We start from the raw sequence: 141,022 nt of genomic DNA, 5'->3' as shown, positions 1-141,022 counted from the left end.
ATTATTCAACTTCTTTCAGCCCATAGAAAAATGGCAGTTGGCCACTGTGAGTTTGCCATATTACTGATGCTGCATTCTAGAACAGGGCAGTCGGCGTACAAGTACTAAAGGTATGTCACTCTTGCAGATTACGCTTAAAAAGAGAAAGCTTACTTTTTTATTTTTTTCAGCGAATGGAAAGATTGATGGGTTTAGTAAACTGTCGTTTCTTCGTTTGTAGCCTCCGTAGTGTTCTATTGGCAGAACAAAAAGGTTTTGCCCTTTCGTGTGCGACAGCTTTCGCCAGTAGACAGCGAGAGACTTCCCTTGCCACTGCCACCCATATCCAGTGTTTTGTCTACACGGTGACATAAATGCACAAGTCGCGAAGTTGCTCCTTGATTAGCAAGACTAAATTGCTGAACTAGTTGCAGGTAAAAAACTAACAAACAAATAAAAACTTAAAATAAGAACTTTTCAGGCGCTTAGACAGGGAATCTTTGTCAATTTTTCTTCTCCATACGTCCAAAAAGGAAGTTTTTCTGTAATCTCAATACTTCAGGGACAGCAAGGGCAACCCCATTCAGCTTCTTTTATTAAAGACGTATTCCCTGTCTCTTTTTTTGGTGGCCATTCGGTACCGTCAGACGCTAATAGTGGCGAGAAAAAAAAATGACTACAAGATACGGTACTCGGTACTGTGAAATTTGAGTGCAGTTGGAGACGTATTTGAGTTGTGCAGCATGCTAAGGCAAACAATTTCAGAGGCATATTTTCATTCATGTGCAATTTGAACCTGTTCTTTAATGACAATGAAGACTGATGATTTAATGATTGTCATCCATAACCATTCTTCACCTGACACTCAATGCTTTCACAGTTCTTGATTGTCATAAAAGAAACGCTTTCATGACACTGCCGGCGGCTCAGAAGAGCTCGCAGAGCGGCGCGTGGGCGTCGTTTCTCTATTTTGCGCTGACATATTCCACCGCGAATAATTTGCGCATTCCTTAAGCTCCGACGTCTTTAAGGGGATGATGCAATCGGCACCCGTCTGCGGCTTCCGTTTCCGATTTACGTTCCCGTTCATACACATTTTTCTATCCACTCAATCTATATTCTCATAAGTTGTGCACGCGTATTGTATCCCAAACATGCAGGGTCGTTCACTCGTAGGGTGAACGAGTGAGCGCGTGGCCGTTCTCTTTGAAACGTCATTGCGCGTGACCCGGCAAGGCAATGAAACTAAATGGCAGGCCATGCGAAGCTCCACCTCCAGGTGCCTCAACGCCGGCTCGACGTTGCTTGGATATGCTGATGTATTGGACGAAACGATGATCCGAAAAGAGCCACCACCTCTTCGCATGTTCACTCTAAGTGTGGGCGACCCTGCACATAGCGCTCAGTCGTAAGCTGTCACATTATATATAAAAGACTACCTAACATGGATATAAAGCATGGCTATGACTATGTCACTCGAACGCCCCAGCGCGGCCTAGGAGTTGCATGTTTGACTCGGGATATAAAGGTCCCATAATCAATGACCATGTCACCTTCCCATCTGACAGCTACGGAGTTTGCAGCTGGACAGTCGGGTAGTCTGTATCACACCATAGCCTCCTTTATACTCTCTGTGCCTGTCAACGCGCCGCGCGAACAATACAGCGGCGCTGTCGGGTAAAGTTGTGCGGCGCTGCCGCTTCCGTCGCTGAGGGCGCCACTGACGTAGGTGTCGAGACGCACGGGTGCAAATGTCGGCGCGAAGGCGAGAGCGCTGTTATTCGATCGCAGGATAACTGTCTTTGCAACACTGCGCAACCAGCACTCGCCTGACGAGGGTGACCCTAAATGACCCTAAGTCGCTGTCGCCATCTCTCGGCAGCCAGCGGCGTAACTTCTCAACGGAGGAGGAGCGGCGACGACGGCCGCGGAGCGCGGAGTTTCCAGGCACAGAGAGTATAAAGAAGGCTGTGATCCCACCCATGTCTGCAACCCACGTGAACTGACATTTCACCCATGCACACACGCACGCGCACATGTTACGAACGAGCATGCCTCTGTCATACTCGTGATTTTTCCTGAAAAACACCCTCCTCCTCCGCTTTCCACCTGACACTTCTATTTCTCCCTCTTTCGCCTCTGCCCATCTTATTCTCCATGTGCAACAGCAGTACCGTTCACAATGCTTGTGATAGCTTGCAATATGTGCATTTCAGCTTCGCCTTCGGACGCGTTAAGGAGCCTTCAGTATCCCAACGCTGCCATTCATGAGACTCTCTGGGGCGCCTGTGTTCCGGATGACCATGGCAGGTTGTGGGAGGCCGAGCAGAATCTTGTGCCCCAAGTTGGCCAGTGTGAAATGTTCTGTACAGGGTGGCCTCCTGGGTCACCCTATAACTGCCCACCTTTAATAATAGGAAGCGAGCAAAGTGGATCAGAGAAATAACTCGAGTTAATTACATTATCGGTGGAAATCAAGAAGAAAAAATGGGCATGGGCAGGGCATGCAGTGCGAAGAGATGATAACCGATGGTCGCTTAGGGTAACAAACTGGATTCCAAGGAAAGGAAATCGTAGCAGGGGGCGGTGAAAATTAGGTGGGCGGATGAGCTTAAGAAGTTCGCAGGGGTCTAGTGGGTGCAGCTAGCACCGATACAATTTGGGCGCAAAACACATGCCTACTTAGGTTTTTATGTAGGCTATAAGCCCCCAGCAAATGAAATTATTCCTGAGTCTCCAAATGTCAAACCTATCTCTTATTCCGTTGTTGCTTCGAAAAACTAACAGTTAAATACCACTATCGTTCTCTGACCCGCGACATTTTAGCACCGACCCATAGTTCCTGAGCCCTGTTTAATAGACGAGGCTAATCCTTTTACGAGACGAGGCCTAAGTCACGCCACGCGAGACACAGAACGTACACTTGCGCGAATAGCAGAAAGAACGAGTAGCTGCGTTGGTTGGGATTTTCTGGAACAGCCAGCCAAGGACAATGAGACTATAAACCAGCACCGCCCCACTTTCGCGCTGCCCTATATCCCCTATAAAACGGTTCCTCTCCTCCCCCCCCCCCCTCCTCCCTTATAATATACGCTATTACAGCGGACTACCCGTCTTGTACGGTGATGCTTGGTGGTGTGAAATATGCATGGTTCGCGTTCATGGAAGATAAAACATTGAATGATAATACAACGAATAATTTATTGGTGGAAAGGATAACTAAGAATATATAAAAAAAAAAAAGTAGCAGGGGAACATGCTTGTTCGAGCTAGAAAAAAGGGAAGAATGACCCACAATCGAGCGGACGCCCTGAAACTCCGTCCGGCATGTCAGAGGGAAAAAAAGAGCCTGCGTGTGAAAAAAGAAAGAAATGTGGACGTAGTGAAAGCATCCTAGAAGGAAAAGAGGAGCTCGTTTCGGCACGGGAGTGAAAGAAGAGAAAAAAATGAAAAGAATTGAAGAAGGAACGGAAAAGTATAAGAAGGAGGGAAACGTAATAGAAGGCGTGGCTGCATGTCGACCTCCGGTGACCTCCGTGACCCGCACCGCTCCTTGGATTGCGGGGTCAAGCGGCGTTCTTTTCGGGCTGTATTTTTGTGCTGTCGCCACAGATTTCGCGGGATGAAAAGATACGTTAGGAGGGCGTACGTATTTTTCTCGAAGCGCCCGGAACAGGACGTGTATGAATCAAGCCAGATAAGTTTCTGGGACCAGAATCCAGGAAGTCTCTTTCATCTTAGACTTTCCTATCCCACAAGCTGCCGACTACAAATCATCCTGACTTGAATATAAGAGTGAAAATGACTGTTATTCGAAACATGAAGGATAAGAAAACCATCGACCGTATTATAATTAGAACTTGTATAAAATTGTCGCGAAGTACTTTTTCTTACCAACACGAACAAGAGAAAAGAAGCCAGAAAATGCACGAAGTGTATATTAAAGTTCGTGATGCGATTAATACCTCTTTCTCTCATTTTTTTTTTAGTGTGGAATCTCTGTTTCAAAGGACATGTAACGATGCCGTGCATACTCGTCCTAAATTGTGATAACTGGTACTCGTACATCAGTGGAGGTGATTTTACTGACGGTCATTTCGGCTTGGATGCGATAGCGTTACTTGCCCTAATATGTGACAAAAGACGGCGACGTCGTCTTTTCCAACAACTCTAACAATGCAAAAAAAAAAAAAAAAAAAAATCGGCAGAAACAGTCAAGGTGCATATGCTATCGGTTCAAATCCCTCTCGCGAGCTAGTTGCCAACTTAAACGGATATTTGTTATATGCGAGAAGAAATCATGCGACACCAACCGGTACTCTTTACGGCGAACTGTTGAATTGCAAGTTTTACATAAAACCGCCGCCACCTGGAGGCCCACCAGTACAGTTATTAGCAAATATGGACGTACAGGTGCGGACATAAGTAACGCGGAGCACGCTTTTCCGTTCAAATTAAAATAACGTATTTTACACTGGAGTTAAGAAAACAATTATTGTCCTGGTGAGAAGGCACCGGCGTCTAGTACCGGATCGCACATACCACGACTGCCAATTTCAATTATGCAACGCGTGAAAAATAATAGAAGGAAAAAGCGTGCTCCGTTTACTTTTGTCCGCAGGGGTACGTACAATTGCACCACTGTTTGAAGGGGCAGAGCTCTCAATCGCGGATGGGTCTGTGTCATGGAACTATGATGTCATAGTCCGGGCATATGCCTAAGATATTTTTAGGACCATCTGCTAGTACACTAAAGCGACACCGGCTTTTCACATAGTGGGCTAGTATGGCTTTCGCCTTTATGAGGTGACGTCATCTAGCGGCCATATTACGTACGTGGCATCCACGCTGCATCACTCGATGTATCCAGACCCATTTGCAGCCCCATGACCACCGTCGTTTCAGACAATGGTATACACGTCGTTTGTCTATTTGTACTAGCCACTAGCGAATCTCCATGTAACTGAGATTTATATCAAAATTGTGATGCGACCGTTTCTTGTAAATTGTGCAGGCTGATGCCATCCATATATGGTGCCTCGCTGCACATATAGCATACATATGCCAGTCAAGTTGGGAGCTAGCTCGAGACATGTACCTCCAAATGCGTGACTTACCCAACCTTCAAATCAAAATCATGGTGCAAACATTTGTCGTACACCCTTTCGTGTGGTGTCACGTGATTTCTCGTTGCACATAGCATACATCTGCTGGTCAAACTAGATCGCGAAAGCGATTCGAACCAACGACATATGCGCCTCTAATTAACTGTACGCCTTCGAACTTAGGTTTCGGTTATTGTACGGCTCCTATATGCTACGTGAAGGGTGCCAGTCGACTTCGAACGTGCAAACAGATACAATATTAGCAGAATAAATTGAATGCAGGTTGACAACCTCACTCTGTAACATTTCACCCGTAGCACTGTTTTTCTTTTGAATTCATACACACAAGCACTCTTAAATTTTGTGCCGAAGTTTTTATCAATTTTTTGTCCTTCTCAAAGATTCCTTTTGTACCATTAGGCGAACGAAGGCAACTGAACGTTTAGTGATCCAACGGCATATTTCTTTTTTTTTTATGCATATGAAACAAAAGTCCACGCAGCAAACAGTATTTCAATGATTAGTGTTTAATATCTGCATTTCGTTCCCATACTATAATTTCAGCACAACATTCTGAAGCAATCGACAATGAGGCTGCGAAATTCCAGTTGGGACCGTCACCATCAGCACTTAGACGGATTAAGTAGTGCCTTCTAAATGCCCAAATCCAGTTGAACTTGCTTTGGAATGGCAACACCACACAGTGGAAGTTTATCCCTGCCTTGTCCTCAAGGACCGAGGTTTTTACGTTCTCAGACAAAATACAAACTCCAAATAAATAAATAAATAAATAAATAAATAAATAAATAAATAAATAAATAAATAAATAAATAAATAAATAAATAAATAAATAAATAAATAAATAAATAAATAAATAAATAAATAAATAAATAAATAAATAAATAAATAAATAAATAAATAAATAAATAAATAAATAAATAAATGAAGAACTATACTTCCTGGCCAGAAATGTCATATCGCCTAGATATAGATGCCTGCCAGGTGAGTTCCATTTTTATTTCAGTGTGCAGCTTTAACCACTCTAGCGTGACCTCTCCCTCACCCCTTCCTCCCGAGCTATAGTAGTCTCCGTCCACATGAAATTGCATCATCACAAAGCATGGTCACATGACCACTCGTATCTTCAGAAAAACAGTAATATGAGCCACGCTATGGGGCTGGAGGGGACACGAATCCGTTCTTGAAACCGTACCGAAACTATTCATTCGCATACAGATGCTCACTGCGACATACATGCTATCATCTGTATCTCCCTTAGAAAGACATACAGCTAACGCTCAGACACATGTTTCTTTGCGTGAGCACACGCCTCCCTTCATTTTCTTTCTTTTTTGGCCACAGCCTAAGAGAGAGTTGATCGATGCTCTAATTATTAGAAGCAAGAACTTGGCGAATTATGAATTCCGAAACAGTAAAATAGAGCAGAGGCAGAAGCTGTTCAGCCTCATGCCGTCGACGTTGCCCTGTCATGCTGACAGCTGGCTTGCGCTATTCCGATGCAGCTGTCGAGGGCCACATGCGGCGCTTTTTGGAAAGTACAGTCATGCGAGATGAGGGAAATATTTCCGTGGTTAATGAAACAGATGGCATGATGCATGGCTCGTGAATTTCGGTTGCTATCATTAAGAAGAGAAGGGAGCAAACAGAAAAAAGATGCATGTCCGCATTACCCGAGCAAATATTTCGATTGCTGGGACGGAATGTTTACGAGCTTCTGAGATATCGCGTTTATGTAATACAATAATGTAAAGTCCACCGATAAAAGCTTGACATATAAAATTTTACCACCTTTTCGATAGCACAAACCAGCCAGGACAACTCTAAAACAGCCAAAACTTAAGTGGACGGCAGAATGCGCCTGTTATCGGCGAGAAACGTACGGACGCACGTCGCCGACACAGCGGCAGCAACAGAATGCGTGCCCCATTACACGAGTGAAAAAGTGAGAAAAAGAAATACTAGAAAAATTACTTCCTCCGGAATTTGCGACCGGGAAAAAAACTAAAAAAAGCGTCCCCCCCCCCCCCCCCCCCCCCAGAAAACGGCCCCCAGAAAAACGGTTATGCATTGCACGTTATGTCGTAAAAAAAAAAAAAAAAAAGAAAAAAAAAAAAAAACACTTTCTTTGACGACTTCGTTGAAGCGCAGAATGATTTAAACAAGCACTTGCGGTTGGCTCCTACCTTTCCTCCATAATTATTTTTGATTTATAGAAGAACCGTATCTATTGTTTGTTTAATCACTTCCATGAGGATGGGTATAGCGTCGTGGCATGTAGTGTTGAAGCACGCCACGGAGAAACAGAGTCTGGGCCTTGATAGCAGAGTGAAGAACTATGCAGCTGCTTCCGAAACTCAAGGCGCCAATTAACTTCCACGTGTTTAGATGGATGTGACCAACTATGCTTCCCAGCATTCTTAATAAAGAGTGGACGCTTCACATCGCGTGAGAGAGGTAGAGGGCGTTCCTCGCCAATTTATTATTCCTTATACCCCTCTCATACACCTCATACATCTTTAGGCACCAGAAACATGTTCTATCAAAATAGTTTAGTAGTTCCCTTTTAATTCCCACCATAATACCGCTAAATACACTTATTTCATTGTCTACTTATCCAATATCGGTAGGAAAGCGTGAGCTTTAAGCATTCCCATGAAGATCCATTAAACTGGTCTCTTGAATATTTCGCCAGGAACTTATAGCGCAAAAGGCAGTAGGGTGCACATATATGGTAACATCTAGCGAAGACTGCCTTGACAGCATGCATGGTTACCTTTCAAAGTCGCACACGACTGCAATGAGCATGTTGTACTGAATAAAAATTAGCGCCGAAAACCACATAAGATAAAAAAAAATTAAAATGCTGCTGATACCTATTGCACAGTGAGCCGCCCTAATAAATCAGTCTACCATATGCTTGACTGTAGAGTGCTTACGGGAAGCATGATGACACCAAAATGGAGACATCTTTTTCGTACTATCCAAATGGGGGCGTTTTTCCAGGAAATTTTTTTTTTCGTTGATGCTTTGTGGAAATTTTCGATTATTTGGAAGGGTAACTTTTCTACAAACTACTTATTACTTCTCGGCATGTCATTAGTAGAAATCAGCTGTGATTGATTACCGAGGCCACTGAGTAAGTATAGCTCCATTATCGCCATCGCTGACAGCATCTATTATTTTCCGAATGTCAAAATGCTCTATAGCAACACGACAGCTTGAGTGGATTAACTATCAGGCGCACAAAGGGCACTTAAAAGGTTAAGTGCCCCGCCGGGGTGGAGCAGTGGTTACGGCGCTCGACTACTGTTCCCAAGGATGCGGGATCGAATCCCGGCCTCGGCGGCCGCTTTTCGATGGAGGCGAAAAGCAAAGGCGCCCGTGTGCTGTGCGATGTCAGTGCACGTTAAAGAACCCCAGGTGGTCGAAATTTCCGGAGTCCTCCACTACGGCGTCTCTCATAGCCTGAGTTGCTTTGGGGCGGTAAACCCAACAAACCAAACCAAAAGGTTAAGTTGAAAAATAAAGAAATAAAAGGTAGAAATAGCGTAGCAAAATATGCAAAAGCTGTTCGAGAGGAAATATATTCGCTTCCGACCAATACTGCGCAGCTTCGTTCCATCTGTAATAAGTCGCAGTCGCAAAGCCTGAAGGATCTATGCCCCTTGTATGCATGCAGCACAAGGTCCAAAAAGCGGTAGGACAGAAAGTTGAGTAACGCCTGCACCCTGCAGGGCCTGAGCCTTCTCTTTACAGCATGTGGCAGATGTGGCATGGCAGTTGCTGCAGTGTATTGAGTATCGTCAGTGTGCAGAGTGGGTCAGAGAAATAACTCAAGTTACCAATATTCTAGTGGAAATCAAGAAGAAGAAATGGGCATGGGCAGGACATGTAGTGCGAAGAGAGGATAACCGATGGTCACTTAGGGTGACAAACTGGATTCCAAGGGAAGGAAAGCGTAGCAGGGGGCGGCAGAAAGTTAGGTAGGCGGATGAGGCTAAGAAGTTCGCAGGGGTCAAGTTGATGCAGCTAGCACAGAACCGGGTTAATTGGAGAAATATGGGAGAGGCCTCGTATTCCGAGTTTGCGTAGTTTTCGCCCTCATCTGATTGGTGGAAATGCCAGGACCGGAAGTGGTTCAAATCGAACTGACATCCGGTTCTGGTGTTTCCACCAATCATATGAGTCGGATTCAGGGCGAAAACGACACTTCTGAAAACGACGCAAAACTCGAGATACGGACCCATGGCGTGGGGAAATCTTGTATGTAGCATCGTAAATATATTAAGACGCGAATATTCGACTGGGGTACCATGCGTATTGAAGCTTATTGTTTATTTCCTTACACTTGTTTAGTGATGCTTAGAACACTGGCTCTACAGAGAGCGCTCATCAGGCAGTTTTAGCTACACTACTCGAGGTCTGACTTCACATTTCACCTCGCTGGGTTCGCAGGACCTTGCGTGAAGGTAGATACCGCGCCTTCACCCCAACCCCTCCCCGCTCCCGACCAAATTAAACAAAACAAAAATATATAAAAATCGCGGAATAAAGAGGCACTGTTAAAAGCGCTATCGCGTCTTCAAGTTCCATTCTAGGGGAAGCTTGAGCGTCCTCCAAATTTAAGCCATCGAATAGTGTACAACCTTGATAAACTATACAAAACCATGCAAAAACAATGCTCAACGTTTCGCTCATATCACTATACGTTCAAGCCATGCTTAAACCACCACCATTTTTTTATTCAGAGGAGCAGCCTTGGCGTGGCATGCTCTATCTAAAAACCTCCACGTTCTTTTACAAGTCATTAAGAATAGGAGCTTTCTAGCAAACCCTTGATCGATGAAGGCCTAGTCATGCCCTCTTTGGAATGCAGCACTGTCTTGAAGGAAGTGAAAATATTTGCATCCGCGCACTATGCTGGATTGCGCGCGTTAAAAACGAAAGAACGGGCACAACTTTCATAAATGGCAAACATAGGAGTTTAGTTTCTTTTTTTTTTCTTAGCCTCACAATGATCAGCCCTAAATCTTTTGCTTATCTCCTGCGGTTCCGAAGTTGATTGAGCTTGGTTAGTTAAATATACAAAAACGGCAGGCATTTGCCTGGTGAAGATTTAATACAAAACTTGAAGTTGGGCTAGATGGTGCATTGTAACTTGACTGAAGATAAAGCGCGCGGGAAGACACACACAAGTGCCATTACAACGAGGGAGAAGAAAGAAGAAGACACAGGACACGCGCTGTGTCCTGTGTCTTCTTCTCTTGTGTGTGTCTTCCCGTGCGCTTTATCTTCAGTCAAGGTTTAATACAGTGAACGTTAAACCAGCATACATTGTTTCAAGAAAGGCTGCTGTTGATGCCTGTGCGTGCGTGCCATGCATATCAGGAAAACGAAGCATGCCTCATCGTTCCGATACAAGCTGACACGCGTCACGCCTTTCGCGAGACGTCCGCATCGACCGCGAGACACGCGCCTCGCTTAAAAATAGTGGCAGGAACTCAGAACTAAAAATGGGCCCGAAGACTTTGCTCGGCATATCAATCAGTGTCAGCTGCTCGGTAAAAGCGGTGAGACATTGACTGTGCTAAAGCACTGCTTACAGTAAACGTTTTTGTACAAGTTGGAAGCGAGCAGGTGTTGCGACACGATGTGGTGTGATGTTGGGGAAGACAGGCATGCTACACCTCGACGAAAACTCAGTAGAACCCTGAACGCATAACAGGATGTAAGTCTGCGGCGAAAATTTTGGTTCCGTGTCAAACAAGCGCTATCTACAGTCTACGCATGTAGAAGCGTGCAATGTATTGTTTTATTGCATCAGAATCAAAATAATATGGTTCGCAGGAAAGGAAAGGCGCCGTTTCGGTCATACTTTTCTATGGACACCTGACTCCGCCGTAAGGGAAAGGAGAAAGCAGAGAGGGAAAGCAGAAAAAAGGGGCCATAGTGGAGGGCTCCGGAGTAATTTTGACCACCTGGGGATCTATAACGTCTCCCCTGATGGGGCTGGTACAGGTGGGTCACCGCCGCTTGCGGCGGGGGCAAGCCTGGCACCGAATTTTTATCTGTTCTAGGCCGTCATTGCACACGCCACCGCTGGTGGTGGACGACGGCTGTTGTTGCGGCGCGCGTCTTTCTTTCCCTCTTCCTTTTCTTTCTTATCTATATTCTCTTCTATCTGCACGAGGCAGCGGAGGTGGCTCAGCTACAGAGCCAGTAGCAGGCCCGTGCATTGCCGGGGTGGCGCAGTGGTTACGGCGCTCGACTACTGTTCCCAAGGACGCGGGATCGAATCCCGGCCTCGGCGGCCGCTTTTCGATGGAGGCGAAAAGCTAGGCGCCCGTGTGCTGTGCGATGTCAGTGCACGTTGAAGAACCCCAGGTGGTCGACATTTCCGGAGCCCTCCACTACGGCGTCTCTCATAGCCTGAGTCGCTTTGGGACGCTAAACCCCACAACCCAACCCAACCCCCATTTTCTTTTCTTTCTTCCTACAGCCACAACAACAACAACAACTGGCATCGCACATCACACGGACGTCTCTTCGTTTCGCCTCCATCGAAAAGCAGCAGCCGGCGGTCAGGATCAAAAGTTAGCCTAGTTTTTCGGAAGGCGAAGGAAAGACAATGCGCATGAATAGATGTTATGTCAAAGCAATAATTATTTGTAATGCGGTGTGTACACTTAACATGATATATGCGCGCCTCTAATCGTATACACACGTGTTGATTACATCCACAATCAGTGTGACCTCGTTTCGCTGAGCGTACTTTCTTGGCAAATTATGTGGGACTGTGCCAGGTTCCCCACCGAAGCTGCATCCAAGACATACTCGCCGGAACTTCAAAGTGCTGTGCAAAGTACAGACAAGGACATTCAACTATGGACCGTCCAGCAGGCCCAGGGTGCGCTCAAAAAGCAAGCCTCACAACCCACCACAAACGGGCCAAAATGAGGTAATGCAGAGTAGGGCATAGCCCCGGGTCAACGCTTGGCCAGCGTCGCGTTTGCCGGCATCTTAATAAAGGCATACATACATACATACATACATACATACATACATACATACATACATACATACATACATACATACATACATACATACATACATACATACATACATACATACATACATACATACATACATACATACATACATACATACATACATACATACATACATACATACATACATACATACATACATACATACATACATACATACATATCTCAGTACTAGACGTTTTTGCATATATCGCTGGAATTTGATCTTATATGTTTTTCATTCTGTACATGAATCATAGAGTTCCTTACACTAACTAGAGGGAAAGCTGAGGGCGCTGCACTTCAGCCACCATGGGCGTGCTAAGAATCATGGGCCGGTGTGCTACTTGTTGCGGGACAGTCGGTTTTTCTCGGGTACGGGGAGTGGCGTTACTGCGATGTTTCTTTTTCGTCATCATCATCATTTGAAGGTGAGTACATAGACCGCGAAAGCCATAGTAGCGAAGGCGCAAAAGCAGATGTCGCCAATAAATGGTTTTTGTTTCCCAAAATGCCACTAAAAACTTACTTAAGTGATTGCACAACCATAAATATTTTCATAACGTTTTTTTATTTCAAAGTTTGCCTATTAAGTGCGAAATATTGGTATTTGTGCTGCTCAAAACTAAGCCAATAGGAGAAAGAGCCATCGGTTATATTGGATAAATATCACACTGACATGCTGTTTCTCTCTCTTTTTACAATTTATAGTCACAATATTCAATCTTAGGGCATTATTTACGGTAGAGCAACGTTTATCTTTGCATTAGTTTTGGCCAAAAGTTGTAGTTCTGCACTCGGTAGCTCTCCGGCCCATGATGCTTTGAGCGCCCATGGTGGCTGAACTGGCCGTCTGGAAACTCCATGTAAACTCCCATAGACGGCAGCACAGCTTTCCCTCTAGGTAAGAGTAAGAAACTCTATGACATGAATAGTTTGAGCGCTTTACTTTATTTTTCTGAGGTTGGTGACTTTCAACTTCATCCACTGTGCGCTTGAACAAGAACTCTATTGTCCTCGACTTAGGTTCATTTTGCCCGTTTCTTTCTTTTTTTGTGCGTGCACCTGTTGCTCACTTAAATATACGAGTAACCGGCACTGCATAAGGAACTTAAAGTTACAAAAGAAAACAACAACATATAAACAAATTAAGAAAATGCCAACACGCGTACAGGTTGCCTTGTATTTTGCGTTCTTATTTATAATTATAATGTTCGGTTCTGAGGAGACCACGTTCCTGCCTTACTCAAATGCCAGCGTCTCCTTCTTTACACTTTAATATGAAAAAAAAAATTACAATCCTGATTATATCTAAGTAAACAATACTGATGATTGCTTTAGGCAGCCACCAAAGGTACCGATTAGTTTCGTATCAACCATTTCTGCAGGTTATATAATCAACAGGCCCAAGTTGCGTAAGACAGACCTGTACGTACGCTGTCTGTGGTAGAGCTAGACAGAGCTTTGGATATTGCATGAGAAACATCTGCGCCTTGTATGTGCCCGCACGTCAGTCTGTACAACCCTCCTCTGAGCCACGCACCTGCGAAAAAACTCCTGTTAATGTTTGAGGGACGCATGGTGACTCGTAACAGGTTGCTTTCAGCGGTCCCGACATTCCTATGGTACAGATAAAGGCATGAATTTGCACGGGTCTCTATCTGGCGGATTTTGTTTTACGTCTTCGTGTCTGACTCTCAATGGATTCGAGGATTAGCGAGTTGGGAACCGTTCATTTCGAGATATGTGTATACTGGACGGCTGCATAAGCGATTTCTCTACCCGCTTGCACTCTGTCCGCCGAGTATGCAGCAATATTGAACATACATATAGCAGGCACGAACTAATCTACGGAATGTTAAACATTTACAAAAATAAACCGCCAGGCCTCGTGAAATCACTGCAAAAAACATATTTATTGTACGAGGCAGGGTCACGCCGAACAAATGGTTTCGATGAAAGGAAATGATGCAGTTAGTCCACAGCTAGCAACATCCCAGTCACCTTATCCTTGCTGCCCTCCGTCACGCGACGAGGGGTCAAATCCCGCCTATCCCTGCCGTGCTAGCTGGCCGCTGTTCGATGGAGTCGAAACACGAAAAGGCCCCCTTGGGCTATTTATTTGATGTCGGTGCACATTATAGATCCGCTTGTGGTCGAAATGGTTCATGAGCATTAGTTCCTGCATCATCCTTTCCTCTGCTTCTCAGTGGGCACCTCAACCATCCGATAGGGGAAGGAATGAAGCAAGAAGAAGCTCCTGAAGATTTTTACTGCCTTCTTTACTGGTTCCTTAACATGCACTGACATCGCAGAGCACCGTCACCACTGAGAATCTAAGATTTCGGTGGTGACGACAGCACGCGGGCGCCTTTTTGCGCTTCGCTTCTATCGAAACGCGGCCACCACGTCCTGGATAGCCGGGATTCGATCTATTTAATTATAGGGAGGGAAAGGCGCGGTAACTGTCTCACTTGCTTTCTGTGGACACCTCAACCGCTCCTAAGGGAAGGGAAGCAGGTGGGAGTGAGAGTGGAAAGGGAGAAAGTGGAGCCGTAGTGGAGGGCTACGGAGTAATTGCGACCACCTGGAAATCTTTAACGTGCGCTGACATTGCACAGCACACGGACGCCTCTTCGTTTCGCCTCCATCGAAACGCTCAGCCGCCGAGGTCGGGTTCGAACCCAGGTACTCCGGCACAGTAGTCGGGCGTCTTACCACTGCACCACCCCGGCGGGGCCGATGCCTCGTCGCGGGGCGGAGGGCAGCAGAGGAGCTGGCTGGCAGATTTCCAGCTGTAGACTTCGCTTAGTAAGACAACTAAATAGGCTGTCTCCATCTCGTCATCTGCGGGCGGCGGCATCCTGCATACATTCCATATCTGACATACAAAAAATGGCGCCACCACAAAATATATGTACTACATACATGATACTAACACTGCGGCCAAATGGACCAACAGGTATACATTTCGACAAGACAAACTTTGCAAAAAGGCTTCCGCTTGTTAGATCGCGCGCAGACTAGTCTGGATTTTAGGATCATATGCGTTCGACATGCTTTGTTCAACGCGGTCGATGATGACTGCAGCAAATTTCTCCCACAAAAAGCAGTTATAAGAGGCATCAAACACAACGACCGCCGTTGCCTCTAATGTTCATCGGTTTCCGCAAGGGGATTACGGTTAGAGCGAGGCATTCTGGAAATGGTTTGATCTGTTCCACTCCTCGAGCTGAGAAACCGTACACGGGCGCTGTTAATCCTCATCGTTATAATCATCATAGCAGCGTTCATCCGCACAACCCTCCATTGCAAAACAACCAGCGTCGTTTGCAACACTCCCTCGAAAAACGATGAAGTTGTTATCACATTGACCGGTCCCTTTAAGCATAATCTCAAGCTTAAAATAGCTTAATAACGAAGTAAGGAAACACTCCTTAGCCACCCTTTTAGTTCACTTCCTGTCATCACCAAGCCACATTTAAAACCACAATTATTTAAACCAAAATACATGGGCGCTCAATGCACGTCACGTTGGACAGCTCTATGTCGACAGTTCGAACGTGAGTTCACTTTCTTACTTTGTCTCGAACTACAATATATATTATCAACTTTTGCTTCTTGTTGTCATTAGTTCGCCAAATTTTGTAAGCTATGAGGTTTCTGCATCTCAGTTGCGTAATTGTATATAATCTTAATCGCGAACTTCTTGGCTTTGGCTGGCAATTAAAATTTGCGGGCCGAATTTATTTGAATTTGTGCCAGTATGAATCCGCGGCATGATTAAAATAATAAGGAAACGCAAGTTTATGGGCAAAACTTTCATATAATTAAAATATTAAGGAAAAGGATGTTTATGGGCAAAACTTTCGCAGCGCGCAAAACGGCGAAATACATAAAAAGAGGGTTAGTCAAGTTTTTAAGCGTACAATTAAATAACCATGTGCAAGTAATATCCGGAACTTCTTTCATACATAAGCTCCGGTGTTCTTTGATGATAATCTCTCGCTTGCATTTCCGTGGTAAAGGTTTACATCGTGAGAATTATCATGGCTCAGTTACTTAGAGCGAGTGGTATTGCGTACTCGTGCCTGTACACGGTAGAGAACGCACGCGCGATGAGTTTCGTAAATATTTGCGACCCTGAGTGCGCATCAAGTGTATTAAGCGGTAAATCCTTCCTCCTACGCAGGGATTTCCCGCATGAAACGCTAGTGTCTCTCGAGATGGACTGCCGAAGAAGCAGTCGCCAAAGCAACAAACACCAAGTGGCGAATGAGCTGGGCAATCGATCATTTCCGCGAGCGTTCGAGGCGCATGCGCACAACCTTCCCCCCACCGTCGCGTTCCGGTTTCACGCCCATATAAGCGCGATGGTAAACACACCGGCAGAAAGGATGAAGATCCTCGCTGAGGGATCCAGAAAGGAAAACAAGGACCACGTGACTGCTCGAAGTCGTAGGGGAAGGAAGAAAATAAACGGGAAAATCCGGAAGTCAGGTCATTATAAATCCCCGTGTGGCTGCATCGCTCCCGTTCCTTCAATTGGATTACACGCCCGCCTGAAAGATCTTTTGGTTTTGTTTGATTTCATAAGACTAAAGAAAACACCGTGACAGGATTTACATAACATTTAGGGACATGAAATATATAAGTTGTTTGGTAGCCATGTGTTGACGGAACGAAAGGTATATTATAACGCACGTTCAGATGAGGGTCTTGTAATCGCCAAGCGGATATATAGTAATTTTTCGGTTTTGATCGAATATTTTATGGCAATCCCCCAAGGTTGAGTATGTTTGTAATAAGGGAGTAATTACTCATTGACATCCACCCAAGCGCAGCCATACGGCTACAAAGGAAAGCTATTCAACTTTCTCAAAAATTTCGCAGTTAAAGAGAAATTCGTTCTGGTCCGGGGATCGAAACCTGGACCACCGCCTTTCCGGGGCAGTCGCTCTACCGACTGAGCTAACCAGGGCGGCCAGCAGAGCAGATGCTGAGGCGAAAGCAAATTGATCAGTAACTTGAAGTTAGAACGGAGTTGATCGAATATTTTATGGCAATCTCCCAAGGTGGAGTAGATTTGTATTAAGTGATTAATTACTCATTGACATCCACCCAGGCGCAGCCTTGCGGCTACTTTCCTTTGTACAGCTTTCTCAGAAACTTCGTAGTTGAAAAAAAAAATGCATTCGCGTCACGCGTAGTGCCGAGCCCGATAAATATGCCCTCTTGTCGAGAAAGGTAAGGGCAGAAGCATCTTTTCTTCAAAAGAACTTATGATTCCAGTCAACACTTGCCGTCCAATGGCATCACTTATAAGAAGTATGAGAGCTCTTGCAATACATCCATGTAAGTCCCACGCCTCAGATGGATGAGAAAATTACTCTAATCAAAGATAGATTTAGAACGCTTCAACGCATTACGTGGCACACATCAAGGCCCCAAAACAGACACCGTGGGTTGCATATTTTTGACAAAAGGAGTACGTTATGTCAAGAGGAATCGTATGCAGGTTCTTTGTGCTCCCGATAATGCGGTGGAAGAAATGGCTTCAGTCGTTATTGCCTTTCGAAGGCCTGCACCTCTAAGGGGAATGCTGAATCCACTGTGCTCCTTTACCTGTTACTAAGGCAATATTCTAAGTCATCCCGCTTACCTTATCATAATTCTCTTGTTCTCGAGCTGCATTGCGTAGAGTCGTACGCATCTTGAAGCATCTTATCGTCAATATTAACATCCCAGATGCCGAAGCATGCGTGCTAGACTGCGGTGTAGGTCTGCATTGGTTATCTGCTCTCTGCGGCATCGCAGGCACTCACCTCTCAGACAGTGCGGCGAAAGTGGCACACGGTGGCGTGCGTGCATGGTTCCCAGGGAGAGATCCCGGTTACTTTCTCTCGGAACGATGAAGCGAGAGGCGTCGTTTTTGCAGCCTGATACTCTCAACGCTCCCTGTGGTGTCACCCAGATCTTCAATACCTCCTCAGCGCATCGACCTACCATTTGATTTCTATAGTCGGTTAATCTATAGATAGGCGCGACCAAGTTCGCTTTGATGTATATATTTCGTCTGCAAGATCCCACTCTCGAGCAGTCCACTGTGCTAGGCACGTGATGTGCGCGGAAAGCTTGACGAATTAATCTTCTTTTGCAAAAACATTTCGCAACATCACGCAGCACACTGCAAATTACATAGGTCTCCTACAGACTCCACCCCAGCTTGGCCGATGCTAGCGTGGGCCCTGCGTGATGCAACTTCGGAGGTACAGGTGCGGACATTGTAAACGGAGTACGCTTTTCCGTTCAAATTAAAATCAGGCCTTCTGCACTGGAGATTAGAAAACAATAGTTTTCCAAGGGAAAGGCACTGCCGTCTACTACAGGTTCGAACATAGCACGATTGCCAGTTTTAATTATGCAACGGCTGAAAAATTTTAGAAGGAAGTTGCGTGCTCTGTTTACTTTTGTTCGCACCGGTACTTGCAAGGAAAGCCGTCTTAAATTTTTTTAAAGCAGACGAATCTTATACGCATCCTTTGATTATACTAATATGTGCGCAAGAGCTTCTTACGAGTATATTACTATTCCTTTCTAATATCCCCGTTTGCAAGATAACGTTTTTCGAGCACAGGTTGAAATACCGGCTATTCCCTCTCTTAGTTCGTCGTACCCCTCGTCTAAAGTATATATAGTCTGCCGGAATATAGATAAATATAATAGCAGTTTATTTACATCACTTAACATGATGCAGGAAACCTAGAGAAAAAGCTGCTAAATGTCAACTTGACAGGGCCACGGGCCCCACATTGGCAGAACTCAAGGAAAAATGACAAACAGCATCTCAGTCACATTGAAAGAAAACAATGACGCAGCTCATGGAGTATTACGAGGAAGCATACATGATAAGAAGGACGTTGCATATAACTAAATTTCTCCTGCAACTCGAACAAAGGGAGAAACTGTAACTTAATACACGCAGTAAATATTAAAAAAAAAAACAACTATAAGGTGTACTACACTTTGAAAAGATCACGCAGTGTCTTGAGGTTTACATGTTGAATCTGTATATTTTGAGCCTCTAAAGTGCTCAGTACCCATGATAATTTGTTCTTTAACATTTGTAGACCGTACGCTGTTCTTATTTTAACCTTCCATGGCTCGAAACGACGTGCGTTGTAAGGCTCTATATTTCTTTCCGTTTATCTATTTTCTGAAATCGTAGCTATATTTAATATCTTATTTAAGCAGTCTGCAAATCGGTATTCGTAACAGTTTGTGGCTGGAACAACGTTGTACTTTGTGAATAATACACGCGTATGAGAATGCATTAGCATTTTTTCTACAGCCCTTAAAAAACTTTTCAGCATTTCTTTTTACAAAATGAGAAGACTTTCCATTTTGGGTTTAGTAGTTGATGCCCATACCAGATGACAACAGTTAAGTTTAGAGGAGAAAAGACTATTGTATCAAAATGGAGCATATGGCGATTTTGAGAAAATATGTCGACTATTTGTGACAACTTTTTTTTTTTTTTTTTTTTTTTTTTTGCAGTGAAATCGATGTCGGCATCCTGCAACATTGCCTTGAAAAATGACGCCCAAATTTTTAAATCTAAGCGAAATCTCTTTAATATTTGACTGTAGTAAAATTTTATTTTGTACATCAATGTTCTAATTTCTACTATGAAACAGGGCCGCTTTTTTCTTAGCGGTTATCCTCAGTCAATTTTTGTGTATCCTATTATCAAGCATCATTAGTGCTACGCGTTAGCTGCAGCTATTACTTGATCGCTTGACTTTCCTATAAAAAAAAAAATGGACTTGTGTCATCTCCATAATTTATGATTGTGGCGGATGGAGCTTTGCTGTAAGCATTGTTCGAGTATAAATTAAATTAAAGGGGCCAGAGTTGCTACCTTGTGGTCCACCATAGGAAACATGCGTGTGTCGAACAAGGAATCACCTCTAGCTACAATTTGAGTGCGGTGTATTAAAGACGAAGATGTCGACGGTACTCAAATAAAACCAATCAAGCACGTTGCCCCCCTCCTTACTCCATGTCCAGCGCCTAAATTAAATCTATGCTTTCATCATCATCATCAGCCTGACTATACCCACTGCAGGGCGAAGGCCTCTCCCATATTTCTCCAATTATACCCGGTTCTGTGCTAGCTGCATCCACTTGACCCCTGCGAACTGCTTAACCTCATCCGCCCACCTAACTTTCTGCCGCCCCCTGCTATGCTTTCCTTCCCTTGCAATCCAGTTTGTTACCCTAAGCGACCATCGATTATCCTCTCTTCACACTACGTGTCCTGCCCATGCCCATTTCTTCTTCTTAATTTCTACTAGAATGTCAGTAACGAGTTATTTCTCTGACCCAATCTGCACGCTTCCTATGGAACAAAAAATGGTAGGGGTAACATTAAGAGATAGGAATCTATGTTTTAATAGGAGATATTTTCGTTTAGAATACAGGTTGCTCGAATAAGTGTACTCCACAATAAAGGCGATGGAGATGATACGGGAAACTATCGTCCCATATCAATACTTCCGAATTTTCGCACAGCTTTAGAAAAGGTCATTTTAAAACGAATGACCACTTTCGAAGAAAAAGATAAGTTGCTAGCCAACTCCAAGCTCGGTTTCCACGAGGGATAGTGTCATTTACTTTTATTTTACACACTTTTTCAGTGTTTTGCTTTTTCTTATTTAGCATCAGGCTAAGCCGGCGCTAAACTACGTCCATCCGCCCTGCTGCTGGGTAAAATATGCTGTCTAAATATTTCCGCCTCACTTGCTTGATACCTTTATCCAGGCGATTACGGTAGGCTTTAAACTCTCGCAGTATATCTTTTATCTTTGCTCTTAGCTAGCCTCTCCAGTTTTCATTAAGGAGAATCCTTCTCCGCCTACTCCTTCCCAGTTCCTACAGCTACACGTACCATATGTCACATTTGCCCAAAAAACCGCGAAAAGCCTGAGTTTTGTTTTTTTTTTCCTGCTTGTCTTATTTTCATTTATGTTCTTGTCCCCTGCGTATTTGTCTGCCCCGTGGCCACAACCAGTGGTTATGGATCGCAACACCCAAGTTAACAAAACCTGAACAAATGCTTTTTTTAGTTTTCACGGACGCCACTGCGAGCCCCATGGCGCTGTACACTCAAGACCACCGCGACAAGCGCAAGGGGGGCCACAGTTGTGATGTCATTTTGCAGGACACCGCCCAGTACATCTCGCCAGACTCCAGGTGTCCCTCTAACAGCTTCGACACTTATGATTTGGTCTGGTTTATGGATTTTTAACGTCCCAAAGTGACTCAGGCTATGAGAGACGCCGTAGGGGAGGGCTCCGGAAATTTCCACCACCTCGGTTTTTTTTTTTTTTTTAACGTGCACTGGCATTGCACAGCACACTTTTCGCCTCCATCGAAAAGCGGCCGAAAAAAGGGATTCGATCCCGCATCCTTGGGGACAGTAGTCGAGCTCCTAACCACTGCACCACCACGGCGGGGATTTATTTACGCTCTCTTCACAATTTTGAAGCCGAATGTACGTAGTATACCTGATTAACACCTTGCTACAGTGCCGTTAACTTGAATGTGGATAATGTGTGCCTTTGCGTTGCTTGTACCAAGCTGTCTACATTTTAAGAGTAAGCCTTGACAAAGCGACTTAATTCGCTGTCAAAAGTAAAGTTTATCGACAAATAAAAAAGAAGAAAACAATATACCATGCATTCTTTCGTCTCACTCCTTTATTACTTTAAGCCACGCCGCAGCTGCTGTAACCATTGTTCGCGACCCCGTAAGACAAATACGTCATGCCAAACAGTCGACTGCGACACTATTATAGAACATGGTATACATGGAACATGTAGCGTAGCACTAAAAAGTGGCTTTGGTCGGTTTTATCCACACGGCACTACGCTTTTAATGCGTCACTAAATATGGCGTCGGACATGTTCATACGGCAATCAGGCTGACAGATATACTAGTAAGACCGGAGCGGCAACTTTGAAACATGCCATTCAAAAAAAAAAATGACATTCATTCGTCATTGCCTCATTGAGCCCTTTCCACGTTCAGAGTTTCAACACCGACAACACTATTTTATCTAACCTCATCGCAGTATGAGCATGCTGGTCTCCGAGCGGTGCTGTATGGCCCCATGTTTCTATATGTCTTCTTTGCCTCCGTCTCCTTTGCACCGTCATTCAGTTTCAGCTATGAACCGACTACTCCGAAACAAAGGAATATGCAGTCTTGTTATGTGGTAACCTGGTCCCTGGCAAATGGTCTGAATTCCTGACGTGCGAGGCAAGAAATCGGCCTTCTTTACATAATGGCATCCGTGGTATAATCTAATCCAGATGGGCTTGGGCATCTTGCCCTCACAAGGAGGAGGAGGGGGAAGATGAGGAGGAAAGGCAGGGAGGTTAACCCGTAAAAGAAACCGGTTTGCTGCCCTGCACTGGGGGAAAGGAGTGAGTGGATATAAAAGTTGTAGGAGAGGGATGGGTGAAGTTAGTACAGCCACATCACAGACATGTCACATCACATCACGTCACAGTCATATCACTTAACGTAAGAGCAAAATCATGGCCTTTCTATGAGGCCTGTGCTTTTCATAAAGCGGAGCAGGGCCTGAGAGGCCTTCGCCGCAGATGATCGCCGTGGCCAGGGACCTAAAATCTTATTGCCCTCACAAACATTTCTATGTTTGTGTAGGGAACCCTTATTTCTGTTTATTTCTTATTTCTATGTAGGGAGCTCTTAGAAAGTGCATTCAGGTCCGCATGCCAAGGGCATCGGCCCACGGAGCTGAGTGATCGAGGCACTTCCACATCCGGGTGATCCTTCCACATCCGGGTGATCCTTCCACATCACGGGTGCGCAAATATTCAAAAATTGCGAATAAAGAATCGAACGGCGTTTAGGCAGAATTCAGCACGCACCGCTTTTGTTTTTCACGAAGAATGGGATGGTATGGTCAGGAAAGGAGATGGTTTGCTTCATTTTTATTTATTTTGTTGTTATTCATTGCTTTCTCGTGTAGTTATTGCCTGTATTTGTTGTTTTTATTCCATGGCTCGCAGGCAAGACATTTTCTAACTGCGGCCCGCTAAAAATGCGAGTTATGACCTCTGCTAGAGGCTGTCTACTGAAATTTTGAGTACAGGCCAGGAAATGTCTGCGAGCACCTTTTCTTTTCTTATATGTGCTAATGTTGTACGTACAGCCTTTGTCAACAGTTTAGAGCCCAGTGGGCTTGCTTTAAGCCGTATATCATAACTTCTTCAACAATCGTGGAAGTTCTACCCATTGGAGATGGTAGGACGAGGAATCTTCTTGCCTTTAGCAAGTTTGGAAACCTGGGAATGCATTATGAGTGACATGGTATGGCTCAGAAGCAGACTCCCTGGGCTCTAAACTTTTGAAAAAGGCTGTACATATGTTGGAGGTTCTTTGAACCCGCATTCCATCACCGTAGCCGGCCCTGCACAGAGCTTTCTATAAAACTTGTGTGTAAAGGGGGTTAAGATACAGCTTAAAAAAGAAAAACCAGCAGTTTCTAACTACTGGCAGTGGTCCATGACAAGTTATTGTTCCGCTGAACAGTAAACAGGATCGGTTTTTAATATTCGGCTATGCAAAGCGAATTCTTGAGCATTTAATTTGGTCAGATGGTTATCTTTTTATTTAGTTAAGCGGAAAAGCCCTAAATGAAATGAACAATGCACTTCCAGCGTCCATTTTGTTTTTTGTTCTCTTTTTGTGTGTTTTTTTTTTCTTGCGCTTGGAAAGCTTCCTGTCGCGATCGAGTGATCTATTCCGTAGCGGTTTTGTCATACGCTGAAGAAAAAAAATTACCGAGAATTCTTCGATCAGTGTATGCGCCCGATTTTATGTAGACCAAGGAGGTTATGTCGAAGATCTATATATAACCTTTTTGATGTAGACCGATTCTGGAAGTCATAAGTAGTGACTGCGATGACGACTGCGCGTCGACAAAGCTGATGAACTGAGAGCCATAACCACTGCGCCACCCCGGCGGGGCAAAAGGGTAGTTTTTATTGACGGGCGCACTGGAGGAAGTGCAAAATATAATAAAACCAGAAGAGCACTCATCAAAAAATAGAGAACAGGGTGCACTTACGAAAATCAGTGGCATTTTCCCGAGATGGGGACACGTGGGTTACTGCAGCGATAACTACAGCGTTTCGCCGCAACAGGCCACTTCAGTCATTTTTATGCGATTTTCAGATGCCAGAATATAATTATTAATATTCGTTACTAGAGTATTGTAGTGCTCGATACGAAGCAAGATTTTTTCATTTCCATTACATGTTTCGGTCAATGTTCTGTCCCTTTAACAAACAGCCTATTTTCTTTCACGGAAAAATTGTGTGTGGCGGTTACAGCAGTGTATTACCCCTGTCACACGAGCAGATTTAATGTAATTCGAATCGAATGCCATATCCAATGTAATTCGGTTTCTTTCGGTGCTACACAGTAAAATAAAATGTTATTCGCAAATGGTGGCAATTACGATCAGCGATAATTAAGGAACATCGCTAACTTTCTGTTCTGCTTTGGGAAGCCCCCTTTCAATAGAATGTTTGACAGTTGTTTAGCAGACCATTTGAATATAATTGCACACAACCACATGCAACAAAAAAAAAAGACAAATATTTACTCAATTCAACGCTTACTGAAAACGCTGGCAGCAGTAAAGAACGAACGGTATTCTAAGAAAATGGGTCTCACATTCCGCTGTAGAAATAAGCTATATGAACGCGTCAGTAGGCGCGAAAAAGGGGGAATATTAACATCATTGCAAAATTCTCATCGGCGATGGCTGTGCAAACCTTACGTGCTTTAAGTGCGTGCTTCAGAGAATTCGTTCTTGGAAAAAATCTAAGACATTGATCACATGCACCGACGGAAAAGGCGTGTGGCTGTGTCGCCGCGTATGTGAGGGTAGGCATGGCATATGGTACACTACGCTACAGAATATTACGGTACGGCAAGGTGTGGTATGGTGAGATACGGTAAGGTATGATATGGTGTGGTGCGGTACGGTATAGCATGGTATATTACGGTACGACACAGTACGCTATGGTACGGTATGTTATGGTATGGTACGGTACGTATTCCCATAGCGGCTTAAAGGCTGAAACTGAGCAAGAAAAGGAAAATCAAACACGTCCATGCTCGCTGTACACGCATGCATGTGCTCCTCGGAAGCGTTGGCGCATTGCCGACGATTCGTCGCAGCGACGCGACAGCCGCAGCTTCATCGCGATGCGTTCCTTCCACGTAGGAGCGGCGGTGAAGGCAGCAGTGTAGCGTGTCGCTCTCCCAAGCTGCAGGTGTTACGCACCGAATCAAGCTGCGCGGCAAACGTCGGAGGTCGCTGCATGAACTCAAGGACACGTCGCGAGTTCTCAAGGCTGCGCTAAGAGCACAGTCAGCTGCTACCCGTCCCAGGTTTTCTCTCTCTACGCACAAGCATGCACAACAATCATGTTTTCTTTTTTTTTTCTTTACTCGAACATATGTACATACGTATACTACGTAGTACTACGTAGTAATGTAAGCGTGCTTCATAAAAGCCCAAAATGCACCAATACTATAGCTGTTTTATTCCGTATAGTCAATTGCAGGGCTATAGTCGGCAGTTTATTGTACTATATATTTATTTCATTTAGCGCGAAAGGAACAGGCGTGTCTACAGATTCAGACTGTTGGCAAATTACCCCAACAACAAGCCGTGTTTCCGCCACCTCTTGATTCATCACTCCGGAAAGTCACTTTTATTTACCGCACAATCAAAACTGCGAAGTTCGTCGCACATGGAGCATGGTTTGCTGCAAGATGCCAGAGGGACACTAGAACCTACCACAGCCATACGACACATCGTACAGAACAACCACCACTGACTACCACTTATGCTGCAAACATTTATAGAGTGCATTAGGTCCGCGAGTTATCGTATAATTCGCGTCAAAAGACCATGTTCGCGGGGTCCACGAGAAGGGCACTAGGCCAATGTAGCCAGATAGGAGCACTGGTCAAGCCCCACGCAAGAGTAATAGAAATGTATGAGGGATACGCTTAACAAAACATTGGGCATTTGCTGTTGCCATAGCGACAGCACCGCGGAAAACCACTATGTTCCTGTTACTGGGAAAATATACGTGTTCCCTAAAGATCGCCTTCCACAAAGAGAATTCCACGAGGCAATTGGCAGTATAGGCGGATTATACGAACGAAAAGAGTTTCGCCGTGCTCTCGGACAACCAACATGGCGACCAGTGTAACGTTCAACGTACAGATCCAGGAGCGTAAAGTGAGCAGCACCTTCAGTTCGTCGCGACGTCTCTCCCAGGAACGGCGGACGAGACTGATGCCACTACTGAGGGTGAGAGCCGAGAAGCGCGAGACTACCCCGACAAGCCTTCAGTGGCACCATCCGGGGTCTTGGGCACACTTGGCCCGAAACCACTGCGCCATGATTCGGTCCACTGCGGTCAGGTTTCCCTCCGGTTTGCTGCCATCGGTGCGGGGGACGAGCCTCGCGAACTGCTTCTTGTTGAGGTGCTCCCAGAAGGCGTCCCGGAGGGCCTGCTTGTACGAAGCCGGCAGACAACGAGGCAAGCACAGAGACGGCGACTGCTCGCAGTGCTCCTCCGCTTGCTGAGCCTGTTGAGTACAGCGTACAAAGTATAAATTATACTTTGCACGTGTCGCTGTGCTGCTCTTGTGTGAAATGAGTAAAGTCACTTTCGCAGAAGAGAACACCACCAAAATTAACAGCGGACATCTTTCAAATTTTCAGCGACATATTGTATTTTATAGGCAATTGCATTATGCATCTATTGCGCGGGCTCATCAAAGGCACGTCGTGTGAGCGTACAGTTCCGGCCATAATAATATGGAGAATGCCTCGGTGACAGAATCTCCTGCCACGTGCAACCCAGCGAATATTAGGAAGTATCTTGTACACATGTTATTACATGCCACTGGTGCGCGCCTCGCGTATGAGCGCAAGTGACCATCATGTCTTCCCTACGGGCCGCGTGAGAAAAAATTTCAAACACCAGAAGCGTGGTCCGTAATATTTTGGCCGGACGGGCACATGCTGACAGTAATGGCGCCCGTATACCACGTACCGTACCTGTACTTGTTTTGCCTAGTGCACTTGCATCAACATAAGGTACTTTGATACGGCATTACCAGCACAATCTGTTCGGCTGTGGATGTCGGTGACAGTGCAGTAATGACCGTGATATTAAATTGGCTGCTCCTCCCGGTTTATTAATGTAATCACGCAGCTCGTCACAAATATTTACCTTTCAACGCTGCACCGGAAACTGCAAGGCACTGGTCACCGGAAACTGCAAGGCACCGAAATCAAGGAGTCTTCGGAGGAGCGGTAAGGTTGCACGCGAATGTTCCATATGTCGCAGATTTGCATGCTAAGCAGAAGGCGTAAACAGCGCAGGAAACTGCCACTGTTCCCGCGTTTATTTTTTTCCTTTTCTTTTTTTCTTTTCTGCGGCGCGCAATAATGTGGACATCGCACTCGAGAGAAGGATTGCGAAGCTGTCAGCTTGCTCGACCAAGTATGTGCCCATGTGTCCATTTTGGTTGGTTGGTTGGGAACCTTGGGGTATTCACGGGGGGGACCGGACACGGGTTAGTGAATGACCCCGTGCTTGTACATTGCTCTTCTCTCGCCCTCTCCTCTTTTCTCTATTTCGCTCTTCTCTCAAGTGCGATTGCGCTCTGCTAGTGAGCCGGAGGACTTGGGCTCAATCTCGGCGATGGCCGGCCGCGAGCATTTCGATTAGAGCGAACAGTAAAATGCCCCCGGATGATGTGCGATGTCAGTGTACGTTGAAGATCACCAGCAGAAATAAATTATTCCAGAACCCTCCATTACTTTACGACACCGCTTTCTCTCCTCATCGTTTACTTCCTCCTACCTCCCCTCGCTCACTGCGCGGTCGACGTGTCTAACAAGAAGTGAGAAAGTCACTGTGGCCTGTCTTATCCTCAGAACTAATAAATTTGAGAAAGAAAAGGAAACAGCTCCGTACCGGGCAGTCAGCTGGCAGAGTGGAGGCAGCCCGATCTACGAAGCGCCAGGCGCCAGAGAACTCCGACTGCGTCGCCGGCGAGCCGAGTCCCACCAGGCTGAAGAGGCTGAAGAGCAGCTGCTCGTAGAAGGGCCCGTTGGCCGCGAAGTGTGCCGAACTCAGGTTGGGCGACATATTGGCCTCGAGCAGGTGCACGCCCAGCGCCTCGTCCAGGACGAAGTCGAAGCGCACCAGCTCGAAGAAGCGGCCCGTGCGGGGCCAGCGAGACGCGGCGCGCCGCATAGCCTCCGCTTTGCGCTCGTACACGGATGCCACTATCCGCTCGAGCTCGGCCCATGTGGAGCCACTGTCCACTCCCCTGCGAACACGCGACAGCCATGACTAGAGTCTGTTTTGCTAATACGGTCGAAGTCGAAATTTGATAATTTGAACTCGAACGGGACCGTGTCGTGCGAAGTAAACAGAGCAAGGTATGGCGCGAATGACGGAACCGGTGTGTCAGTTCGTACAAACCATAAGTTCGAATTGAGCGATAGAGTTTGAATGTACTGGATTATGTTGTACGCCAGTTATTTTACGCAATAATATTATCAAGGGGTGGTATCGAATAATTAGTAAAATAACAAAGGAAATCGAACAATGGTTGAAGGCGAGCGTACATAGCGGAATGCAGCCTGTTCCCTCTCAACCCATGTTCGGTTCGGTTTCCTTTGTATTTCTAAACCAATCTTCATCTCGTTCTACCTTAGTAAAATAACAGTAAATCGAGAGAAGTCTGCATATAACAGTGCATACGTGAGCAATCCAAACAAACTTATAATTTGTTGTCTTTTCGATCTCTTTCTGCATAACATTGGCTATTCGCGCTAATCGTCACTATAGTAAACCAAACCACGAGTCTCTATACGGAAGTGTCCATGTCTGAGCAATAAGCTGAGAGTGGGCGAAAAAAAAAAAAAAGACTTTGTTTCACCGCAGTGCGAGTCTACAAAGACATCAGTGAAACCTGCACGAACTAATTTATCGCCTTTCATGCGACCTGCGTATATCATGCTGGTTAAAAAAAATTTGAAATTTATCGCGTGGTTGTAGAAGTTGTACTCACGGGTGAAACGGTACAGTCCTCCCCAAATGCTCATTTTAAAACCTAACTTCAAGTTACTTCGCGAAATTCATCCCCAAATACTCGATCCTATTGAGTTATGAACTTTCTCTGCTAACTAGCACCAGTCGGCGGCACTGATCTGTACTGAAGAGCGATTATAGCTATAACAAAGCCGGCAGGTGATCCTCATTCCAGAGGATATATTCGATGAATGTAGTTTCGCTGAGCAAACACTGCCTCGTTGGCGTGTTAAAAATGTGCTCCGGTAGCCTGCATGCATAACAAAAGCGGCTGGCTTGTTGTGCGTGAATGCTAAAATTTCCCACATTCGAAAGTTCTGATTAGCAGCCCAGCGCTTTTAGTATGGACGTAGGAAAACTATACGTCCATTGAGTAACGTTTTGCGTAACTGCGCGTGCTAGGAGACATAGCTCTACCTCAGGTTGCCCGGACTCTCAGTCAGGTATCATTTCACAACAAAAAAATCGAAGGAAAAGGCAAAAACATTCGCTGTATCCGACACTGCAGGCAGAGATATACGCATGCGTTAAACTTCACTACAAAACTTCACTGAAGCTTGTAATACCAAACGTGCCAACGATTCCGAACTCTTCGATAGCCACAGACCGTCAATCAACATCATAAATGAGGCTGTGGTGCTATTAGTCCCCAAGCTAATGATAGGATCGATCTCAGGATGCGCTCGTTCCATCAAGGTCAGAGTAGTATTGTTTTCATCACAGTTAGCTGTGATGAAAATTCGCAGAGCGCCCCCTTTCACTCACGCAGGATGTCAGTGACATGCATGGTGTCTGAAACGCGCTTTAGCGAATACACTCAAGCTACGAGGAAACTTTAGCGACAAATTTTTCTTTTGTAGAGATGAAAGCCTCGATTATTATAAACGTTTCGTTATACGAAGAGTTTCGTTGTTCACGGCATTAGCTGTAATGCGCAGTTTATGAAAAAAAAAAAACAAAAAAATCGCTATAGTTTTTTGCCTTTAAGCCAGGTCAACCAAATACTTTGATACGTTTACAATTTCTATCTTTGTTTTTTTTTTTTTTTTTTTTTTTCATGGCATTCATTAGTGCGCAGTTAGACGAAAAATTCGCAAGTAGAATCGCGAAACGCAACGCATTGGTCTCGACATGCAATCGCTGCACCCCTTGCCGAACAATAAACAAAAGTTGCCTTATTAGTCGGCTCCTTTTGCTCTGCTGAGCATTAAAAAGAAAGAACGAGCATATTTCGTTTTATGCGAAGAACAAGAAAAAAGGGACTGCTCTGAAATGACGAAATCGCTCTTAAAATAAGCGCACGCGTGAGGTTAGCTTAGATGGATAAACAGCTAGTCATGAAACAAGCCAAATAAATAAGTTATTTAATTAATTAATTAACGAGGTAAGCAAGGTTCTACTCGAATATAAAAGAGCGAATGAATTATTTTTTACAGCTGATCTCGTAGATAGGCGTCCAAGCTGGCCTTCATTCCGAGCTGCGCTCGCACATAGTAGCGTACGAGTGACGGCACATCCCAGATGGGGGTGTAGTCGTCTCCCACCACGTAGGAGTCCACGTCCGAGGCGTTGAACTCGCGGGCGTTGTACGGACGCGCGCAGAAGCGCAGTAGCACGTCACCTCTGTACACGTATACTCGCAGGGGTTCCAGCGATGTCATGACGACGTAAACGCCGATGTCAAATTTCTTGCCGTCAACTAGCAGCGGGTTGTCTATGAGTTCCTGAACGAACGTTTCTTCGTCGGCAGACGTCGCTAACACTTCGGACGGCTCCACCACGTGTATGCCTCTGTGGTCACGATTTTTTTGGACCCACATGACGGAAGGTCGTTCACCAGCGTTCTGCAGAAACTCTTCCTTCTGATCGGGCAGCTTGAACGTGAGAGGGAGTTGTCGTATCGCTCGGTCTGTGGAAAGACTTCCCTTATTGGTGATGTAACCCGAACCTGGGAAATGGTTGACCACTTGATTGTGCTTCAATTCGCGCATTTCACTAGCCAGTTCGGTGAACGGGTATTCGTGCGACCAGAGCACGGACCACGGATCCGTTTGTCCACCGAACCGATATCCGTAGCGACGGAAAGATTCGGTGACATGATGCAAGTGGCTTTGATCCGAACTTTTGCTATAAACCCACACAACTGGTCTGGGGTCCTCCCTAATGGCAGGTGCCCTAAGTGACGCCAGCAGAACATTATTATTTACACATATTCGGCGCAGTTCGAGAAGTCCGGCGGTTAAAACCACCAACAGTGAGATGACGACGATGCGATAATGAGGCAGAATGCTTGGCTGGCTCGACACTGAGTCCTTACCCATAGGTGCACAGGGCGCTCTCACCAATCGATTCTTTTCATCGTATTGTGGCTCACTGTCTTTTGGGTCATAAATGCTCATTGATACTTTCGCGCGTCGAAGCCGGAGCTCACGCGCCGAGCCCGCCGACGTTGCCGTGGTTCCTACGTCAACACAAGTATGGCTTGGCTTGGACAAAGTGACGGTTATGGTCTAAAAAATAGCTTTTCACTTTACTAAGCAACAATTACCTCAATTTTAACACAATGACATTTTAAATTTATTTAAGCCAATTTAGCTGGCTTAACCATGGTTAAGTGTCGTTATCGTTAGCGTCATTTCACCATTTCACGTGCTGCTGCTCGTGCTGCTGTTTTGCTCAAGATGGCGGCGTCCATGCCAGCGGGCTTGGTTGCTGTCGCTTGACTTGCTTAATTCGGGCGCTACCTTCCGTACTACATTTTAGAATGGCTTCCGACGAGCAGCCGGCAACCGGAACGTCCGGTGAAACAAAGTTTTTAAACTCGTTTGACGACTCCAACAAGTACGCCGAGGTAAACTCAAAGCCTTCATTTATGCATGCGAAAAGACCAAGCGCGCGTTCTCCGGGTTTTACGTAACGAGAATTGCGCCTGTTCTCTTGAGCCTGTAATTATGTTTTGAACTTTTGGTCACCCTTGAATACCTGTCTTCAGTCATTGCAGTGCTGCTGCAGTGCTGCAAGCTTAACAAACAAAACACCTAAAACGTGATCGCGATGCAAACAGCGACTGACTGCTCGTCACTGAGCAAGTTTAGTTGCAGATTCGGTTTCGGCCTACTCTTCACGTATCCGCTTAATTCCTTGCTAACCTCATTCGCCTATTATCCTATGATTTAGGCGATGGCAGATGCCTAATGGTGGCACTTTTGTTTTTTACATTAAATTACAGCATGTGCTGCGTTCTGTTATGCAAGCAACAAAAGCAGCCAATGACCTTCCTGCGGCTGGTGAAGATTTCGAATATTTCAGCAGTTTTGCTAGTTTTCGTCAAGTCATGCAAGCAGACGGAAAGAGTGTACTCAAGCTGTAAGTGCCTTTCATTTTTTTTTTCCCCTCATTCTGCTTGAGAGCTATTTTTGTGGATTGTATATATATTAGTACAAACTATAGATAATTAGATTCAAGACCAGAAATCCACAAAGTTATGATCTAAATTCAAGTTAAAGCGTGTTGCTGGGGGGGTTGGTGACGTGACATTTCAAAAGAACTCAGTACAGGTAATTGAGACTGGAGAACAAACACACGAGTACTCAGGGTTTTTTTTTTTTCTCGTTTGCTGTGCTTTTGAAGACAATGCAAATTATATATATATATATATATATATGCCATCATATGTCGAAGGGTTGCGTTTTCTTTTACCGAGAACCAGTAAGCACTGGCTTTATGTGGGTTTTGCTGTACATCTAGTCTTTACTTATGATGCAGCCATTAGAGTCATTGTATAGAGTCATGTGCAGCAAAGATTGGTGATGCCCTAGGCCATGAGCAGGCCTAGGAAAGAGGCCATGTTTGATGAGTTGTTCACCAGAATTTAACTATCTTTCAGTAGACGCCAGTGATGACTTCGGGGAGGATATATGATCTTTATCTTGCATCAGACACTCTTATTTTTCTTCAGGATCACAAAATGGTTTCATTTGTGTGCTTGAAATGTTTAAACCAAGGTGCTTTGTTTTGTGCTGTAGCCTTGAAAAATTATTTTCCTAATCTTTAATCTCCGACAAACTTTCTTGCAGGATGTCCTCATTGGCCAGTCACCAAGTTGGAAAAGGGAGGTTTGAGGGCCTGGATCTGGAAGAAAAGTTTGACCTTCTGGCTGATATTAACGACACCATTCTGGAACGAGTGGTATGGTTCCGCCTTAGATGTTTGTAGCGTGGCATTTTTAACAAAGACTGTACATTAGGCCATGTGTGCAGATGCTATTTATGTGCCCAGTTTCTGTAAGTTGTAGGCAGCTCTAATTTCTTTAGCTTATCCCCTATAAACATGCTGTAGTTACATATTCTGATATGAAATTTGCTTGCTCTGCCTCCTTTTTTTTTTTCTCTGCTTCAGTAAAAGCAAAGCAGCACACTCATTTTTCAGGGCAACAACCTTGACGAAGCTGATGGTGTCAAGAAGAAACAAGATGACGTTGTCCTCATGACTGTGAGTGCTGCCAACAGGCCTATCCACACCAGCTGGAACTTGAAGGTAAGCATTTTATTTTATTTTTTCTGACTGTTTATCTTCTAATACTGTAGGCAAAATGCTGTGATTCTCATAAAAGGCATTCCTTCTGAGTGCTTTATAGCAATACGCTTTATCCACTGAAACAAGCAACAGTTTCTGGTTTTATAGTGAAATGTTACAGTATGGCCCTGTTGAGTAAATTTCTATGGTATTCTGGAGAGAAGATATAAGTTCTATGTATGTAGCAACCAGCTGATCGATTTCCTGAGAGGATTATTCTGAGCATTGAGGCAGTGGATGAGTTTGCAACATGTCAGCTTACATTCACATACGATCGTTGCGTCGGAACTGTAAAGTCCTATGGGAATCAGGTCTGTGTGTTCAGCGATGTACGCTTGCAGTTGTGAACAGTGTTGCGCCTTTGCCATTGAGGGCCGTGGGGGCAAAAGTGCTCATCCGAGGCTTTCGAGAACCTGCCATTGCCGTGCCACTGGTGCAGGCGAGTAAAGCAAGGGGGAAAATTTCTGAGCTGTTAATATTATTTGAAAACATCTGATAATTGTAGAAAAGGTTTGTCTGGCTTTACTTTTTGTGCGGTTGTTTGTATCTTATGCCCGGACAGCAAAAATGTTGCAGCTACTTTGCAGCAACAGTGAGCGTTTATGGTGGCCAACGCAGTAGACTAAACCACTGCTCTTGATAGAGAATTTTTATGTAGGCCATATTTCAATGGAGATGAACCTCTAAAGGTGCCCATATGCTATGCGATGTCAGTGCAATGTCAGGAAAACAATGAGAAAGCTCAAGGAGTACGAAGGAAACACTTTTTTTCTTTTCAAAAGCAAGAGATGTGCAAGTTTATTCAGAGCCCTCTGCATCCCTCATAGCCCATGTGTCGCTTTGGGATTTTGAAGCCTGCAGTTCACAATTCAGTTCTTTTTTGGAAAGTATAAGCAGCTATGGGGGACACATAAGCAGTAACTATGTGAGGGGACATACATTGGTGATGTGCTGTGTGACGATGTCATTGCCTGTCGTTGTCACTGGTGCACTCCTCATGAAGTGACGGATTCGGTGCCAGAGCTGTGCGGTTTTGTGTTGCTCTGTTACCACCGCCTCGCCGTTTGGTCGAGGGGAGTATAGTTACGCTAGTATCATGAAGTATGATAAAACACTGATGAAAGTTCTTTAACGCATCATGTTTCTGAGGGACACAGCACAGGAGTGTGCCAAACTACACTCCGATGCAGACATGCAAAAAGTGACTTTCTCCCGTTCCCTTCGAAAATGAACAATATCTGGCCACTCTAGACTTTCTTTTCCTTTGTTACCTTACCATGCATTTACTGAACTGTCTTGATGTATTCAATGCGTGATCTTGATGCTTGATGCGTGATCTTTACAATTTAAAATTGTAAAGGACTCTGTCTCTGTACTCTGTCTGTCGCATCTCGCATTACAAAGTGATGAAGCCGTGTGCCAGCAGATTTTGACCATGAACCAAAGTGCAACGTTCCGTGAAAATATATTATCAAATGCGCAAAGGCAAGTCAAAACATATAAGCTGTGAGTGCTTTGCCTCCGCTGGCTGGACATGTAGCATGCGGAGTCATTGACAAAAATGGTTTTCACCCGAGTGAAAAAAATCAAGGCAGTGTATTTCAGAAATAATGAAACATGGCATCATTTTGGAAGTGGTCGAGGATGTGGCTTTGTCATCGTTAAATACCATGGAAGAACTTCGAATATTTTCGTAACAGCTACAGGCTTCAAATTTGCCAGCTTGTAATAGTCGCAACTTTTCCATTTACTAGGAACACATCATACCGGATGATGTCATGGTTCCAAAATATTTCTTTTTTAAGAACACAAACGTTTGCGAAGGAAAATCAGGGGTCACAAACTTCTTTTCTGAGGATGGCGCCTCTCTTCAGTCGAAGTTTGGCATCAAGCGTGAAACAAAAAAGCGACGCCTCTTTATTGTTGCTCCCATAGCAGCATACCCTTCACACAATTTGGTGGCATTGTTCACAAAACGCAATGACTTTACGAAAAAAGGTGCATTCGCATGCGTTGACACTGCGCCAGTTAAAATGCGGCGAAACGAAAACGCTGCAACCGCACCCCGTAATACATCGTGGCTGCCCACTCCTCCGCCTGCAGAAACATGCCCCTCGATTGACGCCAGCGCCACTGTGCGGCTGCTCCAGGCAGTGTACCAAACTCTCCCATAGAGGGACAGAGAAGTTTCATGACCATAAAGGGGTATTGAGGGACACTGGCACTGTCCATGATAGCATTGAGGGCTCCTGCCTGTGGCTCCCCTTGCAGTTCCTTGTTTGTGTTACATGTTTCCAGTTCTTTAACTTGGGCCTGTAATATCTCACACATCCTTATTAGGATGCAACCGTAACCTAGCGTATTATCCAGGTACCGTTCGTAAACGACCACCCGACATGGAGATAAAGACCCTTTTTAAGCAAACTGCACGAATGCATTTGCACAGCCTAGGGCTAGCGTACCTGACTCTGCATTCAAGGGCCCTGGAATGTTCATTCCTGTCCTATCCAACCAGCTCAAATAACCAACCCAATTTAGCAGCTCCTCCCAACTTTGTGACAGCATGTGGTATCGTTATGTCACACAACCCATTGAAAAATCAGTGATCGCCCATGTCAGAGCCATATCTATTCTATATTTGATCGGATGATGACCAGCGGCAATAAATGTTTTCTGCAGCCATCCCGAGATGGTGCCCCACGGCAAATTGTTGTATGAAGCTTGGATACTTTGTAGATGGCAGCAGGGATCCCCCTCTTTACAAGTATTCATATTTGCAACTGCAGATATTTTATTTGGCTGTTTACCAGATAGCAATCAAGGAGCAAATGAAAACACAATTTTTCTAAGAAAACAATACACTGGCAGTGATTGCTTTCAGAGTGAAGATTTTTCCGCAACTTTTTTAGTCACCTATTTTTGCAACAGAACAAGCATTTATTGAATATCTGCATTCCAGGTTCAATATTATACAGTATTTAAGGCCCTGCAGGGGTTGTAAAAGAATTCTAAGGGAATCTGTTAAGCTTTGTTTGTTTGCAGGGATAATTTTGTTCGCTTCGTAGTCTTCCATCTCCTGTCCATGCTGTATAGCTAGCCCTACAGTTGATCCTTGTCATGGCAGGACTCTGGCCAGGCAGCCAAGGTCCACCTGTTGGCAGCCAAGAATGTGGTGCGGCCACAGATCAACTTTCAGGACAAAGTGGACAACAGCAACACTCCCTTTGTGCCCGTCATCCGGGACAAGCCGCACTCACTGAAGCCCCTCGCCCTGCTGCCCGAGCGCACGGCCGACGGACATGAAAGGTGTGCTGCTGGTGGTTTGCAAAAAATACTCTAATTTTTTTCGTTCTTAAACACACAGCGGAAGTGGTAGTAGAGAGGAGCAGATAGGTGTCCCCTGTCTTTTTTGTTGTGGAAATTCTAAGGAGTGGCGAAGAATTTCACTGGTATTTACTAATACCAGCTTGCAACGGGAAACTAACTGAGCCTTTTCCAAGACGTATTTTTATGCCTGCACTCCATTCGTGGGTGCTCTGGCTCAGAAACTTTTGCAATATCGCTGTCCTACCATTTTGTAATATCTGTGCATGACAGACATAGGGGCAGCAAACAACATTTGCATTTGGATAATCATTTTATCAGCATCGATAGCAGGGAAAACTGAGTGCTAGTTGAATGTCGCAGTATGATAAAGACTGGTTAATAAATGCAAGCTAATGAATCTGTCAGGTGTTGAAGAAAAAGGTGGCCTAATAGGAGGCCTAATATGAGGCCTAATGGGTGGGTTAATAGGAGGCCTAATAGGAGGAGTACATGAAGTATGTGGGCATTCAGACCCGCATATACACATGTATGTAGATGGTAAAACCAGAAGAAAGCTCAAGAATAATGAAGGGAACATTTTTGCCTTTTCAGAACTGACAGATGCACTTCAAAATGTCAATGTCAGACACTGTAACACGGATAAAATAGTTTTAGTAACAAAAGGATCACACACAAGTTTGCAACACGCCAATGCTGGGATCAAGGGCATCACATGGGGGAAAGGCTTTGAGAGCATGAATGTTCTTGATTTGAGGAAGACTGTTAAAGGACTGCGAAGATCATGAGGACGGGAAGTGGTAGCAGTACTCACAAGCAGCAGTTTCATATAAAAGCACCAGCATGATGCTAGATATGTGACAAATGTCACGCAAGGGGTCCCATGCCATGTTAGGGTTATGCATTCTGGGCAAACAGAAAATCTAGGCGTTAGGCATGCATAATTAACGCATTTCTCTCTGTTTCTGTCTGCCTTTAACTGCTTGTGGCATTTTTAACCCTTTCAATGTCCCACCATTGGCTGTCAGATGGATATATAGGCCCATCATTTTCAGTATGCGAGGAAAAATTCAATTCAGCATCTCTGGACATGTTGTGCCGTATAATCTATTTCTGTAAAACCAACTTTGTGGTTTCAGTTCTTCTATCTTTAACTCGAAGAGGCACAGGGAAGAATAAAACTGTGATGGGACGTGCTCAAAACTGAAAGGCAGCACCGTGCACTCCGGCCGATCCTGTTGCATTTGTTTTGTTTGTTTGTTTTTGGTGAAAGCAGCAGTGATGAGCTTGCCAACGCGTCGAATTTAAGTTCCAACAGCGAGGTGTCCCAAGGGACCGAAACATCAGCCCATGCTCGCGTATAAGTTTTGTTTCAACATTGACATATTTTATACAGTATGCGTAATTTGTAATAGGAGACATGATTTTATGTGGGAGTTTAGCGCGTTCAAAACACATGAGGAAGATATCTTACCATAAGTCCTAGCATATCTTCGATGCCACCTGAAGAAAGATGCAGGAAAGAGGAAACTGCAAGCTCTGTTATCAAAAACATAAGATCACAAAATGTAAGGTGCAGCACACTCCAGACCTGCCTGCATTCCATGTCCTCGTGTGACTACTCTTGCAGGTGACACAGCAGCCATGACCGTTAACTTGAAAGGCCACGGAAAGTGCAGTATTACTAGTTTTTAAGAACATATGCAATAGTTTTTGTATTTCAAGTTTCTTGTAACCAACTTCCGACTCTGTGCAGCCTCATTTTATGCTATTTTGGTTTTTTTGCTCATATTCCTTTTCATTCACAACTTTAGAACCTTTTTTTTTATTTGAAAGTATAACTAATAATCTACAGTTTGACGCATCACAATGTGCAATGCATTTGGCACCACCTGAAATTTTCCATTTTTTTTGCTCTAAAGAGAGTTAAAGGCTGTTGTGGCAACAGTTAAATTGTATCCAAATTGCCTTGTATATGCACCTTGTTGCGAGTGCCACGTGCTAAGATCTCTGCTTTGACTTGCTGCAGCTATGGCCACCCTTACGAATGGGAAATCGAGCACTTTGATCCTTCTCAGGAGCAACTGAAGGCACCTGCAGAAAAGGTGAGCGATACATAGTTATTACCTGCACAGCGTTTTAGTTAGGTTTGGCTAGCGGTGCTCCCTGTCAAGATGTTGCTGGATTAACTGGTGTTTAGGCAGTTTCTGGAATTTCACTTTTCCTGAAACGGTGAAGGCAGTTTTGGGCTGTTGTTTACTGGGTCGTTTTAAACTTTGCTTGAAGAGTGATCTGTAGGCCCAGGTGTGCAGGAGTTGACTCATTTCTTCAATTTGTGCAGAACCTACCGCCGCCACTGGAGGAGACACCATACACACTTGTGGAGACACCGCAGCAGCTGCAAGACCTGTGCACTGCACTTTCCAAGGAAACTGAGATCGCTGTTGACCTGGAGGTAGATGCAACCAGTCTGTCGGGCTGCCTGATTCAGAAGTAGAAAAAAAATATATATATATAATAGAAATTAGAGACTTCTCCTCCTCATTTCATTCTCTCTTGGTTCTTTTTGTATTGCTCAGGCTACTCCGCGGCATACTGAGAGAGGAGAGGAAGTGAAGTGCAAAATTCGAAAGAAGTTTTCAGGCTAGGCTAGTACTAGTTTCTCTGTTTAGTAGTCAACACATTTTACTTCAAGCAATCTGAATGATATGAAGTGGATACTGCGGAGAATGAAAGGGTCCGTGCTGTATCTTTCCTTCCTTGAGAGCAGCTCACTGGCCTTGTAGGACGGTCTCTGCATTTTGCAGTGAGTAGAATTTGTTGTTGCCCTCTTCTCCTATTTCTGCAGCACCATTCATACCGGACCTTCCAAGGGATCACATGCCTGATGCAGATCTCGACCCGCAGCCACGATTATGTCGTCGACACACTCAAACTGCGCCATGAACTTCAAGTGCTCAACGAGGTCTTCGCTAACCCGAAGATTATCAAGGTCACTGTTCTTTGTCTTGTCGAGTGCATGTTCGTTTGCATCAAGGTCACTGTTCCATGTCTCTTTCGATACATGTTCCTCTGACCAGTGTCAGCAGTGGTGCTGGTGAAGTCTATGTTGGAAAGTATCCTCTTCTGACATCTTACCTTTAGCATCACCAAACTTGGTATCTGACTAAATTCTGCACACTCCGAGGAGAGATGGGTAGCAAGCCAGCCAGCCAGCCAGCTAACTTTCATTAATGTGCATTTCAGAATTTTAGACTGTTGCTGCTACTTCCCTGTAGTTGAGTTAGCACAGCAGTTTTCTATAGCTGCAAAAATGTGATTGTATATAATTCAGATTTTGAAGCTAATATAACGAAGCATTGCTGCTTTACCACAGAGTGATTTTGGTAAGTTGCCACTTGTAAGTAAATAGCACTCACTTTCGTCCCAAAATTTTCTAAATTATTTCTTTTTTTCTTTTTCTCTCTGGTCTGTGCACTAATTTTCTCAAAGTATAGTACCTTAGGTGTTTTCAGCATGTGATGTAAGGCACTTCTGTTATTCACTGCTTTAATACTGCACTGAAATAATAAAGTGATTTTCTGTCTCTCTCTCCACGTTGAACACTTTGGTAAATGCAAGCAATTCTAAGATTTGAATTTACAGCCATAGTCTACATCATACCACTGGCCAAGCTAAATCTTTACGTGGACAAAGAAGTCTTGTTCCAGCTTTCTGCGCTATGTCTCTTAAACACTACGCGATGTAAGAGTACAGTGGAAAGACAGAATTACAGCTGTAGCAAGAGCGTGATGCATTGGCCGGTGAAATCGTTTGCCGTAGGTCAGATGGCGGTCAGGTGCCAAATACTGTTAAGTAATGTGTTGTTCATGCTTCTGTCTGATTGTATTATTGAAGTGTTCTATACAGCTAAGTGAGGCATTTTAGCTCAGAAAACACTCTTGTCCTGCCTGAGCTACGGACCTCCTGCTGAGGCAGTAAATTTGCTTTCTTAAGAGGGTAACCTATGTTGCTGTAGCTAGGAGGGCATGGAATCTTAATTTGAAGCTAGACAACTGCCGGTCTAGCAGGAAAAAGTTTCCAGTGTTGACAAGTCGAAGTCGTGCGGTGTTGTGGCGTTCCCCCAGGTCCTTCATGGTGCAGACATGGACGTGCTGTGGCTGCAGCGCGACTTTGGCCTGTACCTGGTAGGCCTGTTCGACACTGGCCAGGCGGCCAGGGTATTGGGTCTGGCCCACTTCTCGCTGGCATTCCTGCTGAGGCATTACTGCCGCGTAGAGGCCGACAAGCAGTTCCAGCTGGCTGACTGGCGCATACGGTAATTGATGTAGGAGATTTGGATCGGTACAGAAATATTCGCAGAGGAGCGCTAAGTAACGCACTGTGCCTGTTTTGCAGGTTCGTTGCCACGCAGTGCTTTGGACGAATAGCACAGTAATTAAATTTTCCAACTTTAGCAGCCCGATTTAGCTCGGCTGTCACTTGAAACTCAAGTGAGTTCAGTACTTGCAGCTTTGCACATTTGCACAGTATTTGCACATTTTATGTGCTGGCAAACCTCTCGACCACTTTCATGTGCTGTGCATTAAAAGCAACTTGGCCTCTACGTTTAGGGAGATATTGCGGAAAATGTGCAGGTGCGGCCATAATATTACAGAGCATACAGTTGCACATTCCTTAGAGATGGCTGGATGGTTTCTTGGTTTTTTGAAAGCGAATGTCTCTTGGCACAAAGTAGCCAAACTGTTTGAGCCACAGCACTGAGAGAAATCGCATTTTTTAAATTCTAGACTAGCACGGTCATAGCTTAGTTGCCGGCTACAAATCTGTAATTGCAACCACGCACCTAACTGTGATAGGTAAAAAGTTTGTTATTAGGGGTTAGTTACTAGCTTACTAGTTAACATTGCTGATCTTTTTTTCTGTTGTCTGCCAGCACTGGTATTATGGTGGTGTAGAAGCCATCTTCGGAACTGAAAATGCCTGTTTTTTTTTTTAATTTGGCCAGTCTTCCTGGAACACCTGGTGTGTGACTTTTCTGTAGTCAGGTAGCTGTCAGCTGTCAGCTGCAGTTTGCTTTTTGATAGAACCAAGATTCGTCTTAAGCTTGCACTTAATGAGAGTGGCCAAGTTGTGCCTTGACGCTAGGATTTGAAGAAAGGAGTGTGCCCACTACCGTTACAGATGACCATATCAGGGTGTCTAGCAACCGGGAACAGTCTGAGCAATTTTATGCACCGGCAAAAATCAGTGAAATGTCAGAGAAAATCGCACAATATATTCTGCAGTGCATTTTCATTCAAAGCTGGTGCAGAGCAAGTGTGTTATTCATGCAATTTTTTTTTTTGTGTGCGTTGTCTCGACAGCGCGCGGCCACACCACAAGGCGAGGCGCGATATATTACTTTGATGCCAGCACATGTCTGAGCTGCCACAATAGAAGAACGAATACGCACATGAGGTGGATACTCAATGAAAATATGTGGAAGCGCCGTGTGATAATATTACGCGACAAAAACCAGGAATAACCGCGCCAGCAGCGGCCAGCGCGAGAGCGATCGGCAAGCTTTGCTGCCAAGCGCGCGCACGCAGTCATGTTGGATTGGATTAGCTCAGCTGTTTGCAGAGTGGGCAGCTCATGTGCTCTGAGGCTGGTATCAGTGCGCTTTCAATTTTCAGTAAACTTTTGATGTTCCTAACGGCCATTAACATTAATGACAGCCTTATCACTGCTGTAAATTTCAGGATATGAATTATAGTTTTTTGTTGTGAATTGTTCCTCTATGGTCATTACCATTAGCAGCTACATTTTTGAGCCTCTTCGCTAGTCAGGGAACTTGAACTGAAATAATCAGGAAAAATCTGGAAAAGTCGGGGATTTTGAAAATAGTGGCTTGCTAGACACTGCATGTAGACCACTGACAAAGAGTGCTTGTGAATACACTGGCAACAACGTGAATGTTTCTTTCCATCATTTAGTGATTTTAATGACTAGCTTTTTTTTTAATGATGCCTGCTTCAAGTTAGAATATAGCTTGTTTTATTAAGCTCCTAGTCTCATTATCTCTCACAGAATAACGGTGAGGTTTGGGCAACAAACTATCAGCCCATCCCGAAATGATGGTTGCCTGGTACGCAGAAAACAGCGTATAGTTGGTTGCCCTATGTGCTTGCCATTAACGATCAGAAAGTTAGGGAGGCAAATGAGATTAGGAAGTTTGCGGAGATGAAATGAATGCAGCTGCTACAGGACAGGGTAAACGGCCTTTGTTTCCCTGCAGTGGGTGTACTAGTCAGGCTGATGATGACAGTGGAATCTCATCCTCTGTATATTACTGGTGCTACATTTTTTAAGATGAGCCCCGCCGGGGTGGTGCAGGGGTTACGACGCTTGACTACTGTCCCCAGGGATGCGGGATCGAATCGCGGCCTCGGCGGCCGCTTTTCGATGGAGGCGAAAAGCAAGGCGCCTGTGTGCTGTGCGATGTCAGTGCACGTTAAAGAACCCCAGGTGGTCGAAATTTCCGGAGTGCTTCACTATGGCGTCTCTCATAGTCTTAGTCGCTTTGGGACGTTAAACTCTGCAAAACAAAACAAAATAAGTTTTTTAAGATGAAAACCGCGACATTTCGCGGGATATCGTTGGGGTTCTGACTAACCTTTAAGAAGAATAATGATATAGTCAGTGATGGTTAGACATTTAATGATGGTGAGGATAGTGATAGTGATGAGGATATTGAAAATGACAATGTGACTGTGTCTGGCATTTTTCTCGCTGAATCAGGGGCGTTCCAAGGATTGCAGCAATGCGGCCAAAATGCTTTTGTTCTTTAATGCGACTTTGCTTCCCTGATATTTTTACAGTGTTTTGTTATTGCGGAGCCTACATGCCTGATATTGTGCCAAAATGCACGGCTGTGGGAATTACTATTCACAGGCCCTTGCCAGCTGTAATGATTCACTATGCACGGTCGGACACTCACTACCTGCTGTACATAATGGACTGCCTAAAGAGTGACCTGGCTGACAGGAGCAACAAGAACGACAACCTGCTTCGGTCGGTGTTTGACCGCAGTAAGCAGGTGGCACTCAAGGTGAGTGCGGCCTGCTTGTTGTGCACTTCGTTTTTCTTGATGGGCTTTTGTCCTCTACAGTGAAGTCTCATTAGTTTAAACTTGCGTAGAAGTAGAGCGATAAAGGTGGCTTGGTAACGATCCATCGCATCGAACAGCACGAGAAAAACACTGGGACAGAAGGACAACAAACTGGAGAGGAATTTATGTTCAAAGGGTTACCGCCGGCCCACAGAAGTTGGTACTTTATATTCTTCTGTGCGCTGTCGTGAGAGTCCACGCTTCATTGTAGAGAAGTGACTTCAGCCAGTCGGGAAAGCGAAACAAAAGCTTTGGTGAACTTTTTATGAGCCAGACTAATATAGTTTTATAAGAGTTCAAATTGACGAGGTTCAGCCAATATTTCTCATCTCAAAATTGTCACCCCTTGGTGTGCAGAAAAACTGCGCGCCAGTAGTGAGCCAGCTCCCATGCCAAGCTCAGACCACTTTAAATTTCTGAGTCGCCGGCAAATTTGGACGCCTGATTTTTCAGATGTGTTGAATTGCTCGAGTCTTTGCCACGGCGCCACCTTGTGCCCCACGGAGCTAGTATACAAGAGTGACTGATATAACCGCATTGATGTAACTGACACATCATTGTTGATTGATTTTTCAGACTTCATTTGCGCCAACTAAAGCACCGTCTCCTGTATCAGAGCCTCCATATATAAAGTGTACGTGGTAACCCATACAAAGGGTACAAAATCCGTACAAGGGTATTGAAAACTTGTTTGAGTAAAGCTCATACTAAGAGGGAGCTTATAAATAATGGGGCTGACCTGTCATTGACAATGCACTACAAGGTTTAGAGCCCTGAGGAGTTTCAGAACATGCAACTGAAGTAATCTTTTTTGGCGAAGCTTGATTTTTCGGACTTTTCCTAGTCCTTTAGAGAGTCCAAAAAGTATTCACTAATTGTAGGCCAATTTGTGGCTGACACTCTGTTTGCTCTTTGGAATCCATGGCCAAACTGTTGAATCAAGACAGTCATTTTTGTTTATTTGTTTTAGTCAAACTCAGTTGGAAAGCTCTTTGGCACAGGTGTTCAGCAGATTGATTCTTCTGATGATATGGATGCTGCCGCGTCTCTTGTCATGGTCATGCCATGAAACTTCTGTGCTTAGACGAGCGGTTTAGGCCCGCTTGTGGTTGAAGCTTGCCGCCTGCTGGCGTTCGGCTGCGTGCAGCGTTACGAGAAGCCCAGCTACAATGAACAAAGCTATCTTGAGCTGTACCGCAAGAGCCGCAAGACGTTCAACACCCGGCAGCTGCATGCCCTGCGCCACCTGTATGCCTGGAGGGACCACATCGCTCGCGTCGAAGACGAGAGCACTGGGTAAGGGCCCTCAAAAACTTTCTTCTCTGACGTACAGTTCTGTGATCACTCATGAATACGAAAATCAATAACCACACTCAGCACTATCTCATTTAACTATATATATTGTTTGCTGCGCTCTTTCATCAAAGTGAGTATGGTCCAATGCTAATAGATGCAGGGGAGGCTGATAGAAGCTCAAAACTGGCCTTCGATCTGTTGTGCTCATGTTAAACACTACATAATGTCATTTGGTGAAGCCAGCCTAATTATAGTTAAGACTTAGCAGCAGCCCTTGCCTAGTGTAGTGACTTGAACGAGAACATTTTTGGCGGAACTCTGCCTGGTTGGGTACTATGGGGGTGATTCTCACAAGAATGCGCCACGGGGGGCTACACGCTACAGTCACCTTCTAGCCCCGACGTGCAGCCCTAACAGACAGAGCTGTGACCCCCAACCCGCGGTGGGGAAATTGATGCTTCCATGGCTGTGCCGAAGGTCTGTTGATAATAATTGCCAACGTACAAGAGATGTTTTCAAGGCAAAAGGACAGAAGCTTGCATAGATCTGGTACCTCGAAAGGTGTGCGCTCTTCAAGAGATGAGTCCTCATTCAAACGAAGCTTGCAGGTTTCCACTGCCGGGTTAAACAGAATGCTCGTGAAAAGGGAACAAACACCAAAGGAAACCATCACTTCATCGTTATCAAGTGTGATGTTCTTCACTTTGTTAATAAGGCTTATTGTGTTCCGTATATGCGTCTCGGTCTTGCCAACTAGAGGTGATAAAATCTTGTGCAAGTAGCGAGACAAACTTTGGAGTGGTGACCTTGTAAAATCCACACTGGGACCCAACGGAACCTCTTCCTTACAAACTTTCAGCAGCCCGTAGATAGCTGTAGTCGATCCGTTTGTGCAGAGTAGCTTGTAATATAGGCCTCTTTGTGACGGTGGAAGGAATTGAGAAATTGTTGATAGCATCTTTTGAAGGTCCCTCTGAACTTTAGAAGTGGGGTCTTTGGCTAGGCGGCTGTAAGTTGTCGGGTCCTGCAGCAAGTATTCAATTTTGCCTTACGGTCATGTGCCTCGTGAAGTTCCCTTTGTCGGCTGGTAGTATCGCAATCCTGTGGTTACTTGTAGCCTTTCTAGTGATTTCTGCTCTTCTGGGGATAGAGGGCACAGAGGGTCAGATTTGTGCATGCGTGAAAGTTTGCCTATCGCCTTCGAACGGACTTCATCCCTGAGACCAACATATATTTTTTTTTATACCACCACCTGACGAGACGAAGTTTCATCGAACTCTTGATTACAAGATGATAACTGAAAGGCGAATTTTCTTGTGAAACAGTATGAACTGATAGTAATAATGGCTCATAGCCAAAGTAACCTCCTTTATTAAGGGGTCATGTTTTATTTGATATTACCGTTGCAGGAGGCGTTGTGGAGTTGCTTGATGTTTTGAGGACACTACACCTGCCTCCAAATTGCAAGATAACAGAAGTGTATAGCTTGAAAATTCAAAACTTTTATGTTTTATGGCATTTATAACTTAATAGATCTTTTTCCCTTTTATGTGCAGATATGTGTTGCCGAAGCACATGATCCTGGAGATATCTGAAATTCTTCCAAGGTAATCCGCTCAGTCTGGTTCGACTGCTTCACATTCAGTGACGATGCAATGCCCATTTGGAGCAACCCCTTCTGATGTTAGTGCACAATATATTTATCCAGTTGCCAGTCACTAATGGTGAATATTTTTTAATAACCACAGTTCATTAGCCACTCATTTCCTACTTTTATGTTCTATTCTTTGAAGGGGAACAGCTTTAAAATTGCAAAATGTGGTCGAAAAATTGATTGAAAAATATTTGTATCCTCTTGTATGCTTTATTTTATTTGTTGCCCTGAAGTTCCGTTATTAACAACAAAATGAATCAAATCACACAAGAAATAAAAAGTAGCTTTTTTTTTTTTTTTTTGCTGAGAGCTGCATTCTCCCTTAAAATTATCTTTGATGAGTAATTACAGTTGTTGTACGTTACATTTGCACAAACTAGGATTTGCAGTGTCGTCAGTAGTAACATCAGGGTTGTCATGAAAGTTGTTTTGTTTCCTAGCAGTTAAGCAGTTAGAAAAATTAACATTTATTTCTTGTCTTCGTTGTGTATTTTTTTGCAGTGTTTTGTGTTTTGTTGTGTGTATGTGCAGTGTTTTGTTTTTGTCTGACACTCTGAGTGAAAAAGAGAGGGAAGCATATGAAAGGAAAGGTAGGTAAGTCAGCTAGGGTGGAGTAGTATGGTTGGCAATCCTATAGGCTATCGTACATGTGGGCAGGGGGACAAAGAAGTTGGAATGGAAGAGAGAGGGAAAGTTCAATGCATTGTATGAAGCAAGTCTGCATTGCCCTTTGTTGTACAGAAACTAAAGACAGCCGTTATCTAAAGTCTGCTGCTTAAGCCTGAACTATCGGTATGGATTGTCATAGAATGATGCTCCCATGCAGTTTTGCTTAACCATGGAAGAAGATTGGCGGAAGGAAGGAGATTTAACAGTGCACATTAAGGTGCAAGCTTTTTGTGTATTTTTCACTTTCTCTTTTCTGATTCTTTGTTGAATTTTCTTTGCATAGGAGCATATTTCTGTTAAGCCCATATTGAGATATACTGTTTGATAAGCTTGCACAGTGTGCCATACTGTTCGCTGGCTGAATTATAAAGAATGCATATGACCCTTGTGCTCTTTTCCTGATTATGCTGCGTCCCCTGTTGTCTCAGGGAGCAGCAGGGCATTGTGGCCTGCTGCAATCCGTGCCCTCCGCTGGTGCGGCAGAACCTCAACGAGCTGCACTCCATCATCCTCAAGGCTCGGGAGGTGCCCCTCAACCAGAAGGTTTGTGGTGGCTGAATGCTTGCGCGTTTCTTTCATGCTGACATCCAAGGGTTTCGTTTCTGTCTTTTTCCATGCCAACTTGCTGCAGTTGGGGACCTTGTGGCAAGGTATATGATCATGACAAGGCTCCGTGATGTTTAACTGTTTATAGGACTGTACTAGTTCTTAGCCGCTCTGCACAATTACACGGCACCTAGAGCTTGGCTTTTTACCTGCCTCACAACACTTTGATGATGTTACACACTGGAGACAGGATAGATTGGAAATGAAAAAAAAAAGGGAAGGTAAAAGATAACATAGTGATCGTGGAACCTTTTGGTGACCTTCAGATCTCCTGAAATGTGTCATTGATGGTAAAATTATCGAGTTCTGTTTGCGGAAATTCAGTTTGAAGGCAGCGCTGAACACCTCTGGCAGCAGGCAAGAGCTCAGTTGTGGACAAGCAGCCCTAGATGTAGAGGCTACGACATCACCGACAGTTTGGAGAGTTTAGGGTAGACGATACTGTAACGAGCATGGCTGTTATATGGTATCACTGTAACGAGCATGGCGTACAAAGCTGCCTGCGCAGGATGGTCTCCAAGCGTCTGGCCGAGGTCCGTCCATGGCAACTGTTCCCACGGCAACCACGGTCTCTGTGCCACCGGCCGACAAACCTGCGGGACCAACCGAGAGACAGCTACGAAAGAGCAAGACAGTTAATTCGAGACCTGCTCCGCTGCGTAATTAGGGCCATACCTTTAGTAGGAAAAAGCACCTCGTAAATGCAGCCACTGACCGTATAATGATATGATTACCCATCGGAAGATGAAGCTAAAAAAAGTTAGAGCATCACAGCACGTTCTCGGCTCCAGATTGCAGTTAGGTTCAAAACACTGACCAGATTATGGACCGCTGTTCGGCATCTGTGTGAATGGTTACAGCACACGTTTTGCGCTTGAGCAGCTTAAGAAAAGAAAGAAAAAGAAACACCGTCTTTCTCGTGTGTCTTTTGTCTCCACCTTGGGTTCTTTGCCTTGCATGCATTGCCAGGTGGAATGCACTTGTAGTAATGCCCGTTCTCTTATGTCTCCATTGTGATTTAGGTCATCTTTTACTGATATTTTTTGTAGTATGTGCATGCGTTATTAACATTGTAGTAGAAGTGGTGTCTGTATTTTGTACACATTTGCATTGCATTGTCCTTGTCAGAAATTGAGTGAATGACATTGAGCTGGTTTTAACGCAGTTGTGCTGTATTCCCCGAAGGAAATGCTTAGGAGTTATCCTCTCCGGCACATTGCATACTATGGTGAAATTTTCTTCCAACAGTCAACCTTTATAATCTTATTTTGCTTGCACATTTGTGATGCAGTGCCATATTCTGTGTAGCTTCTAGAGCTAGTGTCATGGAACATGCTTGTGTCATGAAACATGCTTTAGTGTCATGGAACATGCTTTACCATATGTCCTCCATTGTATGGATTACTGGTTCGAATGCTACCTGTGAGGTTGCAGTCTTCCTACGCAGCTCACAGTGCCACGTTTTATGCTATTAAGGCAGTTGAACATCAGGGCATTCAAGCGTATTCTGATTTCTCACACATGCTAGAACACTGCTTTCACTAAAATTAATGACAGATAGCATAGCAAATCTTCTTTAAGATGGTCAAGCCATTGGTAATGGTTCAAATAAAGGACTAGCTGTGGCTAGGAACATTATTGGGCTTACACTCAGAACTGCAGTTTCGTGAAGGGAAACCGGACAATTCGCTGAACTGATGAAACCATGCAAACTTTGTTGGTGCTCCCACACCTCTGAACGGTTCTTCATGCGTATAGCCTGAATCCCTGCACAGTGACACCTGTGCAATGGGTGCCTCAACCATCAAATAACTAACTGAGGAAGTTAGAAAGCTGTTCATTTTACGTGGGGCCACACAGGGAACGGTTAACCACATTACCATCACCGTTCAGCTTGGTTTTGGGTATCGGGGGCTTTGTCAAATGCAGTTAATCCTGTGGCCAGACTGGGCTGGCAGTCCAAGCTAGTGTTGTACAGCATGGCATTGGCTTTGCCTGGAAAATTGTGCTGGGCTTAGCCTGAAGGCAAAATTCCGTCTCTTCCTTGACTTCAAACACTGCTTCGAGTTTCCTTGGCTAGGCAGTATTTTCTAAATTTGCATCGTTCAAGCTCCCTGCTAGTATAAGTATCGTGCTGCATTATTCGTAAATGTGCCCTGTATTTCGTTGGTTACACCCTGAGTAAGGGATGCCACAATGAGTAACTTAGGCGTTTCACTTCCAGCATGCGTACATGCGACTGTGATGTGTGGTATGGAAGCTTTGACCAGCCTCTTTTGCACTCATTTCGGTGTCCTTAATTAGTGCAGTACTTTTAGGCAGTCCTCTTCTGTCTGATTACTTTAAGGGGGTTTATGGACCTTGGAAAGAGCATGCTGAGATTGCTGGTATGATGCTTAGCTCTATTTTCTTTTGCGTTGGCACATAGCCTTAATAGACGCTGCATGACCTACCTTCATACAGAAAGGATCTCATCTTCCTCTTTTTCATGTGGTCACTGAGTGAGGGCTCTTATAAAATGTCTTTTTGTGTAGACCTAAGGGAAGAAGTGACATAAGCGATTGACTAATAATTTAGGTAGCTTTTTTTCTTTTTTCTTTTTTAATGGTGCCAGTGCTAGTCTTGCAAAGCAGGGAATCATTTTCTTCAGAACAACCTACTTCTTTCTCCTTGTGAAATGCATTTGAAGAAGAAGACAGTTGACATGATAATTGTATGGAAAGCTCAATGTTGTGAGAACTGACAAACAGCAGTCTGTGGTTTACATAAAAAAAAAAAAGTTAGCTGTGTTTTAACTCTGGTTAACCTATGTTGAATTGCGATAGCAACGGCAGAAGCTTCTTTTGCCTGCTACATTATTCCCCTATCAGTGTAAGGTGCTACCATTATTGGGGACACTTAAGCTGCTACTTCTTCTTAAATCATGGCCTCTGCCGGGACTACGCGACGACTCGAAACCTGGCGCAGTATTGAAATGTTTACCAGAGTGGCATCTGCCAGCAGCATTTTATAGACTGTGTTTTAATATCATGAAAACTGTGCAGCGTTGTTCTAGCAAGAGGCCATATTATGGACAAACTAGCTTTGCTTTCCAATTTTTTCATTACAGCTTGAGCAGTAAAATTTAGAAGTTTTTGAGTACTAAAGTCAATTTTGATTAAAGTTGCACATTGGTTGGCTATATGAAACCACACTTAGACCTTCTGCTCGAGCTCTTTCTTCTTCTTTCTTTCTTTTTTTTTTTTTTCTTAAGGGAAGAAAAGATCCTCTCATGACTCTCAGCACTTGTATGATGTTGTAATGCATTGTCGTTATGTTGACTGAAGTGTGTTGGTTAGCTAGTGGTTTGTGCTGTAAGCTAGGCTTGCTATACATTGCAGTGACATCACTCATGTAACACTCTCTCTCTCTCTCTCTCCTAGCTCTGGTTTTAGCATTCTTTCACAGCTGATGCAAAGTGCAGAAAACTAGCTATTCCATGAAATTTTTTTTGTTAGATTACTGAAAGCCGAATGTTTTACTCAGGAGGCATGCTTTGCGTAGAATTTCAGTGCAATTTTTTTTCTCATGTACGTGAAGGCAGGTTGACTTCACGGAAGATTGTTAATGGGAGGCTTTATGATGCTATCTTTCACTCACTCCACAGCAATATCGGGCCTTGTGTGAGGTGTATCTGCGAAAGCACTTTATACTGTTGATGTTTAGGAGAACTAACTTCACGTCATTATTGGGTTTGGGGGAGGTAGTTGCAAAGCTTTTGTTTGTTTTGCAACTAATGCAAAGAGGCCTCCTTTATGTACAGGTGTTAATACGAGTTGCTGAACACTGCTTTTTTTTCTTGAATGTTCAGGAGTAAGAGCCCTCTCTTTGAACAACGATGATTTACGCGTGATTTCAGAAAGTAACTCTAATGCCCTAAGAGGTAAACCTTACCCAGCCGTTTTGCAGTGCTCATCCGCTGCTTTGTTTTCTTTTATTTTTGCCCCACGAAGACTTTGGTGTGTGAGGAGTCGTCGTGGCCAGTGGCCTCACAGGTGGACTTGGACAGTGTGCTGCACTGCGTCCATGATCGACCCAGGCATGAAGATGCTCACCTGTCTCTGCCAACTATCCTCGGTGAGTGCACTAGCTTTTGGTTTGTTGCCTTACCGGTATCCTTTTAGGTGAGCTTCAGGTTGAAACAAGGGAGCGAGTCGGCAGCATTGTTTGTCTGGTGACATGCTTGTGCCACGTTTTCTGATGCATTCCCTTCCCGAGCTTACTCAAGACATGAATTTTCGTGTTTTTAACTGCTTTCTTTAATCCGTTTCATTTGCTTTGCACTTCAGTCTTGCTGTTTGTTGAAGTTCGCAGTTGCCAGAACTCTTTTGTGCTTCGCTTTGTGCATTATTCGCGAAGAGCTCATGCGAGCCGAGATGGCAAGCTAGTTGGTACTGCACTGTGGAAATAGCGCAGAGGAATGAAGATAAAAGGAAGGAAAACGAAAGATACTCCCGCTTATGGTCAGTGCCCGTGTGTGTCTTCAGTGTTTTTTTTTTTTTCTTTTTTTTTTTGCTGTCATTTCATCGTGCTGCTTTCACAGTGCAAAAGAGAGCTCATAACTGGTGTACTCTCTTAAACTTGAGATTTCCTGAGACCTAGGGTTCTCAAATTGTGTTCTGTTGAATCTTTAGATTCCATGGGGTGTCTTTTGAATTGTCTTGAACACCTGATCTACCTTGTATGCGTCAACTCCATTTTTTATAAAATCTCTCTATTTTCGTACTGATTGTAGTGTGATTTTTTAGAGCTAGTTATTACTAACCGAATTGGGGCTTATTTTTTAAGTCTTGTGAACCCACGTGCTTTCCTTTTTTTTTTTCTTGCATCCATGTTAAACATGAAACAATGCAAGCCGCGACACACAGGTTTTCTGAGCACTTTTCAGAAGACCTTTGGTACTCCCTGAGGCAAAAAAAGAAAAGAATGTGAACCCCTGCTCTAGGGTACGGTGGATTTCCTTCACAGCTGTGACAAGCCGCGACGTTGACAATATGTGGGTTTTATGCTCATTGCTTGCGGTTCATATCATACAAATTCATATCATACTGAAATTATCGCCACCAGCAATATGTCATTGAGGCTCTACTGTCGCATAAACAGCATGTCTCATGTTGATCAGCCTTCTCGTAAATCCTACGACTGCTTGATGATGGCATCATTAATTCTTACGCGGATGGCATTTCATGCAGATGATGACGGCGAACCGGTGCCTACTGAAAGGCATACGCCACAACTGGTAATGAAAGCAGCGCCAAGCTTGGAAGCACTGGCAGCCAAGGTATGCCATGTACCAGCTGTGGAGTTCTGCGATCTTGTGCACTTGCTTACGTGCTCACGGTTTTACTTTACAGTAGCTCTCATGTAACAATACTCTACCGCTCCAGCATAAGAGGCATTTTTTGACGGAAAGTATAGCATATTAGAGGGACTCTTCAACACTTCAGAACTGTGCACCGTTCATATGTGACTTAAGCAAAAAATATATATATGGGTGATCGCCTTTTGTCTTAATAACCCTGGAGATCACAAATGTTGCTCATTTAGGCATTGTATTGTCTGAGCTCTGTGCCTGTGTTTTAAAGAGAGCACTTGCCACTGTCAAGACCCTGGTCTGGTAAAGACAAATCTTTTGCTAAAAAGTCGCTGTATGGCAGCATTTTTCCTGACATTTGTTCACCTATACTTCCTGTTGACCTCTTCTTTTTGCAATGTACGAGCACAGTACGCTGAGACCAGGTGAACGCAGAAAATGCATACATTCCTGAACAGTAGTTGCACAGCAGATCTGAATGTGGCTACTTCAAATTGTGCGAGGTAGTGGGGACTCAGTCCAATGCAGCCTTGTGACACAGGCGTTCGCTGTGATCTCCTTCGTTAGCATGCATTTATGGAGACTGTTCTGCCACTGGCCCTTTACTCTTAATTGCAGACTCCACGCCCACAGTCAAGGGCCAATAGCTTTGTCCTGCCTTACAAACGGGTGAGTAATCACACTGCATCCACTGCTATGGTGGACACCAAGGCTACTTTTGCCTGTTCAAATTTCAAATTATTCGTTCTAATTTGGAACCAGTTTTTGTTACTCATATTTGCTTCATACCCAAGAATTTTTAATTTGCCAACTCAATCACCAAATAATTGTCATCCACCGTGCAGATAACTGTATGGTGAGTCACTATGAGCACTTCTCGTTTGCACCCGCTCCTTGCTTTCAAAGTTACCTGTTCTTGCTAAAATCTTTTTGTTTCACTTTATGTAAAGTAATCAACTAAGGGTATTGGTATTGGTGTTTAATGCATAGGATAAAAAAACATGGAGTTTTTGTGCAAAGATCACTGTTTTGCACCATTTGTAACCTCTGATAGTTGTAGCTTCGAAGGGTTGTATAAAATAAATTTAATAGAGGAATACCTTAATAATGATGAAATAATGAAGATAGTTTACTGATCCCATAGGATCGGGTAGCAATATCCAGTTTAGTTTGGTCATAAAAGTTTCTCGTAAGTGGAGCAGTCTTAGCCACAGAAAGCATTATAGGTTTTAAGATGTTATTTTCAGTATTTGTCTTTGAACTAAACATCACTAGAAAGCGAATTTCATCGCCTGTTTGCCTGCATCAAGTCAGCTTCTAATTAGCATTCGTTTGTTGCCAATCTGGTAAAATAGCCATTGCTTGCTGTCTCCTTGATAATTTCAGGTCACTTCATTACGTTACTTCGGCTAATACCTGTCTTTATATTATGAAGCATGTGGATGTAGCCAGCTTTATTGGCCAATGTTAAAGGGTTACTTGAGAACAACTCCCATCTGGTTTTCATTGTTTGTAAAAATCAATTCTATGGCTATTTCTTTATGTATGCTGATGTTTGTTAACCATCGAAAGGTGTATTTGTAGCCTAGAAAACCGGTTTTAATAACTTTCCTACCACTCGGTTCAAACATCGGCAAGGAGTCTGTGATCACCATTTTGATTTTAATGGCATTGTCAGTCACTGTTACCTTCATGTGATAAAAAGAAAAGTAAAGCAAGAAAAAAGTAGCTCACCAGGCACTTTGCAACACTCTTTTAGGAAGTGCTGATACATTAGTGATGCTTTTTGTGACTGCAGTACAAGGCTGCTGCAGCGCAGGATACTTCTGAAGACGAGACAGCTTCGAGAACACCAGCTGGTGACCGGCTCGAGCTCAGAGATGTAAGTACATGTTGGTTCAACAAGATGGATAACAGCAGCAACCGTGGGGAAAAGCACTTTGTTATGTTCTGGTATTTGCTAGTCACTAAGTCTTCTCTCTCTCTTCCCTTTTTGCTCTTACACTGAAAGGCAGATTGTTGCCGAAATGTGCTTCACAGATACATGCGCCAGAATTTGTATTAGGTATATCTTCTATAAAACAGGGCACCTTAAATCACCCGTCAATATGCGATAGTGCAGTAGTTATCTATGACAGCATTTTTCACACCTTGGTTTACCTCTTAAGGCTTTCAAACCGAGCAATATCAGCTGTCTGATGACATCAGAAGAAAGTAGGAGGAATACTTTAAGTAACTCTGAATTAAGTTACGGTCGTAAATGATGGGGAACAGTTGGAAAGTAAGTAAACTATGCTGCGGAAATAGGGCAGCTCACTGAAGCCACGTACTCGGCTTGCTTCCTGAGGAACGTAATCTTGTAACCGTTTGCAAGTGCATGAGAAGCAGTGTTCAACATTAGCGACACTTGTCCTAGCTATGACCAAATGACGCGTACAGGCAACCTCATGGGTTGCCCACAAATCAAACCAGCCGTTTCATCACCTTCAGCAATAGAATGACATTGGATGTTGGTTAGTCTGCTGCGCAGCTGTAGCCTTCAATGGAGGATAAAGAAAAGATTCTTAGAACTACATTCATAGGTCTGCAGTATTGGGAACTCTGAGATAGCGAAGAACCTCTAGAGGCAGGGGCAACCTCATGGGCTTTCAGCCTAACCTCATGAGGTTGCCCACCTCTACTCAAGAGATTTAGGCCCCTTGAGTTGTGGCTTGGAATTGTCACCCTTTTGTGACAACAAGCCTATTTCATTGGCTTCTGGGTTTTTGCTGCTGTTTTAGCTTTCATTTTTTTTTTTTTTCGTGTGTTGGAATGTTATTAACGGCTACTATTTTATCATTTATGAGCATATTTTTACTGCTCATAAATGAAATTTGGTAGCTGAAATTTGGTTGTCAGTGCCTTTTTTTTTTTAAGCAAGTAAAATTCAAAACGCTGTGTAAGAAAAAGACAGGACACGAGGAACAGCGCTCGCGGGAATCTGCGAATAAAGCCCAAGAAACCACCCTACTGTACTAAACATAATTTATTGCCACCTTTCAGAAGCATTAGCTCTCCCACAAATCTTTATTGCTATCTCTCTTGCCGCACCCATTGTTAGCTCTGCAGTGTCCTCTTGGCTTTTCCATCTCTTCATGGCTCTTCCTACTTCTGTAGTTGGCCTCTGATTGTCCCTGCCACATTGTTTTCAGTTTTGGTGTATTGATGAAGCCATTGATGAAACCTGCTTTGATCTACCAAATTGTCATTCCACTCTCTCTTCTGTCGTCTGCTTCTGCGTTATGTCACCACTGTGAGAAGGCACCCCTCCGAATGCAGTCCGACATTGTCATTTTTGGGTTCGGGCCAGTGAGTAAACATCCTGAGCGTGCATGTGGAGAAAAGCGCAAGCATAGAATGGGAAAAGTGTGAAAGTGACATTTTAGTTAGGCTTGCATCAAGAAAGAATGACATTGACATAATATCGACGCATAAGCTGGAATGTTTGCACAGTTTCCCTCCCCGTGTCACATATAATTTTCTCTTTTTTTACTCTTCGTTTCTGTCTATGTTGACGCTTCGATTCCTGTCTCGTAGTGCACTTCGTCTCTTTCTTCACTTTCTCTGCGGACATTGGCCTGCTCTGTTTATCTTAGTTGGCCTGTTTATCGTACGCAAGCAGCGTAACAAGTGCTAAGCAGACTCAAGTTAATGAGGGAAAGCCGTTCAACTTCTGTACCGCTGCTTGTCATAACGAGGCTGGGCGTCTATGTTTCTCGGGGCTTGCGAGAAGCCTTTTTGAGAAAACAGTATGTGCTGCTCTGTTTGGTGCCTTTCTTTACATTGGTTTACTGCTGCTGGTGCAGGCTGAGGAAGAAGAGGCTTCCGCCAGCGGAGTGGTCACCAAAAGTGAGCGGAAGGAAGAGGAGGATGAAGAGGAAGAAGAAGAAGAAGAGGAAGAAGCCGAGCCAGCTGCCCCATATGAAGACACAGCTTTGAATGAGCCTCTCCGCACGCCAAAGGTACACACCAGGGCAGCAGCTCTGTCCTGTTATTTTGCATTTGTGTACCTGTATGCGCGGCACTGCTGTGGTTTTGTACAGAAACTGCTTTCAGTTACATGAGAGATAAGAGAATGCATTCTGCTGAATTGCCTCACTAGCAGAAGACACGGCGTGGCAAGCGGAAAAAGCCCGAGCCTGATGTGGGCCTGCTTCCCGATGGCCAGACGTATAATTCGCCCCATGTCGGCACCCCGTCCAGTGAGACCGTGGAGGATGGCAGTGAAGGAGGAACCAATTTCCAGCCCTTCGATTACAATGCTCAAACTCCCAAAGGTAATAATAAAAAAGCCATCAAAGGGTGGTAGGGTATTAATCCTGTGTAACTCTGTTCAGGCAGTGCAAATGTCAAATATAAGTCGGATGACAGTATTTCATACAACCTACTGGTCACTGCGCTGCTGAAATGTTAAAAATTTGCAGAATGACTAAAGCAAAGTATGGCGACTATGTTTTAGCAGTTATGGTAAACTTCAAGGTATCTAAGATCTACAGGACTTTGCACACATACTCAGGTGCATGGTTTAAATCAGTAGCAAAATTTGTAACCATTTTACCTGCCTGTGCAGTAGTCTGGCAGGTGGGGATTTTATATTGTTTTGCAGGTGGCGATAAGGGGAGTAAATTTCGCCAGATTTTTACTCTTGTAATAACGCGAATTTAAAGCTGCAAAATGCTGATGCCGGTAGGGGTGTTCGGAGCATGTGACTGCATGCCACATACACGATCACGCTTATTCACTCGTTCATATGCTCAGTTCCCGGGTTCGATCATGACCGCCGGTAGCCGAGTTTCGGTGGAGGCGAAACAAAGAGGCGCCCATGTGCTGTGCGATGTCAGTGCACATTAAAGATCCCCAGGTGGTCTAAATTACTGGAGCCCTCCACTACGGCTCCTCTTTCTCTCTTTCCAGTTTCACTCCCACCTTCCTCCCTTCCCCTTACATGGTTCAGGTATCCACAAAACAAGTGTGACAGATACTGCGCCTTTCCTTCGCTGTGAACCAGTTATTATTATTATTATTATTATTATTATTATTATTATTATTATTATTATTATTATTATTATTATTATAACGTTCATGTAAGGTTTGTCAGGCGCAGTGAGGGAGATGGGTGAAGTGGGGAGTGCTGGTGGTGACGCAGTTTCATATGCAGCTGCTGCTGTAAATCTAATGCTTTACATGTCACCTTTTTCATATCGTTTGTGTAAAATAATGGCATGTAAAATTAAGCCATTGTTTCTAAATCAACTAGTTCGTAGGGGAAATATATTTGTTGAGTTTAACTCTCTGACATGCTCCCCCAATCTTTAGCATGCTGCGTAAATGTAGCCTGGCACAATGTGGCACACCTCAATGATCCAATTTGTTCGTTTGCCGAAAGGATCAAGTCAGCTTAAACTTTATCTTTTGAACTTATTACTTGAACACAGCTTGAACTTCTCACTTGGGGCGGTGACGCAAGCTGTGTTGGGAAGCATTATTCTTCGTAGGCAAAAGGTTGACGTTAGTAATTGATCTTTTATTTTGGGGCTTTAAGTTTGAGTGCGACAAATTTACGACACATTTTTTCCTCACAGCCAACGCACAGAAAAGGCAGCCATGGAGTTACAACCCCGAGAAGCCGAGCGATATGAAGGTGTGTGTGGTGCCTCTGCAGCGTCTGCTGCTATGCAGCCGTGCACTGAAAGTTGTTCGACTTGCTTGCTCTATATTCTGTTGCAGCCCGGAAAACGGAAGCGGAGGAGGCAGCAGGTCAAGAGCCACACATTTGGCAACCAGGACGGCGGCCCCGCTGCCAAGTGGCCCAAGCGATGACCAGCAGATGTGGGGGTCATTAAACTTGTTTTTCATTTCCCAGGTTGCTTCTCAGTAGAGCTGCCTTGCTCCTTGTCCTCTGGCATTACCTGATGAGAGCAGATAGATAAAGAGAGATAAATTTAGTTTTAAAGCAGGCGTTTTTATATTCGCCCAAGGTGGGCAGCCTCTTCAGTCCAGGAAGCCGCGAACCTGAGCCATCTCACTAGTCCGGTAAACGAGACCACTCTGGTCATCCAGGCTGGAGCAGAGGAAAGAAAATTACATCGAGTGACTATGCTTTCAAGCAGCCGGCCTAGTCGGTGAATACAGTGGTCTGGTTTGTTAATTCGTTGTAACTGTCTGAGGGGCTAAATAGAAGTCGAAACAAAAAGACTATTTTTACAGTGGTACAGAGAAATTCAGTGCTGTGTAAAAGTTTATTTAACTTCCAGTTTTTCTGAACCGACACTTAAACATCGTCATAATCACATGTATGAAAAAGGCTGTCTTCAATTTTAGCTTTACACGATAGAAACGAACTTCCTGCTCCTTCGTTTTCGAATTATTGGGTGTTAATTGTACTGCCACTTCCTATGTTGAGTAACACATTGTGTCTTCCGAATGATGGAAAACATGGAGGATAGGACTTGTGATATTGTTAACTACAGTACAATATTCATTGGTGAATCAAATGTGCTGTTGTAATGTTTCTATGTCTGTGTTTGTTTGATCAGGCTCCTTCTTGGGCCAAGGCTTGCCTCTATACACCAAAAATAATACTACACGTTAAACCCCACAAACCAAACCAATTAATATGAAATGTAGGTTAATACAAATCTGGGGCAGTCACCAAGGGCCAGACTTTCTACAATGTCCCCTTATAGTTCTTAATGCATTAATTATTACTGAACCATCCCTTAGTTACTACTCCGTCATTCATTAATAGCATAAGGGGATGTGAATCTTAGCAATAAAACTCATTGGAATCCTGGAACATGCATCATAACTAAAGAATCTGATAAGAATGCAGGTTCATTATGTTTCGACCAAACTGACTTCAACATTGAGCTTGAATCTTTGTTAACCCACGCCCTCCAGACTGCGTGTTACTAAAATTGCGAGTTGCAGATTAGCCATGTATTCTGCAGGTGCTTGTATGTTATTATCCTAGAATGAAAGCGTCAAACTTTGATGCAGAGCTGCTCACCTTATTGAGAAACTCGGAATAATTAATGCGGCCATCCTTGTCAGCATCTACCTCTGCTATGATTTTTTCAGCCTCTTCAAGCGTCATGCTTTGCCCAATCTGGGAAAAAAAGATAATAAATCAAAGCAGAGAGCACTGTAACAAGTGCACACTACTTCTACATAACTCCATGATTTATTTTTACTCAAGACTAAATAAGAATTCAGTTCATTATTGTTCATAGTTTATTGAATACCTTCATTGCCCATAGGGCATTACAGCAGGGGGCTACATATGCTAACTGTGACATTCCATATTTATTTCAATGCATGGTAAAAGGCATCGTTTGACGGAATGTACACAGGGCTTGATGGCAAACTGTTCCAGTCTCGGGCATTTCTAGCAAAAAAATAACACAAAACGTCATCTCTACAAGAAAATTCCCTGACCAAGTCGTGTGGTCCAGTTGCTTCGATATATAATTTGGTGCCTGGATATACTTTTTGCGTCTGATGCCTGTTTTAGAGTAATAAATGTTATGAAAAAATTTTAATCTATCATTTCTTTTGTGGTCCCTTAGCTCTTCCCATTGAAGTTCATGTTCGCTCTCTGTCATGCTAAGTTTTCGGCTGTAATTACCTAGAACAAATCTGACTGCCCTGTTCTGGATTTTCTCATTTGCCTATAAGCTCAGTTGTGTGAGGGTCCCAGCAAACACATCCATACTCGAGTATTGGTTGAACATGACTAAGGTATACCTGCATTTTTAAATTACTTGGATGATGACTGAAATTTCTCCTCAAAAAACCCAAACTGATACTACCCTATTTGCAATATAGTTAACGTCTAAGCGAACATTCTAAATGAAGACCGTATACCAATTGAAATATCATTAATGTATAATGAGAACAGCGAACCTAACACAGAGCCTTGGGGAACTCCAGAGGTCACTGGTGTGTATTGGGAAGAAAAATCGTTCAGAACAACAGCCTCTCTCCGTAATGACAAATATTTGGCATTCCATTTAATTATTTTATAGTCGAGCTTATAAGCTTCTAATTTAGTAAGGAGGAGACTGTGCAAGACTGCATTAGATGCTTTGCAGAAATCTAGGAAAATGCAGTCAAAAACCTGTTGCTTATCAATTGCCAAGGCCAAATTGTGGGTAAATTCTACCAACTGTGTATTGCATGATAAGCCTTGCCTGAAACCATGTTGACTGGAACTTACGAGATTTTGTTTGGTTAATTGAGTCATGACGCAGCTATATATTACATGCTGTATAATCTGACTGGGGATACCAGTCAAGGAAACGGACCTGTAGTTCTGAACAGAATTTCTCATACCACTCATAAATAAAGACAACTCGCGCTAACTTCCGATCACTTGGCAAGGCAATTTTATTGAAGGACTTTTGAAACAACCGCTTGAAGTAAAATACCCGCACATATGCCCGCAATTTCTTACAGTTGCTGCGGGAATGTCATCGGGACCGTACGCCTAGGCTTGGTTCGCATCTTTCAACAATTTACTAACCCCACTAGCACAAAGAGCGACTTCCGGCATCCGATCAATTTCTAAACCGCAAGTGGACTGGACGGCATAAATACAAATGAGAAATAGCGGCTAAAACATTTAGCTTTTGCCTCATTGTGATGATTTCTGCATCATTTTATAAGCAAGTACAGAGTAGTTTTCCTTGCCATTATGTTTCACATACTTCCAAAACTCTTTACTGTCCCTGACAAGTCTTTCATATATATGCGAAAAATATGAGTCCTTTGCAGTGTCGGATTTTTGTCTGAATTCAGTTTTTATTCATTCCTTTCGGCAAGGCCAAACACCCCGGCAAATTAGATTCGGTAGCTTTGATACAATCGGCGCTGCTTTTGAATTAAGACATGTAACTCGGCGTCAAACCATGGTTTGTCTTGAGCTCTCTTAGGATGAAATTCTAGGTGGTACAAAAGCTTCTAATAGATCAAACAGCTTCTCTTTAAACATATTCCATAGTCGCTCTATATTTAGGTTATCTACAAGGGCATCAAAAGTTGGGGAGTACATCTTGAAAGCAGCCTTGATCGTTGATGAAAACAGCACATATATATGACTGCACACAAGATAAATACAAGAGCAACGACTGTTGCTTATTTGCTTGATCAGTGACTTGTGATCTGTATTTTTTGTGAGTAGAAACCAACTTGCGCACCTTCTGATTCCACCGCATTCAGAAAATGTGCCATTCTACTTCAAAAGAAGGAGCGCACGTTACAATATTTAAATTTGTTTGCAAGAGCAAGGTATAATCTCATTTTTGCAGCATTTGTCCTACATAGCAATGCACATATGCAAGTGGCGCGAAAGGTGCGTACCTTAGTAAAGATATTGGCGAGCTCGGCCTTCGTGATGTACCCGTTCGAGTCCCGGTCGAACACTTGGAACGCCTTGAGTACGTCTGCACGCGTGTAGATGCGTGCCGACATCTTTCGCACCATGAAGGCAAGGAATTCCTGGAAGTCTATGCTCCCGTTGAAGTCCCGGTCCACTTGGCGCACAATGCGTGCCATCTCGTCAGTGCTGGGCCGTTCACCCAGCGCGCGCAGCACCATTTCAAGCTCGGCGCAAGAGATGACACCGTCACCGTTGCGGTCGAACAGCAGGAAGGCGCCTTTGATGTCTGCGATCTCTTCGGGCGAAAGCTGCTTGCTGTGCGCCATTTGCGCAAGTGCCTGAAATATGAATGCGTATGCGCGCGCTGCCATTTTTAATCGTGACTGTTGGCCACAGCTGGGACCGTCTTTTGAGCTATTACTTACGCTTATCCAGGGGCCGTGAATCCCAGCAAATGAGTACGTGTATATCCGAACAACGCCCCGTGCCCATATATCACGCGCTCAAATTGCACGTGCGCATAGTAAAAGTAAAAGAGCAAGTAAAACGTACTCGTATTTTAGGAGCGTAAGCATGTCTAAAAAGTGTCATTAGTGAGTCTCTCTTGACTTGCTTTCCGTGGAAGCAATCCGAGCGGACGCATACTGGAGCAGCTGTTCTTTCTCGCAAAAGACGCGCCTTGCAAGAGCAGACGACAAGCCCGACGGGAACGGCGGGACAAGCTCTTCAGTTGCGTAACTTCCTGTCCTGCGGCCTGGCGGGTTGTTGCACTTCCTGATCCTTGAATGTCGCTTCACCGCTTCACCTCTGCGATTGGCATTAGCGGCGGCTTATTATGTTCGTTTTTAAAAATATGTGCTGCGCCGGTTTGTGTGTGGTGTGGCGGGTCAAACGTGTTCCCCACCGTGCTCTAACCAACTAAATGCACGGCTCGGTAACCGCGCTGTGCTGTAGAGTATACGCGTATCGAGAATCTCGAAACATGCTTTAATGTTTGTGTGGTGTGTCCGTTCGCGTTCGGAACAATTTGCTAGCTGTGCACAGTGTGGCAACCGATGAACGCATCATGGTTTGCTGAAGACGGATATTACCATGCCTTCGAAACAGCAGCTGGATAAGATAGCGTGGCAGTGGACTGAAACTGTGGAACCGGCTGATGTAAAGCAAGAACACATCGAGGCCGCCTACCGAGTCAGATGTGGCTCTTGCGAGGCAAATACGTGCAGGTGAGTGCGTGCGTTAAGTGCTGTGATACTGCGTTCATCATCAGCTCAAGGCACGATGCAAGTGCCTGCACGCGCCGTGACAGTCGACGTCGCACCCGTGGCAAAATACGCGGGAAATAGTCGCGTCTGCCGTGGGCACGCGTTCCGCGCTGCAGCGTCTGACAGCGAGCGTGTGCCTCCCTGCATATTGTTTTCTATTCTTTTTTCTTTTTTGTGAAGTATTGGCGCAGTAAACGGGCTCTAACAGACTCGTCTGCGAGTGTGGCGTACTCACCAATGCGCTCCCGCCAAACCGCGTTCGAGGCATCGTTTTGCTTTAGCTTTCGTTCAAGTGAGGGCGCCGGGCCAGAACGCAGAAAAGGGTGCCTCGTTGTTGCTGGACCTTAATGAGGAGTATTAATGTAGGGCAGTGCATTTAGAATCACTACCGTGTGACCTTTTTTATGAAGAGGAAAAAAAGCGGTGATCATGGGAAGCTTCAGGTAGCTGTTCAGCCAAAATGCCTGCACATCCATGTCGATCTCATTTGTCAATTGTCTTTTAAAGGCGAAACTGTTCAGGAAATCCCCGTTGCTTGTCTGGTCTCGGAGAGCGCAGTTGGCTGCAAGAAATCAAAGACAGCGCCTGGCATGATGTAGATGACCCTAATGCTGAAAGGAGAGCTGAGGTAAGATGAAACGCCTTTATTTGCAGTTCTCGCGCCTAATTGGGAAATATTTGTAGGGAGGCTTTGTTGGCCTGAAGAACCTTGGTGCAACCTGCTACCTGAACAGCTTCCTGCAGGTATGTAAGTTAAAATGACTGAGTGAAGCAAATTGTCGCTGCACGTGTGCTGCACATTAATAGTCAGTTCTTGTGCAGCATGACAGAACAGCATGTATTGAAAAAGAATGGCTGAGCATTAAGACAGACGAAAACGGATAAGGCAGTGGATTCATTCTCCGTCCCTGCTCTGTACTCATAATCACTTGTGTTCAAAGTAGTGTGTGTGTGCACCTTTAGGGCCTTCTAGTTTGTTTGTTTTTTTGCACAGGTGTTGTACCATAACCCTGCATTTCGGCATTCACTGTACATGTGGGATCCAGAGGAGGATCCACAAGAACGTGTAAAGTTCCCAGCTCCTAATGGTAGGTGCTTTTCTGTACGTGTGCTTGAGACGCACTTAGAATTTTAAATAGTGTAGGATTGTGCTACAGGTGTGCTGTATAAGTAATGTCAATTGGCACATGCAGCATGTAAAATTAAAGCAGTAATTGAAGCCCTCATTTGTTCCGACGTTAAGGAAAATGTTCCTGAAAGAGAAAATTCGGTTGCACTTCAGCTTGGTTTTTAACTTTATAGTTGCATGCATGTATGGTGCTTTTAGCTAAAACTCAAGCGGACGCAGCTCCAGATACGACTTTTGTATTGTTGATGAGGAGGACGTCGGCAGTGAAATGTCAACGCTGATTGGTCAGTAAGATTTCAGTGCTTTACAATGCTTGTAGTGTAAGTAGAATGAAGGCTAGTTTTCATGATTTGCATACATATCTGTCAAATGCACATCCAATTTTTAGTTGCCTCAGTCAGGCCCTTGTACATTTACAGGGAAAGGTGAGCCAGAGGCTGTCAGCTGGTCTGGTTCTTCTGCTGTGTACAGCCCGTCATCAATTATTGGACATCTTCAGCTCTTATTTGCACAGCTTCAGTTCAGCAAAAGGAGGTTGGTGGCCCCCTGCACCTCCCTTGTGGCACACTTCTTAAGAATGCTAATTAGTATGCATGCCCAGAGGAAATGTGGTTTGGTGTCTTCTCGCCTGATTGCCCGTGTAAGGTTGTTACAGTAATAGGCCTAATAGCTGCCCTTTGGAAAAAACTGTATTGGTGGCTGTACTGTCTGTGCTCCTGATCCTTTAACAGCACAGACCAGCCAAGGCAGCTCAGCCTCAGTGGCTTGCAATATTGAATTCTGACAGCAGTAGCCACATTTCAATGGAGGCACGTGGCTGAAACACTAGATGGCTGTTCGGAATCCGGAGCTTTCCACTGCGACGTCCCGCATAGCCCACATCGTGTTTTGTGACATTAAACATGCAGATAGCACTACCACCTACATTGATGACGGAAATGATATAGAAACAGTGAGAGTGCATGGTGGCCTGCATTTGGAGCAGTATGATGCAGCATTAGTTATCACACCACTTCTATGTGTGGGCTATGTGTAATGATTGATGTGGCATATATGCCAAAGTACCAAGGAAAAAATATTGCTCTGCAGGGAGGCTTCATTCAGTGGCGAAGAGTCTTAGTATTTCACTAGGTTTGGCATAGTGGTTAAGCAGTTGCTTTCAACATTACCATTACTTCACTGTAGCAAAGGGCAGCATTCATGCACAGTCTTAGTGAAAAGTTCCTAGCCTGGAGGGTTCACTGTTGAGGTGTGTAGTAAGATATAATGCCCTAAAGCTCAAGAACTCTGTAAAGGTATGATAGATTTGCTCACCTTATAGGGATCCGGAGCTACAGGTTGCAGGGGCTATCTCATCGCACAGCTCATCGGCGAACCCTCTATGTTGTTTACTTGTGACAAAGACTGTGCATTGCCATCTGTGTGTTGGAGTGTTCTGTCAGCTACCATCGACAATATCCATAGTTCTTTGTTTTTGTGCAAATTGCAGCGCTCACAGAATGGTCATTCCATGGAGTTTATGGGACTTGTGTTTCTGGCTTCTGTGTTCGTGGCCAGCCGAGCAGGAGTCTTTGAAGCCTGTTGAGGGTGGTTCTGTTCTCCAAACCATGTTCATGCTCCTGACAGCTGCATAACGTCAGTGCCTACATGGAATGCTTTTGCTTGTGTATTTTGTTTTCTACGTCGATTCCTTCACCGAGGCTAGATTTGTACGCAGAAACTGTCGTTACTGCAAAAGACTTTTTCGTCCTGCAATGCACCGTCTTGAGTGCACTGCTGTTTGAAGCTCCTTTGGCTTGCTTTGTGAATTGCAATTTTTAAGCTGAATGTGTGTACATATCCTCTTTTAGAACTCTTGGCGAGATTGATCAAAGCTTTTCCATTGCAGATACATAGATCCTGAGCCATTCATCACCTGCCTGGGCCTGAGCACCACCCAGCAGCAGGTGATTAAGGACTGAAGTATTTGCATGAAGTGATGCAACAGTACAAAACTTGCTGCAGTCTCTGCAGTTGGTTTAAGAACTCTCACGTGCATGCCCTGCATCTGCACTTTGCCTTGTGGGCTTATGTCTCTTCTGGAAGACTGCTGAAGAGTACTCCTGGTTTCCTTTAGTGCAAAATGCTGCGGTAGGCCGCTTCTGCTAGGCCTATACACTGTTTTCTTGGTAATGATGTTATATTCATGTACCTTTTATGACCTGTTCTGTCCTCCTTTCTTGTGAATGTATCAACTGATGACTTTTGTCACTTGCAGGTAAGAAACAAGGTTTAAAATATTAACATTGTTGGTTAAGAATCCTCTGAGGTCACTTTTTGTATGGTGCTGTAGTCAACAGAACGCATGATATAGTTCCTTGAGGGAAGGCCTTATTATGACATGTTCTGAAGTCATTGAAACTGTATGTTTTACTTGTTTGCCAAACGTGGGAGATTGAGCAAGTTAGTTACAACTGTCTGCTATTCTCATATGCAAGGTACAGACGGAGGGTAGAGCATAATCGAAACACCAAGTTTCAGTTACTTGTGGGCCAGGCATGGACACTTTTGTTCAGCATACTTAAATTGGTGGCAAGAATTGAACTATTATTGTAAAGCTTCATGGTAACACTTGATATTTGGTACCGGAAAGCTGTCAATAACTTACATTTCTGCGGGAAGGCTTGAGCATGTGTTGCAGCAGTTGGCCTGAGCTTCAAGCTTTCAAGTTTTTGGTCATTAGAGACTCTACTAAAGGCAAACGGAACACAGAAAAGAACCATGTTTCACTCTTGGTAGTTATTGTATGCTAGCATTCTTTATGGCATTACTCAGAAACAGCCACATTTGAAGGTGAAGCACCTGATCGAAAAAATTGTTCAGTGGAAAGCTTATGAGGGGATAAACTAGTTCACATATTTTGGTTCAAAAGTGAAGCCGATGGTTTAAGCAGTCTCATTATACTGATGCCATATCTTGCTTTCTGGTAATAGGCACATAGCTGAGAAACGTTTGGAGAGTGACACCATATAACATGTTTTATTTCGTGCTTAAACACGTCTATCTATCCATCTTGCATGTTGTCTACTTGTCTATGCATGCACAGTGCACGTGCAGTCTTTATCAAGAGTAGAGTCAGAGACTTCTAACTTTAAGGTTTATGTTGTGTTTGCATGTGTGTGTGTTTGAAAGGGGGTGTCCTCTAGCACCTGGTGGAATCCTAGGTTTTGTAGAGGCGGTAAGAGCATACACCGTTGCCATCCACATAAGGGAAAGGTTAATAGCGCAAAAAGACACTCACAAATAGGCACAAATAGACACACAGGACCGGCACTGCCTGTCCTATTTGTGTCTATATGTGCCTATTTGTGAGTGTCTTTTTGCGCTATTAACCTTTCCTTTATGTGACTATGCACCAACTAGCCCAGCAATCAGTTTTAGTTGCCATCCAGTTTTTTTTTTTTTTTTTCTTTTTAAATCTTGAATCAAATGAGGTGGAGACATTCAACATACAAAGGTAGATAAAGTGAAGAAGGAACTGTGGCTGTATGCTGCTTCATGCATATTTTTTTTCTTGCTCTCATTTTCTCTAAGGATGCACAAGAATTCAGCAAGCTGCTTATGTGCCTCCTGGAAAAGCACTTTTCCTCGCAGAAGCAGCCTAGTGTTTGCAACATCGTACAGGAACAGTATGTGGGAGAGTACGACTATGTCACCAAGTGCGTACCGATTTGTAGCCAACGCGTTTCTTGTTACAAAAACACACTCCGAGGTTCGTTGTGCAGCTGGCTTCTGATTCTGGATGTGTGCTTCATTTGACATGCTCTTCTCTGCAGCCTGTTGCCTCTTCAGTGCAAATTCTGCATGCTGTGTAGTTCCCGTGAACATACTGACTGTTTCAATGCTAATCCCGTACCATAAAATGCCTCTCTCGGTTAAACCGCATGTTTATATTTGCTTAAATTTGATGCAGAGATGGAATATGACAGTCATATCCTTTTTTTAACACCACATTTGGATGATGTACTTGCCTGATTCAATCAGAATTGATTAGAAATATAAATTGCAGCATTGGTGACCTAAAACTGGTATTAGCTTTCGCATAGCTGATACCAGGGGTGCCATCCTGTGCTTACCTGCAGTAAATTGCAGTAAGTAATTTTATTCGAGCAAGCACGGATGGCGTAAGCCAAACTTGTGGAGCTTTAAGCGCAGTTCATGTAAATGTTTTCTGTGCTCATTATTGTTGAATCCGAGCGGTCATCTTTAACTAAGCCATTCTCCCCTCTTGCTCCCCACGACTTCTTGTTCATTCATTCATTCATAAATCTTTATTTACAAGGACGCTCTGAGGGCTGAGTGTGGCTTCAAAGGTAAAACAATCATTTCGCCTCTTCCATGTGGCGCTACCAGTGTCATCTATGCGAAGGCTGTTTATTTGAGGTCGCTTGTGCTGCAGACAATGCTGATTTCTTATTAATTCTGATTGATTCGGGCAAGCTCATAACCCAAACGTGGCATTAAAAAGCATACACTGATGCATGCCATTGCTGCATCATAATTCAATGCAGATAAGTGGGTGGTTTAACAGAGGGATGCATTTTGCGGTACGCGTTTAGTGTTGCAAGAGTGTGTAGAAACCGCTGCAAAGCATCGGAAGTTTTTTTGAAAGTTTGCAGTTGAAAAGCAGAACGTCAATCAGCACAGATGTGTATGAAAATAATATATGCAGTGAGAGTAATATCTGCTTTATGAAATAATACTTAGTACAGGCGGTTCCTCGGAGTGCGCTTGCATGCTCATACTCGGATGTTTTACTTTCATCCAAGTTTCGAAGAATGCAAGGTTGTAAATGAGCATTTGTCGGAATGGGAGTATAGCAGGGGTACATGATATCTTTGTGGCCTTTTTCATTTGTTTGTTTGTTTATTTTTTTTTCGTGTATATTTGCGTTGAAGTGCACAATCGGCAAAAGCATAATGCCATCTAAAGAGTTTAGCTCATTATGAGAACTTCAAAGAGTCTCTGCGATACCTTTGTTATGGCAGTTGCTTCATAATAACAGTATGACATTTGTTTCAACTGTTAGGTGCCACCAGGATTAAGGGCAGTGCAGCTAAGCATGTACTAATGCGCTTCCAGTATACGTTGTGGGAGCCTTTGATATGCGCACCAAGGGTCCATCATGTCGTCGAACATGCATACACTAACCGCATTCATAAGTATGCCTAGACAACGTGGACCCATGTGTTCTGCGGCCTGCATGGGCTTCAGCGCCTGTGCAAAATGGGTCTTGGGCGACTGATGTTGTAAAAAACGATTTCAGAACGTTTGGACCTGTTTTCTAGGTTGCAGCGCCGGTGCGGATCGCTGTAAAAGAGGGCACTCGGTGACTTTATTGCAACCACCCAGTTTGGTGTACCTCACCACACAGCTCATGAGCACATGGTCCGCATCACTTCTTTGCATGACAGGATCTGTTATGGAGAAAGCATAACCCAGGCTGAAGACTTTGACAATAACCCCCTTCTGGTCAGCAGAAAACACACTGCACATCATTAACCACTTTGAGACCTGGATACAAACAAGCGTGGTTCATTGGAGGTTCATTATGTGCAGTTGTAGGAAAATTTTACTGGGTTAGTTATATCTATTATACCATTATTTTATTACAAACTGCTTCATTATGGCAAGGTTTGTTTGTGTTTATGGAATGTTTTAAACACAGCTGTAACTTTCTGCTCCATTCTAGCTTTCATTTTCCACTCCTTTGTTTAGGTGCCTTGAGTGCAGCACAGAATCCCTGTGCGCTTCGAAGTTTTACGAGCTGGATCTCAACATCAAGGGCCTCAGGCACCTGGATGAGGCGCTCAACCAGTTCCTAAGGGCAAGTTCATTTTATCCCTTTCAGGAACTGTTTTGTGTAATTGTCCCAGATGAGAGGTGATTCTTCTGAGGGGGGTCATTTTGTCAGCTGCAATGGATGTAGCTTTGTTAAATTACACAGTAACTTGAATGCATTTGGTGTAATAGTTGCCTCCAAATCACCTCCCAACACTAAACATTTTAAAGTGGAAATTGAAACTGTTTCTTCGTATGCACATTATAGTTTAAGTATCTAAGCTAGTGTTAGCATTCTGGCCCAGTGGACTTGCATTTAATGTTTGCTAAGTGAATGAATGTCCTGGCCTCCCGAAATGAAAAAATGCAGTAAGTATTTGTGGTAAAGATGTACATTTTGTAAAGTTGCCAAGCAACCACACACATCTTCCAAACAGCCGATGGAGGCCTGTTTTGGATGCCGTCTGATAGGAGTCCAAAGGTATACCTTTGTCTCACTAACAGACATCCATTGCAGATATCTGTTTCTGGATATTTCTAGGATATTCATATATATATATATATATTGTCACGCACTTCCCGCGGTTGTATTTGCTCACCCGATTGTAGTGGGTGAGCCAGTCATCCACGTCTTCCTCGGGCTTACCATAGAAGTGCCGGGGTTCCCGATAAGGCTGTGTGGTGGTCGGATGAGCTGCTGGCGTGGGCTGCGTTGAACCATCTGCTTGCGCCATCTCCGTCCGAAGGGGGGGTAGCCCAGCAATTCTTCTGCTCCGGCGAAGTAGGAGAGGTTCCATGGTGATCTGTAGCCTGCAAACTCCACCACACTTGTTACGACGTTTATTTACACAGATGGTAGGATACGCTGGAGATTAGCACACCACAGCGGACAGACCCAGCTTCCTCGTCCTCTTCCGCTTATTCCGCCAAACCTCATCTTCCTTCAATAAGGACCGCGGGAAGTGCGTGACACTGCCCCTTCGCAGACGATGCCCGCCGGGCGAGTCAAGGTTGGCGCCGCTTTTTGAGGCAGCAAGTTGCCGGAACCCTACGACCTCATTCTGCATTCGTGACGGTGTACTATACAGGAAGAACTACTCGTCAGTCGGTGCGCGGCTTCTTCTGGTAGTTCCTACAAGTCTTAGGTGTCAGGTTCTTTGGGTAATGCACGACGATGCCACAGCTGGACACTTGGGTTTCGCAAGGACATTGCACAGGACTAAGGAACGTTTTTATTGGCCGAAGATGCGTCAAACTACTCAACGTTATGTGGCCAGCTGCCTCCAGTGCCAGCAATTCAAGCACCCAACCTGCTCACCGCCGGGTCATCTTCAGCCTATAACGCCACCACGAACCCCATTCGAACAGGCGGGAATTGATCTTCTAGGACCGTTTCCCCGTTCCTCCAACGGAAACCGTTGGGTCATAGTGTGCGTAGACTACCTTACGCGGTACTGTGAAACTGCTGCTATACCGTCAGCCACTGCTTCTGATGTCTCGGCGTTCCTCCTACGGTCCATCATTCTTCGACATGGGCCTCCTCGTGTGTTAATAAGCGATCGTGGCCGACAGTTTACGGCAGAAGTTGTAGAAGAACTTCTTCGCCTCTGCTCATCCCATTTTCGCCATTCAACTCCTTACCACCCACAAACAGTCTTACCGAACGCACCAATCGGATGCTTAGCAATATGCTCGCAATGTATGTTGACTCCCGCCACAAAAACTGGGATGAAGTCCTTCCGTTTATAACATACGCATTTAACACTGCTAAGCACGAAACGACAGGCTACAGTCCGTTTTTTCTTCTCTATGCACGACCTCCACGAAGCACTTTGGACACGTTTCTGCCTTTCTCACTCGCTGCTGAAACTTCACTAGCGCATACTCTCTCTTTGGCTGAAGAAGCTCGTCGACTCGCTAGACTTCGCACTCTAGCCTCCCAGGAACGCTACAAGCAACGCTACGACAAGCGTCATCAAGATGTTAATTATGTCCCTGGTGACTTGGTGTGGCTTTGGACGCCGTTGCGTAAGCGCGGCTTGTGCCAGAAACTGTTGCACCACTATACTGGCCCTTTCGTTGTATTGGAACGCCTCAGCGCAGTAAACTTTGTAGTCTCTCGCGTGACCACCCAAGGACGTCGTTCTCGGAAGACTCAAGTAGTCCACGGGGCCCGCATGAAGCCCTTCTATCAACGTGACGAACCTTGACTCGCCCGGCGGGCATCATCTGCGAAGGGGGCAGTGTCACGCACTTCCCGCGGTCCTTATTGAAGGAAGATGAGGTTTGGCGGAATAAGCAGAAGAGGACGAAGAAGCTGGGTCTGTCCGCTGTGGTGTGCTAATCTCCAGCGTATCCTACCATCTATGTAAATAAACGTCGTAACAATATATATATATATATATATGCATGCATGCATGCTTTTTTTGCTCCTGCATGGTAGAGTACTGTAAAAACGATTAAATCAAGCATATTTTATTGTGATAGATGCACATCAGCATGGGACTAGGATATTTGTGAAATTCTTGAAATCTGAGTTCAAATATTGCCAGAAGCTTGAGTGCACACCCACCTTCCTGCTTCTATACTGGAGTGGCAAAAAAAAGGGCAAATATTTATTACTCTCGAAGCCTAAACCAAAATATAATGGGCACTGATATATTCATGAATGCTCAACTTACGTGTACCACTGTGAATAAAACGCACATAAACGTTTCAGAACCATATTTCATAAGGCAATTATTATGTTTCTTTTTGAATAGCCTCGCCATGGTGGTGCAGTGGTTAGGAAGCTCGACTCCTGTGCCCAAGGATGTGGGATCGAATCCCGGCCACGGCGGCCAGTTTTCGATGGAGGCTTAAAGCAAGGCACCTGTGTGTTGTGCGATGTCAGTGCACATTAAAGAACCCCAGGTGGTCAAAGTTTCCGGAGCCCTCCACAGCTGCCTCTCTCGTAGCCATGGGACGTTAAACCCCACTTTGGGACGTTAAACCCCACTAACCGACCAACCAACCATCTTCGTGAATAAGTACTGCAGTTTCAAATCAGCTAAGTTCTCCCAGTTGACAAGACTAGTACAAAACTAAGTGATTCCCATTTTTCAGCAACTCTCCTCAGTACAACTTTGGCAGTCCTTCCAAAACAGTATTTTGCTGTTCTGCCTTCAAAGCAGAATGTGTGCATTAGGGGCAAAAGAACCATCCTTAATGAACAGTGGGGCCAAGTAAAAACAGATTTACAACACGAAAGAGACATTAGAGGCCTATGTGCCAGTCTTCCAGCTCATTTGTAGGCATTAAGTCATTCCTGACATGTCTAATGGTGATTTCCACTGGTCGATCGGAGCTGGGCGCCCGAGCCGACCTAAAGCGCTACAGAGCGAATCAGCCTTGGTCGACCAGCGGAACGTGTAGAGCACGCGGCGGAAGTAAAGCTGAGCCGGTTTCGAAAGTTGTAGCCGCATCCCAGCGCCAAAATGTTCGCGGTTGATAAATAGGCAGGAGTGCAGCCCTCAACAACTTGCTTTCTCATTTTTTTAACGCTGCAGACGTTTTTCGATAGACGCACTTCGACATATTCGCGCAAAAAACGATTACATCCAGCGTCCTCTGCCGATGTCGCTGAAACGGTCAAAAACAGCCAAAAGAATCCAGCAGCATCCGGAAGTGACCGCGTCAGCGACTAGGACTTTCGGCGAGATCCGACTTCGGTTGGCGGATCGAGCTGGAGCGTCCCGAGTTGCCCCAAACGACCAGCGGAATACGCGCAACCTATCTTGGTCGACCAATGGAAATCGAAATCGTCGTCCCGGAGCAAGAAAACGTGCTCCGTAGCGACCAGTGGAAATCGCCATAAGCATGCTGTACATAATGGAGGCCTTCTGTTAAGGAAGTAAGAGCAAAAAGCATGTCTTGAGCCGGCACTACAGGCCATTTTGCAACCTATCTGTTGCTTTATTAGCAGGCCACATGAGGAAACATCCAGTCCAAGCTAGAATACCGACAGCTTCGCTGTTCCATCTTGAAAACGAGCACGTATGCTTTAGGTGTAAAACAACCATCCTTCATGACTTGTGCAAGGTAAAAACAGACCTAGCACGGAAAGAGACATGTGCCAGTTTTAAAACTTATTCATGGAGATTCAGTCATTCCAAACATACCGGAAGAAAGAGCACAACATACTAGTTCGAATTTTGTTGTCCTGCTGAGCTGCACGTAACATTTTCTGCACCTCTGTTCTGCTGGGGAAGGGTCACTCTATGCCTTCGACGGTCGCCCTTGTCAGCTGGCATGCCTTCTGCGGACGTACACCTTTTCCTTGAAAAAAACTATGACGACGTACAATTTAGGGGTATGCTCATGAGTTAATGATGCCAAAACATGAATTAGGGTAATGAGGTACACAAATCAAAAATTCTTTAGCTGCTAAGACCCCTTAAAGGCCCACTGTCCACCCTCCGGTCGAAAATATTTTCTTCCCCGGTGACTGTGAGACTTCGCCCCTAGAACGCAAGGCCGCAAAATGTTTTTGAAAAGAGTAACTAATAACGCAGTTACAGCCACCGCAATCACCCGATTCTGTCATGCCTCTCTTCTTCCATTCTCTCGCAAAGGTTTTTCACTCTCCTGCCCGAGGTCGTCTAGCCTCCGCAATACAAATTCCCCTTCCTCCTCCGCGTTTGGCGGGAGGTGGGGCGTGGCTCTCCGCGAGCGCGAAAAAAAAAAGAAACAGTCGAGGGAGCGCGCGCCGCTGGATTCAGCCTGGCCGTGGCGAGGGAAAAGCGCGCTGCGAGCGGTAGACACCCATCCTTCTCCCGTCAGTCAGCTAGACGGACCAATGGACGTCGTTCCCGATACGTACGTCGTTATCGTGGCCCGTCGGGCCAGCGCAGGGAGCGGTGAAGCTGGCTTCTCAAAGGAGAGCATGAGGGAGCTTTGAATTGTATTTTTGATGCTTTGCGGCGCGCGTGTCGCTGTAGAATTTTGCACAGACTATCTCCGGTACCTGATCGAAACACTGGGCTCCTTTTCTTAAAAGGGCCTTCCCTGGACAGTGGCCCTTTAAGAGCGATAAGGCGAAAGTCTTTAGGGCTGGTTTTACTATAGTGTTTATTTGACAGAACCCCGCCAATCGCACAGTGCAGGACAGTAACTTCTTCCGTGCTGGATTCAATATGAGTAGCTCCAGTCCGCGGCAATGGGACATACTCTTTGCAACGCTTGGTTAGTTTTCATAGTTAGCAGCAGATGACGTGCGCCACGCCTTCTCCTGGAGACTGGGGTGAAAGCATGTTGTCGTGCCCCTACGTTGCCATGGAGATGACAGACACACTAGACAAGTAGAACTAAGATATGTTTCTCACGTGCCAGGCGTGTCGTCTGTTAGAGCGCTTGATTTGTGATTGGAGGGTTAGGACTTCGATTCCCGGTGGAAGATAATTTTTTTCTTAAAGGGTAAACGGAATCCCACGGAACCTCGCGAACAGATCTCGCACACGCGAGATTTTCACCATGAGCCAAGCAAAGCCTTCGCCTTAAAAGAAGTAACATGGTCGCGAAGAAACGAAAGCATATTCAGGCATGTCTAGTCGGTCCTGTTTGATGTCTCTTCACTTTCAGTGACCACAGCAGCTCATTTTCCTGAAAACGAAAAAAAAATTTGCCATACAGTTATCTTGCCTGTGAACTGAAGACTGCCTTTGAAGTTTCAAACTGGTCAAAAGTGAAATGATGATATTATATATGCAATTGCTGCATGCTCAAGCGCAATTTCGACCACACCGCATTAACCCTCTTTTGACATGACTGCGAAATGAGCTCGACTTGGATCTGAGCAGGAAAAGAAATCGAAACTGACGAGATGTAGACCAAAATAGCCGCAAAGAAAGATGGATTTTATTTGTATGTGCAGAAAAGCTCTGAAACAACCAGTTATTCTAAGGCTACAGTTGCAGAACCTAAATGTTTGATGTGATTGCTTTTATGGCAACACCATTCAAGCTGCGTTGTTTAGCAAAAATAAATATGCCAAGAAATGTAATCTAGTTCTCATTGACACCACCTATCAATGCAACAGTGACTTGAAGTGGGAAAAAACATTCTGATATGCACGAGAAAAGTTTCGAATGAAAAACGAGTACACCCATATCAGGCCTGTGAATATATTCGCTCGTATATCCATCGAACGTACACCTTTGTCTCTCGTGCGGATGTACGGAATTGGGCATTGTTCAAATTTTCAGAGGATGTACAGATTGGGATATACCGAACAGGATTGCGCATGTGGATTCGATAGAGGTCTGTTTTGGCAAAAGATGTTCCGATCTAGCGCGGACGTCCGATGGACATCAGCGGCCACTTGGGCTGTTTATGCCTAAGGACATAATGAAGTTTGTTAAGGGAAAAATTATGTGAGTGGGCGTGGGGTGTATTAATTGAATGGAGAAAAGTTGGCTGATGTAATAAAGTCTAGAAGGAAGCAATAATGTGGCTCCTTGCGTCCAAGCAATATATGAGATCAGGATGGGTTGTTTGGCAGAAGAATAAAAATATCACTGTTCAGTGCTCACACATGGGAGCAGGTAGAAGTGCGTAATGTGTATATCAAGCATCCCCTGCAAACCTCCCTGTGTAAATATGTAACTGTGTGGCCTGAACCTCAGTGCATAAGCGTTGTTCAATAGTAAAGTTTCCTTTACAACGCTGTGACCTGTTTCTGCTCTGTGCAGGAGGAGAAGCTAGAAGGCAGCAACCAGTACAGTTGCAGAGTGTGCGGAGGCAAACGTAATGCGGTGCGTTGCATTCGGCTGCGCCGCCTGCCACCCGTGCTCAGCCTGCAGCTGCTGCGCTTTGGCTTTGACCGGCAGGCCGGCTGCCGCAAGATCAACACTGCACTCCAGTTCACCGAGACCCTCGACCTCAGCGCACACCTTCGACAGCCTCGTGTGTATCTGTAGTTGTTACGTGAGCTTGCTGCATGCCTACACTTATGGACATCATATCCAGGATCCCCAATTTTGACCCTCTTTTTGATATTACACATCCTCAGAAATCGGTCTTCATTCTGGCTGGTCTCCCTCTGCCCTCCCTGACATGTCTTTGGCCTGGAACTCCCGAGTTCTTCAGCCAAGAGCACGGCCGGTCTCGAAGGAGAGCGCGTTTCTCTCTTCTCTTACGGCCTCTCCAATGGGGTCTGTTTCCACCGCTCGCCGCGCCTCGGTGGGGTCGCCACCGCCCCACTGCTGCTCCTCCGCTACAGCCGTTCACGCGCAAAGGAAACGCGCGCTCGCTCTTCGCTCTGCCCGCATCGGTTGCAACCGGCAGGTTCTGATATTTCACCCCTTATGGCTTATAGGAAGAAGCCGTAATCAGCGCCTGATTTATCGTGTATGAGCAATAAAATAGTCAATAATGCGCGTGCGCGTGAGAGCGCGCGCGCCTTCGTCAGGGCTGTCGCGCACGGTCGAATGAAGTTTCGGGTGCACTTACATCAACACTTTTTGCCCCTAAATTTTTCACAAAACTATATGTACCATTTTATGCAGTGTGCCTTTGAAAGCTGTAAGCAGGTATAGCGCGACCTGACGCTAGTCTGCATGGCAAACTGTTCGGTGGATATTCAAAGTATTCTGTCAACCGCTGCCGTTTTCGTTTAGAGCAAAACAGGCACTGACGAAAATTCATAGCACGTCTCAGATTCAGAGTAAGGAACAAAAATTTACGCATACAGCTAAAATTTCAGTTGTCTAGTGGAGTGAGCTGTTCTAGCTTCGCTTAAAATAAATCAGTAGGCTGAAAGACAGCAGATGTATACGTAGTCTCGCGACTGACGCACACGTAGACAGTCGTAGTCAGTTTAATACCAGTAATAATAAAAACATTTAAATAAGGAAATATGGGCATAAACAGATATGCATAATTGAAAAGAGCAGGAAGCAATAAAAAAAATATCCTTCAAAGTTAACACATTGCACTCATTCATCAAAATGGTGCATGCGGCTAGAAAATTAAAGACTCAAAATCTTTTTGGACGGTTTGTGCACATAAGGAGCTGGCCTTTCGTTCCTGTCTGTCACCTTCTTAGCATAATTGACAAGAAGGAGTCTGAGAAATTTCTCACATATTAAAGAAGCGGACCTTGGCTATTGTCAATGCCTCCGAGCAACTCAGCAAAGGTGAGTTCTGAAGTGCTGGCTGGATTAAGATTTGAAGGACTTCAAGGACATTTCTGTGTGGTAGGTGCACGACAACTTTTTCAAAAAAAGACACGACCTTGTCCAAGAGGGCTACAAACTCTGGTTTTGGATAATGCAGTCCGCTAGAATCTTGTCATTGCAGAATAGTGTACATGGGGCTGCTTCTTTCGCTGGTTTCAAGAAGGATAGCACAAGCGTCACACCCGAAGTCACTGATTAACTTCACAATGTATCCAGCGACGTAAGCTAAACCAGAATATGTGACAGTGGGTAATGGGATGACAGGAGATACCATCACTTCTTTCAGTTCCTCGGTTACTGATTGCGGTAGAGCTGAAATGATTTCGTCGGTGTCGACACTAGGTGCCTAGGTGCGCAATACAGCGCGACATACAACTCCTATAGTCACCTCCGAATAAATAGCACAGAGAAAAGCTTTTATATCCATTATTGAGGAGTGTCCCTTGAGTAACAGTGGCGAATGTGTAATAAGCAACGCATTCTACCAAAATAATGGGGCAGCGATTGCTCTCTAAGGCAGTCATTACTGCACAGATAGTTACAAGGAACTATATTAGTTGAAAAACATACTAGAAAAAGAAAGAAAATATTGCTAGGAATTAGTGCTTGAAATAGATTTTTGTTTTTTTCATGAAATAATCATGATATCATGTAAACATTTCATTAAACCAACGTTTATTTGCAAAATTAAAATAATGTTTATAATACAACATAAAACATTTGCTGGTCTATAAATTATAGCAAAATTGAAAACAAAACTTAAAATCGTTTACTCTGACGTTATACTACTAACACTTTATGTCATGTAAGCATTGTGCAACTTACATTACATTTTTATAAAATTATTTTCATCTTCGGTGTTACCTCGATGGTTTCTCATCTAGCGCTGAAATACTGTTTTGCCATTGTTGCTGTTATGTTTGCCTTGAAGAAGCTTCGATGTGATCACTGCTCATTCACTTTTTTTATTCATCATCTTGTACAGGCTTGGGCAAAAATTCAGATTAAAATGAACAAAAGTAGATACAATGCCGCAATACATGTCATATGCTTGTCGAGCGTTTGCTGAACGACAGAGTTTTTTAATATAAAGACTCCATTCACGTGTGTAGCACGCTGACAGGATGCCGCTGCAGCATCTACCTTCTGTAATCTTTCATTTAGGGGCTGCACTCACCACGAAACCCGCGGGCGACAGCGCGAAACCAGGCAAAAGCCACCCACCGCCACTGAAGCAGGTGCGGAGCGAACAGTGAGCAGGTCGCGCCCCTTGCGGCGGCGGAGAGTGTGACTCAAGGAGAAAAGTTCCCATTGTTCACGGGGCGATTGAGAAGGCCGTAAGAAAGAGCGCGCGCTCTCTCCCTCGAGACCGGCCGTGCCAAGAGTTTTATAACCACAGAGGAGGGATCTGATCTTTTGTTCAATTGTAATCAATCAAAAGATCAGTCAGTCAGACATTGAGCCCAATCATGCTGGCTGTGCAGCGGGCAGCATGGTGTACACTTTGATGGCGGTGCTGATCCACCGGGGGTCCAGTGCCAACTCTGGCCACTATGTGGCCCACATCAAGGACCGTACATCGGGGTCCTGGTACCTCTTCAACGATGACGGGGTGTGCAAGATGCGTGGGCGTCAGCTGCAGCTCAACACAGACGAGGAGAACCCAATGCGACCCCAAGGCACCACTTCAGGTGAGTTGCTGGTCGGGAGCAGTGGGACCTTTTGGGACTAGTGTGCTCTTACAGCAGAGACATGCAGCCCTTTAGCCGTGTAGTATTCCTTTTAGGGGCAGCATTTTGCTTTGGTTACTTGATTAGAGGTAAGAAAGGGGATGACAATCTTTTTTTTCTTCTGTTGTGTGGAGGAAGCCTTGGGAGGCTGTATGAATTCAGTTACTGAAAAGAACAAAACAAATATATATATTTGTTTTGTTTTATTGGCATTATATGGGCATTATACGCAGCTAATAAATAGCGCACATGATTAATATTAGAATGCTTTAAAAACAGCAGTGCTCCTCCTACTATTGGCAACGAAATCTTGTGGGAAGCTGGTGTGCGGAAAAAAAATCATTTCAGTGCAATCATGCAGTCCAGTCACCAAAAATGTGTCAAGGTAGCAGGGTATGTGTGCTCCACCTGCTGGCAGCAAACAGTTTTAGGGATACCTAAACTTTTCTTGTAAGGGAGCGACGTGGCAATGTTAATGACTTCCGTCTATGGCTCGCTCTCCTTACGAATCCTTGTTTGCATACATACTCTTTGCCACTTTCTTAATTACTAATTCCTTAATTTGGGCGTCTGTTATCTCGCATATACTTTTTCAGATAGAGCTGTAAGCTGCTCCATTTTGCGAAAGGCTACGAAACATAATATGCAAGACCAAGCCGTACGAGAATGCCCACACAGCCTAGGAATAGCATCTCTGATTCAGGGTCCAAGGATACTGGAGGGTTTGATTCCTATCCAACCGTGTCCCCTCAAAGGAGTTACCTGAATTCGCATCTAGTGCAGTCTTGGTCTTGTGGTCTCGTGACATCACTGAACCCACTGACCAATCAGTGCTTAGCCATATCACCTGCCAGCTACCACCTACCAAAGCATTGTTATGATTCTTGCTCGCAGCACCAATGCCAGATTTTCTGAACAACGAGGCCTTTAATGCTGTCATGTTGATAACACGTAAATCAGTCACAAAGCAGAGCTACTATAAATTACTCAAAAGCTGCTACGATCATGCATTCCATAAATGTTTTTCTGCCTGTGGTGCACAAAGGGTACAAAATAGACACAAGTTTTTACACGCATATTTATACAAGCAAAGGTACAGGTCAGAAAAAAAAAATCTGCTTTCAATCGGCAACATGGTATGGAAAGAAATGGTGAGCCCGCAAGAGAAAAAAAAAGAGTAACTCCTAAGCTCTGCCTTTAAGGGTATGGCGCAACTTTGTTAAGCTACTGAGATACCACAGTACCCAGCTGCGGGTCGTAGTTTACCACCCAGTGTATAACGCTCTGCTTTAACGACGCCTTGTGAACGTGCCTGTGTGGCCTAGGAGCAGTGTGCCCGACTCGGCATCCAAAAGCATTGAAAGGTTGATTGTTCCACTTTCCCACCTGAGATGAGCAGCTCAAGTTGGCAGCTCCTCTGATGCCGCGTGGTCTCGTTAAGTCTCCTGAGCCATCGAAGAATCCATGCTCGGCCATGTCAGCTGCCACCTGCCATCTGGGATTTTTCGCTCACAACGCCGACACTAGCACCGACTCTGGATTTTCTCAGTTATGTGCCTTTTAACGCTATCGCATTAAATGATGTAGTGGGAAATAGGTGCCAGGGGAGTTTCAAGAGAAAGGATAATTGATTATTCAGAGTGCTACTCAATTTCTCTTTCTCGCAGGGGAGACTACTAGTGAGCCCAAGCGACTGGCCAAAGGCACCCATGACTCCACTGGGGCTTACATGTTGGTCTACCAGAGGGACGGCCATGCGCAGTGTGAGTGCACCCTCACCACGTACGGCGCACCAAGATGAAATGTGCAGCTAGAGATAGCGCTGCTAAACCTTATTCTCTGAGAGACATGTCAGCTGGCAACAAAGAAAAGAGTTTCGCCAGTTACGCTGTGACGCTGGCTCCATTTTACACTCAACTTGTGTCTGCATTTTTTTGTGATTGACTGTAGAGAGAAGCAGCTTTGTCACGTGGCTCCGGAATCTTTCGTCTTTTTCTGAAGCTGTGTGATAGTACAGCGCGGTCCACTGTTAAAGAGAACATGAGATCGCATGGCCTAAACACTTTGCAGAGCGCTGCCGCTGGATAGATGGCACCAAGTGCATGCTCGGGGAGAGCAGTCGGCCCTGCTTGCCGCGTGTGCACCTTGTGCTATCCTTTGTCGCTGGCTTTCTTGGGAGGGCTTTGTAAAGTGTGGCAGCAACGCGGACTTCTGTTCCCTTTAACAGTGGACCATATTGTACATGCAGTGGAACCTGTAGTTGTGAAGGGGTGCCTTGCAGTGAGTGGAAGCTGCCTTGTCTTTGATTGCACCCTTTTATTCTTAATTAAGGGCAAATGTTTAGATAAGTGCACTATATATAGCTGGTACATTGCTCAACTGACAACTGACCAAACACCTTTTGAAATTGTTGTTGAAATGAAAGAGCGTGCCTGTTACTGACAGAATTGAGCTGTGCAATAGTGGTGAAAGGGATATTTGTATATTTTTAATTTGGCATTGGCAGTTGCGTAAAACAAGCTGAGCCGATGACCTACGATGAAGCCTTGTTGTTATTATCAGTATGCCTCACTACTTGATCTAGTCTCAGTAAACTATAACGTGTTGAAAAGTGCACTTTTTTTTTCATCTATGTTTGTCATATTTGATTATTGTAAATGCTGTCTCCGATTCATCTTTCAGTAAAAGGCAGTGTGGTGGATGCACCACCTTTTATTGAAAGTTGGTTAAAGAGAACATAAACCATATCGAATATGACAAACACCTTCACATCAACTATAAATTGTTTTGAATTGTTGTTACTAGATGGCGCCACAGCATTCATTCCTTGATCGAAGAGATTGTCTGCTAAAAAATTCTAGAGGGCACTTTGGACCACTAAAGTGCAATGAGGCGAAAGCCATATAGTGCGGTGGATCGTAGCCCTTCACTATAGCACCTCTGTCTCCCTCTTCTTTCACTTCCACCTTCCTCCCTTCTTTTGCATCATGGTGCATGTGTCCACAGAGAATTGTGACAGATACTGCGCCTTTTCTATCCTGTAAATCAATTTCAAACGGCGCTGATGCCTGCTGTACTAACGCCTCCTAGACATCTGGGTCTGCTTCTGTTTGTTGTGTGGTGCGGCGCTTGAGGAAGTTCCAAATGAAAGGCGCTGCACGAACGCCCGATCGGACGCCCGGCGAGGTCAGCTTCGTATATGCATGAATTGCCTGGGGACGTCATGCCCTCTCGTGACGGTACATAGCGCTCCCCTTGTCGAACACAACCAGCATTTCATCGAAGGCATCGGAGTTCACCGGCGTTATATAATTCGTTCACAGGAAAGGAAAGGCGCAATATCTGTCACTCTCGGAATCCCGCTATCATCCTCACGGTAGACAAAGGGAATTATGAAGAGCGTTTCGCGATCCGGGGCGTGGCGCAGTTGGTAAAACACAGGGCTGGGTATCCAATGGATGAAGGTTCGATTCCTGAGGGAGACAAGGTTTATTAATTTATTTTTAACTCTTGCTCTCGAAAGCGTGACACCTCTGCTGACAACCTTCTGTCAACAACGATGAGGCATTAAATGGTCTGCTCGATTTGGCTACACTTTCTACACTAGTTCACAAAAGTTTCGTGCAAGTGTAGTGCCAGTTCCCGCAGTGCAAGGACAGCTAAACACTAGCGCCCTCCGTGTAGCTGCCAACTCGAGTGCGCAAGTGCAGGAGAGGGCAAGCCTTCGTCTGCTGCGGCCCTTCCTCTGCGCTTATGACACTTCTTGACCAGGCTTGATGCCTGCATGCCTGTTTGTGCATGGTGTGACATGTGCGCAGCATTGTTTTTCTTCTTGTGAATGCTGTGGAAAATAGAATATCTGGTGGCAGCAGCAATGGAGCTCATTGACTTAGACAGGGATGATGAATTTGACACCACCCTTTCCGTTGCCTTGTGCAAAGTGGCGCGGGTCGAGCGTCCTCGAGTGAACAGCTACTTTAAACTTGTAGCAAAATACTTCAACTTTGAATTCAATAAACTATTTAGACCTTCACGTGAAACATTTGAGGACCTATGCACGCAGTTTCGTCTGTCACCGTACTATCCAAAAAGTGTTTCAGGTCGTCCTCAGATCACAGCAGAGAAAAGTTGCCCGATTACTTAGTGCTACCTTGGGGCTCAAACAAGTATGTATCCAGTTGCCGACAGATTCGACGTGTCCGAGTCGTCGGTTGTGCTGTGCACTCAAAGGGCGCTAAACTTTCTGCAGTCAATCAGCGAAGAGGTGATATGCTGGCCAAGCACTGCTGACATAACCCGCAATAAAATGGCCTTTCTTTCAAAAGCCGTGCGAAAGGCCCCCGCAACACCGTTGGATGCATCGATGGCTGTCATGTCAAAATACTGAAGCCTGAAGGATCAACTGAGTCATACATCAGTAGGAAGAATTTTCTATCGATAATACTACAAGCTGGTTGCAACAACCAAAACAAATTTTTGGATGTATTTGTTCGATTTCCCGGTTCAGCACACGATGCTCAGGTGTTGCGGGAATGCATATTCTTTGAGGAAGCTGTAGGCAAATGTGGAGCCACTTACATACTCTGAGATTCCACGTATCCCCTGTTGCCTTGGCTTCTAATGCCATACAAAGACAATGGCTCAAGTTTTGCTGCGTGGAAGAAGAGATTCAACAAATTTCACAGCTAACAGAGTTGCCATTGAAAACGCCTTTGGGCTTCTGAAGCAACAGTTCAGAAGACTGTACCTTGTCGATGCAAAGACAATCATGCAGTGTTGTCATACAGTTATGGGAGGGTGTGTGCTTCATAACATGCAATTCCGTGCCGTTGATCAAAATCAACATGGCCACGGAAATGTTTGCTACAGGCTCACCGGGAGGCTAGTGCAGAAGTGTAGAGAACTCGTGGAGTGCTCTGGCTACACTGACAAATCAAAGGTGCGAGTGTAGCACTGCCTGAACTAGTGTAGAAAGGTTAGCCAAATCGAGGAGACCTAAAGGCTTTCGCCTTAAAGCAGTTATCAATAGGACGTGCATTCGCATGTGATGACAGAAGTGTACGCTATTCTGTACTAAAACAGCCTACAGCAGAATCGCGATGATACAGTCACGGCTGATACGAATTTCAGAATTATACAAAGCAGTAAAATTTCCTGGCCAGAGTGCACTGTATGTAGTTTGAAAAATTTTGGTCATTCCGAACACTCTCCTGCACCTCTCTGGACCATACAGCTATGCGCTTTGTGACTGTGCTCCCGCGCGCTGAGTGCTGTGTGCCTGATGCATGATTGCCAGTCATCGCGATTGCTCCATGGTAGGAACCTTGAGAAATAATTGGCGGGCCTTGGTGGTAGGTAAATCCTGTCAGCCGTAAAAAGACCTGCACGATGGCATTTCTCGCGTATCTGCAGGCTGATTTTCCTCGTCTTTGATTGACACAAATTTTTGAGGTTCACATATTTTCCATGACCCTGTGAGGTTCGTATAGCTGAGTTTTTACTATAAGTACTGCTTGTGGCTAAGGCCATATTATTTTTGTTTGTTTTTTTTCTTTTTTTGCTAGCGCAAAGTTGCTGTTACACTTACTGACCGTGGTCAAGAAATTTTTGTCAAGAATCGACAGCATTCCTACTGAAGGCAATGCAGGATCGAGAGCCTTGGACACTAACCTCACCTTTGCACCAAGAAAAAGGTGCCTCCTCAAAACGCAGTTCTCAGTCCTTCCAATCTTGGAATCGGAGCCCATTTTCACTGTTACTGAGCCAGGAGACTAGTTGTCCCATGTAATTGATCTTTTTTTGCTGCAATTTCAACAGGTGTTTCGCAGACTGATTGTGACTTAATTACTTAATAAGGTATTCAAAAGTTGCGTGTTTAGATAAATTTTTATTTCTTGCAAAGGTGTTGAGGTTGCTTTGTGCACTCTATGCAGCGTTTCCAGCAGACCAGGACCCTTTCTGGTTACTACCCAAGCATTTGCAAGAGGCTTTGGATGCCGACAATGCGGTCTTCGAGCAGTGGGTGGCTGATATGGATGCCATGCGGGTGCGTCTCTTTTTCGACGCTCAAATCTCATTTGTTCACGAGTTTACCTAATGGTTTGTTTAGTTTGCTACTGGTTTGCCTGCCTTTTGTGAGCACGGTTTGCGCAGATATGTCTGTTCAGTGATTGGATTTTCGACGTTATTTGATTTGCGAACAATAAAGCGGTCCACTGAAAAACAGTAGCAGATGGGGTCACTGTAAAGTGGGCTCTTGGGTTGCTTATACTAGTATAGTAACTTTCACTAGCAATCTATCACGCTTAGCAATCTAAAAATTAGCACCTGTGTTGTTTGTTTCCATCTGTGTCGTGTGCCTGCATTGTTTCCTCTTCATTGTGGGTGCGTGAACATTCGAAATTCGAATATGAATCAAATATATTTCTTATTCGATTCATATTCATATTCGAAAGACTCGTGTTGAAAATTTTCGAATTCACTTCGGTTTCATTCCACTGCACGCTTCACTGCAATGCTTAGTCGCGCCCACCCTGCAGTGAAGCATCTCAAAATGCGAAGGGGCTGTTTTGAGAAGATGGCCTCCCCGACAGTAGGACCGTTTTTTTAACCTACACCAGCTACACTAGTGTAGCAAAAAGGTATAGGTATAGGAGATTTGCTACACTTGTGTTGATGGTGTAGTTTAAAATAATGGCCCTAGTTAGTGCAAAGCTAAACACTTAATGAAACCAGGAAAAATTGACGTTCTTACTTCGTATTCATCTCAAATGCAGACAACCATCATGAAGGTGTTCGTAAGGTTAAATTACTGATGCAAACAGGTTTTGGTAGTCTTTTCAGGCCTATTTGATAATTCGAGCTTTTGTTTCATTCAGACATTTTGTCCGGCCCCTTGAAGCCCGAATTGATGAGTGTTTACTGTGTTTAACAGCGATATGATAGCTACACCGTTTCATGCAGGTCCATCCTATCCAAAAATCTGATATATGAAATCCTATATAAAATATATATATTAGATTTTTCGGTAGGGTATAGTACACACTTATGTTCAATTTTAGTTTAATTTTACTTGCAATTACCATATTAATTTTGAAACAAACATGATAATCAATGTTTTCTATTTTTAATTTGCATTTCACTGATCAGATATTCGATTCTATATTTGAATGCATTTTTCTCCTATGTTCGTATTTGATTCATATTCTAAAATTTGAATATTTTCACACCCCTACTTTTAATGCTTAGGAACATTCCTTGTGGAAGTGCATAAAGCTAAGAAAACCGATTTTGTTATCTTCCTTTTTATGTTAGAGTCAGAGGACAAAAGCTCTTCCATATCACGAAACTGGAATATACAGGGAAGGAAAGTTCACGCTTTGACATGACATGAAGGACAATGTCGCAGGTGGTATAGATACTCCAGCATGCTACTGGCATCTGGTGGCCCAAAGGGGCAACTGATGCGTTACAAATCATTGTCACACCCAGAGCGAAGCCTCACCAGTCTCTAGCTTTGTGGACAGCATCACTGATACCCCTCATTAATGTTGTGCAGGCAGACAAGGTGACTGCTGGCCGGGCTCAGCAAGACGAAGTTCGCTCCCTCTACAAGCAGCTGCCTGTCATCAAAGGTACTCTCGACTTTCCGTAATTCGACAGTAGTGGTTGTGTTGTGTTACACTGCGGTATGAATGAAGCACCCCAAAACGATTTAGGGCATGAACACCCCGCCAACTAAAAATCGAAGCATTTTTTTTTTTGTGCTAAATTTTTGTTTGGTGTGATGTGGCTTTGCTCTCGATCGTTATCGATGAGTGTGTTGCACGTTTGTTTACCAACCAAAACTTAAGGTGCTTGTTGGGCCAATTAAATCATATCAGGGGTAACAGAAAGCACCCGGCACCTTGGAGCTTCTTGGGGCCACTGCTGGTGTCTCATTATTTTGCATTTCGAGTGCCAAGAATGTTCCGTTAATATATGTAACTGGTGCCAGGTGAACCGGTGGACTGGATTGCCACTGACTGGCTGGTCAAGTGGCTGGCCCAGGACAAAGAGCCGGTACCGCCCGTGGACAACTCTGCTGCTCTCTGCCCGCACTCTCTGTGAGTTAACGTGGAAGTACCAGTTTTTAACCAAAACAACAATGTTCCTGCGTACAAAGTTGGGAAGTGGAAATGGGATGGGAACAGCAGCTAGTGTTCAATGATGTTCTGGCGACAGCTTTTGGTGTGTGGTGGAAAGCATGGATTCCCTAGACAAAAGCTATATTGATGACTTCTTGTCAGGCAGAACATTTGGGTTACGACTCCAGTGTCATTCTTGCTTTAGCAAAATACCGTATAAGCCATATTATAGGTTGAGTGGGAATATAGGTCGACCCCCTTACCGTGAAGTAAAATATGGGGGGGGGGGAGAAGCGCACATGTTTACAATATCGGCTCTTTGCTGCTTACCACCTCCCAGAGTGTGTCATCTAGTTCCATCAAGCGTGCTAATTATGCAGTATTTCTAGACAGGTTACATGCGAACAGCTGACCTTGTCCACAGCATCTTACACTCTTTTCTGAAACGCCGAACTGTCACTGAGAGAGCAGCCATATTGCCATTGGCGAACATAATTTTTTCTGGAAAGCCACTGTAAACTGCCTCTACATGCTGTTATTTATTGCTAGAGGGGCATTTTATACTTTCATATGTCAAACGAAAACATACACGAAGATACATGCGCTCGAGATGGGGAAAAAAATGCCAGCAACTACAGGATGTCGATACGGTTTTGGCTGTCCTTCGCGAGCAGGCACACCACTTGTTGCCAGGCTGTGCCTCAAATTCTGCTAAAGACCGCTATAGGCACCCTGCAATGCATTTTCACGAAACAAGTCGCGCCGTCTGGTGGCTAAATAAAGAAGCTTGAAGGCGCTCGCGCGCTGGCCTTGTTTTGCTGCCGTTCCATGGCGTGTGCTTTTTGGACTGTGTTTTGTATCCGAGAGCGGTTTTCCATTTGGCAACTACTAATGGTGCACTCGTTTGTGTAGTTGAGAGCCCAGTGGCGTAACTGGAACTGTGTAATCACTCATTACCAACATTCAGGTGAAGAAAATTGGGCGCAGGTACCAATGCTTCGAAGGCTGCAGCAGTCGCGAACTATCGCCAAGTGTGAGGCTGCACAGCTCTCCACTGAAGCTTTTGGAGAAGACACGAATACAATGGGATCATCGCAGTGTGACGAGTCAAGAAAGTGAACTGCTGCCTTTAAATTAAAATCCACACAACCAAATTAAAAAACTAAGCACAAAGATCATTACTTAGTGTCATTTAGGTAACAAATTTTGTTTCTCACGGTGCGGCTAGTTGGCACGAGACGGTCCATTAGATGTCACAGTTCACTGTTTCATGAATGTTTCAAGGTTTGTCGTCGATAAAATTTGCTTTAGAACTGCGCCTTGCCGAAATAAACAGTGCGCAGCATAACTCAGCGCTAATTTGGAACGTCTCATTGCGAAATAAATGCTTATTTCACAGGGACGACCGAAGTACTCGCAGGCATGTTCGTAGCAAGTTGTGAGAAACAGTACATGTTTGCTAGGTGCCGCCCACCATCTGTAATTTCGTTTACCTCGATTTTTCATGCTCTTTGCGATGGCGGTTGGTTGATGCCGGCGCATAAAAGGCGTGCCGTGGGTTTGCCGCTATCAGGCCTGTTTTCTGTGTGATGTCCACTTAGTGCTACTCATTCATGTGAATTATTAATGCATATGTTCTGCTGTTCATTGGTAAAAATGGAGAACTGTCGCTGCACCAAAGCAGGGGGCATAATAGTGCGTGTGAAATATGTGATGTGCACCGCCGCAGTGGCTCAGTGGTTAGGTCGCGCAGCTGCTGAAGCCAGAGACCTGGATTCAATACCGGCAAAATACAAGACGCCCGTATGCTGTGCAATACGAGTGCAAGGTAACAAAAAGCCCAGGTGGTCGAAATTGCCCAGCGCCCTGCATTAAGGCGCTCGTAGCCTGAGGCGTTTTGGGACTCTATAGACCCCATAAACGAAAACAAATCCGGGGCCTTAGTAAATGAATATGTGACCTTATAGTAATAACTATAGACAATTTGTATGTGCCACATACTTTTCTGCTATTTTAATTGTGACATTTAATGTGTTCCCAGTTCTACATCTGTTGAAACAGATTGATGGTAGCATACAACTTTTACACATTCAGCCTTTGGCAACCCCTCAAACTGGCACTGTTCTCACAATTTGAGGGTGCGTTTCAAGCATTTTTGGAATGGTGGAGGATGGTGATGAAAATGTTTAATTGAAAGAAAAAAATTAGTTGTGGTTTAACTCTGGTCAACCCTTGTTGAATTGCAATAGCAATGGCGGAAGCTTCTTTTACCTGCTACATTATTTCCCTATCACGCCCTATCAGTGTAAGGTGCTACATTATTGGGGACACTTAAGCTCATCCTTTAAGAGTATGACGCTAGAGCTTAAGCTATCAGCCCACATATAGTAAATGAGAAGGGTTCAATGCTGCTGAGCCGAACGTGGAGCGAAAGCATTAGCTGCCGGTGACCGAGTATTCTTCTTCTTCTCCTCCTCCTTTTTCTCCTTCTTCTTCTTAAAGCGTGGCCTTCGCCGTGACTACACGACGACTCGAAACCTGGCGCAGTATTGCTATCGCAATAAAAGGGAGGAAATAGCGCAACTGGAAGCCACGTAGGCTATTCAAGGGCGTTAAAGTTAAAAGGAAATTCTAAGAATGCTTAGTCTTCCCACCCCGCTATTCGAATTTATTCTCGCCACGCATGTGCGTAGGTAGTAATAAGATTGAGCTAGATTCGTCTACGATGTATAACAGACGACTTTAATTTTGTTAGAACCTTATGATGAGCATGACGGTAAGAAATTCAAACGGCGGAAACCATATGCGCTGCACAATTCGCATTTATTTCTATCACGATAGTCCCTAAAATATTCCAAGCAGTATGTGAGAAACGTATCTTCTAATGCACCGAATACATGATGGCTTTCCAGCAAGCAGCATCTTTTTTGTGGCCGAAAATAATCGTCGTGAACATCGACAGATTTTAAACCGCATTGGGAAGCCGCGACGTCGCAGGCTTGCGCTTTCTGCCCGGATGCTGCCTATGAGAAAAAGAAAATAAAAAAAAATAATAACCCTTCCCGAACAAATGCACTCGTGATGCAGTGTTACGAGGATTGTAACGTCACCAGCTCAGCCCGGAGTGACGATTGAAAGATGCGCTAGAATGACGCCCGATGAAGCGCCTGCGTCAGTGGCGGCTCCTCCATTGGGGGTGCGGATATCAGTGCACTGGTGGCGCCGCCTGACGATTGCAGGTTCCCTATATAAGATGAGGGGCGACTTTAGCTTGCTTCTTTTGAGAAAAAATCTCGACCTATATTTCAGTTTATATGGTAGAATGAACTGGCCAGTGCTGTATTGGTGTGGGGAACTGTTCTCATGCTCTTGAACTAGCCTTGCCAGTCGGCAGATTTTGAAATGTGTACGGTCAGAGCTTCTCTTAAAAGCATCTTTTTTCGGTTTTAGTGAATGTTTAGTCGTTTCCTCGTGATTGTGAAGTTTACGTGTAAGTTCGTGCTTATAATTTTGCTGCATTGGCATAACTTGCCGGTTGTTCTTTAATCGAATGCTAAGAGTGATTGCGGTAGCATTTAGTTTGTTTCTTCGTTAATTTTTGCAGGCTGGATCCTCAGCACGTGGGCAAAGTGAAGTGCATCAACAGCAAAGCTGTAAGCCGTCTTTATGCGCGACGACCACGCATCTATAGCAGCGGCTGAGTGTGCTTCCGTGGTGTCTTTGCAGGCTGACCTTATATATCAGAAGTATGGAGGCGGCCCAAGGTTGAGGTGAGGAGGGGGGTGATTACTCTGAGCCACTGTCTAGCTCCTTACAGAAGAGAAAGCTTCATTGTTTATGGTTAAGCAACTGTGTGTCGAACAGCTTAGGTGGCCTGTAGCAGTTACCTGCTCAATCAGATTACATGCCTAAATAAGTCGGGGAGCTGTAGGCATTGTTTAAGTGCAAGGTGGTGTCATTCTTGAAAACGATCATAAGCTGATCACCGTTGCACAGTGGTATGAAAATTATTGGCAAATAGTTGTAACCAGGCTCTGCTCTGCTCTCACCGTGTCTTGAGACTTGCTCACCAAGGGTAAGCACTGCTTATTCTTCTTTTCTTTTTTTAACTCCAAGGAAACCTAATAGTTTTCAGAAGATTGCTTGGCAGCAACCTTATGCTTTTATAGTTTTGTCTTTTCCTGTCTAATGTGCATGCAAAAAAAAGAAGAAATGCGCCGCCCCTCGCACAATGTCCTAAATCTTTTGCCATTTGGTGGGGTCGTAGGTCATGCGATTTATTTTGAGGTCACTGATGCTAGCGGATCATGTGACCTTGCAATGAGGCGACGTCATTTCACACAGACACTGATCACATCTTCATTGCCGTTCGCCTAAATTAGCTTCTGCTATAGTTGCTGAAATGAACCTGTTTCGGCGTTACAGGAACTGACTGCTTTACGGCACAACAGTTAAGCAGTTGTTTCTTGCATTGGTGTCATTGTGGTTGTAGCAGACCACTGGCATAACTTAACTGGCAGAGCAAGCGCTCGGAGCTGGCTGCCATGGTAACTTCTTGGGCGTGGTTACCGTGGAAGAAGAGTGAGAAAGGCTACCATTGAAAGTGGAGGGTTTGGCAAGAACAGGGTAATATGGCAGGCTGTACCTGCAGCGGATCCTCTAACATGCTTGTAGAGGTGTGGTAGTGGAAGAATGAATATGTTTGGGGGGAAAAAAATGGTAGTGTGAGATGGTACACTTTTTTGTCTCTCTGAAATTCTTTAGCCTAAGCGTTTAAGTGAAATGTTTGGTATAGGCAGGAATGTCTTTTTGCAGGGAGGCGCTGTGTTCCAGCTGTGTGGTACTTCAGTGTCGTTACCTCAGAGCCCACATGAGGGTGCAGGATGACCAGCGGAACATCTCTCGCCTTCTCAAGTTCAAACCCTCCAAGTAGGTGCATGCCAGATTTGGCCCATTAAAATGCAGCCGTTCGAATTGTGCTGGTGTTACTAATGAGCTAACTTTAGCACCGGCTGACACAAGCTTCGAAAACATTCCTTTGATACATAATGTGATAATGTTAGATAAGGTAGGAGAGTGTCATAAATTTGAGACCAGTGGAGGTCCCATTCCTTGCATTTATGCGTTCCATAATCCGTGCAAAATCATGAAGTGGGATTGGGAGGGAAAGGTTCTTAAAGTATGTAGTCCATACAGTACAATTTTATGATTCTAATCATCATTGATGTCTTTAACTCCTGTAATTATTCATCAGTTTGTATGCGTTTTATTCATTGATCAGCAGTCTAGATAGTATCGATAGTATCACTACATTAAGAGCTGTATTTAGATGAAGTGCCATGGGAATACTGTCATTTTTATAACTGGGTTATGTAAAAAGAGAGCGGCGAGCTTCAGAGCATTTAATAACACGAAATGCCATGCAGGCTTTGACTGGTGGCGGCGTGGTAGTCGTTTCTTGTAGGCGGCGGCAAATTCGGCACCTACATCTCGATCTCGTCTAAAGGGTGGCCTCTCAGCGCACCAGGCATTGAAAAGTTGTTGCAGCGGCTTTGCCCAAGCATTATGCCGTCTGATCCTCCTGTATCAAGAGCTCGGCCACATGCCTTATGTTACCGAGCTGCGCTCTGCTTCACAACGACGTGATAGCTCATCTTTCGGAACCGCCTCGGCCAACAATGGTCATAGACGGAATGTGGTGTAAAGGGGCTTGTAATGGTTTTGCATCAAATTAAATGGGGCGCCGATGATGCCGAGAGAGAACACGCTCCAGTCAGTTTGCTTCGGCTGTGGGCGCTTAGTGAGAACACTCGGCAACGGTGCACAGACACCTCGGTGTGCAAATGTTTTTGCTTTGAAAGTACATTCATTTAGCTGCATTTTGATCCATGTTGCATCAAGATAGTGCAAAAATTCTTTGAATAAAATTTTTCTCACATGTATCAAAATTGCCTTTGTTATGGGTGGTCCCGAAAGAGTTAAAGCGTAATCCCGTCATATCCTCTTGCCTCACTGGTCGTCCCAGGAGACCCTCTTAATAATGACCGCCTTAAACCTTAAGAGTCGAGCTAGTTAGTAATGTGTTGTAGAAAGAAAGGTATGAAGCGACAAGATAAAGAAGTAGAGAACTGACATCACAAGTGCTGACGTGCAGTTGAGCACTTAGTTAGGAAATGCATTAATATACACCTAAGAATGGTTCTCAAAACAAAACTAAACATAAAATCAGTCAGGAGTGTCCACATTTTCTAACTGTCTTTCAAGCAGGACGACTGACGAGTCACTGATGCCCATCTTTCATTGTTCATCTCTTTGTGCTGCTTGTTTCTATGACAGCCTAAATATACATCTTATGATGTTGTAAAGGATAATACCTTGGTATTCCATGAAGGAAGGTACACGTGCAAGTTTTATATAGTACCACACAAATCTGTCCTGCCTGCCACTGTGGCTGATTAGCAGCTACTAATACAGCTTTGGAAGGCACCTAATCTGGGTATCAACTGCTCTTAGGCCATATTCACCTTTACATAAAGGTGAAGCACGTCAAGGGCACACACACACAGTTTATCCAGTGGTAGAACCCAGGATGGGGGGTCTTCAGCTTACGTCGACCTTGCTTGCATTATTGGATGACGGTTGACCAGCGATAGAGGCGACACTGTCGCCATCAGTCTGCGCTGTCTATATATCAAAACGTGCAAAAGGTCATACTTTCTATTGCACCTTCCCACTGCAAAGCTTCCGTGAAGAGGCATCGTCGCCAGTGGTGGCCAACATGTGGAATGGACGCAAAGTGCACTTGGAAGTGAGTTCTCTTGGGGATTGCACGATTGATGCCAGTGCATTGCATCAAGTAAGAGCCATGCAACGACGCCACTCAGACAGCAGCACATCTTTGGCGGCTATTGCACATGGAGGAAACCAAGAATTTGCAACGGGTGCCTAAACTACAACAGCGATAAGCAGTAGCTATGGTGATGGGCACATTGCACAGCTTGCACCACGGCTGCTTGGGCGTTTTGCTGAATAGTTTACAGCTGTTTTACGAGACCCATTCAGCTTTATGCATAATGATAAATACGCACTAACCGAGATATTCGTAGTAGTCCGCTATGTCGTAAGTGGCCACCAAAGCCATGAAGAGCTAAGTGGAAGGTTTCAGACAACTATGTTCTAAATGGAACCGAACTGCCACACGAGTGAGTATGCCTTAACAAAGCTTTACCTCACTGCTAATGCCCTTCTGTCTAGAGGTCACTCTGTGCCCCCAAATGAATGCGAACAAGTTGCCAAGAAATATGATCCCTGTGCAAACCGCATTGGGGGTGCTGCATTGGCTGAAAATATGCATTAGATTTTGTAAAGGTACTCTCTCAGTCTCATTTCTAAGTGCTTCCCAAATTTTGCTGTTGTAGTAGCGTAACTCGGAATGTTGATGGTTGATTTACCGGACTGTCTTTCAGTGGCGATCCCCTTGTGTGGGTCGGCAAGCAGTCACTGCAGTGGTGGCGCAAATTGGCCATGGCCCAGGCAGCACCACCTACCCAGGAGGCCAACGGCAACGACACAGGTCAGCAGTGCCCATGTTTCCGGTATTTTACTTTTAATTGAAGTGGTGTGTGCCATTTACAGACACCTGAAGATATTAGTTATAAAAAGAGAGACCGCAGAAAACACTGGCATTTCAGTCTAAAGCTGTCAAGCATATGTGTATGTACTGTCCTGTACACCAGCCAAACTTGCCGCCTTCCAGGACCCATTGAGGAGGACCCAGATTCCACGTTGCCACCAGCACCCGTGTCCAACTTCAATTTCAACGATGACATCTGCTGCCCGCATGGTAGGTGACGCTTTTGTTGCCCTTTGCAGTCAGCAGCAGCGGCTGTCACCTACATAAGCCTCACAGTATTTTGTGCATGCTGGTTCTCAACTGTTGAACTCCTTGACTATTAGAGATAGAGTTAGGGCTGAAAAGAGGTTTAAGTCCAAAGCCAGCATTCCGCGGAAAACAAGGTTTGAGTGGCGCCTGAAGCAGCATCAGTGAACGCTACATATGTGAAGGACTTTGCAGGGCTTGGCTCACTAGGCTTCTAATTGCAATGATTGCTATTAATAGCCACAACACAGCATCATGGAAGGAGAGGGGAGCACAGGGCGCTGTGGCCCACTGTTCCAGTAGGTGCAGCATTACAGCTAGTATTGTTGCACTCAGACATTAGCAGCAGCGTAGCGTTTATTATTTTCTTTCGTTTTGTGCTTTTCTGCGTACACTACTATATATATACATTAGGCCCTTGGCTATTAGTGGGCACTGTTAGAGGTGGGACTCGGGTGCCGCTGGATGGATCCTCGGCCGCATCGGCGCCCACTCCACCCAGGAAGAAGTGCCGCTGAGTGAAGGAGTTGGGAGTGGAAGGATGAAGGCTTCGTTTATTTACATTTTACAAGGAGCGGAGAAGAAGTTCAATGCCCGAACACACACACAACTTTATAGCGTTCGTGTTCCCTAGGTGATTGGCGGGCTCATCTTGGAGGGAGTTTCTGTCACTCACATTAACACACTGTCACTCTTGCAGACACGCCCCCTCGAAAGAGTTTAGACTTGGTGGTGAGGAAGAAGCTGTTGTGGCGGTGTAGATGGCAGCACGCTAGGAGCTCGGTGTCTGCCGGTGTCTCATGATCTGGGACACACTTGCGTCGAACGGGACCTTAGTAAAACTGAGGCTCAGAAACCATGCGACAGAAAAGACAGCAATGCTTCGTTTTTGAGTAGCTTCTGAGCACTGGAGCGCGTTTTCATCAGTTGCACTTGCTGCAGCTTTATCATCACATACTTATCTCAATCTATGCTTATCAGTCTTATCTTATCTTAGTGCTTTTTTTTTTTTCTCAGAGAGAGCGATGACTTTGCAACTGTTGCGAAACCTTCGAGGCTTGTCTTCCTGTGCGCAGGGGGCCTGCACCCCAACGAGAACAGTAGGAGGCTGGTGGGCATGGACGTGTGGAATCTGCTCAAGGGGCACTTCCCATCTGCGCCCGAGTTTCCCCAGTCAACACCAGCCTGCCAGCAATGCCTGGTTTGTGATCGGTTTATCCGCAGTCTTTTGTGCGATGGGGTCATTTGGTTGTAAGCATTTAGATAGACAAGTACTAAAAGCACAGTTTTGATTCAAGAAGTTCGGAAAAGAGGTGGGCAAGGCATACTCACTGCAGTTAGTTATTTATTTACCCTCGGGGCCAGAGGTATTACAGAGGGGAGTGGTCAGAAACATTTAATGAAGAACAAGAAATGCAGTTAAACATACAAAACAAAACAGGTGTCTCCTAATCATACAATATTAGCTAAATGTTACTTAATTTCAGCAGGAAGGGGGTTACAATAACCCAAACCAGTTTTGTGTATATGATCAATGCAATGGGAGCGATAAAGCGGTTCTAGAATCAGTTCAGTATACAGTAAATGACTCACTTGTCAACTTCAATCCCCATCTCTCTAGCCCTGCGTAGCAGATCAGGGGAGAGAGCTTGTTCAAAATGGGGAAATCATATGCCAGCCTAGTGTATACTACTTTTGGTCAACCCTTTATTTTTAGAGGGGCGTATTGGAATCAGTGACAAACAGAAAGCAGAACTCCGTTCTCGACTGGAAAGACCTAAATTCCCGGCCTGTCTGGGCGCCGTAATTTAAAATTTTGTGGGGTACCAATAGTTTTGCGGATCTTTGCACTCGAGCCTCATTGCTGAAAGATGTTTGTCCTGGCAGGTCCACCAGCAGCAGGACAATGCGGCCCAGGAAGCACTCAAGCAGCAGGCCTCTCAGGAGCGACAGCAGTTTGCTGACCTGGTGCAGGAGAGGAACCGGCCAGATCCCAACGAGACTCCAGCTAAGCTGCTGGCACGACAGTTCCTCACCCAGTGGAAGCTGTTTCTCAGGTTAGATGGCGGCGCTGCCTTCGCCCTTGATGCAAATCGCTTAGACTTGTTTAGAAAAGGGAGTGAGGGGAGCTCATGCTAAGGAGAGCATGCTGCATGCCTTCTTTATTATTTTCTTTGACAAGTTAGCCGGTATAGAGCACAGCTGCTTTATATCGGCTTTATATGCATAAACCGCTAAGGGTAGTTGGTTCAAGCATATTGGAGAGGCACCTGGTAAACGCATTGTGGTGCATATAACTGTATTTCGGATGCATACTGATGTTACAGTAATAATGGTCACCAAAGAGTGATGCTCTCATACTCTCGCATGTAAACAGTCTTAAGTGTCTCTACCGAATGTTTTTGTCTGATGGTCTTGTGTGCCGAAATTATTTGAAATATTCGTTTCGAAATTATTTTTTTAATTTCTCTTTGCTTCGAGCCAAAAGCTACTACTATTCGCACAAGCCTAACGCTGTCCCATGCCAGTTTCTGCCACGCCTACTGCATTTACTGTCTATCAGAACTCACTTCGTTCCTCTGAGGGGCCATTCGGTTTACTGTTCTATGTATACATATGCCCTGCCCATGTTTATGCCATCTTCTTGATTTAGATATCATTAGCTCGTCCCTAATCGCTCTGTTTCATTACTGTTTCCCTTCGTGCAGGTGCCCCCTTGCAAAGGAGCGCCCCACGCGCATCACCAACAGTGAGCTGCTTTGCCCCCATGGTCTCTTGCTGCACCTGCCCCAGGATGAAGACAGGTATGTCGAGCACTACAAGACTCCTGCATTGTTTTAGAGTAATTTTTCTCGTGAGTTGTCACGGTCAGACAGTATTGAAGCACGAAACAAAAAAGAGAAGGTCACCAACGAGGCAGTCGTCGTTTGGACAGGTCACGGCTTGCCTAGCTGGTATGGGCAGCTGATAGCTGTCATAGGGGCAAAATTTACCCGCTGCTATGCACATCTGAGAGGGGCGGCGGAAACGGTTTAAGACTCAAGTCAGTACTGGGGGCCAAATGTCCAGGGGATCACTTCTCGAGCAAGTCATACCTTGGCGTAACGTCGTTTCAGAATCCCGCCCAAATAACTAAGCTTTCAGCACTATCGATTTACACAGATGTTTAGTGGGACTCCAGCAGCAGTCGGAATCGTACCAATTAATTCAGGTGGAATTAATATGTTTCACCGTGCTTGTGCTCCGAAAGTTCTTTAAAGGTTGGAAAGTCTGCTGTTGAAAGCTCCCTGCAAAATGACTCATTGGCATTGCCCGAAGTTTCGGGGGTATTGTTTGTCGAGCTGTAGAGCAGCGGTACAAACGAGCAACCAACCAAAAAAAAAAAAAGAGCGACAATACTGGAATCAATTGCTCTGTTCTCTAGCTTTCTCTTCTGCATTTGTAGTCAGCTTTGTGGCCTGGTTCAGTTGCAGTCTTTAGCTCGAAAGTAATTTACCGCAGTTTTTTGAAGGTCCTCGAAAATCTGAAAACGTTTTCTTTTGGCTTTATGCCAGAAAGTGCTTTTAGGTCGCAAAGCATTTCGTCGCAAGTGACCCCAACCAGAGATGTCAAGCTGAAGTGTGTTGATCATCTGTCCCTTATTCAGGCGCATGATTAACAAAATATATAATCACTTTGATTTCTTCTCATGCGTGCAGCTTTTGTCAGAAGTTTAGAGCCCAGGGAGTCTGCTTCTAAGCCGTGTAGTAGCGTTGTTTTAGCTCTCATAGAAATCCTTCCTGTTGGGAAGGGTAGAACGAAAAATCACCTTACAGTCAGGAAATTTGGAACACTGGGAATGCATTACGAGTCATACGGTACAGCTCAGAAGTAAACGCCTTGGGCTCTAAACTTCTGACAAAGATTGTACATCTTTATGAGGCTGCCCATTTAACTAAGTTTTATGTGCATTAACAAATGCGGCCCTGAACAGCTCAAAATAAAAAATACCAGCAAAAGATGGGATTTCATAATTCATACCACTTACAAAAGCTGTAGTTAAAGCAAACTCAGTCTGACCTTCCTCCCTCTCCCTTCCCTCTCAGAAAGAGACGTGGAGTCCCTGTATGTGGGGCAAACCTTGTGCCCTGAAGACCTTTGACAATGCTGTGCATGCATCTTAGTGGAATTCATTTGTTTCTGCAAATTTAATGGGCAGTTTGTAACTTACTGGCAGAAACAAATAGCATGGTTTATTTTTGCACATTTATGACACAAAAACATTTAGTAGCTTGTTGTTTCCCAGAGGGATAGTCATATACTAGGTGTATGCAAACATTGAAGCTTCGAATGTGAATTGGATACGTGTTTGGGGGGAAAATGCCTTCAAATATCGAATATTTGATCAGCAAACATTAATAGCAAACACTGTTCGTCTTGTTTATTTAGAACTCACATGGCACATTTACAGGTAAAATTAAACCAAAATAGCACAGAAGTGTATATATACTACCCTACTGAAATATACAGTGTAAATTTTGTACAGGATTGCCATTTTTTTGTACAAAACATGCTTGTCCTTCATGCGCTCAATGCAGCCAAGCATTGTGGGGAAGCATGCAGTGCAGTAAAACTATGTTGTATTCGGTAATTTTCGAATATACTTGGAAAATTCCGAATATCAGTTTCTCAGATATGAACCAGATAACGAACTCTTTCAATTCACATCTGAAATTTCGACTACTAGTATTTGCGCACCCCTATCATATACGTAACCTGCAAACTGTAAATTCAGGGCTTTAAAGTCCCGAAATGATGCATGGTGAGTCATCTCGGCCTGCAGTCCAGGGTCTTGCTGGCCACGCTGGTACGTATAAAGGGACAAATAATCTGGAAACACGGAAACAATTTTCAGAGAATCTGCGATACCATATGCTGTTAATATTGATGAAGCAGTATCACTGCGTGAAATGTCATTAAGGCCCAATTCAGAGGCCTTCATTACCTCGTTGACCTTTTAAATCTCCTGTAGTTATCTTTAATTGGAGGAAGTTGAAGAAATGCCAAGTGGAATACGAGGCAGCCTGGCTCACGAAAGCCATCTTTGTGTTGATGTAAGTTGGAAAGGGTGTGCGAATCAGCCCCTGTGCATGTCCTTTCAGAGCGGTTCCCATCTGGCCACAGGAGTGGGAATCGCTTGTTCGCCTCTTCCCGGCTGACCTGTGCATCAGTGTGTCACCAGGAGAGAGTGGTCTCACGGCTGAACCAGGCAAGTGCCACTTTATACGGGCTTTTAACTAATGCTCAACTTTTTCGTTACCAGCAGAAAAATGGCTGTTTTTCACAGGTTTGCTACGAATTGTTTGAGAGATAAAAATAGGTCAAATACACACCAATGATGTAAATATAGAATGCACATTCGAAAAGAATTTATTTTAATACAAATACTTAGTGTGAATATTGAAAAAATAAATAAATAAACATCGGGAAGCATAAAATTGGGCGCATGGGAACAAAAAATTTAAATTTGCAAGATAATAACTCTTGAAAAAAATTACTGAAATAAATTCTAGAACTTACAAGATGTTCTAAATCTTTTTTGAAACTTGTCAGCAAAATCTTACAGTTATAACCTAAATGCGTTTTGAGGTAGAAATATTTTTCCTAGCACCTTGAACAGGCTAATTTCAGCCTTCGACTTGAAATGAATTTTACTCAGCAATAAAAAAATTAATAGCACAATTTTTTTTACTAAAGTTTGATAACAGTAATCTAACACATTCTCTCTTTCAACTAGGATCGGTTTTGAGAATGCTGGAAAGAAATTACAGAAATTGAAAGTATAGCCACCCTAACATTTGTGACGATCTCTTGATAAGAAAATTAGAAACAAAACATGATGAAATCGAATAAAATATGCGGACCTTTCCGTTTACCAAAAGCCTATTCACAAAGCATTCAACAGCTGTACTGTCGTCTACAGGTCGCTGAAGAACGCGCGAGCTTCGACTATGTACAGACACAAAGCAAACCTGCCACTACGGGTTGGCTGAACTGCCGCGCTTTCTGGATGCTTCACCGCGTAGCCCGTAAAATCACTGCGGTAAAGCATCCCCAAATAGTGGCGCGGTGACTAAAGTCCGAATAATCGCGCAATCAGTTACAATGCATTCGAAATTTCTGGTGCTGATATACCTTAGCGCTATGGAGGATATCCTGATGCCGCGAAAAAAGTCCAACAAATCGAGCATATCCAAAAAATGAGAAATCAAAATGATGAGAAAAGTATAAAGTTCCACGCCACAACGTGAACTTCAAAGGCGCTTGAAAAATAGCCGGCACAGAAAAAAAAAATATGCAGCACGCCGTAAACAAAAATATAGTGTCTGAAGTGCACCACGTCCGTTACGGCACTAATGACGCGAAATTTGAACGAGTTTTTCAGTCACTGGTGACCGAACCACAGTGGCGTGGTAACAAAAAAGTTAATAAGTTAATATATAACTGACAAGCACTTCTACTACAGATAGTGTCCACCACCTGAGACAGCTCAAATGCTCTTGCAAGCCTCTCGAAAACACTGCTGAAGGAAATGTCAGCGCAGCTGAAGTCGGTGTCTAATAAATATATATATATATATATTGTGTTTTGCGTCGGCTTTTGTTTGTTTTCTTTTTTACTTAACATACACAACGGTGAAGTACAGCTAACTCCGAACAGCTGGTGACGGAACAAAAGCATACATTAAGTGCCAGTAATCATAAACAATAAAAAAACATTACTTTCAGAATGGGGGCTCAGCTTTTGTCTTAATGAGCTTTTGTTCAAATATGTATCTGAAAAGTTCAAATGTTTTAATCGTTTCTGGTCAAACCTTTGCTAACTTGCGAAAGCAAGTGGTGATATTTCCTCTGGAACTCATCTGTCATCTGTCTTCTTGGGTACACCCTCACGTGGCCTTGGCCTCACTTGCAAAGGTGTCATTTCAGTGAAAGACCGCCGATGCACCTACCTTGTACAGCTCAAAAATAGAACTGATTTTCAACACTGCTAGCTGGGCGCGGTGGAGGACATCGGAAGTGAAAATAAAAGCAGGAGGAGGGCAGTTAAACCTCGCTATAGTGAAGTCGGAGGGATCCCGCGATTTTTTCGTATCAGTTGTAGATAGCCTCGGCCACACCTGTTGCATGTCTGGAGGCCTCCTGTCACAGTTTAGGCCGAGGAAGCCTTTAGCACTCTCATCAAGCACCCCCTCTTCTGCTGAATATAGGTACGGTCTAACGCAATTTGAAGGTGATCAATTCAGGGCTGACCTGCTCGGATTGAATTGCTTGAACGCAGTTTATTTCGCAAGAAAGCAGCAACGAATGCATGAGCTTAGCTGGCTGAAAGATTTCTTCATCTTGCACAGTCATATTTGGTGCAAACTACGCAACCATTATGCTGGAAAATATTTCTTGACTCATTTCGCCTGAGCGAAGGCCGTAACCTTCAAATTGCGCTAAGGCGGCTAGGCTGTACACCAACCGAACATGGCAGCGCCACCAACGTATGCAGTTTTTTCCCGCCCCCGCCTAGAAGATGATCCTTGGAGGAACAATGCCGTGAAAAACTGGGTGAGATCTATTCTATTCAGCTCTGTCTTCTTATCACTGAGGCCAATGCGCCCCAGGGTGAAAGAAGGTGCACGGTGGAAATATTTTGGTTAGCTTCCCTCCGGGACACACAAGCACACTGGTCGCAGTACTTCACCACATGACACTCGTGTTTAGTGGACGAGGAGTATGTCAGGTGAGATGTGGCAGTGGAAGGACACGAGGACGACAGCAGAGGACAGGACTGGACGAGTAACTTTCACCAAATTATTTATTGAAGCACACAGTTCCTAGTGGGCTTTGGTCATGCGCCAAGCCTTCTCATTTATTACCGCATTGAATTTGAAACCTAAAGGGTGAGAATGGCAGCAGTCATGATCATCAGCCAGACTATACTCACTGCAGGCAAAGACCTCTCCTATATCCCTTCAGTTAACCTGGTCCTGTAACAGCTGCATTCACTTCATCCCTATAAACTTCCTAATCTAATCTGCCCACCTAATTTTCTGCTGCCCTATGGTGCACATGTCTTGCCTTGGAATCCAGTTTGTTACTTTAGGGACCATTGGCTAACTTGCCTTCACATTACATGTCCTCTCCATGGCCATTTCTTCTTCTCAACTTCGACGACTAAATGTCATTAATTCGCGTTTTTTCTCTGAACCACTCGGCACGCTTCTTGTCTCTAAACATTAAATCTGCATTTTTCGTTCCATAGCTCTCTGCGTTGCCCTCAAATTAAGTAGAACCCTTTTGTTAACCTTCACGTTTCTGCCTCATAAGCGAGTGTCAGTAGAATACAGCTGTTATATAGGTAGTACTTTCCTTTCGAGGGATACTAGTAAGCTGCTATTCATGATCTAAGAGTACTTGCAAAATGGCCCTCCCTCCATCTTTCTCTCATTGTAAGGACCGTAAATGCCACCTTCTGCTGACAAAGACTTCGATAATTAGTCTGTATGAAGGGAGGCTCGAACAAAGGGGAGCTGTTTGAAGCAACAAAGATTGCTAATAGCAACCAATGTATTATATACGCCCTCAGTACAGTGCATTTTTCTAATGGCTTAATTTGGTTTGCCTTCAACTCTCCATTGTCTGCACCTCGCTACCGCTCTTGCCCTGTAAGTTTCAGATTCAATGCGGTTATCAATGCGAAGGCATTGCACATGCGCTACTTCTCTCATTAGGAACTGTGTGCTTTATTAAATAATTTATTTAAAGTTGGCACTCATCTTGGTTGCCTCTTTGCTACTTTCTGTGTGTCTTAGCGCTTTCATATCTCATTATGACCTACTGACAGGCCCAAATTGATACTGTATGCCGCACCAAAGGTTGTTAACATACCATTTGATAATTTGATGAGTGAGTTTAGGCCCCCTTTAACTACTTCGAAAATGATTGAGCTCAGCAGATCTTGTAGTCCTTAAACCGCGGACGACAAGGTTAGTATGTAAACAGCGCCCTCAGAGCTGGGTTGAAGCCCTTTGCTACCTGACACGTGAACCAAATCCATCGCTCTGATCATGGCCACTGACTGTTCAGTCAGTATGTAATTTTGCGCCGTCATTTTCTTTCCGCTTTAAAAAAATTTTGATGCCCCGTTAAACTTGCAGTGCATTTATGTTGTCAACGCCGTAGAATCCGGTAAGTTACCCATGGCACCTAAGAATTGGTGCATTCGGAGCAGGCCATGAGCAGCGAGGATGTTCGAGAATCAAAAGTAAAGCAGCACTCCAATGACTTCGTAAGTAGTCAAGCGCACGGATGAGGCCAAACAGAGATGAAGGACTAGCTCTATAATCTATCATCTTTTTGTGATCTCTGTGCTTGTCTCGTCACTGTGCTTTACTATCTAAAACCATGAGTCATCTAACCCGCCTGTAAATTTTGCCCAGTTTTGCACCTACTTTCTGCAGGGATTGGTGGTGCGAATTTTGCACACTAATTTCGCCCTAAATTATGGAATGGCTACGGAATTTTCGCACACCTATACAAATCGACATATTTGGAGCGAATGGCTAGAGACGTTCACTGAGGGCTCATTATACTGCCACCTGGTGTTATCAGGCGGCACCTGAAAAATATTCCTTCAGTTTCTCTTGGTGGAAAATTTTTGCTTCGTGTGGACAGAATATCAACCAATTCTTACTCTTCCGTCTTCTGTTGGAACTTGGAAAAGAAATACATGTTCCTTCTATGATGCTTTTTTTAAGAAATGCAAGAAAAACTTCTTATCTGGGAAAATGTATGATCCAGATTGCTTGGTTTTGAAAATTCAATCTGTTTAAAGAGGTACAAAAAGTGTGAGCAGTCATTTTGATGGCAATGTCGAACAAAGATCTCTCTTCCTTGGTTGATTCTGGATGCTTCGCCACTTAACAGAAATGCACTGTAGAGAAGCCATTATAATAGCTAACAGTATCCATGTTTTTTGCTCTTCATGCCGTGCTTACCAGAAGGCTGTGCCCACTCGTATGTAAGCCCATAGTTGTGCGCAAATGGTCCACTACTGTGCCCTTAAAGCACCGCGAAGAAATTGGTGCGTTTTGCCTATTAAATTCATGTCTCCGCGGAAACGGACGTTTTGTATGTTGGCTCATTGTCTTTGTGTAGTGCTTCGCCCCTCTGCACATTGGCAATGCAGGAAAGCAACCGCGGTGGGGGAGCGCCGCTAGTTCATTTTGCACGCCCCCAGGTTCGACCCGATAGTATGTTGATCGCGGTTAATCGCGAAACGTATTGTGCAACCACAGTTTGTCGAAATTTTAAACGTAATAACCGGGAAATTGTGTAATCCGGGAACATGCTAACCGAGACAAAATATAGTGTAACTCTATGGGATATTTTTTTGCTGATCACGATTTTGAGCATATGAACCGGGAACGCATGAACAATGTTCTACTGTTCTCATTAATTCGTAATAAATCGTTTCGTGTAGCAAGGTCTGTGTCTGTAGCTATTCTGTTAATACTATAGTCATAAAATAATCTCATATGTTATCAAATAAAATGACAACTCATTTGGTCATCAGCGTGTGATATTTTTTATTGTCCTGGCCACCATAAGCACTCGCTGTTTGGTTCGTGCGACGCGTCTCGTTCGAGCCACATATTTATTCGGCTTTTTTTTTTTTCTAGAAAATGGCATTTCACATAGTTTTCCAGTTCAAAATTTTATGCTTGGGCAGCTGGCGTATGGGGAAGAGGACTCATTTCCTTTCGTTCACCTTAAATCCGCCCCTGGAAGGTAGCTTCCTCCTGGAACACTTTTCACGTCGTTTTCAGGGCAAACAAGGTGTTTGGTTATTTTCCCTAACTTAGCTACCGCTGTCATTGGCGGCATTTAAGGCAGAACACATTCCAACACAGCAGCGTTAAAGGTGCCATTCTCTTGAAAATGCGGCGTCATGGCGTTGTGGCATGAATGGGCTTTGGTTGGGTGTCAGGTTCGTGACATCACGAGACCGCATGAGCTGTCTTGTTGGCAGGAGATCCAAAATCGAATAACCTCAAAAATAGACCCTCTGGGACCCATGCATCTGGAGTCAGACCCGCAGGCACGCTCGTACGCTTATATTTGTAGTTCATTTTAGTTTATAGTTTTTAACGTCCCACTCAGGTGGTGGCACATGACTGAACAGCTTACGACTCGATTCTAACAAGCATGTGTGAGATAATATGGGCGTAACTTAGTAGGGTGCTATACTCGCGGACATCATTTTGTGGCTCTGCAGTGAAGGCTTGACACTAAAGGGAAGGAGACGCAGGCATGGGGGAATTAGTTGTTTGTTGTTCTTGCTAGGGGTGCAGCACGGGGAAAAGATAAGTGGCGCAGAGCCGGCGCTGGTTCTGAGGCAACCTTGGTGTAAGAATAATATACCGTGGAGGCAACCTGGTTACGCTGCTATCCACTTCACGCGGACAAAGGCTTTTCCCTTTCCTGGCCAGCCTGAGCCGCAGGAAGCTGTACGCGCATGTCTGGCACAAGCTGGATTCCAAGGGAAGGCAAGCGTGGTAGGGGCAGGTGATATTAGGAAGTTTGCGCTGATCAAATGTATGCAGCTAGTACAGGGCAGGATTAATTAAAGGGATATGGTAGGGTGCAGTGGGCACGTAGTTAGGTTGCTGCGCTAATAGACCGATCCCACCGACCGATATGTGCATGCGCCGGTTTTCCGGAAGTTGCCCCACCACCATGTTAGTTGTTGTCGGCTGGTCAGCGCGCGCATATGCGACTGAACTATTGCAATCTCCGCTCCACAAGAACTCAACGCGCATTTATTATAATTCATTGCCGGGAAAAAATCGTCATTATTTCACAAATTTACAGCGACTTATACATGCAAAGCAAGTGTTCTAAGGGCCTTAAATTTGTCTTTTTTAACCAATAGCATCATTCAGTTGTGAAGCGCTAGTCGGAAATAATCGAGGACTGCGTACAAAAAAATCATATCGTGGCAATTTTTGGTTCTGGTGATTGATGGTTGATTTGTGTGTGATAGGCAATGGCGAGGTAAAGAAATCATTCTAATAAATTGATGAATTAAAAGAAAAACAAATGAATCTGATAAACGAGGTTCAATGGTGTCAAAATGCTCAGTATGAAAAGCCGATGCATAATGATGTCAATAGAAAATGTTAATTATGTAATTGATCAATTAAGGGAACTAATTGAAAAAATGAGAAATTGGAAAAAGGGGTTTCAAAGGTGTCAAAATGACCACAATGAAAATCCCAATGCTTGATGATCTAATAAAAAAAATTTAAAGTGTGTAATTGATCAAATATTTGAAATAAAAAAAATGAAAAATAGTAAATGTGGTTCAAAGTGCTAAATCACATAGAATGAAAAGCCACTGCTTGATATACTAATCAAAAAATTTAGAGGGTGAAACTGACCAATTCATTCAAAATAAGCCAGAACTGAAAAATTATGAAGAGGGGTCAAATACAATTAATGAAAGGTAAATGCTTGTTGATAGTAATGAAAAAAGCTAAGTGTATAAGTGACCAACTGAATAAAAGTAATTTCTGATTGTATGAAATGAAATAGGGCATTTAACCATGTCAAACTGATTTTGACACCTTTGAGCCACCTTTTCTAATAACACAAGATTTTCAATTATTTAAAATAATTTGATCAATTAGACACTAAATTTTCTTATTTAGCACCGTTTAGCATTGACTTTTCATTACGAGCATTTTGACACCTTTGAACCCCTTTTTATAAATGTTTACTTACTCAATTATTTCAGTTAACAGTTTTTACACTTCAAATTTGCTTAATTAGCATCATCACGCATTGGCAATTCCGAGCATTTTGACACCTTTCAACCCCCTTCCCTTTTTCTAATTAATTTTTGAAATATTTCAATTGCTTATCGATCATTTACACACTTTAAATTTTCTTCCTTAGAATCATCAAGCATTGGATTTTTGGTTTAAGAATTTTAGCACCTTTGAACCCTGATTTTTTCCAATTTTTACACTTTTTAAATTGTTGGAATTTATTTGATCAATTACACACTAAATTTTTCTAATTAGCATGATCAAGCGTTGGTTTTTCATTGTGACAATTCTGACACTTTTGAAGCCCCCTTTTTCTAATTTCTCACTTTTTTTAAATTAGATTCTAAATTTTCATAAACAGCACCATCAATCGCTGGCTTTTAATTCAGATAACAGGACACACAATATTTCATCTTTCAATTATTTCAACCTATTAAGTTGTAAATTACAATAAACATTCTAAGTTAACATCATCAAAACGGGTTTTCATTCTGAGCGTTTTGAGACAACTGAACCACCGTTTTCGCATTTTTTTTATTTCCTCTTTTAATCGATTAATCCTATTAATTACATTAGAGCGTCGTCGCCTATCAAACACCAATCAATTATTGATCAGTAGAAGAACAAATTACCATGATGCGAATTTTTTTACGCAGCCCCCCTTATTTCCGACAGCTATTACTTCTGCTACTGCAACAACGCACACGACTTTTCGGCTGGACGAGCTGTATAAGCTATTGCCTAAATACATAAAACCGGAGTAATAATATGTGCCACGTGCTGTTATAGCGTCCAGAAACGAGACAGGTGAATTATCCCAATGCACTCCGGCATACACACGAGCTAAATTTCGCTCGGAAACAGCGCGCAGGCTCTCTAGGCGGCTGTAGCGGCCAGTTGACTACATGTACCAGCATGCACCGCGACAGCGGGGGCGTCGTGAAAGCGCCTGGTGGGATTGGTCTATTGCGGCGATGATGCAGCAGAGCAGATCGAGGTTCTGTGGGTACGCCGTGATATCGAGCGTGCTGAAACTTGGCCACAGTTTCAGTCAGGGCGCGTGTGTTCATGCACTGAACGGATGATCATGGCCGTGAAGGAGCCTCCGGTGTGCATCGGATGCGCGGTATACAGTTGACGCTCGAACAGCGCTTCGTGTCCTTCGACAAGGAAGTTCACTGCCGCGCTGGGAAGCTTATTCGAAGAAGCCTTGTACAGTGGTTAAAGGTTTTTCACTGCCGCCCAGGCGCTACAAGGCCCCAAATTTAAGGTACACTTAACTACATTATACATGAGAATATGATAACGTTGAAGCGTGAAGACCGCTGTGCCTGCTTCTTCGTTGCTGCTGTTCGCCGCATAAGCCGAGCATGCAGCTGCCGATGTGCTCCGCCTTCAGCGACACACCTCTGTGGTCTTCCTCTGCGGTAGAGAGGCGCAGCGTTGATGTCGGCTCCATTCCGACCTGCATGGCACGCGGAGCCCTTTGGACTGGCTGCGAGCCCGCCACTAAACCCGCCACCGCACTCGGTCACGTCGCGCGGGTTCATGACGTCATGCTCACCGCCAACCTATGAGCGAATTTTATGGCCGAGGATGCCGCCGTTTTTTTTTTTTTTTTTTCTTTCTCTCATTTTGTTTTTACAGTGGTCACTTACCCCGCAGTAAACGTGATGATGCAGGACCAGGGAACAAATGAAGCTTATCTGACGTATTTGTGATGTCATTTATTGCAAAAATAAGCCTTGTGTTATCGCATTTAAATCGCCCCTTCGTACGCTTGTCAAAACTCGGTGGCAGCTGCACTGTGGCCACCAGTGCGTTGCCCTTAGAACTCTCGTTGTTGTGGCTGTAGGAAGAAGGAAAAGAAAATACACGGGCCTGCTACTGGCTCTGTAGCTGAGCCACCTCCGCTGCCTCGTGCGGACAGAAGAGAAAATAGAGAAGAATGGAAAAAGAAGGGGAGAGAGAAAGACGCACGCCGCAACAACAGCCGTCGTCCACCACCGAAGCAGTGGCGGGTGCAATGACGGCCTACAGCAGATAAAAATCAGTGGCTGGCCAGCCCCCACCGCAAGCGGTGTTGACCTACCGTCTCAGCCCTGTAGGGCCAGGAACTGCCACCCTTCACCACCTCAGCTCTCGCCTACCTCGTTATTTGTAACGGAGGACCTGCGTAAGCAGCGTGTGCATGCTTGCTGATGTTTGTGCGAACCTTTTTCTTTGTTTTGCAGTGTCTGTGGTGGCCGGCGTGTTTGTTTTTTGTTTCTTTTTTTCTGCCGTAGACGAGTGTTCCGGAGTAAGTTCCACCTGGGGATATTTAACGTGCACTTTTTACATCGCACAGCACACGGACGCCTAGATACTGATTTTGGCACTCCGATGAAAGAAACTGCGGAATTCGGAATGCATCTAGCAGGTATTTGAATATGTCGCTGTCGAACACGTTGGGCACCGTTCGACCACGTGCATCCGTTCAGGTGCATGCGTCCGCAGAACACTGTCAGAAACTTCGCGTAAATCTCTCTTACCGACAGCCCGGAACCCCTCAGACACACGCGCGCACCCGGTGTTCCGAAGTTGAACACTTCGCCGCCCGACTTTGACCTCGGAAGAACCCTGGGCGCCCGGAAAGTATGAATCAACGAGAAGAGGAGGCCCAGAACGGCGTGTAACGGGTTTTTCTGCCGGGCTCGGTCGGAGGTGTGTGGGAAGCGTGCGCATACATTCGCGGCCGAATGCGTAACGCGAAGACGACACGCTCGGGGAGAGAAAGCGGTGGCGCCGCGGCACCTTGGGGCCTAAGCTCGCGTTAATGGTGCGTAGACGAACGGTCGCGGCGGCGGCGACGCTTGTTTCGCGCTCTGCGTGTCGCGCGGGCGCCCGTGAATGAGGGGAAGATGGGTAGCGCAAGGAAAGGCCAAGAAAAAGAAGCCGACCTGCTGCTGCGGGGGTGTCGACGGCTTTCCCCGTTTTTATCGCCTCCCCTCGCTCGGTGTGCCGATTTGCTTTTTCCTTTTTGGCCCTTTTTCCTCTCCACACCGGTGGCTGGCTGTTCGCATCGTCGTCGTCGGCCGTCCATTTGCGCCCCCTCGGGCTCTTTTTTTCCTGCCGGCCGTCGTCACAGGTCGTTTCCGCGGCATGATTCAGGGCGGCGCATCCGTCATTGTCGCGCCGTGTCAGCGGATGCCGTGCCCGCACTTTCATTGGTGTTGCCCCCCCCCCCCCCCCCCCCCTCCCCATTGCTTCCCACACTTTTAAATGCGCCCCAGGCTTGTGTGTGTGTTCCCGTCGGAATGCGCTTGGCCGCTGGTGTCGCCATCCTGATCGTATTGGGTGCAGTGGTAGCTTTTTGCTCTGCGATGCGGCGTGCGGAAACCCCTTTCTGCGCCACTTACGCTCGTCGTGTCGGGGTAACCAACGTAATCGGACAGGCGTCACTCGTATCCTCGCTGACGCTGAATGCACTCGCGGCAAGTGTCCACCTCTGGCTAGAGTGGCTGTGCGGAGCTGCGCGTGACACACACACACACACACGCGCGCACGCACGTACGCAACACGAAAAAAAAAACGCGCCTGTGTGCGGGAATGTGCTTGAGGCAAGTAAAAATTCACCTGACATCACGGGCCCCACTGTTCTTCAGCAGCATTCATCACCACCAGGGCAAAGGTCTGTGAGGATGTGGTCCCCAAACAGTTGTGTTCGGCTCCGATGGCCGATTGATTCCAACATTTTTATGCGTTTGTGGCATATCAACTTCCAACACAGCTGCGAACGTAAGCTTGTTTACACAGGCTGATGTGTCTTTCGAAGCGAATGAACACTGGTGTAGGCGTGGAAGTGCCACTAAAGCGAAAAGCATCGGTACCGGCCAGCACATGCAGTCATTGCCTCTGCGTTCCGGTGTGTACGGCGGACACCACGGACAGTGCGATTTCCGTCGTACGCGCGCGTACAATCAACTGTCGTTTTACGAGCGTTTCGCTAGTTCTGCACCTCCCCCTTCCTACCTTATCATCGTGTTGCTCTGCAGCTCTGTGCGAGTCGTGCCGGGAGTCAGCGGAGCTGGAGCGCCGCCAGTCGCAGCAGGGTACTGTGCTGGTGCGCCGGGTGTCCAGCCAGGAAGCCGAGGCGAGCGCCAAACGGCCGCGCCTCGACGAGCGACGCCAACGCAGGGCCCGCCGCGGAGACCGCGCCGTGCACATGCGCGCCACGCAGACTCTGCTCGATCTCAAGCTCAAGGTGAGGAGGGGGGCTTCTAGGGTGGACATAAGGCGGATGCGGAAGTCCTCCGGTACGAAGCTGCTGACGGAGGCAAGACGCACGGCTTCCTCTCAGGTGATGGAGCAGTTCACGGTGGCCCCGTTCGACCAGCACCTGAGCATGGACATGGGCGACGGCCAGCCTCCGCTGCCGCTCATCGGCAACTCGGCCACCCTCGGCGAGCTAGGCGTGCTGCCCGGGGCCCTTCTGCTGCTCGTGGTGGGTGTGCGTGCTGTGCCGGCCGGCCGTCCATCCGTTTATCTGGCGGATACGTGACCGTGATATCGAAAGCATTGGTGTCCGAGCTCTCAGATGCCTCCCTTCTTTTTCTCATTTCACAACGCGCTCACACGTGAGCCTGTGTGAGTATATCGAACAGGCGGGCTTGATGACCCGCCTATTTCACCTCGCCAGATAGTGCGCGCTGTGACTGAACGCTCCGCGTGTGCTATTTAGCACAATAACGGCCGATCGCCCACGACAGCCGTCACTGTTTTGTACAATGTGCCAGTGCGTGCGTTGTGAACAGTTTCCTGGACGCAGAGCTATTGCGGAGGCCCGCCCGATGTGCCGAGTGCTCAGTGACCTAAGACATTTGCGGGTGGGCTTCAAGCAAACTACTGTATACTGTACCATAGTGTATATATTTCTTTTATTTTTACCTACCCTTTTCTTTCTCCCTATCGCTCACCTCTTTGATTTCCTCTACCTTTTCCTCGCTATCGCTTTATTTCCACCGCCCCAGTTCAGGTGCTTCAGATAGCAGATACCGGGGCTGGCAAACATCTTTTCTTTCCTTTTATATATACAATAAATAACCACCACCACAACGCGCTTCTGGTGTCCACCCGTCGTGCACACCGTGGTTTTCCCTTCTCCATTATATCGCGCACTTCTTGGTGATCTATTGTGTGCTTGAATCCCGTGCTGCAATTTCGTTTTCGAGCGCTGGACTCGTGCGACAGAGGTAACTATCCACTCGTTAAAGAGGCCCCGAATCGCACCCTGATCACGGCACCATTGCAGAGTTGGCACGGCTCGTCGTCACGAGGGATATGTCATATGCTCTTGGACTGTTTAGAAGTCTAGTAGCTCCGTACATCCTGCTCGCGTAAATCGAGCCGCTGAACCCGTTATTCGATTTATTCCGTAGTCTGTTCCCCATAAAATTGGCGACGACATTCAACTCGTCCCTATACCCAAGAATATTGATGCAGGTCACCAGAAAGGCCGCGGAAAAGCGCGAGCGACAGGCCGCTAAAGGCTATACGCAAGAGCACTGGACGTCCCATACGCGAAGGCGTCTCGACGCCCCTTCACGCAACTTGCTCCAACCAGCGCGGTTGACCAGTACCAGGTGACCAGGTAGCTATGGCCTTCTTGGCACTGCAATACGCTGGAAGCCGAACACTTGGCCATCGCGGTAGCCATCGCCTTCTCATGCGACACAGCGGGATGAGAGTGCTGTGGCTGTGGAGGCAACCAAACGACGCCTTGAGAACTGGATAAGGCATACTAGATAGTGTTGGTGGCGTTGCGCCATGGCGGGACAAATTCCGTCACAGTAGGGAATTTACTTGGCTAGGACCTTTCTGGTCCACCTGGTAAAAAAAGGGAAGCCTCAGTACCAATCCAATCCAAGAAAGTTACCAAAGCCGCCTGAAGGAGGCCGTCGTTTGGCGGGCAAATACGAACCAAGGCGCGCATAACACCCAGCTACACAAACGGTATCCCACATGACCCCTCGTTCACACTGCAGCGAACGCCCCGCACATAGCATATCACCTGGGCTTGCCAACAAGAAGACGGCAAACAAGAAAGTAGACTGCGCCGACTTGTGCATCGCCAATAAAGTTTCTCTGCCTCTGCAAAAGCAATTACATTTCGTCACAGACGATTTCGCGATCTCGTGTCTGGCTCGCGGAGCAGTTGGTTACGTCGCTAACGAGTCGTTGTAGCTTTAACAAATTGTGGGTCTTAGCGTGGGCCTTCAGTGTCTCAAGCGTTGAAGGACCACGGTCTTAGTCATTTAAGCTTTGCCTATTGTAGGAATAGACAGCAGAATGCCCAGTAGGAAAACTATCGCTCTGACTGTAAACCGATAAGTTTTTGGCCAGCCACGTCACGCGTCGTGTCTATGGACAGGGAAACGTCGCCCGCCGTCCGCGGCGCTGTTGACAGGAGCTCTCTATTCGCAGGTTGACGAGCCGGCGGGCGAGCTGGATGACAACGACCAGTCCGGTGAGCTGGCCAATGGTCACATATTGCAATATGCTCGTCTTTGCAACTCTTAATTTTTCGCGTTCTTAGCCTTTTTCTTCTTTTTTTTTTTTGGGGGGGGGGGGGGGGTTCTGCTACTCTCCCCCCCCCCCCCCCCCCCCCTTAACTGCTAAATGCGGTTCAACTTTCGCAAAGCCGACTTATACTTTACTTTTATCTTTGCAGGTAGAGAATCTACGGGAATGGGCTTTAAAGGTAAGCGTGCCAAACTGTCGTTGCCGATCACAAGTCGGCGTCTGAACACCGAAGTGCGTTCTTGTGCTGTACGTTCGAGACGGGGACGAGCAGGTATCTTTCTCACGCACGCTCGCGCTCTTTCTCCCTCTCTGGGGCCAGCGCGTTCGGAAAAGGCGGGATAACACTTTGAGAAGCGGGGTCGTATAACACAGCTACAGAGAATGAAAAGGCTCTCTGCTCTAAGTCTCCGCGCTTGTTGTTGTTGTTATTATTATTATTATATTATTATTATTATTATTATTATTATTATTATTATTATTATTATTATTATTATTATTATTATTATTATTATTATTATTATTAAAGTGGCTGCACCCGCAGGCGAAAACATTAGTGGAAGCTCTGTCGTTTTCCTCGGTATCATTTTTGAGGGGTGATGCGATCCAAAATACGTGGGATCATTGGTTAATTATATGACACACTTTTAAAGGGGGCACTGAGGGCACCCACATCCTCATTAAAAATTGATCTTTGGGCTCTTTCTCCGCGTGTTAACCTTTGCCTAAGAACAAAAACGACAAAAGAAAGTTTGTTCATAAAATTTAAAAAAAAAAAATAATCCCACTCGGTTGAAGCTTGTGACATGCACAGAGTTGGCTGGTTGCTGCCGTTTTTGAAGTGAATGGCTCTGCATCACAGCCTCAGGGATCCGCAAAAAAAAAAAAAAAAAAAAATGACGCGAGCATTTTTCTTGAGAAATCGGCCAGTGCTTTAGGCACGCATTTCCTTTTTTTGTTTGTTTGTTTGTTTGTTTTTCAGAAAAGGGGGGGGGGGGGGTCATTTATTGTTTGTGATCATTGGCAGCGGTTTTTTACTGACGTTATGCTAGCCAATTTCTATTTCCCCTCGGTGTCCCATTGAAATGCCGGTCTTTTCAATCGGTTTGTCGTCGCCTGCACTGTGTCATGAATGGGACTTAGCGCGGGTGGCTTCTCCGCGCGGTATTCGCTACAAGACTAGGATTTTAGAGGCGCAGAGGCTCGGAGCTTCACGTGCTGCCTTCGGAGTCGACACATCATCAGTGCTCAGTGTTACCGATGTGCGAAAGAGCTGAACATTCATTTAAACAAAAACAAAAAAATGAAGTGGATAACTTTCCCCCTCTTTGTAGGAGGAAATGTTTGCGTGGTCATTTTGATATATTACGAGTAATTTAACAAAGCAATTGAACAGACACGTGTCGCTGGCGGGATCCGAACCTGCGTATCTTCAAAATATTACGTCATCTCTTCAAAGGAGTGGAGACGTTAAAATTTTCGTACTGCATTTATTCTTTAGAATTATGTGTAAGACATTAGTAAGCGTATATCACCTCAGGAAATTATCCTGCGCTCAAGTAATTTGTAATAGCATTCTTTTTTCTTTCTTTTTTCTGGCATACTGTTGCAGTTTCGTTTTCAGGTTGCCGAACAAAGGTTCCGACGTCACGAGCGAGTATGGGACCACGTGACTCATACAAATCCTCTAATATATCCGCTGCTTTTGGTTTTAGTCTAAGCAAACTTTCATGGTAAGCTGCTGCAGAAGTCACAATGACAGTGGCTCGACAAAGAACTAGGTACCACAGTTTTTGTGGGCCTCACATGATCTCACACTAACTTGTGACGTCAGAGCCTTCGCTTGGCAACCCAAAACCGAAAAAAGCAGTGTGGCAGAAATGCAATTATGAACTAATTACTAAGTCTATAATTTCAAGCGGTGATGTGTTTTTCTATTGCCCCCAATTCTAAGGCATAAATGCAGTAAGAAAAAATTGACGTCTCTGCTAGTATGCTAGTAAGCTTAAGCCCCGTCATATCACCAAACCATGGTCCTTGCGTAGGTGAATGGAGTAGTGCAGAGCAGTTAGAGCTCCCGTTAGTGCAACTCCCGTTTCGAAGGCGGGGCGGGGTAAAGGACCTCGCGTTGCACCTCTCACGCGGGAGCGCGCTGGCTGGCGTTCGCACCAAAGCTGCCGCGGTCACGGGTATGTGGTCCGGACATCCCTTGTTTCCCTTGCGGCTACACCCTTCTCCTCCGCTCCGTACTCGCTTGCTCCGTCACCTCGCTCTCAAAGAGAGGGAAGATGAGGTGTTGCGGATCCTTTGCCCACCCTTGATATACGCCGTCTCCAGCCAAGTTGGCTCGTGATTGAGCGTGGCTAGACGGTCTAGCGGGCGGCTGGAGTAGCGTAACTCCGTTTTTCCCCAGGCAGCCCCTAGGCGCCGAGTGACGAGGAAGGTGAACGGACCGGCGTCGAAAAGCATTCACCGGCGTTGTGTAGGGAGCCCGCTATATAACGCTTCGTCACTGCGAGTTCTTATATTGGGGCACCGTTCTCCCGGCGTCTGGGAAACGGTTGGCAGCGGCGCCGTGGATGCTCTGCTACCGAGCGCGTGTGCCACGGGGTCACGCCGAGGTAGGCGAAGCAATGCCGGGCGACGGCCCTTGACCCCCGGTTCCCACGGCGCCGCCGCCGCCGCCGCCGCCTCGCCAAAGAACGGGGCCCAAAGGGGGCGCGCGCACATCTGCCCCGAGGTGGCGCTTCCGCTGCCTTCCGCGGTGGGCACACTCGCCCCTTTTTCTCTGAGGTGAGGTGGCGGGGGTACTCCCGGGAGCGCGACGCCGCCGAGCAGAATGGGTCGGGGCGGGTGATGACCCCGCACCGCGAGCCACAGGTGTTGACCGTGAGTGAGGCCGCGAAGGGTTTCCGCACGCAGTGCGGCCACGCACCCCGTGGGTTCTTTGAGGAGCGCACAGCCCGTGCGTGTGGCTGACACACTGGCCGTGGTGGCACGTAGAGGGGCTAATCCACGTCGATTGAAAAGGAACGCAACAAAAAAGAAGGAAAAGGTAGTGGGGGGACACACGCAGACAGCACCGATTGAATCCTTTTCTGGTTTCTTCAGGCCACTGCGCCGTGGGTGTGCGTGCGTCGCCTCTCCCTACGCGTGTCTGAGTTTTTACTCTTCCTTGCAAACGACGTCGTGATTCAAACTAACTTGGCCTCATTTCTATCCTACTGGTAGGCTAATAATTTCCCGGCGACTCCCTTGCTGTCTGCCGGCACTGTAGGTGCAGGTAACGAGCGTACAGAGAGGGTGGTGGGTCTTTTGAAGTGTCATCATCATCATCATCATCAGCCTGATTATACCCACTGCAGGGTGAAGGCCTCTCCCATATTTCTCCATTTAACCCGGTTCTGAGCTAGCTGCATCCACTCGACCCCTGCGAACTCATCCGCCCACCTAACTTTCTGCCGCCCCCTGCTACGCTTTCCGTCCCTTGGAATCCTGTTTGTTACCCTCAGCGACCATCGGTTATCCTCTCTTCGCACTACATGTCCTGCCCATGTCCATTTCTTCTTCTTAATTTCCACTAGAATGTCGGTAACTTGAGTTATTTCTCTGACCCACTCTGCACGCTTTCTATCTCTTAATGTTACCCCTACCATTTTTCGTTCCATAGCCCTCTGGGTTGTCCTCAGCTTAAGTAGAACTCTCTTGGTCAGCCTCCACGTTTCAGCCCCATAGGTGAGTACAGGCAAGATGCAACTGTTGTATACTTTCCTCTTGAGCGATACCGGTAAGCTGCTAGTCATAATCTGCGAGTGCTTGCCAAATGCGCTCCATCCCAATCTCATTCTTCTTGTTATTTCCTTTTCATGGTCCGGATCAGCGGTTACCACCCGTCCTAAGTAGACATACTCGCCTACTACTTCCAGTATTTCGCTACCTAATGTAAACTGCTGTTTCTTCCCGAGGCTGTTGAACATTACCTTAGTCTTCTGCATATTGATTTTCAAGCCCACCTTTCTACTTTTTCTGTCTAGGTCATCAATCATTATTTGCAGTTCATCCCCCGAGTTGCTTAGCAAGGCAATGTCATCAGCAAATCGCAGATTACTGAGGTATTCTCCATCTACCCTTATCCCTAACTGCTCCCATTCCAAATCTCTAAATACTTCCTCTAGACAAGCTGTGAATAGTATTGGGGAGATTGTGTCTCCTTGCCTAACACCTTTCTTTATGGGAATTTTGTTACTTTCTTTATGCAGAACTATGGTTGCTGTGCTGCCACTATATATATATATCTTCCAGCACTTTCACGTACGACTCGTCTACCCCCTGATTTCGCAATGCCTGCATCACCGCCGAGGTTTCAACTGAGTCAACTGCTTTTTCGTAATCAATGAATGCTATGTATAAGGGCTGGTTATATTCCGAGCATTTTTCTATCACCTGATTGATGGTATATATGATCGATAGTAGAGTACCGTTTCCGAAACCCTGCTTGATCCTTTGCTTGATTGCAGTCTAAGGTTATCCTGATTCTATTAGCGATTACCTTAGTAAATACCTTATACGTAACAGACAGTAAGCTGATTGGTCTGTAATTTTTAAGGTCCTTAGAGTCCCCTTTCTTGTGAATGAGGATAATGTTTGCATTCTTCCATGGTTCCGGTACCGTCGATGACACCAGGCACTGCGTATACAGGGTGGCCAGTTTTTCTAGCACAATATCCCCCCCGTCCTTCAGCAAGTCTGTAGTTATCTGATCCTCTCCAGCTGATTTCCCCCTTTTCATAGTTTCTAGTGCTTTCTTGACCTCGTCCTTCGTCACTGGTGGAACGTCTGACTGTTTTTCCCTACCGCCAATCTCATTACGGTCCTGTCTACTTTGGCTACTGTAGAGATCTGTATAGAACTCCTCGGCTACTTTGACTATCTTGTCCATATTAGTGATGACGTTGCCCGCCTTGTCCCTTATCGCATACATCTGTTTTTTGCCTATGCCCAATTTCTTCTTTACCGCTTTAAGGCTTCCCCCGTTCTTTACAGCATGCTCAATTTTCTCCATGTTATACTTCCTTATATCGGCCACCTTGCGCTTATTGATTAGCTTTGATATCTCGGCCAATTCGATCTGGTCTGTTGGATTGGAAGCTTTCATACTCTGGCGTTTCTTAATCAAATATTTCGTCTCCTTGGACAGCTTACCGGTATCCTCTCTAACTATCCTACCACCTACTTCTACCGCGCACTCAGTAATGATATCTCTGAAATTATTGTTCCTTGCCTCTAGGGTAATGTCGCCATCCTCAGTTAGAGCTGAAAACCTATTCTGTAGCGAGACCCTGAACTCTTCTGCCCTCCCGCTCACCGCTAATTCGTTGATGGGTTTCTTTCTTACTAATCTGTTGCGTTCCTTCTTCAGATTTAGGCTAATTCGGGACCTCACCATCCTGTGGTCACTGCATCGCACTTTCCAAATTACCTCTACATTTTGCATAATGGCGCGCGTTGAACACATTATGAAGTCGATTTCATTTTTAGTCTCTCCGTTAGGACTTTTCCATGTCCATTTCCGGTTCTTCCTTTTGCTGAAGAAAGTATTCATGATTCGTAAGTTATTGCGCTCTGCAAACTCAACTAGTAACTCCCCCCTGCTATTTCTAGAACCAACGCCATAGTCACCTACTGCCTTGTCTCCTGCCTGCTTTTTTCCTACCTTGGCATCGAAATCGCCCATTAGTACAGTATACTGCGTCTTTACTTTTCGCATTGCCGATTCTACATCTTCATAGAAGCTTACAACTGCCTGGTCATCATAACTACATGTAGGTTCATAGGCCTGTACAACCTTCAGTTTATACCGCTTATTAAGCCTAATTACGATGCCTGCAACCCTCTCATTAATACTATAGAATTCATCTATATTACCCGCTATATACTTATTGACAAGGAAACCTACTCCTAGTTGTCGCCTCTCTGGTAAGCCTCGATAACACAGTACATGCCCATCCAGTATATGCCTCATTCGGCCTCCTAACCTCACTAAGCCCCATGACATCCCATTTCATGCCCTCTAGTTCCTCTAACAGCACTGCAAAACTAGCTTCACTGGCTAGGGTTCTAGCATTAAACGTTGCCAGGGTCAGTTTCCAATGGCGGCCTGTCCAGCGGAGCCAGGCTTTCTGAGCACCCCCTGCTGCGTCACAGGTCTGACCGCCGCCGTGGTCAGTTGTTCCGCAGCCGCTGGTGACTGAGGGCCGGGGTTTTATGGAGCTTATCATAGGAGGTTGTGGCCAATTACTGCACCAGGGTGGCCAACTCCTGTTCTGGTGAGTGAGTGCGTTGCCGGAGGTGTTCACCGGCATCAGGTCGCACCCCAAACCTGTTTATGCAATTCCATCGACACGCGGATTTTTTTTTTTTTTTTTTTTCATCCGGTGGAGAATTGCGGGCGGGTGGCCTCATACCAGGGACTAAGCGTGTTTGGTGCTCCATACCTTTGTAGAAGTACTTTCTGTGGGGCTAGTTATCTCATACTGACCAATGGAGCGGCGCAAGGACACGACCACAGGAAAAGAAGAGTGCTCTTTCTATCCATCTTACTTTCCTGTGATCGTGTCCTTGCACTGTTCCATTCGTCTCCGCATCTTGTTTGAGACCTAGGCTGAGGCTCCCAGCTCCTGTTGTCGGGTGCCTTCACTTGTCGCTGCTTTAGTGGGTTTCAATTTCGGTGCTGCTCGCACGCACACAGCAGCGGGAAAACTGTTCATTAATTAGCTTCTGAGGCGCTAGCGCCGCTGTTACGGAAGTGTCACGAAGAATGACCCTTCGTTCTCTCCGGACAGGTACCAAGCTCCAGGAGTGAGTACCACGAGACTTCATCTGCCGTTCGACTCCATCAGCTCCCTGTCTCCTGTGGTGGTGGGATGTGTGGCGGACCACTGCAGCTGCCTCTCCCAATGAACTTTTCTGCCAACACCCGGGGCTGCTCGCGAGGGCGAGCGAGTCGCCGCGCTGTCACATAGCGCCTCCCCCGCGCCCCATGCATGTTCTCACATCGAGCGTGACCGTCCTTCGTTCTTTTTTTTATTACCTGTTGAATTAAAGTCACAAATACGTGCGTTGTGTTCTCATCATTCTGTCGAGCTACCAACCCGGCCGGGGTGGCGCAGTGGTTACGGCGCTCGACTACTGTTCCCAAAGACGCGGGATCGAATCCCGGCCTCGGCGGCCGCTTTTCGATGGAGGCGAAAAGCAAGGCGCCCGTGTGCTGTGCGATGTCAGTGCACGTTAAAGAACCCCAGGTGGTCAAAATTTCCGGAGTCCTCCACTACGGCGTCTCTCATAGCCTGAGTCGCTTTGGGACGTAAAACCCCACAAACCAAACCAAACCTAAAAAAACAAACAAGCCATGTAGTCCATCGAACCTACTCACGTAGGTGGTGGTGGTGGTAAGAACATTTATTTCCTATACAAGGGCCTGGAGGTATGTTCGGATCGGCCTATATGGGACCGGTCCTTACAAGCACTAGGTGGAGGTCCCTAGTTGTGCCTTTTCTGTGTATCCGGAGGTGTGCCCTCTTCTTTAGTTTGTTGTAGGTCTCGTCCTCGTAAATCGGTTGCACCGAATAAACAAAACAGCGAATTGTTGGTGGAGAAGCCCAGAAGGCATGCAGGTAAATATGTCAATTTAAGGATTACCTGTGCCATCGGCTTGTGGGAGCAGCACCTTCCGTTACCTTTATCACCACCTCTGTGTTTTCGCCTCATACGAGACGAAGCTATACTCCGTTTCATACATCAGGTGCAACGCAGCGAAAGCTACGCAAATAGTCCGCAAGAAAGAAAACAGGAGGCGTATCACTACGCGCTCGTTCTGTAGGCGAGTGGTTCCTGCCGAAACGGGCTCTATCCCGAGCATACACGTTTGCAATAACATACTTCGCATGCTTAGACATCTTCACAGAGCGGATCTTATAGAAAAAATGCGCACCAAAGAACCATTTTCTCAAAAAGAGATGCGCAGCGCGGAGGGCACAGCTGGCAAGGTTGCGGGGCAGCAAACGCGGCACGAACAAAAACGACATAAGAAAACATACAAATTAGCCGAATCCGACCTTTTCTCCCTAAAAAAGGTGCTTTTTATGAAGTTGATGGCAAATGTAAAATGTATTAAGCTTGCAGACAAAGCAACTATTATTTTCTCTCGTCAAGAGCAGGCACTATTTTTTATCGCGGATGCGGAGAGCGCAAACAAGAGCTGGTTGGTTGGTTTGGTTGGCTTGTGGGGTTTAACGTCCCAAAGCAACTCAGGCTATGAGAGACGCCGTAGTGGAGGACTCCGGAAATTTTGACCACCTGGGGTTCTTTAACGTGCACTGACATCGCACAGCACACGGGCGCCTTGCTTTTCGCCTCCACCGAAAAGCTGCCGCCGAGGCCGGGATTCGATCCCGCGTCCTTGGGAACAGTAGTCGAGCGCCGTAAGCTGTAGCTTTGGTAGTGTTGCACTTGATGTATGAAACGGAGTATAGGTTATCAGACTTTCAGAGGTGAAGGCGAGGTAAGAAAGATACTGCCCTTCATTCCTTGCACCAAAGTGTCGCAAGCTCCTGTCGGCACCGCCTGTTATGAGGTCTTCGACGTCTCGGGAGGGATGGGAAATGAATAAAAAAAAAAAAATGTTTCTCCACAATGCTTCTTTTCATCCAAAATAAGCCAAAGCGCCGCGTCCCCAAGCCAGACTCACCCGTTCTTCGCGATAAAAGCGACACCTGTCTCCTGCATAAACTCGGGACAGTCGCCACATCAAAGTGAGTCGCAGACGACTGTTCAAAAAGAACAATGGTTAATACCCCCATTACTCCTTAAAAGCAGAAACGACTTTGGAATAAAGGAGGGCGATAGTTGCCCGGATCCTCTCTCCTTGCGCGCTCCTGAAGGCAGCTGTCGTGTGGCAGAAGTTCACGCCCCTGCCTCTTTCTCGTATTACAGGAAGAATACGTGACGATGCCTTTTTGGCTGATGCTGGATCAACCTTGAAGCTTTCACGTGCCTATGAACAAAGGCTGGTGTCCTGCGGCGTTCGTACCAGGTGTGATTTTGCCGTGGCCTCCCTTCCTTTGCCTCGTATAGTCACCTTGCATCTGTGTGAGGGCGAGCGTCCGGTTCCACGTAATCGCAAAATGGTCTCTCAAGCCAGCGTGTCACCCTGCTTCCCGAGAGTGTTGCTCTCCGTCCCGTTCCCGAAGTGAGTCATCTTGTGGGCACCGCGGTCGGCCGACCATCGCTGCCTTTGTCGTCGTGACCGAGCACTGAGTGGTGGTGATGGTGGTTAGGATATATGCATGGATTATTTACGGGGAGGGCATACAAAGGCCCGTGTTATGTCGGCCTAAGCACTGAGTGGACATAGCGTTGTCTGACAATGCATTTTGACAGGAGCTGCGTGCCTCTCCTGTCATATGGAGGGGGGTTATAAAAGAATAGCCTGACAGGACCTTTGCATTTACGTTACCCCTAGGCCACGCAGGTGCATTAAAGCCTGCAAGGAGGAGCTTCTACATGTAGGCTGGTAGCTCACACTATCGCGTCATATCCTTAAAGACGAAGCTTAAGTGTCCCCCATGCACCGCGTACCTTTTCCGCACATGCGCTTCATGGCTCCTGCACGCATTGTTGCTGACGCGCCTGTACTGTGGAAACGCCTATACACACACGAGGAACCCGCCCACGCGCACACGCGGCTTTGTGCAAGAAAATATAACCATCGTTGTAGCGTAACACACGACAAGGGCAAAGAACGACCGGACACTTGTGTCGTCGTTGTGTGTTGCGCTACAATGGTGGTTATGTGTCAAAAGCAACAAGCCCAAGTCCCCACCTTATTGCATTTTGAAGAGCATTTCAGTTAAAATGGGTTGCGGGGTCACCTGTGACAATCACAATAGATGGCTGTGACGTCACAATCATGTCTTGATGCACGGCATGGAAAACAGCAATATATAATCTCTCATTCTTCACTTGTAATGATTCCTGTTCTTGAGGCAGGCTGGCTTTATCATTGTAGTGAATTCAAATGACACAGCAATGATTATATCGCTGTATTTTCATCCCTCGCGTGACCTAGACTTGACTGTGACGTCACAGTCATCGCTCGGCTGTTTAAACTGAAACCGAAACAGGTGAGAAACGAAATTCGATTATAAATTACTCAGCAGTCGCAGGCAAATGCGACGTGGTGATCCGTATACAGTAAAGTTCTAGGCATCAGTACAAATGACAAAACACGAACCTAAAAATGAGGTGTCGATATTCTTTAAGGCCAATGAAACACACGCCGACCAAACTACGGAAAGGTAAAGCGTAGTAAAACTTTCGCTTTGGCCTGTCCTACCACAAGCAAGTGACAGTTGTGTTCATGTTTGTCAAGCTCAGCATACCGATATTTCCCCGAATGAATTTATGAACTCTCTTCTACAGGCACAGCGCAGTTAACGTCGGTGCACGCGAAGTGGCAGCGGCGGGGTTAGAGCGCATGCGCAGGGGGCGTCAAGCAATCCGGCACATGCATCTACACCGCTACAACTCCGCTATGCTAAATCTCTCCTAATTTCGTGGCCAGTCGTGTGACCGATTCTGAACAACATTCAATCGGATGTCGCTTTCCCTTCCCCTCATACACGGCTCTCTTGTGTCACACCGTCGTTGAAACCTGTATGTACGATAGTACGCATTGTTACGACCAAGCATCCGCAATTGCGCGCTCTATTGTTCGCCTGTGGGCATGGATAAGTTTTGTGAATATGTGGTGATGGTCCAATGGCTCTAAGTGAGCCTGTTTCCAGGAATCCTGTTTTGTAAGCATGTTTTGCTTTGTGCACAACCTGCAAATGCCAAATTGACCCTGTCAAGAGAACGTCTGGAAAAACACAAAGAAACGTCCCCCTGCGGGAAATAGCAGGAAGTGCTTTCTTTTGTTCACCCTTCCAGTCGAGAAGGGCTATCGTCCAGTGAGGAATGTCTACTTTTCAAAGGAGACGACAGAGTGACATGTCCGCTGACGTGCAGGACAAGAAAGGAGCATGACTCATACGGCCATTAAGTGATTTCCCGGGAATGCAGGAAAGATTTGCAATTGTCGAAAAGGGACCATGTTGGGAGCCCTATGCGGCGCCACGTGCACTCGGGTTTCTGAGAAGTAAAACCCCTTGTCAGAACCAGCCTGTGGTTTCTTTGCTGAAGAATAGAAATGTACCTCCTCTCCTCGCCGTTCCCAAGCTTTTCCCGCCAACAAGTGATCACGCCCAACGAATGAATGCCGGACCAGTCAGTGCTTCAGACCATCAGTGCAGTGATGTGTTCGATTGGATGCCGATACCTGAGGGGCGTGCCCTGGATTTGGTTGGTCAGCATCTTCAGAGAGGGGCTGGACATAGGGGGTTTTTAAGGACGCTGCAGAGCACGAAATGTCGCTCTGGGCCCTGGGTAAACGGCTCATCCAGTCGCTTCTCGCTATGAACTCTTAACGCTTGTCATTTTGCTGATGTACCCTTCTTTTTCGTGTAAATAATCTTGTAAATAAGTTCCTCAAAGTGCCATTAAACCTGCTTGTACATATTTCACCAACTTCGAAGATTCAATCCTACTTCAACCCCGAGTCTCTGCACGCTACCAAGTGAAGGCCGGGTCGACATAGCCCCAGCGTCACGACAACTGGTGATCAGCGGTGGGATCTGAATCTACAAGCCCCAACACTGGTGACCAGCGTTGGGATCTGAATCTACAAGCACAACGACTGGTGACCAGCGTTGGGATCTGAATCTACAAGCCACAACATCTGGTGATTGGAGGTGGATCTGAAGCTACAAGCCACAACATCTAGTGATCGGAGGTGGCATCTCAAGCAACAAGCAGGAGCAACAATCGGCCAAGAGGGCAGCTCGGAACATCGATCGCATGTGTGGGTGAGTGCTTGGCTTTTCTTCTGATGTGGACCAGGTTCTAGAACAGGGTTAGATTTTAAGAACTGGTAAAAAGTGTTGAAACGCCTTTAGGTTTGGTAGTTTGCACTGTTGTTTTGGAAGTAGCCGACACTCGGAGCGATCATGGACCTACAAAAGCTGCAGAAACCGGAACTGTTGCTATTGTGTGAGGAATTGGGAATTAATACAAGTGGTTTGGCACGAAAACCCTTGATTATAAAGGCAATCACTGATCTGGGAACCGATGATGAGGAGCTCAGTGAAGCATGGAACCTCATCGGTCAAAAAAAGGAACAGCTCAGACAGCAGAAAGAGCGTGAAATTGAAAGAGAAGCAAAAAAGCTGGAGCTAGAAATTGAGCTCCGGAAATTAGAACTAGAGTTGAGCAAGAGGTCGGGCGATTGTCCCCAGCTAGCGGTACCTCGTCTCAACAAGGAGGCAGATTTCAAGATGTCAAAGTACATGCAGCCATATGTGATATCAGGGGATATCGGTCTGTATCTGGCTAACTTTGAGCGAACTTGCGAAAAACTGTCCTTCCAGCGAGACACGTGGTCTCAGAGATTATTGACGGTTCTGCCCTGCGAGGCAGCGGAGGTTGTCGCGCGGCTAAGCAAGGAGGACGCGGACAACTACGAGAAGGTCAAAGCTTGCCTTCTGAGAAAGTATAGGCTTAGCGCCGAGGCGTTCAGACAACGTTTTCGGAACGCTACTAAGTCCAGGGACGAGAGTTACCCTGAATTCCTGTACAATTTAAGAGTAAATTTGGGCGAGTGGCTAAAGAGCACAGATTCCTACAGTGATAGGGACGCTGTAGTCGAGCGAATTCTTTTGGAGCAGTTTTATAACTGCCTCCCAGAAAAAGAAAGAAATTGGTTACAGGACCGAGGCGAAATTAAGTCGGCAACTGAAGCTGCCGAACTCATTGAGGAGTATGCTTCGCGCCGACAATTCAGCAACCCAGCAGTGGATAGGCCCCGCAATCCCAAGTTCAGTGTGAAAAACCGTCAGGAAAGGCACTTTGCTAGAGTTGGAAACGAAGAAATGAAGGTTTCTTCAGGCAAATTCCCTAGAAAGGACGGCAGTGAGAAAAGTGGGGAAGTGACCAACGTGCAGAACACAAAGAATAAGCTTGAGGCTAGGAAGCCGCTCACATGCTTTAGGTGTAATGAGCAGGGTCACATTGCCGTCAACTGCCGGAAAGAAAAGATTGCTTTCTCGTATGTCAGGGACTGCGATGAAAATATGCAGCTTTTAGAACCCTACCTGCATGACCTAGTAGTCAACGGGAAGCCTTGCAAGGTACTGCGCGATTCGGCCGCAACGATGGATGTTGTCCATCCGGCGTATGTATCGCCTTCCGACTATACAGGACAGTGTGCGTGGATCCGCCAGGTAGTGGAGGAACAGAGTGTGTGCTTGCCAATCGCGAACGTGGTCATCGAGGGCCCTTTCGGCAAGTTGACAACCGAGGCTGCCGTTTCAGGAAAGCTTCCTAAGTGCTATCCGTATTTGTTCTCCAACAAATCGGATATGCTACTGCGAAAGAGGGGCATCCTTTTCGGAGACAGAGTTGTGCCAGCCTTAACACGTTCAAAGGCGCGAGAACTAGCTACACTGCTAATTCCAGAAAAATCCACCGCGGAGGAAACGACAGCTAAAACAGTGGTCGATGCGGAAGACAGTGGGTCAGAAAACTTTGAGAGCAAGGCATCTCAAATAAGTCAACTTGAAAGTGAGCTTGATGAGACGCGGAATGAGGACGTCCTTGGGAGTAACCTCTTGCCGCCAGCGTCTAGTAATCTAACGAGACTTTTAAGTGAAAACCGAGAGGACTTAGCTATGGAGCAAACCGTGGTAAATCTAACGTTAAACCTTCCCGAGGAGATGGGGGATAACTTGATTTGCCTCAGCGGAAAAGGAAGCAACGCTCAGGAGCTTCTCAGAAAGACAGAGCAGAGAGGAGAACTAAAGAAATCCCAGCTGTCCGATCTGGGCGAAATAATAACAGAGTTTGAGGCCTGCTTCGTGGACAGGCCAGGCAGAACTGATTTGACTGAGCACGATATTGAGCTGACTTCAGACGTGCCAGTGCGATCAAGGTGCTACCGATTATCTCCAAGGCAAAGAGAAATTCTGGATAGGGAAGTAACTCGCATGCTGGAATTGGGAGTAATAAAACCCTCGGAAAGCGATTATGCTTCGCCTATGATCTTAGTAGAAGCTCCAGGTAAAGACCCTAGGCCTGTGGTAGACTACCGAAAGCTAAATTCTCTCACCAGGGATCAAGTGTATCCTATTCCGAATATTGAGGAGAGAGTAGAACAGGTCAGTAGAGCGGCATATGTGACTACGCTGGACCTTACTCGAGGATACTGGCAAGTACCGCTCACTGAACGCGCCAGCAGATACGCGGCTTTCGTCACTCCGACGGGCAGCTACCAGCCAACAATGATGAGTTTCGGGCTCAAAAATGCTCCATTTTGTTTTTCCCGACTCATGGATAGGGTTTTAAAGGGGTGTGAAACATTCGCGGTGCCTTATTTAGACGACATTGCGGTTTTTTCCGACTCATGGGCGGACCATATGGTACATCTAAGAGCTGTACTGAGCCTTTTGCGTCAAGCTGGACTAACCGTAAAGGCCGAGAAATGTTGCCTGGCAAGGGCGACCGTGGACTACTTGGGTCACAATGTAGGTCAAGGTTTCAGGAAACCCAGCGAGATTAAGATTTCTGCGGTAGCAGACTACCCGCGGCCGAGCACGAAGACGGAAATTCGAGCATTCCTGGGTCTGACTGGGTACTACAATCACTACATCCCTAACTATTCAGCTTTGGCTAGCCCTCTGACCGACGCTCTCCGCAAGACAGAACCGACAAATGTAGTCTGGGACGAACAAAAGGAAGCCTCCTTCGTAAACCTGAAGGCTGTGCTGATTAGCCGTCCGGTATTGCGAGCTCCAGACTATGACCGAGAATTCACGGTCCAGTGTGATGCCAGTGATCGAGGGTTAGGTGCTGTTCTCTGCCAGAGAGATGACGACGGTAATGAGCACCCCGTGCTCTACTTGAGCAGAAAACTGAGTTCTAGAGAGAGGGCTTATTGCGCGTCAGAGAAAGAATGCGCTTGCATTGTATGGGCCATTCAAAAAATTGCAGTGCTATCTTGGAGGGGCCAAATTCACCGTAGAGACGGACCATTGTCCCCTGGCTTGGCTGCAAACTGCGACATCGAAGAACAGTCGCCTTCTTAGGTGGAGCTTGATTTTACAGCAGTACAATTTTGAAATAAGATACAAAAAGGGGAAGTTAAATAGGAATGCGGACGCGCTTAGCCGCTCTTTCTAAGCGGTCCGAGATGTTCCTCACCATGTATCCAAATTGATAATCAGGTTTTTTTTTTTTTTTTTTTTTTTTTTTTTTCGTGCGCTTGTATATGTGTGGCTATGTAAAGCAGCACGTTTGGTTTTCTAGGAATACGTGGGTCCCGAACGTCTTGAGAGTGGGCTTTTCTCGAACAACAATGGCAGTTTTCTTTTAACCTGGTCTCTTCAGACGGGAGCCGAGTGCTTGTTTAGACATGTGGTTGAGTTTCAGACAGCTCGAGCAATTTGGCCTACAACAATCAAGACAACGCGACAAGCAACAGCGAGCTTCAAGCGTTCACGTGCAGGCCATTAAGTCGTCTCTTCATGCAGCAGCTGGGACTGCTGCCCTCCGAGACTCTTCTGGCGGGGGAGGAGGCTGTTACGACCAAGCATCCGCAATTGCGCGCTCTATTGTTCGCCTGTGGGCATGGATAAGTTTTGTGAATATGTGGTGATGGTCCAATGGCTCTAAGTGAGCCTGTTTCCAGGAATCCTGTTTTGTAAGCATGTTTTGCTTTGTGCACAACCTGCAAATGCCAAATTGACCCTGTCAAGAGAACGTCTGGAAAAACACAAAGAAACGTCCCCCTGCGGGAAATAGCAGGAAGTGCTTTCTTTTGTTCACCCTTCCAGTCGAGAAGGGCTATCGTCCAGTGAGGAATGTCTACTTTTCAAAGGAGACGACAGAGTGACATGTCCGCTGACGTGCAGGACAAGAAAGGAGCATGACTCATACGGCCATTAAGTGATTTCCCGGGAATGCAGGAAAGATTTGCAATTGTCGAAAAGGGACCATGTTGGGAGCCCTATGCGGCGCCACGTGCACTCGGGTTTCTGAGAAGTAAAACCCCTTGTCAGAACCAGCCTGTGGTTTCTTTGCTGAAGAATAGAAATGTACCTCCTCTCCTCGCCGTTCCCAAGCTTTTCCCGCCAACAAGTGATCACGCCCAACGAATGAATGCCGGACCAGTCAGTGCTTCAGACCATCAGTGCAGTGATGTGTTCGATTGGATGCCGATACCTGAGGGGCGTGCCCTGGATTTGGTTGGTCAGCATCTTCAGAGAGGGGCTGGACATAGGGGGTTTTTAAGGACGCTGCAGAGCACGAAATGTCGCTCTGGGCCCTGGGTAAACGGCTCATCCAGTCGCTTCTCGCTATGAACTCTTAACGCTTGTCATTTTGCTGATGTACCCTTCTTTTTCGTGTAAATATTGTAAATAAGTTTTCTCAAAGTGCCATTAAACCTGCTTGTACATATTTCACCAACTTCGAAGATTCAATCCTACTTCAACCCCGAGTCTCTGCACGCTACCAAGTGAAGGCCGGGTCGACTTAGCCCCAGCGTCACGACAGCATAATCAAATCCAGCATCTCAAGTTAGCGTCGGGCGTCTTTAACGCATCGGGGTTTGCGAGAGTAAAGAAGAGTTCAAGAAAGATCAGAAGCACGGCTCGAGGAGGAAGAAGGGCGGGCACCATTATCGAGTCGTTGCGCGTGCAGCCTCATCAGACGTTGCTGCACGTTGCGCGCGCCCCGGAGATCGTACGTGTAATAAATGCCTCATCATGCCCGATGCGCGTGCCACAGGGGGCGCAAAAGGAACAAGAGCAGGAGCGCGTACGGCGTTTATAGCCCGGAACGCGATCATTTTTGCGCGCCCAGAAGCGCAATTATCGACAAACGAGCACGGCATGCAACGGGCGAAAACTCCCCCCGCCCCCCCCCCCCCCTTTTTTTTTCTCGACCTCCCCCTCTTATTTTCGTTCTTTATCAAGCGCCGTCGGAGACCCGCACAACCCTTCCCTCGCAGGCGAGGTTCTCTTGTTCTGGGTGGCACTGCTCGGCTGTTCTTGATAGAGAGACTCGACGATCCACTCTACGACGGACACGCTGTTATTATCGGAGCGCGCTTGACTTGTGCTTTTCGACATTCGAGTCAAAAACGAGCGCAGCAGCGCTCAAACGCAGGGCCGTCGCTCTCTTTGCACCTGAGCAGACGCGGGCGCTAATGACTTCGGCAGGGAAGAATAATTGGGAGAGAAAAAGAAAATTTCTTTCTCTTTTCCATACTTCCTCCTCTAGTGCCTGATTCTGCGACAGTGCAGTAGAGGCTCAGTGCTGAAAGATCCGATGTTCGTGGTGGCCGAGCTCCGGATTTATTGTGAAGTTCGGAGTTGCCGACTGACTCGATCGGAATAAGAGGTGCAACCCCGAAATTTGAAGCTCGCAGGAGCGTCTCCTTAAGTACGAGTTGCAGACATCTATGTCAAGTATACTTCCATGCACAGATTATTTATGGGCTACACGGCCGACGTCGACCTCCCTTACCCTCTATCCCCTTCTAGTTAAGTCGTCCGCTCGTGCTTGGGCGTTACTTCGTTTAGACCAAGCTAGGGGTCTTGTTTGTAGAAAAAAAAAAAAAAGTGGAAAGAATCTCTTCGCGCACTGGCAGCGGAAAGTGTGAGCCTGTAATTGCGGCATTTATAATTGCTAACGACTTCCTCATCTGACTCAGCAGCTCTTGCGACAGTTCCTGCGATACATATGCGGATGTTCTATGGGAGGTCATCATTAACAGCATCGTTAGCAATTAGCGTTCACTTCGGGATGGCGGGCATTTGACACTGATATCCAATTAACCATTTCTATTCTCAGTTGCGGGCACCTTATCATGCACACTTCATGCACATGACCCCGGACCACTTCTGGCCATAGGTTTTGGTAATCCGCTCCGTTACCTGTCTGGCCATTGGCTACCGGCTCGCACTGATTACTTGTTCCTCCAAGGCCCGATTCCTGGCCTGATATTCTTGACTAACTTTAGCTGGACAGAGCAGCGACCCATGGAAAGAAAAAAAAAAAAAGAAAGTTTACAGTTCACCTCGTCCTCGATAGTTGGTGTAAGCATGAAAGGCATTGCAGCAAAGGCGTAGCGCTCTCAAGAACATCTTGTAGATGGCGGTAGCTTCATGCACTCGAGTGTAAAGCAGCCATTAGCCGCTTTTCTTAAGTGAACTTTACACTTTCTTTTGTCCCTTTTGGTGTGTACGCCTCTGCAGCCGAGCAGTGCGTGATGGTGTCGGCTTTATTCTTCAGCACATCTTCATCTCATGCGTAGCTCTCATGGCATGGTTAAGGTGTCCATGCTCCAAGAAGTGAAGTGGGATTTCACTAGAACGACCCTCAAGGGAGCTTAGGAAAAAATTTGTTGAAGTGAAAGTTCACTTAATTAAAATAAGTGCATACAAGCATACAAGCATATTAGTTCCAAGAAACATCGGGCATTGAAATTATAACTTGTCATCTACTATTCGACACCGCCGGGGTGGTGCAGTGGTTAAGGCGCTCGACTATACTGTTCCCAAGAATGCGGGATCGAATTTCGGCCTCGGCGGCCGCAAGGCGCCCGTGTGCTGCGCGATGTCAGTGCATGTTAAAGAACCCCAGGTGATCGAAATTTCCGGAGTCCTCCACTACGGCGTCTCTCATAGCCTGAGTCGCTTTGGGACGTTAAACCTCACAAACGAGCCAGCTAACCAACCATCATCTATTTGTCACTGCGGTCATTTTCAAGCGAGGAATGCAACTTTTTGCGGCATTTTGAAATTAGGAGTACAGTGGTCTTGAAATCAGTCACTGTGTACAAGCTGCCGTGAACCCTGTTCGGCACAACGGTCTACTGGGCAGCAAAGGCGTTAATTTACTCCAAGCAGATCATTACTTCAGCAAATCATAGTAAACAAGCATGCACTTGGCATGTATACGTACGCCTTTCTTGGAGCTAAAACCTGAGGCTCTGGCTGACTATGACTATGGCGCCAATTAAGCGTGCAAAACCAGCTATGGATTCGGCTGGCTACAAGTTTGTTTATATATCCAATACAATTTAAAGCTAAATTAGCGGCCACTTTTCGTCACGCGGTCACGAAACTCGGTTCTCAATGTAAAAATATGTATATGTAAAATAAGTGCGGGTTTGATACAAATAAAAACTATCAATTGCTGTACTATTCGTTTGATTTATGCAGTTGCTACAACGCTCGTCGTTTCTTACTTTTATTAATATTATTATTATCATTTATTTATTTATATATATTTTTTTTTATTGCGAAAGCACTCATTCGCGCTTACCACCACCAACCAAGAATCTTGCCCTAGCGTTCTTGCTTGTGCCTTCGCTCTGTTTGGCTAAGCTGTTTCGCGAGGTCACAACAAATTAAGTCCGGCATATATAACGGCTCCAACGACGCGTGTCTCCACAACAGGTCTTTCGAGTTCGCCAGCGAACAGAGAGAGTGATGAAGCCTAGACTAACCTCTGATTGTCCTAGAGCCCTTGTAGTGCTCTCACACTTAGAAAAAAAAAGAAAAAAAAACACTGAAGAGGTTTGGGAGCGGATCGGAAGTTGATTGGAACCAGTCGCCTTCAAAATCGGCTACTCAGGTTCAGTAGCAGAGCGAAAGCACCGCGGCGAGTGCTTTCGCTCGTTATAACCAAGTTTAACTAGGGTTAAACTTCCGTAATATGCAACGGCGGCTCCCAGATGACGCAACAAACCCGTGGCCTTCGCGATCAAGCGCGCCGTTGCACCGCAGCTAATCGTGGAGGTCATTCTTTCATTCATAAATCTTTATTCATAAGGATGACCCCCCCTAGAGGGGAAGGGGGTGGGTTAGGTGAGGTTTAGGGCACCAGACTCCGACATGAAGTCTAGCAGGGCACTAAGCTTGCGCTTGGCCTTGTGATGAGCATCACACTGTCCAGTGTGATGAGCAGATATGTAGCGGGCGTGGAGGCTCACCGTGCCAGGATAGGTCTAGGTCAAGAGCTGCATGTCAACGGAGTCAGCAGGGCAGTTATCAGGGCAGCCGATAATGGTTCGGCGCCATCGACTCAGGATGTCCGGTGTGCACGCTGCACCGGCTCGCGCCTCGTGAGTGAGAACTTGGGCAAGGCGACGAAGGCCGGAAGGAATATGATGAGTAATGCCAGGGACAAGGTCCCGCAACAAACCCCTCCACTCATGTTTAAGCCTTGTGATGACACAGTCACGGTTAAAAGTCTGCTATTTGAAGCGGTAGCTTCCAGGTTGCGCCACATGTACAGTTGAAACTACAGCTTCCTATGCTTTCGCGCTATAATCGTTTTAACAGAGATAACCCCTGACATTTTGTGTGTGCGCGCGCGCGCGCGTGTGTGTGTGTGTGTGTGTGTGTGTGTGTGTGTGTGTGTGTGTGTGTGTGTGTGTGTGTGTGTGTGTGTGTGTGTGTGTGTGTGTGTGTGTGTGTGTGTGTGTGTGTGTGTGTGTGTGTGTGTGTGTGTCCGGCGCTGCTATGAGCTGTGCAGCTCGCGCATGCCCAGTAACTGACGTAGCATATAGATCTAGACATATGCACTTTTTTTCGACGCGTGCGCTACTGCGACGGCAATACAACATCATAGCATCAGCGGGTGAACCGGAAGTTTAGCCAAAGTTCGTTTTATGTTCGCCTCCACGTTCTCCTTCCTTACTGTCCGCGGAGCTCCGACAATGGATACGAAATATATTATATGCTTAATGCTGAGTATCTTTCTTCATCAATGATTGTTCGCTTCGTCGGTGTTTCGCCCAGCAGCAGTCTCTCTGCGCGTGCGCGTACAACATCTCATGTATTTTCCATTAGAGATAACTTATAACTTGCTTTTTAGCTCTTTAATCTCGGCTGTGCACTTGCTGTCTGTGCAGATTGCAATTTCAAAGCAAACTTTAATACGCACTGCGCCATTTTTTGTTTTTCTTTCATTTTTCCGCTAAACACAGTTTCTCTCCATGGCAGTTATTTTTACATCTTATGTTCCCAAACTTCAACTAATCTTTTGGTTGGGCTTCCAATACTATCTGATTTTTTTTTCCTTAGCAATTGTTCGAAAGACATCGTCTTCTATGTAGGATCTTATCTTTCAGTTTCCACAAGTCCCAATCAAAAAACGATTTCTTTTCCTTTAATTGTTGATATTGTGAAGCACACTATGCTGTGATCACTAAAAGATACGTGCTTGATTTCATTAGGCGTGCACAAAGGCAAGATGTCTACTGATACATACGCTCTGTCTAATCACGTAGTTTGGCATCTTAAGATGCGTGTACTCTGGCGGATTACCACTCGAAAACACATAGCCGATGTCCTGCACTCCTGTCATTTAAGCGTCGCCCATTTATACTATCATCAGTTCTGCATACTTTGAATGCCCAAGAAAATATATCTGCAACATTTTAAATAAGGGCATATACACCTTCAAGAAACAATTAATTTACAGTCTTCTCTCTTTGGCGCATACACGCATATGGTCCGCCGTTTCATGTTTGCAAAGAAGTCACACATAATAAGTCTGCCACTTATACATGCAGTCAATGACCCTTCCTGAATTCCCAGTGTATTACACAAAACAAATGTGCAACCCCCAGAAGCACCGGCAGCATGACATACGCAAACACATGCAGTCTTGAAAAGTCTTGACTATGTGGCTCGTCATCTCTTCACTTTCTACCTTCGTCTCTTGCACTGCAATAATATCTAAATTTTCTCTAAGTACACTTTACTTCATACTGCTTGCACTCTGCAGAGAGACCTCGCATATTCAACGTGGCGATACGCAGTGCTTTTAGCTGATTTTCTGCCATTTTCGCAGGGTGTGAAACGAGCCGATTGGTCTCACTTTGTATCCTTCAGCGACAAAGGACGCTATATGTACAGCTGCTCCGCTCGCAGCGTTCGAAATGACCCCCCCCCCCCCCTCCCCCAAAGTTTTAGTAGGTTAAACCACCACCACATGACACGGCGGCTTCCAGATGGCGCCACAAACCCGTGGCCTTTGCGATCAAGAGCGCCGTTGTATCGGAGCCGGAGCTGATCGCTGAGGTCACGGTTAAACGTCCGCAATTTGACGCGGCAGCTCCCAGGCGGCGCCACATAAGCTATACAGCTGAAACCCATTCCTGTGCTTTTGCACTATATAATTTTTTGTTTCTAATAATCTTTGAAACTGCTTGGGGGTCGCTCCGATGCGAGCGTCGTTGTCCATTTCAAACGTGGCACGTAGTATGTTTAAATATTTTCTTTATCAGCTCTTTCTTTCAACTCTCTTCTGTGTGCACGAAGCAGTTATAGTGACCTTGTTAGAGATCGTCACTTTCTCGAGGAGCGGACAAACGGGAAAATGCGTACGAAGGGAGGTGAAACTGTAGCGACTAAGTATACGATGTTCCTGGATTAATATTAAAGGAACTGCACAAAAATGCTAAATTGGGCGAGTTTCGCACCAACTCGATTAGCGTGTCAGCGAAGCTTCTTTTAACTTAACAAAAATAGAGATTACATACCTAGAATCAGTGGTCAAGTAGTTTTTTCACGTGTGTATCTTTGCAGACTTGCCTTTCTCCACATTTTTGTCAATTTTTTTGTCAATTTCACCACTTTATTAGATGTATTTGATAGTTTTTGTATCCTATATATTCTGTTAGCGTTTCTAATAAAAAATCAGTTGTGAGTAAGCGCTCGTGTGTGTTTCCCTCTTTTTTTGTCCTTGTCTTCTTTGCGCTACGTTTTCCTAAAATGTGTTAATATTAAAGTCTGGCGCCCTTTCTTCGCATTTCCGAGCACCGCCTTTTCTATATTAATTACTTCCACAAAACGTCGCACGTTAGCATGCATAACATGGTGTTAATATTCACAATTAGCAAGCATTAATTAATGCACAGTGAATATGGTTGAAAATGATTTTCTTTGTCATGTTTCTTTTCTCGAGGAGTAATGAAACTGGAGCTGCCCTTTATATATGCTGTTCGCGCTTTGGAAGTGCACGGTCCCGCTGCGACACAGTCTGTGACATTTCTCTCTGTCTTTTTTTTTCCTGTCCTTGTGGCACCAACAGACCCAGGTAATGCAAAAGCAGAAAAAAGGAAACCTGGAAAGGGCGCGCAAGGAAAGAAAACACAGACACAAGGCTCACAGGGGTACGCTGATCAACCGAACACACAAAGGGCGAAGGAAAAAAAAAAAGAGAGGTGAGAAATACACATACAAAAAAACAAAGGGTAAGATGCGTGCAGTTTTACTCCGAATTTCGAGCTTCTTCAGCAGGTACTTCCTTTTTTTTTTTTGTCTTAAGCTATTATTTTCTTGTTTCGTTTCTGTACGACTTTTTCTAACGTCTTATATAAAACGTATGTTTTGTATCGGCACAAGAGATGAAATCAGGGATTATATAGCCTCGCAGGTGTTCTACACTTCTATATATATATATATATATGGATCGCCGTGCATGTTACTGTGCCAGAGACGAGCCGATGTAAGCAATAGTCACATCTATGTGCATAAACTGCGGGAAGGTTACGGAAAGATACGTACTTGATTTCATAAGGCGTGCACAGCGGTAAGATGTCTATTGATACATACGCTCTGTCTAATCTTGCGTAGTTTGACAGCTTAAGATGCGTGTACTCTGGCGGATTACCACACGAAAACACATAGCCGACACCATTGGTAGGTATGATTTGTGGCGTTATTACTGACAGCCAAACCAGCAACGTTATTCGCCGGTCCCAGAACCGAAAGCGGGTTTGGTTAATGACAATGACACAAAAGAATCAATCGTCAGAAAATGCAACCCA

At 45.4% G+C, this 141,022-nt stretch overlaps 4 protein-coding genes across 6 annotated transcripts; 2 read left to right on the top strand and 2 right to left on the bottom strand.

Moving 5' to 3' along the window:
• Positions 1–25,763: 25,763 nt before the first annotated feature.
• Positions 25,764–31,847, bottom strand: TTLL15 (tubulin tyrosine ligase-like 15). Its single transcript, XM_084598759.1, has 3 exons — positions 30,823–31,847; positions 28,264–28,621; positions 25,764–26,863 (listed from the first exon to the last, which is right to left on the bottom strand). The coding sequence occupies exons 1-3, from the start codon at positions 31,785–31,787 to the stop codon at positions 26,621–26,623; spliced, it is 1,566 nt and encodes a 521-aa protein (XP_084454885.1). The 5' UTR covers positions 31,788–31,847; the 3' UTR covers positions 25,764–26,620.
• Positions 31,848–32,059: 212 nt separating this feature from the next.
• Rrp6 (exosome component Rrp6) lies at positions 32,060–59,917 on the top strand. 2 transcript variants are annotated; one of them, XM_084598756.1, is made up of 21 exons: positions 32,060–32,239; positions 32,618–32,754; positions 33,465–33,576; positions 33,817–33,924; positions 37,088–37,269; positions 39,317–39,392; positions 39,629–39,742; positions 40,136–40,279; positions 41,415–41,605; positions 44,224–44,380; positions 45,588–45,736; positions 47,293–47,343; positions 48,488–48,602; positions 52,658–52,781; positions 53,897–53,985; positions 54,637–54,687; positions 55,817–55,900; positions 57,864–58,019; positions 58,163–58,334; positions 59,640–59,698; positions 59,785–59,917. In XM_084598756.1, the coding sequence occupies exons 1-21, from the start codon at positions 32,153–32,155 to the stop codon at positions 59,875–59,877; spliced, it is 2,451 nt and encodes an 816-aa protein (XP_084454882.1). In that variant the 5' UTR covers positions 32,060–32,152; the 3' UTR covers positions 59,878–59,917. The 2 variants fall into 2 exon arrangements, with proteins under 2 accessions (XP_084454882.1, XP_084454881.1); XM_084598755.1 differs by having other exon boundaries at positions 58,160–58,334.
• On the bottom strand, positions 59,833–65,006 carry LOC146197041 (neo-calmodulin-like). Of its 2 annotated transcripts, none has more exons than XM_084598757.1 (4): positions 64,937–65,006; positions 63,418–63,774; positions 61,067–61,165; positions 59,833–59,966 (listed from the first exon to the last, which is right to left on the bottom strand). In XM_084598757.1, exons 1-4 carry the CDS (start codon positions 64,967–64,969, stop codon positions 59,910–59,912), a joined length of 546 nt encoding a protein of 181 aa, XP_084454883.1. In that variant the 5' UTR covers positions 64,970–65,006; the 3' UTR covers positions 59,833–59,909. The 2 variants fall into 2 exon arrangements, with proteins under 2 accessions (XP_084454883.1, XP_084454884.1); XM_084598758.1 differs by lacking the exon at positions 64,937–65,006 and adding an exon at positions 63,862–64,144.
• LOC146197040 (ubiquitin carboxyl-terminal hydrolase 48-like) lies at positions 64,181–124,138 on the top strand. Its single transcript, XM_084598753.1, has 28 exons — positions 64,181–64,662; positions 65,209–65,329; positions 65,386–65,445; positions 65,696–65,789; positions 66,250–66,364; positions 67,719–67,776; positions 69,404–69,528; positions 71,588–71,696; positions 78,379–78,592; positions 81,351–81,557; positions 83,264–83,359; positions 87,530–87,642; positions 89,155–89,230; positions 89,593–89,701; positions 93,327–93,375; positions 93,449–93,492; positions 94,538–94,651; positions 97,189–97,295; positions 97,479–97,565; positions 98,678–98,802; positions 99,489–99,658; positions 100,310–100,405; positions 102,743–102,849; positions 114,498–114,706; positions 114,803–114,946; positions 116,926–116,968; positions 117,173–117,202; positions 123,864–124,138. Exons 1-28 carry the CDS (start codon positions 64,529–64,531, stop codon positions 123,881–123,883), a joined length of 2,976 nt encoding a protein of 991 aa, XP_084454879.1. The 5' UTR covers positions 64,181–64,528; the 3' UTR covers positions 123,884–124,138.
• The last annotated feature ends 16,884 nt before the right edge of the window (positions 124,139–141,022 follow it).

Source organism: Amblyomma maculatum, chromosome 3 (assembly GCF_055883805.1).
Source record: "Amblyomma maculatum isolate TAMU_Amacu chromosome 3, ASM5588380v1, whole genome shotgun sequence".
NCBI lineage: Eukaryota > Metazoa > Arthropoda > Arachnida > Ixodida > Ixodidae > Amblyomma > Amblyomma maculatum.
This window is presented reverse-complemented; position numbering and strand designations above follow the sequence as displayed.

What these genes read in the sequence shown, in the direction of transcription:
- TTLL15 (XM_084598759.1), bottom strand. Translation starts at nt 31,787, where the DNA reads ATGAGCATTTATGACCCAAAAGACAGTGAGCCACAATACGATGAAAAG. An exon ending in GCCTATCTACGAGATCAGCT is followed by an intron (nt 28,622 to 30,822) that starts GTAAAAAATAAT and finishes GCGTGTTCGCAG; the next exon opens with GGGAGTGGACAGTGGCTCCA. An exon ending in CTCTGCCAGCTGACTGCCCG is followed by an intron (nt 26,864 to 28,263) that starts GTACGGAGCTGT and finishes TGTACTCAACAG; the next exon opens with GCTCAGCAAGCGGAGGAGCA.
- Rrp6 (XM_084598755.1), top strand. Translation starts at nt 32,153, where the DNA reads ATGGCTTCCGACGAGCAGCCGGCAACCGGAACGTCCGGTGAAACAAAG. An exon ending in GGAAAGAGTGTACTCAAGCT is followed by an intron (nt 32,755 to 33,464) that starts GTAAGTGCCTTT and finishes ACTTTCTTGCAG; the next exon opens with GATGTCCTCATTGGCCAGTC. An exon ending in TTGTCCTGCCTTACAAACGG is followed by an intron (nt 54,688 to 55,816) that starts GTGAGTAATCAC and finishes TTGTGACTGCAG; the next exon opens with TACAAGGCTGCTGCAGCGCA.
- LOC146197040 (XM_084598753.1), top strand. Translation starts at nt 64,529, where the DNA reads ATGCCTTCGAAACAGCAGCTGGATAAGATAGCGTGGCAGTGGACTGAA. An exon ending in CTGATATGGATGCCATGCGG is followed by an intron (nt 87,643 to 89,154) that starts GTGCGTCTCTTT and finishes AATGTTGTGCAG; the next exon opens with GCAGACAAGGTGACTGCTGG. An exon ending in GGCCAACGGCAACGACACAG is followed by an intron (nt 97,296 to 97,478) that starts GTCAGCAGTGCC and finishes GCCGCCTTCCAG; the next exon opens with GACCCATTGAGGAGGACCCA.
- LOC146197041 (XM_084598757.1), bottom strand. Translation starts at nt 64,969, where the DNA reads ATGCCTCGAACGCGGTTTGGCGGGAGCGCATTG. An exon ending in TCGCCAATATCTTTACTAAG is followed by an intron (nt 61,166 to 63,417) that starts GTACGCACCTTT and finishes TTTTTTTCCCAG; the next exon opens with ATTGGGCAAAGCATGACGCT. An exon ending in ATTCCGAGTTTCTCAATAAG is followed by an intron (nt 59,967 to 61,066) that starts GTGAGCAGCTCT and finishes TGCTCTCATCAG; the next exon opens with GTAATGCCAGAGGACAAGGA.